Genomic DNA, 144,179 nt, shown 5'->3' on the forward strand with positions numbered 1-144,179 from the left:
CTTCATTTGAGATACTAAAATGCTCTGAAGGGGCTCAAGCAGCCCCGCTCTGCCTGGGTGCCCCCAATTTAGCTCAACCTCTTTCAAACATGTATTTAAACAATGGAGATAAACTTCATTTGGAGCCTGCCGGCCAATTTGGGAGCCAATGGCAGGGGAGACAATGAGCCCTGATTGTGCGCGAGGATCCTCGGCGCTGAGAGCTTGCCTTTGCCAAGTCATTTTGTTGTTTTATTTATTTTTTTAACAAACTTTCATTCATTTACGGTCTTTTTTTCCCCCTGCAACCTGCTAATTTAACACTGGAGCGCGTTATTGCAGTGTTACGGGGAGAGAAAGAGAGAGAGAAAACAACAATACTGCAATGATCCAAATGATACAGTAGAATTATAGCAATTATAGTTCTACTTGGAGAAGAAAACCTTGCTGAGATCAGCCAAACAAACTGATGCCTTGTAAGGATAACAAGCTTCTGGATTGACAACCAATGCTGAGAAAGGCAGGAGGGCACAAACGGAAATATTTGCCTTTTTTAACTCCAACCAGCCAAGATTAACCTCCTCGACTGTTGCTTTCATAGCAATATCCACTTCAGCTCGATGCACCCAGGACACGGTATATATTTTATTCACACCCACAGTTCTAGCCCTGGTAAGAGGAGACAATGAACTATAACCCCCTTGCTGAGCCTGAGTCATCCCTTCCCCCACTCCCAGTTCCACCCAAGGTTTCCTTCTGCAGGGTGTAAAAGGAAAGGCTCATGGAAATGTCTAAAACGGGTGGATAATGGGATTGCAAATGAAGCCTCTTGGTTTGGGGCTGGTTTAGCAGGCTAGTAGCTACTCTCACTCTGGTCAAGGCAAATGTCCCTCCTGTACACGCTTTAACATCATTACTGGGCTCTTGGGCGTGTAATCCCCAGCACCCCACCCAGCCCGCCCGAGGGAGCGGAAGTGGCATGTCTGATTAGTGCGCTGCTAATAAAGTAACTTTCTCTAGCTGCAGACTCTGCCACTTCCCAGTTGCTGGCTCCGGAGAGAGCGTGCGTGCCAGCTGGGCCGGAGCGCGGCTACACATCGATCGCCTCTCGGTACACACACAGCCTGTGGTGCCCTGGTCCCCGCGAGCCCCCGCCCCTTTCCGCTCCGGACGGCAAAGGGTTGGGCAATCAGAAACCAGCCCTGGTTAAATAAACCCATCAGCACAGCATCAAACCCACGCGAAGCTAAGTCCTTAGGCGGAGCCTCTCCGCCCCACACTGGCCTCGTCCTCCCCTGGGCACTTGGGCACCAGAAGCGGGTCTCCAGAGCCTGGCTCCGGCTGACGCTGTTGTAATGAGCTGCTCGTGCTTCGGTGCTCCCCTCCTGCGGCTCTGAGCGGGGCTGCAATGCAGCTCTCCCCCGGCTGGGATGCACAGGGCTGGGGGGCTGCGGATCGCATGGCTCCTAAGAAAGGTGGGGGGGGGAGCTGCCTAGCCCCATATCCTCCCGAAAGGCCCAGCGGTACCGTGGTCCCCATACATTCGCGGTTACCAGCCCTCTCAAGGCGGGCGGCAAGTGCTGTGTGCAGTTCTGGTTCCCAGCTCAGGAGCCCTGGGCTTTATTTGGGGCCAGCTCTTGGTGCACAAAACCCTGCAGTTAACGCGGGCAAGGAACTCAGCCGCTATTTCCTAGCAACTGGTTTTTTCCCCCCCATAAGGTAACCTGTATATTTGCAGGGTTGGCCAAGCTACTGCCATCAATAGAAGGACTCCCACTGACGCCAGTGGGCTTTGGCTCTGGCCTCCCTTGCACAGATTAGGGCATCTTTCCTCAGCAAGATTTTGCTATATTGAGCAAGAAGCATGCTGGTTACCAGGAGCGGAGGATGGTGATCTGGTCAGATCTTCCCTTTGCAACGGCCCATCGCCTTCTCCTTTTGGGAGGACACGTGGACCCTCCCCGCAGAGGAGCCAGATCTCTACAGAAAGCTCCGGGAAAGCTGGAGTGCCCCGTTTAGTCCCCGCTAGGCTCTCTCTCCTCCATGTAACACATTATTGGTGTAGGCTTTGGGGTATAAAACTGCCCAGCTAACATTCACTAGAAACTGCTCCGCTGCCTTCAGTCCAATTCTTTAACAAGGTCAGTGTAACCTGAACACCCCTGCGCTTTTCTGAGGGATAGGGGGGTGTTAAGTGAAAATATCGGCGGTGAGAACCATATTTCCTTGACTTGCCAATGCTCACAATACAGAGTTAATCGTTTATCGTCCCTGCCTCAATGACACATGAAAAGGAAAATTTTCCAATGGAGCAGCTTCCTTTTCCAGCAGAATTAGTGGTTCCTGGAAGGACACCTCTCTGAACATCTGGCCTAGTTACTGTGAATTTGTGTAGCTTACAATTCGATTCGTCTGAGCCCCAGAACATCATGAAATGAAGTGATGTGTGTGTGTATTTTACCCCTAACTCTCGTATCCTTTAATCAGTAAAGGATTTTGATGTCAAACCTGGGTTTAAAGCATCTCTAGGATCTCTTGCACATATACACGTTATATTAACAGACAGCAAGGGATAGATAGGATTTTGGAGGTAGCTACCTACATATCTAACTCAACGTTCCACTTTATTTTGGATAAGAAAGGGCAGGTCCAAAATCGCCATAGCATTCTGTTGGATTTATGACAAACTCAGCTGTAAGCTCAGGGGCTTTAATTGAAACAGCTTCCTGTAGAAGAGCTGGGGAAACTCCAAGTGACCTCTGCGAATTCCATTTTGCTGTAGTTGTTATACCAGAGGGCATCATTGTAGTAACTGAGTGTCCATCACAGTAAAGAGAAATAGCTAAGCACCATCCTAACAAAGTAACAACAAGAGGAAAGGACACCTGAATAAAAAATACTAAAGTATGTTTATGTTTTTCATCAGTTTCTGACAGGTTCCTCTCAACACTAAAGGCAATGAAGCACATTGTGGTTACATGTACTAATTACATAGAGAATCAAAGTTTTATTTGGGTTTGTCTAGGTCAGCGGTTCTCTACCTTTTCCTTACCTGTGTCACAAGGTCAGCAGGTAGTTTGGGAACCACTTTGCTATCTAGTCAAAAGGAAAGGGAGGGCGGTTGTGATTCCTTAAAAAATGTCCTGGGTAGTGCTCTCTGGGTGGTTGAGAACCTATGGTTTTGATTGAGGTTCCCAAACTTGTTCCGCCGCTTGTTCAGGGAAAGCCCCTGGCGGGCCAGGCCGGTTTGTATACCTGCCACGTCTGCAGGTTTGGCCAATTGCAGCTCCCATTGGCTGTGGTTCACTCAGGCCAAGGGTCGTACTGGCCGCTTCTTCCAGCAGCCCCCATTGACCTGGAGCAGCGAACCACAGCCACTGGGAGCCGCGATTGGCCAAACCTGCGGATGCGGCAGGTACACAAACCAGCCCGGCCTGCCAGGGGCTTTCCCTGCACAAACGACAGAACAAGTTTGGGCACCACCAAATTACAACATGGTGGTCCACTGTCACTGTTAAAATCGGGTTTAGTCTTGCCATGGAGACAAACATGTTTGAACAAGCCACATACAGCTTTGGTCTGCCAAAGTTTGTAGAATTAGCTCAAAAGTATAGTTTACGTCATGCAAGATTGTTTTAACTATGTTAGTGGACAAGGGAGTTGTTACTGGCTATCCAACACACTGTTTGTAAATTGTTGATTACCTCAAATTAACCCTAACCGTTAAGGTCCACCTATGCCACTGATTGCTACTTCGTGTAACTGGGTTAGACCATGGTGAACTCTACACGTAGTTTGTGTACACACAATGTGTTTAGTGCTTTGGAGCCAGTAGTGCTTCCATTAAAGTCAATGACATCGCTGATGGGTTCCTAACACTGTGGGTGAATCACCTTTCAACCCTGCTCAGGAGCTGGTCTGGTGCATAAATGACAGGCTGTAACTGAGGTTTAACATAGTTTTTTTGCTATGCAGAAAGGGTGATGATAATATGATAATAGTTAATATAATTAATAGTAACTATTTTTCAAAGTTAAAAAGCTTTATATTTGTTTATTTTGTAAGTGGAAGGAGTCCAGCAGTTGTAGCTAAAGGTAGAAACTGTGCTTCTACCCTAGGCCTGTGCCTGAGAACCAGTGCTTCTCCGGTCCTCATCTCTCATCCTGGACATTCTTGGCCATTGCCCACATCAGAGCCCACGCGACCGTCCTGACCAGCTCTTGAGCTCCTGGATGGGGAGGCTAGCCCCCGGCCCCTCCCCTGCTGTCTGCCCTTTCCCACAGCCTCAGCTCGCAGTGCCGCCAGCGCTCTGGGCGGCAGGGCTGCAAGCTCCTGCCAGGAAGCATGGTGTGAGAGCCGCCGGTCTGTGCTGGTGCTCTAGTCTGCGCGGCGGCGTGGCTGGCTCCAGCTGGGCAGCATGGCTGCCAGTCCTGGTAAGGGGTGGGGAGTAGGGGGATTGGATAAGGGTCAGGGAGTCCTGGGGGGCAGTCAGGGGAAAGGGAGCAGGGGCAGTTGGATGGGGCAGAGGTTTGGGGGGTGGTCAGAGGGATGGGGGGGGTTAGATAGGGGGTGGGTCATGGTGGGGCGGTTGGAGGTGGGGGGTCCTGGGAGGGGGCAATCAGGGGACAAGGAGCAGAGGGGGGGTTGGATGGGTCGGGAGTTCTGAGGGGGACAGTGAGGGGGTGAGAAGTGGGAGGGGGCAGGGGCCCAGCTGTTTGGGGAGGCACAGCCTTCCCTACCCAGCCCTCCATACAGTTTTGGCCCTCAGGTCAAAAGATTTGCCCACCCCTGGCCTAGATGCTTCATCCCAGTTCTGTGAGGAAAGGAATATGTCAATCATTAATGTGTATGAGGTAAGGGGAAAGGGATCAGAGAAGACCTGGGTGTGAGGGCATGTGTGTGTGTGAGAGAGAGAAATGCAGATTCTCTCTCATCATTTACAATGCCTGGGCCCTACAATGCAAACAAAGGAAAGTTAATTTGAAGCAGAACTCTGGTATCCTTCCACTTCTCTAATTTTGAAATACACCTTGAAATTTACCTGCCTGTTTTCCCTCTTTATTTCTATGCAAACTGCGTTTCCCTTCCATCATAACTATGCTTATTTCCTAGCAATGACAGCTGCCATGGGCTAAACTTTAGGTCATTCGCAGTCATAGAGATGTTGACACGTCTGCGAGTATTTCTTAAATACTAAGTGTTATTTTTCAAACTGATTCCTTAGAACTCCCTGTCTGTATAGCACCTGACAGAAAAACACCAGCAATGCCAATTAGAAGGAGCAGGCAGCCCACCTGCTGTAAGCCTCAGCCCATGTGGTGTTTAGCTTATGCCTCAGGATGCTACCATTCAACTAGCATGATCTTTGAACCCCAAATCTGGGCAGTGCACCTCTCTCACGGGAAAGACATTTTATCCCCCTGTATCGCCAGGGCATCCGAGAAGGGACCCTGCTCCTAAACCAGGGAGGGGAGTGCGGTCAAAAATACTAAAACAGGACAGGTCAGGAGACAAAGGGCAGGGAGAGGACAGCTCGGAAGGTGGAGGGAACCCCGGACCCAGCGGGCAGCCTCTCGAGAGCATCAAAGGGCGCCAGCGGGCCTTGCATCAAGGCATCAGCAGGAGACAGCCGCTAAGATCAACCACGAAACAGCGTGAACAGTGGCAGGAGTCTTCGCCCCACAGTCGCACGAGTCTTCACTGGCCCAGGCCACCGCTGGGTCCTGGTCACGGATGACCTTGAGTAGGAGGGGAGAGGGAAGTGCATTGAAAAGAGGGTGAGAACAAGTGCAGGGGTGCATTGAGGAGGAGATTGGTGAGAGGGAGGTGGAAGGAGGCTGGGGAGTCACACGAGGCAGGGGGGCGCCTTGGGTCAGGGAGTAGCAGGCTGCATGTGGGCCTTCCCCTCACGGCAGCGAAGGGTCTCCCTCCAGGCCGTCGGCCGGCACAACCCCCAATCAGGCGTGTGTGCGCCCAGAGTACAAACCCGTGCTCACGAGATCAGGGGGCCACCCAGGGATCAGGGTGGAGTACGGGCCGAGGACCCTCAAGTACAGGCTGGCCAGCAGGGGCTCCTCCCACCCATGAGTGTCAGGGAGGTCCGGTGAGGTGAGAAATGAAGGTGTGGAGGACGAAGCGGTAGAGCTGCCTTGGGCAGCGCGTGAGCGGCTTCCCCCAGGATCGTGCAGCGGCTGGCCAGTGAAGGGGCGGGGGCCGGAGGCTCCGCAGGGGTCCCGGCCCTATGAAGAGGTCGGGCCGGGAGGGGGAGGGGAGGCGTGCCCTCTCGGGGCGGGCCGGGGAGGTAAGCCCGAGCAGCGGCAAAACCGTGCCTTCACCTCCTAAGGCCAGGCAGGCTCTGGCAGCCTGAGGAGGCCATCCCCGGGCAGCAAGCGTCCGGATCAGTCCCCCTCTCATCCAGTCAGGAGGTCGACCCCCATCCTGCCACCCCTCTGAGCTTCTGCAGCAGGAGCTGGACTCTGCCACCTGTCTGCTGGGCACACTCTGGCTGCAGGGCTGCTGCGCTGCACCCTCCGCAGGTCGCCACAGACCTGGTGGCACCTGCAGCGCAGGTCTCAGGAGAGGTCCGGGGCGGTGGGAGGGTGCCCGGAGAGAGCCCGGGCCGGTCGGCCGGAAGGGAGGCGTCGGAGCGGCCGTCAGGTCGCGGACTGCGGCGGGGCGGGAGGCAGGCTGGCGCTCACCGGCGCGCGCCCCGCACCATAAAGGCCCCTGCAGTGGGCTCAGTGGCGCCTGCACCAGCACTTCAGGGGCACCCTGCACCTCCTGCAGGGTCCCCGCCAGGCCAGGCCAGCCCCACCCCTGCAGGGGCAGGTGGATCACCAGGAAAGGTGGAAACCACCCAGGGGTCGATTCCAGGGCCAGGACTCAGGAACCTGAGGTCAGGACAGACCAGACCCCTGGTGGACCAGTGAGCACAGTGAGTCCCAGCCGGAAGGAGTCCTGTCCATCCCCCGGGAAAGGCGCCACCTGCCCTGCAAACCAAACCTTGCTCGGCACCCCTGCCCTGCAAGATGTGTGTGAGCTCCGGCGGCGGATGAGGGAGCGGCGGATGGCGCCGAGATAGGAGAAGAGTAAGCGCCGACCCGGATGCCTGCCACCGCCCCGGACCCTGATGCCAGCCACCCTGCCCCGACACCCGGGCAGGAGCGGCCGCGCAGTACACGGCCGGGCAGAGGCCCGCGCCAGCACATCGTCGGTCCTGGCAGAGCGACCACGCCATCGTCGGCGCCCGCGCGACCAACAAACAACAGCTCCGGGAGACACAGCACCCCCGTCCATCCGGCTGCGGAAGGACCCCGGAGGCGTCGTTCCTGCCGGAGAGACAGAGACCCGAGAGGGGCTCCTGCGCACTCCCGCCCGAAGCTGACCCCTGCCGGTCAGGCCCGAAGCACCTGGGCCACAGAAGTCAGGACGAAGGAGCACACCCCACAAGTGGGCCAGAAGCCCCTAACGACGGCTAGAGTGCAGGACCCTTCCTACCTCCGTAGTCAGGAGGCTGAAGCGCCTTCTCCACTCCACAGAAAGCTCCAGCCTTCTCCTGATCCAGGACAGAAGCCAAGAGATCCCTCCGCCCACCCCCCAGGTTGTCGAAGATCCCGGGAGGGGGCGGTGTAGGTCTGGTCTGTCGTTCCAGCTCCTCCAACTTGGTCTGGGTGGATCGAGATGGCCTAGCATACGATCCCATGTGCGGAGGCGAGGCTCGAGGAGGCGCCCTCCGCTGAGAGCGGAGGAGATGGGGCGCCGGCCGGCGAGTATCGCGAACTCCCCCGCAACGGCGGTACTGCTCCACGGGACAGCCTGCAGGCGAGGACCCCGCTCGGGGTAGGTCGTCCGTCCCAGGCAGTAGCCGCCTCGGGGCCGAGGGCGTCCCAGCCAGACTTGATGGAGAACAGGCGGCCTGAGAACTTGTTGGTGGGCATTGAGAGGGAGGCCCGAGAGGAGGGCTAGCCGAGAGAGGCCGTCGGGCCGCGTCGAGCCCGTCGCCTGACCGTCGGGAGCGCGGCGATCCGGCGAAGGCGCGGCGATCGGGGTCGATCCGGGAGAAATCGCGCGCGAAGGAGCCGTCCTCCCTCTCTCGGCCAGCCTCCGGAAGGGCCGTCCTCCCCCTTGGCTCCTAGCGCAGGAAGGCAGGAGCGGCTGGGAGATCTCGGGCGGCGGAGGAGGAGGGCGATCCAAGCGGTGGCCCGGGGATTCGGGGATCCGACGTCCCGTCTCCCGCTTCTCCCGGCCGGGTGGCGGGCTCCTCCCTTCTCGGCCTGCCAGCTCCACGCCTCTCAGCTCTAATCCCTCCCGCTCCAACTGCCCTATCGCCGCATCCGCCGCCCGGGCGGGCGCCCGCCCATCCGCTCCTCCGGCAGAAGAGCCGAGGTAGTGCGGCCCATCCCCACCCACGCGCCTCCCGCGCGCACACGCCCGCGCCTCTGCCAGCCGCGCTGCCCTCCCGGAGCGGCGCCCTCAAGCCCCATCCAGGCCCTCCAGCTTGTGGAAGGGCCCCCAAAATGCCCCAGCCGCCAGCCCGGAGAACGGCGCGCGAGTGGCAGGTGTTGGGCGGCTGGTGGTGGTCGAAAATGGGCCGTCTGAGGCTGGGGAGAGATGGATGGGGTGCGAGATGGGCCCGGCGGTTCAACCCGGACGGCGGCACGGGGCGGCCGCGACAGATGGAACTTCCACCCCGTGGGTGGTGGTGCGCATCGCATCGGGTGGTGTCACGCCGGCCGTCCAATCTCACCAGGGAGTGGCGCGTCCGTCGGGTAGGGCTGCTCGGTCCCGCTCTCCTCGCTCTCCTCCCGTCCCGGCCAGCCCCTCTGCACCAGGTGTCCTCGATCCGAGGCCTGCTGAGCCCGGCGAAGGGCGAGCGCCGCGGAGCCCTGCTGGCGACTCCGGGCCAGGCGTTGACCACAGGGCTGCGGGCCGGGCACGGGCCGCGACCCGAGGCCTCAGCGCGGAGGTGCAGCAGGCGGCCCGGCACAGGCTCGGGGTCCCCCGTGGGTCCTAGGACAGCACGAGGCCCCCAGAGGGGCGTGAGGTGAGAGAAGCCGGTGGCCCCCCTCCGGCCCGGCGCGCCAGCCCCTCCTGCGGATCCCCTAGCCCGGCGGCCCGGAACGTGTGGGTCTCCTGGAGGACCACAGCAGGAGCCTCACCCGAAGGAAGGAGAGCCCCCTGGAAGGTGGAGCGCCCCCTCTGGCCCGGGTGTTCCAGGCGAAGGAGGTGAGGAGTGCCATGAGGGTGGGCTGGAGGGCGCTCGGCAGGCGCTCGCCCACCCCGTAGCCCCTCGGCAGACGGCAGCGAGCACCCCCGCAAACCCAAACCATCCTGCTTCCCGGTTCCCCTCCTCTGGACTTCCCGGTCCTCACCACTCCCCAAAGGGCCCTCGTGGCCTAGGAGGATTCGGCTGGGAGGATTTTGCGGGCGTCCCAGGGGGAGGGAAAGCCTCCGATCTTGGCGCTGGACTCCCCTCCCTCAGGAACTCCTGCAACTCCTCCTCAGCCAGCCACTCCCTGGCGCCTGGCACGGAGCCCGTGGCCCGGGTGGGGGTGCAAGGCGGGGACCTGGGGAAAGGGGGGTGGTAGTGCACAAAGAGGAAGAAGGGGAAGGTGGGGGCTGGAGTGAAAGAATCCTCCTGACAGGGGAGGGCGACAAGGGAAGGAGGCAGTCAGCAAAGGCGGGGTGGGCAGGGGGGTGGGGAGAGGCAGGGTGGGGGGTGGGGGGGGAGGAGGGGGGGGGACAGGGGAGTGATGGCTCTGAGGGCGGCTCCTCGGGGACCATGGACCAGAGGAGGGGCAGCAGGGGGCCCCCAGCGACAAGGGGCAGGGGGAGGAGGGGTGGGTAGCGGGCAGGCACTCGGGCCCACTCAGAGGGGCCCGGGCGAAGAAGGGGGCCCCCTTGCCCAGAGCCCCTCCCACCCCAGTGCCGCCGGCCGCCACCGCCCCAGAGCCAGGCCGTCACCACAGCAGGCAGGGCAGGCGCGCACCACCACGGCACAGCCGGCGGGCAGCAGGGCAGCGGGGGCAGAGTGCCCGGGCAGGAGGAGCAGGGCAGGAGGGTCGGCAGGGGAGGCGGGGGGGGAAGCAGTGAGCTGAACGGAGGGGGAGGCCGGGGGAGAGAGGTCCGGGTCGAGGAGGGGTGACCCAGGCCCGGGGCCTCCCCGGATGGACGAGGGGGAGACCCACTCCCACCTCCCACCTCACTCTCACCCGCCGCTCCCCACACCCGGCCACCTGCCCCTCCCAGGCGCCGGCGGGGGCGCGGGGACAGGGCAGCAGGGCGGGGGCAGGGGGCAGGAGGAGGGGAGGGAGGCCTCGAGAGAGGTGCTGGGGGGGCTGGGATGGTGGCACCCTGCCCCTGCTGCCGTCCCCGGCAGGTGGGTTCGGCAGATGGGTCAACGGCGGGGGCACGCTCTTACGGGGTTTCCTTTCTCTGCAGGGTTTCTGCCTCAGGTTGTCCAGCAGGAGCCACCCTTCCCTGCCCAGCCCCCCTACCCGGCTACCCCCCCCCGGGTGATGTCAGGTGGCTGGGGGACAGAGGGGGCTGTGGGGGGCAGGAGGAGAGGAAGGGGGGGACAGTAGGAGGGGGGAGGCACTGGGGACAGTAGGAGGTCCCCTGGGAGGGCCCTCTCCCCCGCCTCCCAGGCCCCTGCCGCCCCCTCCTCCACAGGCCAGCAATCGCCGCACAGGCACTGGGCAGGAGAGGGAGGGCCCCTGAGGGCACACCCGGCTGGGGGGGGCCTGGGAGGAGGAGGGAGGGAGGCTGGGGCACGGGAGGAGGAGGAGCGGGGCGGAGGGGGGGCAGGGCGGCAGGGGGGGGCGGGGGGGGGGGCCCGTGCTGGGCGGCTCCGGGGGCTCCCGTGCCCCGCCGCCCCCGTGAGGGGGCAGGGCAGTCCGCCCCCCCACGTCGGACTGCAGAGGCACCCCTGGGACCGGGTATTCGGACCACCTCTGACCGCCGCGCGCCTCCCCGCGGGAAAGACTCGCCCCCCGCGGCGCGGGAGGCAGTGACGAGGAGGCACTGTTGCAGCCGGCGAGGAGCGTCAAGGAGGGGGGAAGAGGGGGAGCCAGAAGGAGAGGGACCCAAGTAGAGGCGGAGCCAGAGGGCGCGTGGAGGGGAAGGAGGGGGGCGGGGACGGACCCCCAGGTCAGACCCAGACCAGACCCCAGCGGCTCCAGGGGCCACAGGGGACCCACCACAGCCCTTCTCCAGGGGCCTCTGCCCGCCCCTCAGCGCGACTTGCGAGCAGGAAAGTGCGCCAAAACCGCCTACATTTTGGCCCCACCACCCCCGCCCGTGCCCGCCGCACCACGCCGCCACGTAGGTCTCCCCGGGGCGGCCACGGCCAGCCGGGCAGCAGGTGCTGGGTTCCGGGGGAAGGGGGCAAGGCGGCCGCTGTAGATAGTAGTGGGTGGTCGGGGGAGGGGCCGCGCGGTGGCGGGGGGGCCCGCGCGGGAGGGCGGCGCTCTGGGGGCGGGGAGCGGCGCCGCAGGGCTGAGTGAGGAGGAGCGGGGGGGGCGCGCGGCCAGTGGCGGGGCAGCGGGCCGGCGCGGCAGGGGCCGCTGGAGGCTTTGAGGGCTCTGGCCGGGCCTTTTCCCGCCTTTTCCCCTTTTTCCTGGCCGCGGCCTTCCAGAGGCGGAGAGCTGGGAGGGGGCGGCAGCAGGGCAGGGCACAGCAGAGGCACGCTGCCGCCGCCAGTGGGAAGCCCAGGTGGTCGTCAGCAGCGGTTGGTGGTCGTTGGGGGGGCGGTTGGGAATGGGGGGGAGGGGGGCAGGCGGGGTCACAGGGGGGCGGGGTCCAGCGCCCCCCGCGAGGTCCGGAGGAGGGAAGGGAGGGAGGGGAGGGGGGGACCGGAGAAGAGGGGAAGAAAGAAAGAGGGGAACAACTCCTGCCTGCTGGTGGGTGCCAAAACTGGGGAGGGGGGGAGATAGGGCAGATAGGAGGGTATGGGAGAGGGGGTGGGGGGTGGGTGTGGGGAGTTGACACTGGGAGGGCTGGAAAGAGGGGAGGGAGGCAAAGAGCAATGAGCAATGGGTGCAGGCACACAGGGGCAAAAGTGCAGAGAGGAAAAGGCACAGCGCACTGGGTAAATGGCAGGAGGGGCAGGAGAGGGGGGAGGAGGAGAGGAGGAGGGGGAGGGAGGGAGGCTGGAGGTGGGGCAGAGGGGGAGGGAGGGCTTCAGGGGGGGGGGGGGCAGGACAGGAAAGGGAGGAGGCGGGGCGGGGCGGGGCAGGCAGGCTGGGGGGGCTAGGGCGGGGGGGGGGGGCAAGGGGGGAAGCTAGGGGGGGAAGGGCGGGGGAGAGGGGGCGCAGGGGGTGCGGGCACCCACAAGCAACAAGCACTGTGCTGCTGCTGGCTGGCTGCTGGCTGGAGGCAGGCATGGTGGGGTGAATAGGCGGCCCCAGCCCAGGCAGCTGAGTCCAGGCAGGGCGGGAGCTGGCAGGGTGGTGGGAGGGGGCAGGTGGGTGGTGGGGGGCAGGGGTGGGGGTGGGGTGGGGACACAGATGGACCAGGGGGGCCCCACGCCACACCCACCCCCCCCCCAAACCCACCACCAGAGCACACCACTAGAGCACAGGTAAAGTTGTGGCCTCTTTGGTGGCCCCGCACAGTGGTGGTCTCTCCCCCCTGGCGCTCCCCAGCTCCCGGTGGTCTTCCTCCTCTCTCCTCCTCCAGCCAGCCAGCAGGCTCCCAGGACAAACAGCAGCAGCAGCAGCAGCAGCTCCTCCTTCTCCAGCAGCCTGGTGGGGAGGGCAGGGGACCCCCACTGGGGTGGCTGTGGGGGTGTGGGGTCCTGGCTTCCTCCTCAGAGGGGAGTGGGGGGGCTGGCAGCTCCCCCCACACTTGCTTGCTCAGCAGCAGTCCAGGGAAGGAGCCCTCCAGCCAGCAGCAGCAGCCCAGGAAGGGAGAAGGGGCTCCAGCCAGCAAGGCAGCCAGAGAAGGGGGAACGCTCCAGCCAGCAAGGCAGCCCAAGCAGACAGAGCAGGCCTGGTAGCAGGGTGCTTACCCCGCTCCTGCCCTGAAGGGCTTAAAACAGCCCTTGGCGAGGGCTAGGGTAAGCCAGGGCTGATTGGGGAAGTCAGTAACAGCTGGGGCCATACCCCAGTCAGGCCCAGCTGGTCCCTATAAGAGGCTTTGAGCCAGAAGCCCAAATAGTTTCTTTCTGCCTTTAGAGAGAGAGGGGCCTGGCTGCTGGGAAGCTCTGGGTGCCTAGAATGAGGCAGGGCTGGGGAAAGGCCAGAGGGGCTGGGGAGCTCTAGGCTGGCAACTCCCCAGGCTGCAGGGCCTTGTCCAAGGCCCCATAGAGGCACTGGGTTGCAGAGAGAGGCAGCAGGTCCAGACCCAACCTTGCCTGTGATGAGTGGCTGACACTGCAGTCTGCCCCAGGGTGCGGGGGTAAGTTGGTGACTGGCAGTAGCCTATGTCTGAAGTGAGGTGGGGATAGTGGGTGGAGGTTCCCTGGGGAGGGGAGACCCTGAGACTGAGGGGTTACTGCCAGGGGGCAGCACCCCAGATAAAGGGGCACCGGAGTCCAGGGGGGGTATGAGGGCCAAGTGGCAGCTGGATATTGGCCTGCAGAGGGCGCTCCAAGGCTGGCAGAGCTAATTCCTGGAAGAGACCAGCAGGAGGCGCGGCAGGGGTGAGTCCCACATGCTACGCCTCTGTATGGCAGACATTTCCCACATTTCATTTATCCTGAATTTAAAGGTATGTTCTAAACACTGGGTCCTTGTTTTAACATTTACTTGTACCTGCTTTCCTTGTGCACCTGACCCCTCACAGTAGGTTGAGCTGAGGTGGCACATAGCTGTAGGGTCACACACTCCCCTTTGCTACATGGAGGCACCCAAGCATGTGGAAATGGGGAGCAGTGCATCCAGGGCACACTCTTTTGGACCCTAGACTGTGGAAGCCCCTGTCTAAGCGTTACACTGACAGGGCCCTATTGATGTGGCAGGAGCAGAGTGTTCTTCATGGTGTCATCCATTAGGAGACCTTGGAGACTATCTACAGAACAGTCAGCACTCTTTTACCCAGGCTTCTCTCAGCAGCATCTCTCAGGGAAGGAAGTTTGTGCAACAGTAGCAAGAGGCCAGGCCATGGCTGTGCATGTCTCCTACTGCCGGGCTGCTATGGGGCTGGAAATCACTGTGGTGTCATCGAGGACTAAGGGATACCACCAAGGGATTTAGGTGCCTAATGCCACTTTAGCCATCTATATCCAAAATTTAGATTCTCAGCACCCCATTCAACTAGCATCTAACTTTGTAGGTGCCCAAAGTCCATAAGTGCCTACATTTCTGCTGCTAAGGTCCCCTGGGTACCTACATTTCTGCTGCTGGGCATGCACACAGCCACCTAAATCTTGATACTCAAGTACCTAAGCCCCAGTGGGAGTCTCAAACTAGTCGTTACCTCACCTATTGTGCTTGTGGAGTCCAAAATGGTGAGCATGCTCTGAACATACCTACCAGATCTGGCCGTGTACAAAACAGCAGTGGTGCCCTTGTAACTGCTAGCCCAGTGGTTAGTGAACTCCCCTGGGATCTAGATGACCAAGTTCATTTCTCCCCATGCATGATGTGGAGCAGAGCTTTGAATTTAGGTCTTTCACCTCCCAGCAGGGTGCCCTAACTGCATGGATGTGGAATATTCGGGGCAGGGATCGCCCATCTCTCCTGTTGAAGCTGTTCCACTTAGTATAAAAGAGTCATTGGGCCAGAAAAAGAATGAGTGACTTTTTAAGCCCAGGGGTTGGGGAACTCCCTATGAGGTAGGAGACCAAGTTCCAGTCCCTGTTTATGTATTCAGAGTGGAACAGCTTCAACAGGAGCGCTTGAGAGAGACCCACAACAGCACTCTTTTCTGGGAGGGAGAGAGACCTGGGTTCAGATTTCTGCTTCACATTGGGCATAGGAGGAATTGAACAAGAGACTCTAACAGCCTGGATGAGTGCACAAACCACTGGCCTAGCTGCTACAGATGTGCCTTGGTGTCTTCCTCCAGGTGTGCTATGTGTAAGAAAGGGCTTAGACACTTAACTCCAGGAAAGGGTTCACAGCTGTGAATCCCAAGCAGAGGGCGGCACCTTTCTCTGGCCTGAGTGTAGGCACCAGTGTCCCTTTCAGGGTGAAGCAGGTGAGATAGTTGCGGGAGTGCCTAGTTTGTGAAGGCTGAAGCAGGCACTGGTTCCTTATTTGTAAACTGGGGAAAATTGCACTTCCCTACCTCTCAGGGTTGTGGTGAGGATAAATAATTTAATGGTTGTGAGGTGCTATGACAGTATGTTACTCAAGGCCATATAAATAGCATGGACAGAGACTTGGAAGCTGGAAGCAAACAGAGGAAGAGAAACACAAGAAAAGAAAAAACGACCACCAAGTGTATCCTGCTGCATAGTGATGTTAGTCACAGAAAGGAGTGAAAATGTCTTGCAAACTGATTGAAGTGTTGAGAAGATACACACAAAATTGAACTCAAGGAAGGGAAACTGCAAAAATATTGACTCATGAAAATTAGAACCGGAAAAGACTGATTACATAATTTAGTCCATACCCTGGTGATACAGGATTTTTTTTCTTCATGCTACATTCACAAATGTTTTATTTATTTACCAATCTATTCTATTTTTAAGCATACCAAGCAATGGGAATTTGGCACTTGCTTTTGTAGTAGGGAGTGTAGGTTGGCAACTAACAATCTGCTTCCAGATATTTGCGGCGAAACACATAATGCTTGTTTGGTTTTGTTGTTTCAATACAAATGTGGTTATTGAGTACAAGTGAGAGTGAAAAAAATTAAAAAAAATAAACAGGTGACTTTGGGACGTCCTCTCCAGAGTCTTACCTGAGACATGAAATGACCAGGGAAGAGCCTGCCTTCCAGAGAATCCATTCTATGTATTACACTGAGTCCAGTACATACTGTGATGGACTGTCCAGAGCTTAATTAGTATTATTAATATTATGTGAATGCCTATAGCAATAGTGTGACCAATAAAGCTCTCAGGTTATGAACTTCATTATTAGGCCTCAGTGCTTTGGTTTAAGGTGTTCACAATAACCTGGAACAAACTGTGTGTTCACTAAAAAAATGATCTGATACCGTTTCAGTCATAGCATCTCTCCTAGCGGAGCCAACCCTGATTTAACAACTCTCAACTCCAGAATTGTCTAGGGTTCCAGGTCGTCGTCTAATTGATATAAATCCTCCTGTGGAAGCATGTGTTCTATGAAAGGCCTGGTCTCCTTTCTGGATTTTCTTCTCCAACCCAAACATGTCTCCTGGTGCACCAAAGCAGCTGGCAGTAAGTAAGATTAAGCAAAGCGGAAACGGGAATTGGAAAGGAAAGAACAAACAGGTGAGGGAGATCGCTGGCAGATGGAAGGGCAGGACATGCACAGGTGTATTGGCTTGCATCTTCCCATGTCTCCTCTTTGATATTTTCTGTTATTTCCAAACTTTCTAGATCAATTCATTAGTTCGAATTTAAGGTGCTATTAATCATCTGTGAGGCTGCAACCCCTCCCAGTGCAGTATCATCTGGAAATTTCATTAATGTGTGTTTTATTCTCTTCTTCCACATAGTTATTGAAGATACTAAGAAAGGCTAAGCCGAACAGTGGTCACTGTGGCACCACACCAGACACCGCCTCACACTGCTGTTGCCACTGAGCTGTTGTGTGTGTCTACAATTAAATTTGTCTCCCATTGATGTAAGCTCTCCATTACATCAATATAGTGACACCACCGCCCTGAACAGTGGTCAATGTATTGAGTCGATGCAGTGTGAATGTAGACACTGCGTTAACTATGTTGACTCCAATAGTCCTTCAGCAGCTGTTCCATAATGCCTGACACTGACTGATCTGGCCACATTTGTGAATGCCACTGCCCAGAGATCAGGGAGAATGGAAGGTCCGCCCGCACCCTTTAAAGCCCAGCAAATTTTTTAAATGCCTTTTCCTGGTTGTCCAGATGGGCAAGCACACCTAGCAGCTCTCCATTGTTATGGGCAACTGCCCAGCTGATCATGCCGGCTACACGCTCCATATACACTCTCACCTGGCGCAGACAGGAAATATTGGATCTCCTGGGCCTGTGGAGAGAAGAGGCGGTGCAGGCAGAGCTATGGACCAGTCATAGACATATTGACATCTATTAGCAGATTGCATGGGGGATGCAGGAGAATGGACAGGACTGGGATCAACAGCAGTGCCACGTGAAAGAGAGAGAACTGCATCAGGTATATCAGAAGGCCAGCAGTCAATCTGGTGTCAAGTCGCAGACCTGCTGTGTTTACAAAGAGTTGCATACGGTACTTGGCAGAGACCCTACCACCATCCCACAGACCACTGTGGATACCTCCGAGGAGTCTGAGGCACAGGCTGCTGGTGTGAACAGCCTGGACAAGACAAGGCAGAGCAGGAAGAGAAGTGTAGCGAGGCGGTGTGGTTCCCTGCCACCCTGGAGAGGGATGAGCCTCTCCGGACACCAAAGTGGGCAGAGCCAGTGAATCCTGAGCCCATCCCCCAGAGGTCAAGGCGCAGGACAGGAAGTATAAAAGCCCAACCCCAGAGGTCACTAGAAGAACAGCCGCTGGAGAGGCCAGACGCCTGTGGCCTAGCTCCCAGTTGGGAGACCTCGGTAATCGGTGGCCGACCCGAAGACTGGCCAGACCAGCCAATGCCTGATGCCAACCAGAGCCCGGAGAAGCTGTCAAGCCTGCCCCTCGCAAGTTACCCAGAGGAGCTGCCAAGCCTACTGCTTACCAGTTATCCCGAGGAGCCCATGGTGCTTGACCCCTTGGAGAACACGGTCCAGACCAAGGTACCTCTAGAGGGGGAGGAAGGAAGTAGCCCGGGGGCAGCTGACCCTAGTCTGCAGCTCTGCCAGAGCTGATATCAGTGTGTTGCAGCCAGGATCCTCACTGACTTAGCAGCAGGCCTTCTACCACTGCTAGGGCCCCGGACTGGGATGCAGTGGAGTGGGAGGGCCTGCGTCCCCCCCCCGCCACCCAACTTGTGGGTGTCAGTCTCCCTCTCTCACAGGCCCTTCGGAGCCAGGAGCCTGGGCCTGCTGTTTACCTGTTTGTTCAGCCCCGGGCTGAGCCATTGACTCTTTGTTGCCCTGCCCTGCCCCGCCCCGCCCCGCCCCAGGGCCGGGGCTTGTTCATTATATAACAGTTGCTCAGCTCCTGTCTGAGGACCTGAGCCCATGACTCACTACTGCCTGCCAACCAGGTGTGAATAACTGTTATGTTTAGCCTCTACTGTGGCCAGGCTAATTCCCTGTCATAACTGAAAGGAAGTAGCAAGGCGGTGTGGTTTCCTGCTGCCCTGGAGAGGGACGAGCCCTGGCCAAACCCTGCTACAAGGAGGAAGACAGGGGACATGCAATCGGGGGACATGTCTATCTGTGCCATGAACCAGGACCTGTTTGAGTCTCCATTGCAGTCCAGTCAGTCCCAGCAGTTGAGCATAGGTGAGCCTGATGCAGGGGAAGGAATGTCAGGTAAGTGTGTAAATTTATTTCCCATTACAGTGATGGCATCTCAGCTTTACAGGACACAACTATTGACTTTTCATTAATTTACTCATGCTAGAAGAGCTAGTGGTACAACCAAGAGAGGTAGAGTTGCTGTCTGCTTTTCATTCTCCTCTAGAGTTAGGTGGGGGGTGTCAGTGGGTGGGTTAGGGGGAAGCCATGCAGAGCAGTTTATGGAAACAGGATGTTGCTTGAATCCTCTGGAGAGATCTTGAAGAAACTTTCATGGAGGCACTCTGCAATCCTCTGCCAAAGGTTTCTAGGGAGGGCTGCCTTATTTCTTTCTCTGCAGTAGGACACTTTCCCACACCACTCAACCATAACTTCAACAGAAACCATTGCAGTATGCATGCTAGCAGCATACGGGTGTGGGTGGCTTTAGGACGCCAGCAGCAGCTGTGTTCTCTGTGCCTTTGTCACCCTCAGGAGTGAGATAAAATCACCATCGCCTGTGGAAAATGGTGCCAGTTTTTGGTGCCATTGCCCTATGCTCATAGTTTCATGCAACCCAGAAATTTCCTCTTCATCTCTCCCACCTTTGGTGGGCTGTACTGACTCTGGCTGGTGCTGGGAGAGGTACCGTACACAAGTATTCTGAAGCAGTGTCAATAAGCATGTTTTGTCAAACGCTAGAGGAGCAAAGGAAAGAAATTCTGAATCTTAATGTTCACTTTCCACTGTGACTGTACTGACAAGGGTACCTCTGTGTTTTACCTGGAGCTGCTGCCATTACAGCCTTCAGGGTCTCCCCCCTCCACAACCACAGAACACCTGAGCCAGATGAGGAGAAAGAAGAGGACTCAGGATGACATGTTCAGTGAGATCTTGCAAGCCAGTGATGCATCTGACCATGAGCAAAGGGCCTGGAGGATGAATACTGAAGACTGTATGGAAAAGCAAAGAGTGGACAAGAGAAGCCCAGGAGTGGGAAAGGGAACTGCATCAGGACATAATGGGGCTTCTTCAGCAGCAAACACAGGTGCTGCACAATTGTGGATTTACAGATTAAATAATCCTGGGCTTGCCTCCCTTTGCAGTCCCTGGAGGGCTGCAGTATAGCATGTCCCTACATTTCCCCCCCTCAACATTCCACATGTCACCAGGGGCTGTGTCCTTACCCCTACCCCTCCACACTGGGGAGCATTAAGGACAACCACAGCTTCACATATACTGACCAGTGAGAGCACAGTTGATCTGTGTAGCTAAAATAGACATGAATGTTCCTTCTCCTCTTTTAAGCTCTGTTCCATGTATTTGCTTTTAATTTGCACATAATTTTTTGCTGTATTTTTGTTATTCAATAAAACGTTATTGTTTGGAAAATAATTTGTCTTTATTAGTTCCCATCAGATGCTGCAGAATGGCTTGTGGCACTGAAAGGACCTACTAACTTGTGATTGTGCCCGGTGACAAACACAATGTAATAATCATGAAGTACAGCAAGCATCACAAGAGTGATAGGTATGTTGTCAGTGTTCTATTCATAGATGCCCCCCAAGCACCATAGAATTCCTAACTGGCCCCCCAAACTTCAGGTCCATGTACAGCTCTTTCAAAGCTTCCCTGCGCCACATAGCTCTGTGATGTGGTCTTCTGATAAACCTTGTAGCTGGCTGGTCAAACTCAGCAGACAGATGCTCCACCTCTGCCCTCCATCCTGATGGCCACTGTTCTCCCTTTGCCTCACAGAGATTATGTAGGACACACCAGACAGCTATGACCATTGGGATATTTTTCCTCACAGAGATCCAGTTTTGTGAGTAAACAATGCCAGCGTCCCTTCAGCCTACCAAAAGCACATTCAACTGCCATTCTGCATTCACTGAGCAGGTAGCTGAATCTTTCCTTGGTGCTGTAAAGGTGGCTGGTGTACAGCTTCATGAGTCAGGCTAGATTCCCTACTCCCTAAAGAGTAGGCTGGATCCCTCAGGATCACTATTGGTATTTCACCATTGACAGTGGTAATCTGCCAGTTGGGAAAGAAAGTCCCTGCTTGCAGCTTTTGGAGCATCCCTGTGTTCTTAAAGATTCACTTGTCATGTACCTTCCCTGACCAGTCCACACTGATGTCAGTGAAGCGTTCCCCAGTAATCCACCAGTGCTTGCACAACCATAGAAAAGTAGTTCTTTCTGGTGATGTGCTGAGTGGTAAGGTGATCTGGGGCCAAAATAGGGATGGGTGTGCTGTCTATAGCTCCATGCAGTTTGGGAACCCAAATCCTGGAAATCCATTCACTATGTCCTTCACGTTGCTGAGACACACAGTCTTGTGTAGCAGAAGATGATTAATGGCTCTGAACACTTTGATGACAACAGCCCCCATAGTGGATTTTCCAACTTCAACATGATTTCCTAGTGACTGGTAGCAACCCAGTGTTGCAAGTTTCCACAATGCAATGCAATCTTGCTCCTCTTCCACTGTCAGCTGATGCGTTCCACCAGTCAGTGATTGTTTCTTGGGGGTTAGCTCAGTGTACTGAGCCAGGAATGTTGCCTTGTACATCTGAAAATTCTGCAGCCACTTCTCATCCTCCCAAACCTGCATTATGATGCGATCCCACCAGTCAGTGATTGTTTCCTCCATGCTGCTGTTGGAGACAGGGTGCAAAAATGTTAGGATAGAGAGATGGGGGTGAAGGGGAGAAATTGCATGATGATGGACTCTCTGACTCTCAGTGATCCCTGCACAACTTGTTTCTGCCTCACCATGCAATGCCAAAACTTCCGAAAAGACAGTGCACTGGACAGTGGTGAGTTGCACACTGGGATACTTACCTATAGTGCAGCTCACTGTGCATCGATAACAGCACACCTGGTGCTTAAACTGGGAGGAGTGGTAGATACGCTGGAGGGTAGGGATAGGATACAGAGAGACTTAGAGAAATTATAGGATTGGGATAAAAGAAACCTGATGAGGTTCAACAAGAACAAGTGCAGAGTCCTCCACTTAGGATGGAAGAATCCCATTCACTGTTACAGACTAGGGACCGAATGGCTAGGAAAGGACCTAGGGATTACAGAAAAGGACCTAGGGATTACAGTAGATGAGAAGCTGGATATGAGCCAACAGTGTGCCCTTGTTTCCAAGAAGGCTAACGGCATTTTGGGCTGTATAAGTAGGGGCATTGCCAGCAGATCGAGGGATGTGATCATTCCCCTCTATTCGACAGTGGTGAGGCCTCATCTGGAGTACTGTGTCCAGTTTTGGGCCCCACACTACAAGAAGGATGTGGAAAAATTGGAAAGAGTCCAGCGGAGGGCAACAAAAATGATTAGGGGGCTGGAGCAGGACTTATGAGGAGAGGCTGAGGGAACTGGGATTCTTTAGTCTGCAGAAGAGAAGAATGGGGGGGGGGATTTGATAGCTGCTTTCACCTACCTGAAAGGGGGTTCCAAAGAGGATGGATCTAGACTGTTCTCAGTGGTAGCAGATGACAGAACAAGGAGTAATGGTCTCAAGTTGCAGTGGGGGAGGTTTAGGTTGGATATTAGGAAAAACTTTTTCACTAGGAGGGTGGTGAAGCACTGGAATGGGTTACCTAGGGAGGTGGTGGAATCTCCTTCCTTAGAGGTTTTTAAGGTCAGGCTTGACAAAGCTCTGGCTGGGATGATTTAGTTGGGGTTGGTCCTGCTTTGAGCAGGGGGTTGGACTAGATGACCTTCTGAGGTCCCTTCCAACCCTGATATTCTATGATATGCACAGTGCTGATGCAAGGATCAAGTATGCACATACACAAGTGATGTACTAACTGCAGCGGCTGTATGCTGGTGTAACCTTCGTTGGCAAAAGTTTGTAGTATAGACATGCCCAAAGAAGTCTCATGTATCTTACTAAGGCACCACCCCATGCATAGGAAGGAATACTGAGTTTTCATATACCCTGTTGGATCACTGGTTGATCTTGTGCAAGCAAGGCCCGAAGCAATGCTCACTGAAGTCAATGGGCATTTTTTTATTGACTTTAACAGTTAGTGGACTGGCTTCATAGTGTCTGATTAAATCCTCTGGGCCATAAGCATCATTCAGCTACCTACCTCTTCAGGCTCCCATATAAAAATCTTTAATTCAATAGGTGTGTATTGAACGTCTTTATTCTAAATCATAACTACACAATTGGTACCTAGTAATAAAAAAATAATAAAAAGGAACAACCCCCCTACCCCCCTGAAAATAGATGTGACCTTGTTTCTAAAAACTGTGTTACAAAGTTTTCAGTGTGGTGACAGCAGCAGCATTTACACAATCCTTCTTTCATGATTATTATTATTAACTGGAGGCACTAAAACAGTTTTGGGAGGAAATAACAGTGTAACTAGGCTTTGCTATTAAGTTTTACAAGAAATGTGTACTAGATTGCAAATTCAAGATAAAACACTTTGTTGAATGGTGAACAAACATTTAATTATTGGTAGTTGTGTCTTTCAAAGCTTGGAAGCCAATTTTGGCCAGATTTCATTCTCCAGCCTCCGAATTATAGGCAAGGAAAAACCTTGACCAGGGCCAGCTCCAGGCACCAGCGCAGCAAGCAGGTGCTTGGGGCGGCCAAGGAAAGGGGCGGCATGTCCGGCTCTTTGGTGGCAATTCAGCGGCGGGTCCCTTAGTCCCCCTCAGAGGGAAGGATCTGCCGCCAAATTGCCGCTGAAGAATGCAGCAGTAGAGCTGCTGCCAAAGTGCTGCCAATCGCGGCTTTTTTTTTTCTTTCTTTTTTTGCTGCTTGGGGTGGCAAAAACGCTGAAGCTGGCTCTGACCTTGACCTATATTAAAAGTATGCAGAAAAACTATGTAAAAGTCTTCTTGACTTGTCCAGGGAATGATCTTTCTTTCCAGTGCTGGGTGGGGTGAAATAATTCTGTTTTGAATTTCCAGTCATTGACATGGGCCACTTCTGCTCTTGTATGCATCACTCCAATTAACTTCAGTGAGCGTCACTCCTGTGAGCCTGAGAACAGAATTTGATGTGCTGTTTAATTTGGGATTTAAAGATGGAGAGAAAAAGAGAGCTTTAAAATGTCAATACTTATTATCTCAGTGGCTTTGTAGAGCAGCATAGCCCAGGTTATGGGTCTGAAGGTCATGTTTGAATCCTTCCATTCCCTTGCCTCACACATGTTCCAGTCCTGCTGCTTTTCACTGTAAAATATTTGAAAAATCTGACCTTTCTTTTTGTCCACATCACTAACACCCTGGTCCAGGCCCTCACTATCTCATTTTGCGATTACAGTAACCTCCTCCAGTTAGTGATCTCAGTGCCTACTTTGTCTCCATTCATCTTTGTGCTTTCTTCCATGTTACCCTTTACACATGGAATGCACTCCCTGAGCTAGCCTGCTGCACTTTCAAATCCCTCACGACCCAGTTCTGCTGTGATGTCATCAACAAATCAGTCCACTAATAATAACTGGGGTGAGGTGCAGCCATTTTCACTGATATTTAGTGACTGAACATCCTCCCCAAGTAAAAATACTTTAAAATAATTCAGAAGCATCAAGTTGTGCACATAATTGAGCAACGTAAAAAATCTGTCTTCATCCAACAGTCCCACTATATGTCACTTTTACTTGTTTCATCTTGTCTTACTTTAGATAGCTCTTTGGGACAGGGGCTGAACAATACAGTGCCTGGCAAGATGAGGCCTATGGGGGCCACCACAGAATTAATCAATATAATCAGAATATACGCAGATTGTATCCAACTCTTTACTTCCCATGATTCACTCTTTGGTCGCTCTCCATCCCATTTACTGATCTGTCTTGACTGTGTCACTTTATAGATACTCCATACCTTGCCTTGATTCCCTGGTTGTAGTCCTCCTGAAGTAAGCCCTTTTGTTCCATGTCACTGGCTTCACTGGTCCTCATTAATGATTCCATTACTTCCCACCTTCAATATTGAGACCTATTATGGGCTTCCTGAACTCCTATGCTCTAAACGTCATGAGGTTCAGAATGCAGCTGGCAGTTATCTCTCTCACCCCAGGAGTGGGACCATATCAACCACATCTTCTGTCACATTCACTGCCTTTGAATCTATGTCAAATTCAGAATGGCCAGTTTTTATCTTTAAAATGTTACATGGACTATTTCCATCCTGTTTCTCTGACCTTCTGCTCTGGTATCAGCTCTTTCTTTCTGCTTTGAGTCTCCACCTCCACACAGGGTGTCTCTCTCTTCAGCCATTTCCTTTAAGGTGCTTCTTATCATATTGATTAGCTCTGCATTACTTTAAATGCAGTGGTGGATTCTGTTGCTCTTGATCTCTTTGAAGATGCCTTTCTGGAAGATATGTTTTAGCCAAACACAAGTTATTGGGTTCAGTAAAGGAGTAACTCAATGAAATTCTACGGCATGTGGTACACAGGTGGATTACCTAATGATCTAATAGTCCCTTTTGCCCTTAAACTCTATAAATAAACTCTCAGGAAAAATTCTAGGTATAATCATTGGCAACTCATTGACGATACCTGCTCATTAAGGAACTGTGGTCCAAAAATTAGTGTGATAGACTTATCTCACGTTATATTTTCTGTGCTATTTTCTGTTGTATGTGCTGACTAGAGCTGAGCAAAAGATTCATAACAAATAATTTATTTGTCAAATTTATCTTCGTTCTTTGCTCATGGAATATCCATGAGCAGAACATGATTTTCTCAAATGTATTTGTTGTGTGAAATTATACAGCAATTTGTTTGAATTTGTAACAGTATGGATTGATTGCAAACAATCCTCTGTGGGTATTCTCTGTTTGCTATTCAAACTGTGTTAGTTAGCTGCAACTGGTGTGATAAGTCACATGGTATTGTTTCTGTTGCTTGACTGGGTAAGTGTGCAAGCACGTCTGGTACAAATAATTGTGTGCATGAATGTGAAATGTGTTTTCTGCCTATACACATGCAACTTTGAAGTGTTTTCTGCAAGCATTTGTGCCACTGAAACTCGATTACTCCAGGGGTGTGAAGCAAATCTATTAAAATTTAAATGAGTATTCAAGGATGTTTTTGCATGCTATTTGATGAAATCTAGTGTTGACCTTCATCTGGTCTTACATGCTATTTCAGCAAATGCATTCCCCAAGGGCCAGAGCACAAATAAAAATGATCCAGAGAAGAGCATGAGTGGAGGCATGGAGCTGATATGGCAGTTCCTTGCTGAGGAGATATTGAAAAGATTAGGTTTATCTAGGGCTTGTCAACACAGGGACACTTGGGGCTTGTCTACTCTTGAAGCACTACAGTGGCACAGCTGCAGCACTGTAGCTATGATGCTGTAATGTTTCAGTGTAGACACTAGCTATGCTGATGGGAGGGGTTCTCCTGTTGGCATAGGTAATCCACCTCCATGAGAGGTAGTAGCTAGGGCAATGGAAGAATTCTTCCGTTGACATAGCACTGTCTACACTGGGGGTTAGGTCATCTTAACTACATTGCTCAGGGGTGTGGCTCTTTCTGAATGATGTAGCTGATCTGAATGATGTAGCTGGGTCAACCTAAACTTTCAGTGTAGACCAGGCCTCAAGCAAATTAATCCAAATTAACTGAAGGTATGAATTTAATGTGGATTAGTTACATTGCATTAACTCCCTGTGTGAACACTCTTGTTAGAATTAAAATGGCTTAAATTCAGTTTATTTTAATTCACTTTGGAAGGCAATTAAGATAAACCAAATTAAGGAAAATTTAATTCTGAATAAATTGTTCACACTGGGATTTAACACAGTTTAACTAATCCATTTTAAAGTCATACTTTTAGTTAATTTGGTTAAATTTTCCATAGTGTCCCTATGTAGATAAGACCTTAGTTTAGAAGCAGGATTAAAAGGAGCTATGATAGTAGGAGGAAGATATATAAACTTATTATGGCATAGTGAAGAGCTGTCAGATCATTCTCCTTACTATCAGTAAAAGAGTATTTTTTATTATTTATTACTCCTGTGAAACTCATTGCCACTTGGGATCATCCGAGGAATACTATTGTATTGTAAGGGTTTTAAAAGTATTAGTCACTTACATGATTAGAGGAGTCTTATGCAAAATTAGAGGAGTTTGAATTTTTTATGGCATAAACTGATAATCAATGGTGGTTAGAGAAAATTCTTCAATAGTGATCTGTTAAAAGTACAAATAACTAGGCACGTTATGTGGGTGTGTGGTGGTAATTTTTGTGTGTGTAGCTGGTTGTTTGCCTTCTTCTGGGTCATACCTGGTACAAACCACTGCTGGCTAAAGATCAGATTGACCACTGATCTACTTTGTTATGGCAACCTACATTTTTCTCTCTAAATCTCATTGTTTAACATTCTGTTTCTCTGTAACTTATGATGAATTGCTCTATAAAGCGTTCTGTGGTGCTCTAAAAGGATATTATATAAAAGTGACTTGTATAGTATTGAAGTGTGAATGAACTTGAAATCTGACAAGTGTGACATGACACTCAGTTGAGAGAGTCATGAAGTGGAAAGGTTCCTAAAATGCTTTGAAGGGACAGACAGCATTGTCAATAGTGGTAAAATAAACAGAAACCAATTCCCAGCAGAGTTTCTTTTAAAGTAACAAATTTACATTAAATTTAGGGCTAAGTAAGTATATGAGAGAGGCTGAAATGGAGAAAGACAGATATGTAAGGAAAATCCAACATTCTGAGCTAATTAAGATACAGGTAAATTAGATGTTGAAAAGTTAGGCTTTCTCCTGAAAAAACATTTACACTCTGGACTATTTGCATGCATAAAATAACACCCAGGTGTAAGTATTTGCAGGATTGGGGCCCTATTTAGGTCTACTAGTTCCTCCAAAATGTAGAAGGTTTCTCAAGTGGAAAACTTTACAGTTAAAGGCTGAGGAGGGGACTTAAGTCTTCAAATACATAAAAGGTTGTCATAAAGTTGATCAATTGTTCTCCACGTCCATTGAGGGTAGGACAAGAGTAATCAGCTTAGCTTGCAGCTAGGGAAATTTAGGTTAGATAGAAGGAAAAAAATTCTAACCGGAAGGCTAGTTAAGTAGTGGAATAGATTACCTAGGGAGGTTCTGGAATCCTCATCACTGGAGGTTTTTAAGAACAGGTTAGACAAACACCTGTCAGGGATGGTCCAGGTATATGCCTCAGCCTATGGGGATGGATTAAGCGGCCTCTTAAGGTCCCTTCAAGACCTACATTTGTATGGTTCAATGACTTGGCAATTCAGACAGTTGAAGTTTATTGGAATTTTGATTTGAAGTTTTTATTCTTTTTAACAAATAACATAGTCTGAGTTTTAAGACTCGTACTCTCTTCATGATTCTTAGAAACAATTGTGATGAGCATGGTAAAACACTTGGGTATAGAGAGAGCTTTTGTCACCTCTAGAGAGTGCAGAATTCTCAAAAGCATAGGGCATAATTTATTATTTTGAACCAAGGTCTCGTCTTGTCTTTATACTTTTAATCAAACTGTTAACAGTTTAACACCTATGGAGGCAAGATACTATTTTTACTGTTGTAAATTAAAAGTGATTTTGTAAAACTGTAGGAAAACTAACATTCAAAAATTTGATTTGACTTAACAATTATTGCTCTGATCCTGTAACCCTGAATATTCCTTATCCACAAATCACTGAGGTTTCTCAGGTGAATGGCAGTTTATTTGTCTGAACAAAAGCTGGCAGGATTGGGCCCAAATTACTACACCATGAATATTTAAAGCTTCCTGGTTGAGCTTTTCAAAGATGAGAAGGGAGTTTAGTCACACAACTCATGTATTTCAACAAGGAGTTGTGTGCTCTTGTTTGCTTTGAAAACCTCAACCTTTATGTAGCCTAATGATTTCAGCTAAATATATACAATGTATCTTTCCTCTTCTTTGAAAGTGGATGAGAAGTAAATGGTTTAGTTCTATTCTATATAGGTTCTTATGTCACCCTCATCACTGTAGTATCCAAGTGCCTGAAGTATAGAGTAGTCTGAATTTTCCCTTCACATATAGGCCTGGTCTACACTAGGGGGGGATGTCGATGTAAGATATGCAACTTCAGCTACGGGAATACCATAGCCGAAGTCGAAGTATCTTATTCCGACTTACCTCCCGTCCTCACCGCGCGGGATCAACGTCCGTGGCTCCCCGTGTCGACTCCGCTACCGCCGCTCACTCCAGTGGAGTTCCGGAGTCGACAGGAGTGCGTTCAGAGATCAATATATCGCGTCTAGATGAGACGCGATATATCGATCCCCGAAAAATCGATCGCTACCCGCCGATACGGCAGGTAGTCTGGACATACCCATAGAGTTGCTATATCTTGAATTAAGCTAGTTCCACAGAGTAGGTTTAGTTATACCTACCAATAAATCTCTCTTGGAACCTTGTTGCAATCCTAGCCAACTGGAGTTAGACGGATTTTTGTGATTGTCAGGTGAAATTAATAGGACAATTATTTGCATGTGTTTATATTTTCCTGCTATCTTTCTCCTGAAATTTGACTTGGGTTTCATACCTTAATGAGAAGTCCTGCTGGAACACGGCTGTGCCCAGGATTTGGTGTTAAAAGGCTTTGATGAAGCTGGATGTTTTCCAGTAATCAGCTAAATGGGCAAAATGATTTTTGCTCTCTAGAATTCAGAGTAGCTTCTGAACTGCAAAAAGCAATATCCCTGTAATGTGAAAAAGTATTCATTTCATTTTGGCAGTAACAGTGCAATGGGAACAAAGGAGCTGAACTAAATTCAATGCATTTCCTTTAGTACAGGGGTAGGCAACCTATGGCACGGGTGCCGAAGGCGGCACGCAAACTGATTTTCAGTGGCACTCACACTGCCCAGGTCCTGGCCACCAGTCCAGGGGGCTCTGTATTTTAATTTAATTTTAAATGAAGCTTCTTAAACATTTTAAAAACCTTATTTACTTTACATACAACAATAGTTTAGTTATATATTATAGACTTAAAGAAAGAGACCTTCTAAAAATGTTAAAATGTATTGCTGGCGCGTGAAACCTTAAATTAGAGTGAATAAATGAAGATTCGGCACAGCACTTCTGAAAGATTGCCAACCCCTGCTTTAGTATGAGTGCTAGGGTTTTTGCAAAGAAAGCTAAAGGAGTGCACATCCCGAGAGAAGCACACCCCACTAACATGGGAGAATGAGTACTGAATGGGAGTGCTTGTTCTAATCTTGTGCTGTCATGTTAACACAGCTCTGATTTACAGGTACATAATTGCAGTTTGGATCCAGGGGTGTAGAGAGTGGGTCAGTTCCTCAGCTTGTATAAACCAGTCACTTCAATGGAGTTATGCTTATTTACACCAGCTGGGGATCTGACCCATTAGAAATAGGGCTGTGTTTTTTATCAGGCTCTGATAAGAAGAGGGAAAAGAGCAGGGCCAGATTCTAAGGCTATGACTACACCGCAATACAAGACCAGTGGCATGGCTGGCCTAAAAAATGCAGGGGAGATACATGTGCTAAGGATCTGTGGGACTAGAACCTAAGGCTACGTCTACACTACCCGCCGTATTGGCGGGTAGCGATCGATTTTTCAGGGATCGATATATCGCGTCTCATCTAGACGCGATATATCGATCCCCGAACGCGCTTCTATCGATTCCGGAACTCCACCGCCGCAAACGGCGGTGGCGGCGTCGACATGGAGAGCCCCGGACATCGATCCCGCGCCGTGAGGACGGGAAAGTTATCGATATAAGATACTTCGACTTCAGCTACGTTATTCACGTAGCTGAAGTTGCGTATCTTATATCGATTTTTCCCCTTAGTGTAGACCAGCCCTAAGACTACAGAGCCTAGGATACATGCTGGTCCTCTATCACCACTAGCAGGCTGTGAACTGCTTTTTCTAAGGAGCACTGTGGAGATTAGGTGCCACAGGAACTAATGCCCAAACGGTTCAGAGTGACAGCACTGTGCAGCTCTCTGATTGGCCCATGCTCACTATTTAATCCTGGAGGGTGGCCCAGGAAGTTGCCTGGACAGTTGCATAGGTTTCTGGTCCGCTATGGTGTCAGACCTCACCTTGCTTTATGATGGCCAGTCTTTGACCCCAGCTTGACTCTCACCCTGACTTCTGCCTCCTGATTCCAGCCTGGTAACTACCTCTGGTCTCTGACAGCAGCCTGACGCTGATGCTTGCCTATTGATCCTGGCTCTAGCAATTACTCAAATTCTGGCTTGCTGACTACTGCCTTGAGGCTTTCCTTGATTTGTGGTATGCCACCCCCACCTATGCCTGCTAGGCCAGACTGCCTATGCTCTAATACTTACAGTGGGTCCCAGAGTCCAGGCTCCTTCCTGAGCCTGAATGTCTACAGTGTAACTTTTAACCCCACAGCATGAGTCAACTGAGCTGGGCTCTGGGACTTGGTGCTGTGGGTTCTTTTTATTGCAGTGTAGATGTACCCAAAATCAGACCTGAATACTAAAGAATTCCCACTACCAGTTGGCTTTCACTGTCTAAAAGTTATGCAAGGCATGGGCCTGGTAGGCCTTATAGAACAGGAGTAAAATTTCTAAAAGTGACTTAGGCTCCCAAATTCCATTGACTTTCAATGAGATGTGAGCTCCTAAGTCACTTGGGCACTTTTGAAAATTTTACTCCAGTTTGAAAACTTTAAAAAAATTAGGATTACTTGAACACTATTGGAATGGTGTTCAGCCACTCCCTCAGCTCTTACCTGAGTCCAGAGGCCACTTCTAAATCTCTAACCCACTGTATTAGGGTGACTGTCTCCTTTAGGATAGTAAGGACTGGTAGTCAGTCAACACCTGTTCTGTGGTGTGTCCCTTAAATCCTAGGATGTTTTAGAATAGGGGAAGACCGAAGGAAGGCAGATCTAGGTGTTTGGAGAAAGGAAGATGATTGCAGGGGATAAGCTAAGGCATGGGGACCAGGAACTTTGTAGAATGGATGGGGCAGGGCTCCTCTCTCTCAGCCATTTGGGACAAGCTGGGAAAAAGATGATGTATTCTGCCGTTCCCTCAGAACAGGAGACACACCAGCAGGAGTAGCTCTGCCTGCTGAATCCTCCTATCCTGAGGGTGAAAGGACTAATGGGGGCGGAGGAAGGACCAGCTGGAGGAGAAGCTGGCTGAGGCTCTACAACTATTTAAATTACTACTCCAGCTCCAAGGAGGAGAGCTGGAGCGCTCTTCCCTCTAGGAGAGGGACAGAGGGTTTGTTTATATTACAGAGCAGCTAGAGATGTATGTTTCTTTCTATAGAAAGTTAATAAACCAGACAGCACAAAGGGATATATGTTTGAGCTAACCTGGTCTGGGTAACTGAAAGAGTTGAGGCTGGGTACTGCAGAGTCACTCTTGGCCAGCAGAGGGTGCTACAGGATGGGTCCACCCTTTTTATCTCACTTGGAAGCTTAGCAGGACTTCACAAGCCTGGATCCTTGAAAGAACAAATATATTGGGCCCCATTAATACCTTAAAACTCACCATCTATGGGAGTTACATTTATTGGTGGGTTTATGGCATTTCCCATTCAAAATATAGACTATAACAAATCACAACCAAGTTAAACATGGTAGTGTGGCAAATGTTGCTCTTTTTAGGATATACATAATAATTGAAAGCCTCAGTGGGGCACCAGGACTTTGAAAGCCCTAGAATGTCATTTCAGAACATAATTTAATCTGGGTCTGTTTAAAATACTGCTGTTGAAGTAGCTCTCTAGTTATGTAATCCAGACTGAATTCTGCTGTCCTCATTCATTCTAAACTCCCATTTGAGTTCATGAGAGTTTTGCCTCTGTAAGGATTTTGCGATTTGATCTTTTGGTATTAAAGAGAAATGTTGAAACCAATATCCAGATACTTATAGAAGTCAGATGAATTTCTTCATACAGAGTGGAAACTATGTAACGAGCCCTCTTATAGATGGTAGCTGCTTTTGAAGAGTGTTCAAGTAGTAACCTTCTTCACTGAGATAGAAGATGGTAGAAACCTTTTAAAGGGGTTTGGGTAGAATAGGTACTGTATTTGTTAGCAGCAGTAAGGATCTGAAGGACATCTATAGGTACATCTGAAGGACATGTATAGGTACTTATTCTATCTTATTTCTGTTTGGATGTGATGTCTCACCAGAGGGGCGTTAAAAGTATTTACTGATGATGTGGAAAAGACCCTTCATTTTCTGATTTCCCTCTTTTCACATCATGAACACCACTGCATGCCATCACAGCCCAGTGCCATATAATATAATAGAATACTATATCTCATGGGGGCCCCTGTGGGACCTGGGGCAAATTGCCCCACTTGCCCCCCCCCTCTGGGCAGCCCTGTAATATAACTCAAAGGGGGCTCAGAAATAGCATTCAGTTTGTTTCAAGCTTGGTTCTTTTACAGGCCTTTGAATTTCATTTGCTTCAGATGAGTGATAATACAGACCCATTATTAATGCTTTTTTCTTTCTTTCTTATACTTTGCCCATTCACGTACACCCTGCAATTAAACAGGAGAAGCAAATGGGAGTTTCAGAGGACATAGCTGCAAATCCTGTGCTTGAGGATAAAGTGACTTGATAAATTGTGTTTGGTCTGCCTGTTTACTGTGTGGTTGGGTTTTGAGCCCTTGAACAGCCCAGGTGAGAAAAGTCTGTCCCATTTGTGTGCTGGTGAGGATCATGTGGCTCAAATCCTTGGGTCTTTGATCAGATCCAGTGTTTAGAGTTTGGAGAGGGAGTGTAGTTCCTTCTGTTTAGGTATGGCTCTACATGCATAGCAGATATGGACAATGAGGAAACAATTAGTGTGGCTTGCCTGTGATGCATGAGGTTTTCCTTTCTGCTGAAGCTCAGAAGAGATTTATGATGTTTGAAGTTCAAACTGGTGGACGTACAGGAGGAGAATATATGTGGTCTAGAAGAGCAAATTTCAACACTGTGTAGCATCCAAGAAAATAGACTTCTTGGATAATCAGATTCCAAAATTGTTGCTACAGATGACACAAGGGGAAGGAGTGGAAATAAGGGAATTGGAGAGAGGAGAAACCAAAGAAGTGGACTGGTGATTTGTAACCGAGAGAGGGAAAAAGAACTAGGAGGCATTCAACCTGGTTAGAACTATTGAATTGTTAGAAGATACTCAATAAATCAACTACTGAGGAACCTGTCACTGGAGGAACAGAAACTAAAGCTACAAGAGACATATCTGATGGGCATCCTTGTGGTATGAAGCAAACATCTACCAAAAGGGGTTCTTCAAGCATACTAAACAGGTAGCCAATAATTATCAGTGACTCCATATTAGGACAAGTGGACAAAGAATTCAGCAAAGGACAACAGGAAAGTGTGCTGTCTCCACAGAGTTCAAATATGAGATGTAACTGAGACTGGATGGGATTATGAAGTCTTCATTGGTGGTGATTAACAATGGAACCAGTGACATGACATCATATGGAACTACACAGATCACAGAAGACTTCAGGGATCTTGGGAGGGAGATGAAGAGGAGGAAATTCCAAGTGATATTCTCAGCCATCCTTCTAATCCCCCAGACAAGAAGGCAGAAAATACTGAAGGTGAACAGCGGGACTGGTATGAAGTTGAAGATTTTGTTCCTGTGGATCATTGGGCCACACTTTAGCAGGCTAGCAGCTTGTGAATGGGCTCCTCCTGAAAACCTGTGCTGATCAGACTTCTGATGAACTATACAGAACACTGAGTACCTTCACCAAGTGTGTTTACTATTGTTTCTTCCTTAAGCTCCATGTACAGCACAGTATGGCAGCAGCTGGATGGAGTTCCCTTCCTTCTCTCTGGGTCAGCCATTTGTACAGCTTGCTTTCTTCCCTGGGTTCTCCAGTTGGTGAGCTAATTGCACCATTCCAAAATCAGGAATCTAGAGAGTGGCAAAGAGCAGAGAACCCCTGACATTACCCACTGCTCCTCAAAGGCATCTAAGGAGTCAGTGGACACTGCCCAGAGGAACTGTGCTTGGAGATGTGATTGGATAAGGGACTGGAAATAGCTCCACAGGCACAGAGAACTTCCCCATCCAGCCAGGTGACCAGGGTGCTGGCTTCCAAAGGGCTTGAGCTGTAGCTGCTGCCAGCACACTGTCTCAGGGCTGTACAAACTGGATGGCCTGCATCTAAAAACTGGGGGACGCAATTTTCTCCATTGGAGATTAGTTGGAGTAGCCAGGAGAGCTTAAACTATTAATGCTGGGGAAGGTACTTAGGAGATAAATACTATTCAATCTCAAACTCAGCATTTTGCAAACAAATTGAAACAAGGTGACAAAGAATGTGGAGAGAAGATTTTTTTAAATTACTTATATACCAGTGCTATGAATTTGGATAACAAGGAAGAGGAACTGGATATTACCACTGATGAGAAGAATTTGATATAATTGGTACTATTTAAATCTGGTGGGACAATTCACGTATTGGGAATGTTAAATTCACTGGTTTAAACCTGTTTAGATAGGATAGAATGGGTAAAATTGGGGGTGGGTGGGGAGAACCGTACATTTGAAAACACCATTACCTCTTTTGGACTTTTTCAAAACTGAAAACCACAAGATAGTGAATGCATAAGAATCAATGTGCTAAATACCAAAGAGTGGGTACCTGCGGGCATCTGTTACAGAACACCAAATCAAACCTCAGTACAGGATGAGTTACTCCTTCAGCACGTGTCTGTAATGTGAGGAAGGAAAAATTGCGGTGCTATGAAGGATTTCATATTGGACATCGCATGCAGCCAGGAATAGAAACTCCAATGACATTTTCAAGTATAGATATATATATATTTTTTTAACATAAAAGGGGTTGCACCCAAATGAGGTATTTGTATTTTGGACTTCTATGACAGATAAAGATGAATTAATCACTCGACTCAAAGTTTGTATTGCCTAGGAATCAATGATCATGATCCATACTGAATGTAAGCAGGTATGCAGAGGAGAGTCCCAACAGGAACATAAATTCCTGGTGCATCAAAAGGGCTAATCTCACAAAGCTGAAGAAAACTGAGTGAAATTTAAACAGAAAAATGTGAGTGAAAATGGGGAGTTCAAAAAGAGTTTATTATGTGGCCAAAAAAACACAGTCAAGGAAGAGGATGACTTTGTCTAAAAGTCTATCTGGCTTCAGTGGCGAAGTGAAGGCAGCAATTAGAAATAAAAAAAGATATATAACAAATGGAAATAATGGGAAATAGACAGCCATCATATATATTAGAAGGTATGAAATGTAGAAAATTGTTAAGGTAAGCTAAGAACATTGTGGAAAAATCCATGGCTGGCAGGACAAAGGACAATAAGGAAAAGGGTTTTTTAAAGTACACTAGGAACAAAAAAAATCCTAGCAACAGTATAGGTCCATTGTCTGAGGGGAAATGGTGAAGTGGTTTATGATGCAGAAGAGGCAGAATTAATCAATAACAAATTCATTGTTTGTTTGAAAGAAACAGGTGATGTACTTGTATCAGATGAGCATGATCAGTACTTTCCAGTCCATTAATAAACGAGGAGGACATTAAACAATATCTGGTAGAGATAAACATTTTAAAATCAGCAGGCTTGGTTAACCGTTTAGGACAAGTCCTAAAAAAGCTGCCTGAGAAGATCTCTGGCCCACTGATGTTCATTTTAATCAGTCTTAGAGTACTAGGGAAATTCCGGAAGACTGGAAGAGTGCTAATGTTGCACCAATATTCAAAAAGGGTAAGTGGCATGACCCTACAGGGCAGTTTGTCCGACATTAATTTTGAGTAAACTAATTGGAAAGTTGATATGAGATTCAACTAATAAACAATTAAAAGACAGGAATATAATTAATGCCAGTCACCGAAACATAATTAATGATTGGAACAATTTACCAAACGTCATGGTGGAATGTCCATTGCTGACAACTTTTAAATCAAGCCTGGATATTTTTCCAAAAGATATGCTGCAGGAATTGTTTTGGAAGCCCTATGGCCTGAGCTCTACAGGAGGTCAGACTAGAGGATCAGTGGTCCCTTCTGACCACAGAATCTATGAACCTTTTGTTTAATTACAAGTGCTGTACAGGAGCAGGGGTTTAAGGTAAAACTAACAAACTGGAGGACACGGCTGCTTTGGGGGTCAGGGGATCTAGGCATGGGTGGCATGTGAAACTTCCCCTGGGGAAGGCTAGCTCCCTGTCCCATCTCTTCCACCTGGACCCCCACCCACACTCCACCCCTGCTCTACCATGGGTAGTGGGTGAACCACTGGCTTGGGAAGGCTAGTCCCCTGCTGGGCCTGCTCCTCCTGCTCGAGGCCCTGCTCCTTCTGCCTCTCTTCCCCCACCGGAGCCAAGACCCCTCCATCTCCATGGCTTACAGCTCCCTCTCCCACCCCAGCCTTGGAGCGCTGGGCGCACAGGCGGCGCACGGCTCCCACCTGCAGATTGCTGGGTGGGTGGTGTCTGGCTCCTCTAGCCCCTGAGCACTGGGTGGGTGGCCCCCAGCCCCCCAAGCACAGGACCATCAGCCCCAGCGCCTCCAGCCCCGCTCCAGCACCAGGTGGCATGGCCCCAGAGCCCGGGGACCCCGCAGTGCTGGTTGGCCCCAGCCACCCCAAGTTCCATCTGCAGCCACCCTGGCCCCAACTTGCTTCCCTGAAAATGAGCAGCCTGCCTGGGCTGGGGCCAAGGGGGAAGAGCAAGGAGTCAGGGTGCCTCACGGGGGACGGGGTGGAGGAGAGGAGGGAGGCGGGGTGGTGGCGGCCTTGCAGGGGAGGGGGGTGGAGGAGAGGAGAGATGTGGGGTGGTGGGGGCCTTGTTGGGGAATGGCGAAGAGGAGGGACTCGGCCAGCGGCAGACAGGGGGCCTCGTGTGGGAGGAGAGAAGATGAGAGGAGGGACGTGGCGAGCTGTGGGGACCTCCAGAGAAGGGAGTGGAGTAGAGGAGAGGATGGGTTCATGAGGCAGCGGTGGCCAGTGGGGGCCTCAGGAAAGGGGCAGAGCAGGGATGGAAAGAGGCGGAGCACAGGCGGGGCCACCATGGCCCAGGTGTCCGGTGGCAGGAGGTGGCAGTGACTGTGCCAGGGAGGCTTAGCCTCCTCTGGCCTATTATACCTGCCTCCCATGGATCTGGGATTTCTGAGAGTAGCCAGTGTTATGTTCTGGATATCACTGGGGAACAATTCAAAAGGACTCGGGCTGGGGTGCACCTATTGTTAACCTGCAACGTGGAGATGGGGCTGACTTGGGCCCAAGGAAATTGCTTGAGTAGCTGAAAGGCTGGTGGTGGAAGGGAGTTGACACCCAGCCACCATAGGCAAGGGTACCTCTCACCAGAGATGGGATAACAAGGTGACTCATAGTCCTGGGTACCCCATAAACTGCCACAACCCTCTCCTGGAGTTAATTGCTTTCAACCCTTTCTCTCAAAACAAACAAGAAGGACTTCATCGCAGGTCTCCCACATCCCAAGGTGACTGCTCTAACCCCAGGGCTACTGAGTCATTTTCTCTCTCTGGTCCAATGACTCTTTATTTAAGCAAAGTGGAACAGCTTCAACAGGAGAAATTGTGAGAGACACCCCTCTCCCCCGAAATATCCCATAGCCCAGTAGATAGGAGCCTCTTGTACATTTATAGGCCTCGGTTTTGAATTCCTGCTCAAATTGGGCAGAGTGGGGTTTTGAATCTGGCTCTCCTACACCCTGGGTGAATGTTCTAATTACTGAGCTAAAGGGACCACAATCACCACCACCATCATCTTGTGCAGGGTTTGATCTGTAAGTGGCCTCTAAAAATATTTGCCAGATTGAGCCTCCCAGGTGAGATAAGTGAGGCGATGCCTAGTTTTAGGATCCCACCAGGATTTAGGGCATTGGGACTGTGGTGGCTTTGTGCATGCCTAGTGGCAGATTTTTAGGTGCCTAATGGACTTTAATGGTGGAAACTCAGGTGCCTAGGGACTTGACACAACTACAGAGTTAGGTGGCAGCTAATGTGGGTTTTGAGGATCTAAATTTTGCATTTAGGAGCTTAAAGTGTCCGTGAGGTGCCTATGTCCCTTTGTGGGTCTAGCCCAAAAAGATCAACCTATTTAGCATATGAAAAAGAAGATTGAGAGATGACTTGATAACATTGTACAAGTACCTTCCTGGGGAGAAAATATGGGATATTAAAGGGCTCTTTGATCTAGTGGAGAAAAGCATAACAAGAACTGGTGGCTAGAAGCTGAACTCTAATAAGTTTGTATGAGAAACAAGGCAGTGTTTGTTTTTTACAGTGAGGGTGATTAACCATTGGAAAAATCTACCAAAGAAAGTGGTGGATTCTCCATCTTTTGGGCTACATCTGCACTTGGTGCTAGGCCTGTGACTCTCAACTCGCAGAGATGTATTTGTGCTATCTCTTATCCAAGTAGTGCACAACAAATAGTGTAGCTGTGATGGCATGGGCTAGCTGCCCTGTGTATGTACCCATGGGGTCCAGATGAGTTTGTAGCTGGGGGGCTAACCCATGCTGTCCCTTGCTGCTGCCATGACTACACTACTATTTTTAATGCACGAGCTCAATAAGAGCTAGCACAAGAATGTCTCGGTGAGCTGGAAATCTCACATCAAGTGTAGGCATAGCCAAAATGTCTTCAAATCAAGCTGGTATGCATTTCTGGGAGATAGGTGTTAGCCAAACAAATGTTTGGGGGTATACGAGTGACTGGATGACATTTTATGACCTGTGATATACAGGAGGCCAGGCTAGATGATCTCATGGCCCCTTTTAATGGCCTTAAATTCTATGAATCTACGATACTATTTAGAACAGATATCCATATTAATGCCACCCATATTATTATTTACACTGCTGAAAACTAAGCTTGTTGAAGTATATTTATTAACAATGTGCCTTGGAGCCACATGAACTAAAAGCTTAATTCAGCTGCTGCTGTAAACATGATCTCTGAACACTTTCAACCCCCTCCATGTTTTTTTTATCTTCAGAGAAGTTCATTAAGAAAGCAGGATGATGAAGCATGTTGGACTTTTTGTGTTAAGTAACGGACAACCAGAAAACTGCACATAATGAAAAGAAGTTGATTTATTCGACTAATAATACACGCCTCATAGAACATTAGTGCTTTTTGCATAGAAAGAGTTAAACAAAACATTCCCACTGTATAAACTTTGCTCTTTAGCATTAAAATGCACTTTATTCATACCGTAGATTTCTCTTTCAGCCGTGGCTATTGTTTGTCACTAACAGCTAGCTTTTGTGAAGTTAATAAATGTGCATAATAAGGACATAAAGGTATGGAGAAGTAATACTGTAATCCTTTTGTTTGGATAATCAGTCTAATGTATGCAAATTAAACCTTATTAGTACTAGGGTTTTGTGTCTGCTTATCAAAATGTGCCATTTTCATGAAAATTGGAAGTCCATTATATAAAGTTATTATTAACAATCATTTAGGAATTATATACGGTATGCAAATTAAAGTTGATTACAACTAATTAAGGGCTTTCTTTGTTATTTGACCTTGTCTGCTTTTTATGTAAATATGTTTCTTTTGGTCTGGCATATTTTTAGACTCAGAAAAGTATATTAAGACAAGTTACATTATGTATTTTTTAATATATTTTTGTGTTGCACAAAAAGCCCCTTGCTATTGTCTAAGCACCTCATTTCACATAGGCACATTCTGTATGATGATATGCAGATACATATGCCAGGAGGTTATAGGACTGCTCTGTGAGGAGGACCAGAGGTACAATTTCAATAACAGGGAGCAATCACAGTTTGAAGGCCATTCAATAGTTTAATGGAAACAATTCAAAAATAAAAATCCAGTATGAGATATAAACAGTCTTCATGCCACAATACCCTTTGTTCCACTATTTACTGAACTGAGTAAACCGTAGGTTACAGACTTCAGCTATAGCAGGTAATAAATACTCATGCCCTACTTACAAGGTGCACTGCAGAACTTAATTGTTTACTCTGTCCCCTGAAAGCACTGAGCTAAGGATAAATGATTTTTAACACAGAAAACATAGCAGGTCCAGAAACAACCACCTCCAGGAAGATTTGTGTAGCTGTCAGGAAAAGAGAAGGCTAGGCATTAAATGAAATGAAAAAATATCATGGTAGGGGACTTCTGTATGTTGAATAAAAATACTAGTAAAAACCCAGGCTGCAGTTTTGCTGTGTTTTGTAGCTGGAAAAAGCAAACTGACACTTACTAGTGTGAAGGGCGTGAGATGGTATATTTAGTTGCACATCAGAAAGAGACTTGTAATCAATGACTTAATAATCTCAAGGGCCTTCAAATCTGAATATGAGATGAAGAAACAAAGATGAGGGGGTGGGGTGGGGAATGGATGGTGAAAGGGATAATGGGAAGTGAGAGAAGAGTGACATAAAGCTATGGGCTCTGTTCTGGATTTCCTCATTTATATCATGGATTTTGCCTGAATGGGTGTGTACATGCTGATTCAGGAAAGTACTTGAACATGTGCTTGTGCGCTTTCCCACAATAGGGATGCTTCCTGAATCAGGATCTGTATTCTGCTCTTCCCGTATCTCAGACGTACTGAGGTCAGTAAAGCAAGTTGCAGAAGTTTTGCTGGATGAACATTTTGGGGACTGGTCCTCTATAGTTGCCAGGGTGTACGTGGTGGAGGGACTGGTTGCTCACAGGGTGTATGTAAGTACCAGCCATACTATGAGACGGGTGCACTGTAAATGTGTAACGTTAGCGTCCCTTGTGACGCTGGCAGAGCAGGTGGCAGCTCATGCTGAAGCACCAGGCCAATTCACCTGTGTATTAGTATAGATCAAAGTGATTGTTACATGTATAAGAACGTATTTGGTGTTTAAATGTCATGAAAACTAATGGGATGCATTGTTTTTTACGTATCTGTTCCTGTTATAAAATAGTAGCAAACATTTACATTGTGTACACCCCTGTAACTTAAGGCCATGTCTACACTAGAGTTAAGTCGACTTAAGTTACATCGATGATCATAAGCTGTTTTAATTACATCGGTTGTGTATGTCCACCCAATGCTCCTTGTGTTGGTGGAGTGCGTCCACAGTCGGTGCTCTTGCATTGACAGAGCATTGCATTGTGGGTAGCTATCCCACTGTGGAACTCGTCATCTTCTGCCACTGGGAGCTCTAGAAACAGATCATGGTGCATCATGGGGGTGTGCTTGCTGTCCCATGATGCAGTTCATCCCATCCCATCATTCCATGGGCTTCCGACTTCGTTTTGAAATTCCTTGTCCTGTTTGCTCAGCATGGTCAGCTGGGAAGATGCTGTGTGAACTGAGCAAACAGGAAGAGGAATTTCAAAAATTCCTGGGCCTTTAAATGGGCCAGGGATGCATACTTGTGCACCTTCAGGGAAGTGGCGTTCAAACTGCTGACCAGAAAGGTCCTGATGGGCATTGTGGAACAACTCTTGGAGGCCACTTATGGAGACATAATCAAGTGAGGTGTCTACACTGATGCTGCTTCACTCTAACTAAGTGGCAAAAAGCCCTATGCCTCTCATTGAGGTGGTTTTATTATATTGGTGTAGCAGGGGAGTTACATCGGCAGGAGGAGTATTTCAGTATGACACCTCCACTGTTTTGTTGATGAAAGCTGACTTTTATTGACAAAACTGTGTAGTGTAGACAAGGCCTTAACCCATCAAAGGAGAAAGATGCAAATGAGGAACTTTCACAGAAAAGTGCTAATTTCAAAGCAAGTCATCCTTGTGTGTGATGATTGGAGGTCAAAGACTCAAAATGAAATCCCCACTCTCTGTCATCAAAGGAAAAGCCCACATGGATAGTGACCCTGTCAGCTTGTTTTCTATGAGAAGAAGCTATAAGAATGGATTCAAGGAAAGATCCTTCATCTTTGGACTGTTTGGACTCTTACAGGGAAATGTACCAGATGCAAAGTGATGATCCCAAGAGACAATCTGGGAACCCTGAAAAGACTTTTGGGAAGCTGCCAACTACATTGCTGCCACCATTTGTAATTGCAAACTGTGACTTAGGTATATCTCATAGACCTGGAAGTGACCCTGAAAGGTCATAGAGTCCAGCCCCCTGCCTTCACTAGGCAGGACCAAGTACTGATTTTGCCCCAGCTCCCTAAATGGCCCCCTCAAGGGCTGAATTTATAACCCTGGGTTTAGCAGGTCAATGCTCAAACCACTGAGCTATCCCTTCCCCACCCCCCTTAACCTGTGCATAGATTTTATCTACTTTAATCTCTCAGTAACTTTCATTTCCTTTTTCTTAGCTAATAAACTTTGAGTTAGTTTACTACATAATTGGCTCCTAGCATTCGTACTCTAGGTCTTACACCAACGACAATCTGCTCTGAGGTAAGTGGCTAGTCTCCTGGGACTGAGAGCAACCTGATGTGGAGTGATTTTTGGTTTGTGACCTTTTGTCACTAAGTCCAATTTGTCTGGGTGGCGAGATAGATTGGAGTGTCTAAGGGGACTGTCTGTGACTCCATGGGAAGACTGGTATAGTGATCCAGTTATCATTTGTTACTGGCTTGGTGAAATCTAATTATAGAACATACCACCAGTGTGGGGTGTCTGCGCTGAGGTAGGCACTCACAACTGTGAGTCACTCCAGATATTCTGACATCCTAAAGGTTGCAGAAGGGGGCTGGATGAGGGTGAGACTTGGTTCTAACCAAGCTAGTGTAGCCGTGTCATCCCAAGAGGTGGAGTGTTCACTGAATCCTGTAAAGGAGTAGTGGAGTATCAGCCTCTCCTCTCCCAGAGAAATTGTGACTTTGATGTCTCTTCCTCCTTGCTTCTAAAGCCACCAATGGATGAAAGCCACAATCTGCCCCTTTATCACCTTATGGGCAGCAGAAATCCCTACTGTTCAATGCCCACGTCCATAAGTGCAATTCAAACAAGACTTTATTCTGCAGCTTACAAAAATATATTTATATATGTCATAGTGATCTAGTCAGGGAACAGAAACTTACCATGTGATTTGTGTCCAATCAAAACAGGTTGAATTTAAAATACTGAATCTCAGATATCTGCTGCAAACTGCTTGTTAGTAAGCTACAAACCAGTAATTATTGGGAGTGCTTATTCAGCTGATAATTTTGAATAATGAGCGCCTGAGAGAAGATAGCGATCTGTCCGTGGACAAAGAGGCAAAGTTGATTGAGTAGCCTTATTAATTATAAATGATTTAGCCAGCTGAACTGCAGGTACATTTTAAGCTGCTGGTGGTTGCTGAGAGAGCCTGGTATCATAAAAAAAACCAAGAAGGAGAAATGGTTTCACAGCTAGTGGCAGTTTAGAAAGGTGATAGGGCTGTGCCAGTTTACACCCGCAGAGAGATCTGGCCCTGTGAATTTGATACTATTTTGTGTTACACCCTTCATGGCTGGCTTGTATGTAGTCTATGTAGTGAGGTAATAAAGAAACACCTATTGCCTGAGCCTGGTTTCACACATCAAAAGGCTATGAAAACTGGAGAGGATAAAAACTTATATCTGCCACAGTCAGACTCAGCCATCATCCTCTGCAATGGGCCAGCATCATGCTGAAGACATCAGTGTCATGATGGGTGCCTACATATATACAAGTGGAACTCTATGGACAAACAACCAGATTGCCACTCATTCTTTGTGATGAAGGGTCACAATCCATTTACTGGATTTACTGAGGCACTGTCACACACTAACGTTGCCTTTCTCGATAGCCGTCAGTATCAGAATAGTTATTTTCTGCTATTTAAGTTGTGGTAAATCAGAATTTCAGTAAGGGATAAAGCTAGATGGTTAAGAGCGGAGGAGAATTTAGTGGCTTCAAAGAAAAAACAGATGTTGGGATTTAAAAGAGGTGGTAGGCCCCTGTGGCATGATGGAGGACTTTCAAAGATCTTGGAAAAACATACAAGAAGGCAGTAGGGATGTGAGAGTGGTTCCCTGAAGCCCCTTTGGGGGACAACCCTTTAGTACACGGTCTGGATATTCACATTCCAAGGACCAGAATTCAGGTAGTGTTAATATCAGAGGTGGACTTTTGTGAATAAATTATTTTAAACCCTTCCAGTGACTCACGGCCCTTTTTTTTATTCCAATACAAGTTTATAATCAAGTCTTATAAATATAACCAAGGGTCATTTCCATTCGTAGAGATATGAGTGCACCATCCTTAATGGATGGGGGAGAATGCTCATTGTACTGGGTGTAACTGAATTTGTTATTTATGCTTATAATGCAATTAGGGGCAAAGCTAGGCCCCTCCTTCATGACTGTGGAAGGCCCCTGTGAAGCAGAACTGGTCTGGATTCAATGTTTAAGAGGGGGCTAAATATAGGGAGAGGGTGCTATGCAATAAGTATATATGGTGTGGAACTCTGCCTTATGAAAGGAGGAGCTGGGAGGGACCGGAACATGGAAAGGATGGTAATCCACTGCTATGCTGATCCTCGTGAATTATGTGGGAAGAACAGTATGGAGGTGTCTTGTCTAGATTACTTCATCCATTGGGCTGAAGTAGCCCTCATGGAGCAGCTCCACATCTGCTTGGAAGAATTTTTGTTCATTAGTGCAAAACAGCAATAAACACCAATACAATATTATCTCCTCATACGTGAACTTAACAAGATTTCAAACAAGTTTACTCAGAACGTATAGCAAAGAGAAATAAGTAGTGGAGTAGGCTAGAGGCATACTAGTCGGACACATACAGTGTGGAACTGTGACACTTTACAAAAGTGCTGGACAAATAGACAAGTAGTGAATGAACAGTTGGACCAGCATAAAAATTCTCCACTAAATGCATGGCTAGTTCTTGAGTGGATCTCATCAGAGTGTGATTCAACTTCTTATGCACAGAAATTTCTGCACATTCTGCTTTCTTCTCCAATTTTAGGCACTGTATAGTAGTGGAAGTCAGAAAAGGTCCTTATGAAACATGAATAGATGCCAGAAATTTCACAATCCTTCCCCCATCCCCCCCAACCACCAGTTTATATGCTGAGAAGACTTAACAACAACAACAATCCTGGTATCCTTGATCATTATTTATTTATTTATTTATATTATAGTAACCTCTACAGGGACTAACTGAAATTGGGGTCCCATTGTGGTAGGTGCTATACAAACACAAGATAAGACACAGTGTCTGCCCGGTAGTGCTTATAATGTAAGCAGACAAGAATCACTAAAGGTGAGAGGGGAAACAGGCACAGAGAGGTATGTAGATCCAACAGTATAAAATAGACTATTCCATTCACTGTGTTCCCTATGTTTAGAACATACAAATCTTGCTAGATGTAGCAGGAATCTGCATGATCCTCCTGTCATACTTGTTTCAATAAAGAAGTATTAAAAAGCAGAAGTGCATACTTTTGCACATTATTCATCCTGATAAATATAATTATGAAATGGCTTTAGAAAGCTGGACACAGTTGGAGCTTTATAATAGGCTGTCAGTGAAGCAATAACTGTGATCCTAATGCACAGGTCTGTTTTTAGGGTATACATTCTACTTCACACTAGCAGTAGGATCTGCATTGCAGGATGAGTGTTTCACTTCTTTGCTGATTAGCCCCTCAGCTTTTGATCTTCTGGTCTTATCACCCCACCCAGGCCATATACTAATTGCTTGAAGTACTGCATGTCAGAGCATCTCATAGCTTTAAAAAGCATCAGGTTGTAGGTGGTTTTAAGCATGAGGTTTTATGCCTTGTCCACCTTTCTAATTGTACCTGTATTAGTCATTTATTTGTCCATTGCTGCAGGTACAGAAAACATGTTATTGTTTAACTTTTTCTCCAAAATCAAACTGTCAAATTGTTCTTCAGAGAAGGAGGGAAAGAAAAATTTGGGGGAAATGGGTGGGGCATAAATGACAAACTGGCAATATAGAAAGAACTACACAAAGCAGTGTTACTTGAACCACAAACATACAGAACAAATCCCCCTAATCTTTAATCCCAATTTTATTAATAATTTTATAATTAACTCTCCAGATTAGCCATGTTGTAAATTGCAAATGGGCCTCTATTCTCTTTTGGATAAGTTTCTTGTCATTTTTTTCCAGTGCACAAAATGTTTTTCATCTGAAAATGTTGGATTTTAACACAAATCACTCATATGAAATACTATTATTGTAAAATATTTTAAACCAGTGGAGTGGTTGAGCTGATTCAACAATAAAAACCAGTCATTAAATGAGCTCTTTACTGGAGGTTTTACTTTTGAGTCATAGGTCCTGGACCTGCAATCACTTCCACATGGGCATACACCTGTGTCTGCACAGAGCCCTGTTGACTTATTGGGTTGCTCAGCACTTTTGGAAATCAGGCCACGTACTGGGACATGGGAGCCTCATGGTAGGCACCTGCATTTGAAAATCTTGTAAAGATTCAGAACACAGAAAACAAAGTCATGCCAGTTACTTAGTTATATACACCACTGGGCTCATATTTATTATTAATATCACAAGTTACTTAAATGCATGTTTAAACAGTAAATATGATACTACAGCTTGTAACCATTTGGAGAATCTGTCTATATACAGTTTATGAATTCTGTATGAGATTATGAACTCTTTGGTGTATGTATCTTTACCAAGCTGCAAAGTCTATTCTGAATGTGCATTTTGTTGACTTCTCTGTTCTCCTCTTACTTCCATGCTGGGCTAGAATTCTAAAGGTTGGTGTTGTCAGACGCTACCGGTGTGGTGCTCTGCTCTGTTCAATGTTGATATCACTCGGCTGCGTGCGTGTGTTCCCTCTGTGTGCTGTCCCAGCTCTTCAAAGATAGCTGACACAGCAGACCCGAAGAGAACCCCCAATGACCACAGAGTCTAGTAAGGTATGAAGGTACGTCGGCCAGGTTTATTGCCATATGGACACAATTGCAGTTCCCTGCAGATTACTTAGTCTACCGGGCATACTACGAGAGAGTGCCTCTTGGCAATGGACTCGGCTCAGTCAGTGGTGGGACTTTCCACTGCCCCCTCGACCGGACAAAGACACCGCCCCAGGGATGCATTCTTATACACAGGTACAAACAAGTTACACATCACTCCTGACGTATTGAGGTGCAACCCTTCCACGTAGCAAGGTACAACCCCTCTACGCAGCAAGGTGCCGCCTCTTACCTTGTACATGTTGGTTCGATCAAAACAACTCTATCCATCATATTACCCTTTTGGCCTTGTCATTGGGATGGGTCGGCCTGTTCCTTGTTATCTGTGGAATGTTCCAGTATAGTGTGTTCTGGTACCGTGTTTATACTTTACTACACTAGGTGAATATATGTTTATGCAACATCAGCCCTTTCCTTGCCAGCGTCTGTGAGCAGGGCCTGCCTCTGGCTCACAGCTTAACTTTGCTTTATGTTAGCAAAGTCTTGACCATTACTTTAGTTCAGGTCTTAGGCCTCATCCCGGGCCTCTGATGCCAAGGTTTATATCTCAGGGCCTCTTCTTACTACAGCTGGTACAGGGCTAACTGCAGAAAGTCATGAAATTTGGATGGTTTTCTATTCAAATAGAAGCATGCTAGACAAAAGGCTGGCTCATATCAAGGAGAACTAGTTTATCAGGGGAGAAGTTGCCTGGTGATGTCAGCTGGAAAAGGGCTGTGACCACATGTTGAGGCTCATCGGGGAGTTACCTGACAAAGGGGGCTGGAGGTTATAAAGGAGAGGGTCCCTCAGCAGTCACTGAAAGCAGAAGAGAAAGTTACTGGGGCTGGAAAAACCATGATTTGGCAGTCATGAGCTGCAGGGGAAAGGACTCTGCTCAGGCCCAAAGAACTCTCCAGAATAGTGAGGAAGCGGAAATGTGGATAGGCATGTTCATTAGTTTGTCTAGACCTGTGTCTGTCTTGTGTTGTTAAGTATAGAGAAATGGAGTTTTCGAGTCCTGTGCAAAGTCTGTCTGTGTGTCTGTTTCCTTTCACTACAGCCTGCCCCTGAAGGAGTAAGCTGTAAACCAGAGAGCTTTCACATTTGCTGGGATTCTGGGAAATGTGCAAGAGCTGCTGGGAAGGTTTTGGGGAGACAGCAGTAGTTTTAGGGCTAGGTAATTGGACGTGGGGGTGAAGAGGGGTGTCAGACACAAGGTCTGCACCTGTAGTGTGTGCCTAGAGGTTTCAGGCCAAGGCCTAAACTCTGTCCAACCCCAGCAAGCTAAGGGCATGTGGGATTCAGTGTTTGGATCCTCTCACAGCAGTCAGGTGAATGTTCACCAGAGAGAGCTCAATCAGATCTATGACAAGATTTAGATAGTAATTCATTATTTTTCCCCAAATGCTGGGTAAATATCCAGACCTTGCGTTCACTTTCTAATTTAACATTATTTTCCTAAGGAAAGCAAGAATGAGAATGAAGGCTACACCATGACTAAATGAACAATATGCCTTCTGTTGCATGGGCCTGAAATCTTCTCTTACCCAGGACTTCGGTGATCCCTAAGAACAGAAAATGATTATGAAATGAGCAAGCCTTTCCTAGTGGATTCTGGCAATACTGTGAATTATACCTTTTGGAAACATGTCTACCACTCTGCAGGAGCAGACACCTTTCTTGGGAACACGTGGTTACTCATTCAGCAGACTACCTGTTAAACTGCTGAAAATATTGAAACAAAAACAGGGTGCCAAATTCAGGTCAGGCGTAAGTGGGTGCCTGCTATGATTTAGCCCAATATTACAAACAAACACAGAGGGTCAGATTCTCTCTCCAGGGTTCTTAGTTACTGAGGTGGTGCAAAGGGGACAATTACGGTTAGTATCTGGATAGCTATGAATTCCCTGGAAGGATGGGGGAATCTCCCATTATGTATAAAGCTGCTGCAGCTGTCTTCTATGCTACTCTTCCCCTCCTGGCAGGTCGGTGATACCAAAGCCCTCCATCCTCAATTTGATGGACTTTCAAGGTTGCTCTAACTTCTGCCAGGGTTAGAACTAGAGCTGCACAGAGCAGAGAATGACTGACTCCCTGCTATCAACTTTCCCTTCTCCAGCTGTGAGTACATCTCTGGGCTGGAGACAATCAGGGCCAATATATTTTCTTTTAAAACAATAACATTTCTTTCTTTGTCCTTATTTTTGCCCACCGTGACATCCCCTGTATTATGCAGAACTGGTTTTTGTTTCCCCCCATTTTCCCTGTATTTTGAAGAACCTTAATAAATAAAAGATGTGAATACAAAATTGCTATTCAAGTTAAATTGTCTCAAATTATGCCTAGAACTAAACAAAAATCCAGTGATATGTGATTTCTCAGGGTGAAAGCAGCTCAGCACTATTCAATTCCATAGAAAAGATATAAAGAAACAAAAATTTAAAAAAAAAAAAGAAAAAAAAAGAAGACTAGGAAAGCAAAGAAGAAAGAGAAATAAATAGCAGGTTAATATTTTAATGGACTAAAGATGTGTCTGAACAGAACCAGTGCCAATGTTTAGTATTTTTCTAAACTCAGTTCTTAGTATTCCTAAAACCATCAGCTCTATGGTATTGTCAGTATCTTCAGTATGTCATGTCTTTATTGTTTTTTGTCTTTGTTTTCCTTTGCTCAACTGGTAACACACAGTAGCCATGCACTGTATATTTCTTTCAAGACAGACTGCAACAGTTATAAATATCTCCCCTGTATTGAAGGAGGCAAATAAAAAAGTGATAAGCTTCAGTGGCTGGGCTTCTGAACTGTTTCACACAAGAGATTCTGTCAATGAAGCATCACAAAATAAAAATGTTGTCAGTTTTCCATTTTGTGTAGGCTTGAAGAAGCAAATCTTTGGCGACATTCAGAATAACAGTTCTAAAATTACAATCAGAACTGCGTTTCCTCTTCTACTTCTTTGAAGCACCACTAGAACAGCAAGAATGGGTCTTTCCAAGTAAACTGATAGGGTCATGCTCAGGGGCGGCTCTAGGCATTTTGCTGCCCCAAGCACGGCAGGCAGGCTGCCTTCCGTGGCTTGCCTGCGGAGGGTCTGCTGGTCCTCGTGGCGACCGGCAGAGTGCCCCCCAGTGGCTTGCCGCCCCAAGCACGCATTTGGCATGCTGGTGCCTGGAGCCGCCCCTGGTCATGCTCACTTCCTGGATATTTGGATTCAGGTTGTGTTTTGGATGCCGATTTGACTACGAATACCCACAAAATGTTTTCGCTCTGTGTTTTCAGGAAATAAATACTGGCCAAATTGAGATTTGGTGTTCAGCATGAATACAGTCCATAGCCAAATGCCAAGAGACACATTTTCTTTCTTTCTTTCTTATAGACCTGCTTTTCTGCTCAAATACTCACAGGCTTGGTTTTCTTTTCAAATGAAGGAAACAAAATCTCCCATAAATTCTGTGCAGGGCTTTGAACCTGCAGGGCATGTATTCCTTTTGGTTTCTACTATTGTTTCTTTCAAGACCAGTGCATCAATTGTGCATACATAGGCACCATAGGTCATCAGTAGAGGTATACAAATAATGGGGAAAATGATCAATGGATATTTTGTGAAATAGAAATGGTCTTTAGCCTCATTATGTTTATACTGTTGTTTATTTTTTGTATTACAGTAGCACCTTGAGGACTCAATCAAGGATTAGGGCCTCATTGCATTAGGTGCTGTATGTAGTATCTTACTGATGAACAGACACGTATGAAGATAAACATTTTATTATGAATAGGAGCTATGTAAACAAATGAGGTAGCAAAACTTCCTACTCCTTTGTGTAGTTGTAGTCTATGACTGCCCTGTCCTGGGCTTCTTTGTTTTAGGAAACTCTTCAGGTAGGGAAACTAAAGACTGCATGCAGAGTGTACAGGAAGTGTGGCACCTCTCCACTTCATGGACAACTTACTCTATAGCACATCTTCCCTTTTTCTTAGATCCCTTTCTAAATTTCCTAACTAAACCAGCAACCTATAACAAACACAATAAGTGACTTAACAACCCTTCAGGTTGCTTTAACACAACCTTACTGTCTCAATCTCTTAGTTTACTGTATGTCTAGGCAGCAACATAAAGCCAGGGTTAGTAGGACATGAGTCCACTGAACCTGGGTTTGCAGGCCCACGGCTTGAGCATATTGACCCTAGGTTTAGCATTCCCTGGACCCGGGCCCAAAACCTGGGACTCCAGAGCATGCACTCCAGTATACAGACCTGAGTCAAAGCACCCTATCCCAGACTTCCTAATACCCTCCCGACCTGTGGACGCTCTAGCCCCTGGTTTGTGGCCCAGTGTGTGAAAACTTCACTGTCCACCCTGCATGTGCCTGCTAAGTTCTCAGCAGTTCTTGCCGAGCTGTTTTTTTGGGTTGGCACAGTCCTGGCAAATGGAGCCTGCAATATAAAGGAGTCACCATTTGAAGAGCTTCTCTGGCCTATACTTTCACTCCTGTTTAAGCAAATGGGCAGATCATCCATGAGACACTGGTAGACATACTGGTAGTGGTTTCTGACCTACAGAAGGTGCTTGATGGAGGAGAAGGAGGACGATACACACATGGAAGACTCAAACTGGGTGATGCTGCTTATGACTTGGTACCACTGCTGATGACACCTACATAGACTGGCGCTTCTGAAGCAGGGCCACAAGCACAGATCCTGGAGGGATCACCTCATCATGTGGACCTGGGGTGACCAGCAGCGGCTCCAGAACTTTCACATGAAGAACGCTGCATTTCTGGAGTAGCTTGGCCCAACCTTCCAGTGTCATGACACATGCATGAAGGTGGCCATACCTTTCCAGAAATGGGTTTCTCTAACTGTCTGGAGTTGGGGACCCCAGACTGCTACAGGTGCATTGCTAACTGGTTCATCCTTGGAAAGTGAACTGTGGGTAAAGTAGGGCAAAGGTTTCTGAGGCAACTAAGGGTACACCTACACTGCAAAACAAATAAACAAACACAACCTCCCAAACCAGCAGTGAGTATCAGAGCCTGGGTCAATTTGCTCAGGCTTGTGCTCTGTGCCTTACTCTAGTTTTTTTTATTGGTGCTTCTGTTTGGTCTGCTGCTTGGCATATATATACTGCCATTTCTAATATCAGATTCATTTCCCTTAGTCACCATTCATGGACTTCGTTACTCTTGAAAACAATCTGGCCTTTAATAAAAGAGTCTTTTAAAATTCCATACTCTCAGGGCTGATTTTTTTGTTTTAAGTCTGTGCCAAACTTCTCTATTGTTTCACCTTCATTCTGTGTTCTCATCCTAACCAAAGTTTAATATTTTTTCCCTAGGGATACAATGATTCTCAAACATTTCAGGGCTGGCCTTACCATGATGCGAATTGAGGCGGCCGCCTCAGGTGCCAGACTGTGGCGGGGCACCACTAGGACCTAGAGTGTAGAAAATTGTGTCTGCTGCTGGTGCATATGTATTCTCTCTGCTCTAGATGCACTGAGATGGTGGAGTGCTGTGCTGGAGGAAGGAGAGCACAAGAGACATAACAGGCAGGCAGGACAAAAGGTGAGAGGGAATAACAAAGCAGCAGGAGCTGCAGGGAGAGAGAGGAGGAGGAGCCTCTTATGCACCTCTCTAGCACCCCCAGGAGCCTGGACTGATTAACACCAGCTTCTCAGGGAGCTTCCTGTTTCCTGCTGCTTCCTTGAACCCACTTGAGGAGAACAGGCAGTCAACTGAAGTAGTAGGAGCCAGTTAGGCCCTTAAGACGCTGATATCTTCCCTCACTCAGGCCCTGCTACCTGCCTGCATAGCTCAGTGGTTTGAGCATTGTCCTGCTAAACCCAGAGTTGTGAGTTCAATCCTTGAAGAGGCCCCTTAGGGATCTGGGGCAAAAATTGGTCCTGCTAGTGAAGGCAGGGGGCTGGACTCCATGACCTTTCAAGGTCCCTTCCAGTTCTAGGAGATTGGTATATCTCCAATTATTATTTGTCCCCTTCAACTGAGTGTTGAGAGCCACTATAGCTGGCACAGGACAGCAGTCATGAGTGAGAGAAGAAAACGCCCCTCTGGGGCAGCATTCAGAAAAAGAAAGAAAGCAAAGGAAGCTCTTCTATCTAACCAGGAAGGAGCTCTTCTGAGATACATAGACAAATGTTCACGGTAAGCCTTCTGACCCCAGTGAGGATTTGAGTGGTGAGGAGATGCCTGATCTTCCAGTTAGTCAGAGTGCAGGTGACCTGGCAGCTACTGCAGCATCCAGATCTCCATCTCAAATGGATGTAACCATGCACATTCCTGAAGAAAAGTGTAGAGCAGAGAAGAGTGTGGTAGAGGCACAAGAAACAGCTGTTATTCTGGACTGCACACCTGACATCAGCCATACAGAACAAATGACTTTAATGGTGCATTTTGTAACAACAGAACCTAGTGAAAATGTCCCTGCAATGGTGACTGTCAGAGAGCATTTTCTAGAATGTATTGACATTGATGATACTACAGGAGCTAGTATGACAAATGTGCTTTTTAAAAAGCTGGAAGATATGGAATTGCGATAGCTGACATGAGAGGTCAAGGCTACGATAATGGTGTCAACATGCGAGGAAAGAACAGAGGAGTGCAGACATGGATCCAAGAGTTAAACCCTCGAGCTTTTTTTGTCCCATGCAGTTCTTATTCATTGAACTTGGTGTCAGTGACGCAGCATCAGCTTCTAGTGAGGCTGCTGAATTTTTTAATGTAATTCAAAGCATCTATGTATTTTTCTCTGCATCAACTCATCAGTGGTAAATTTTGAAGCAACAGCTGGGAACATCCTCTCTGAGACTGAAACCACTGAGTGCTACGTGATGGGAAAGTCAAGTGGAGGCAATAAAGCCTATCGAACACCAAATTGGGAAGATAGATGATGCCATAGTTGACATTATGGAGGATAATGCTATGACAGGAACTGTTCATGGGAGAACAGTGGCAGAGGGAAATGGAATCACCAGAAACATACATACCTTCAAATTTCTCTGTGGCTTAGTGTTGTGGCATGACATACTGTTTGAAATAAATGTTGTAAGCAAGAGACTCTAAGGTGTTGACCTTGATATATCTGGAGCAATGGAACAACTGGACAAAGCAAAGTCATACCTACAGTCTTACTGGTCAGATGAGGGATTTCAGAGCATTCCAAAGAGCGCACAGAAGTTGGCAGAGGAACTTCACACTGAAGCTATTTTCCCACCCATTCAAGAACACAAGAGTCACCAAAGAAGATGACATTTTGATTACGAGGCACGGGATAATCCTATAAGAGACCCCAAACAACAATTCAAAGTTGAATTCTTTAACTAGGTGCTAGATTGTGCAATACAGTCAGTTGAAGAATTTTTCATGCAGCTCAAGGAACACAGCAATATATTTGGGATGTTGTATGATATTCCAGAACTCCTCACTATACCTGAAGAAGACCTACACCAGCAATGCAGGGCACTAGAGAGAGTGTTGACACATGATGAAATGCGCGATATTGATGCGAGTGATTTAGGTGACGAACTGAAAGCCCTTTCAAGATACATTTCAGCAGGATCAACTCCAAAGGCTGTTCTGGAATATATGTGCACAAATAAGATGATCACCCTCTTTCCAAATGCTTTTGTTGTTCTGTGCATACTTCTAACACTTCCTGTAACAGTTGCCAGTGGAGAACTCAGCTTCTCCAAGCTGACGTTAATAAAAATACATCTACGCTCCACAATGACATAGGAGAGGCTGGTCAGGCTTGCAACCATCTCAATAGAGCATGAGCTGGCCCAGACTGGACCTTCAGGAAGCAGTTCAAATCTTTGCAACCAAGAAGGCACGGAAAGCACCACTTTGCTTATTCAAACAGATAAAAATGCCAGTGTTTACTATGCAGACAAGAAAAGTTACATTTGCTGTTCAGGTGTTTGAAAGTTAAGTGTTACTTAAAATTTTTGAACAAGGCATTTTAAGTTGTTAGTTCTCCTTGATTGGGATAGGTAGCAGAGCAGTACTATGAGAGGAGTAGAACAGGAAGAATTGAGACCTTTTAAAGCTTTTGCCCAAGTGAGGGGGTATGGGGGTGTCATTTGAGCTCCCCGCCTCAGGTGCCAAAATGTTGTGGGCTGGCCCTGAAACATTTGCATTATTTCTGCACAGCTTTCCTCTCTCTCTCTCTCTCTCTCCCCACCATCATCTTCACGGAAAGCATTGTACATATCTAGGACTTCTGTGCCTGCCACTGTTAAGAGCAGAGCAAACTTTTGCTCATCATCTAGTACAAGGGTTCTCAAACTGGGGGTCAGGACCCTTCAGGGGGGTCACGAGGTTATTATATGGGGGGGTCGCGAGCTGTCAGCCTCCACCCTAAACCCTGCTTTGCCTCCAGCATTTATAATGATGTTAAATATATTAAAAAGTGTTTTTAATTTATAAAGGGGGTTGTACTCAGAGGCTTGCTATGTGAAAGGGGTCACCAGTAAAAAGTTTGAGAACCACTGGTCTAGTAGTTTATTTGCCCCTGTGGCTTTCATATACAGCTCAAATTGCTGTTTGAACATTTCCCATTTCCCGTCCTCAGGGTGGGTAGGGGAATTGCTTGCAGTTGCACAGGCTCTGTAGCAGCCATTGTAATTTTACCTGTCTCACTGAGTCTTCCAGCACACTTTGCCTTTCACTCTTGGTGCCATGTAGTATCTTATTGATGAGCAGACCAGTGTCCATATAAACCCTTTATTATGAACAGGAACTATGTACAGAAATGAGGTAACAGAACTTTCGACTGCTCTGTACAGCTGCAGTCTGAGACTGCCTTGTCTTGGGCTTCTTTGTCCAGGAAGTGCCACAGGAAAACCAAAGACTGCATGAAGAGTGTACAGGACGTTTGGCATCTCTCCACATCCTGGAGGACTTACTCTACATAGCACATTGTACCAGAGCAGTCACAATCCAAGATGTATCTTAAGATGCAAAAAAGTGATGACACTAATGAGAATGGGGTAGGGTGAAGATGATTTAACAGTAAAATAAGCAGATTTTGCATCTCAAGCAGCAGTCTGAGCTTGGTGCCTGCTGAACCATTGTCAGATGGCAGTGTTTTGTAAGCATCACTGCAGAGATGGGTCTTCAGGAGGATAAGGTGCTGGTTTTGCAGATGCTGATGAGATGTTCTTCCCATGGCAGGGAGGCAGCATGGAAGAAAGCATGAAGGTGCTTGTGGAAGAAACAGATAAAGGTGATCAAAACAGGCATTGTTGGCAGGATGAAAGTGAGGATTAATAGCATGATAAGATACTAGATGCGATAGAGAGAGCCTTAAAGGTGAAGAGTAAAAGCTTGTGTTTGATGAAGTGAAAAAGGGGGAAGTCAGTGGAGTATGCAAAGAGGGGGGTGGCATGGCCAGGTAGATGTTTTTAGTACCACAGGTTTGAATGGACTTGAGACATGTGTTAACATTATATGAACATTCAGGTGAGCAAAGGTTTAATGCATATTATTTTTCAAGGAAAATGAATGTTGGCTTTGCAGGCAAAATTTAGATAGTGATTAAACTAATTGATTTGGGGGCAGAAGTACTGTGGTGGCAATTTTAGCATTTCATTTGTGAGGTCCATAAAGAAGGGTAGCAGGTGCTGAGATGCTATGGTGTAACAGGTTGAGACTCACCCCAGAGGCGCCTCCTACTGGTTCCTCTGGGAATTAGCTCATTCCAGTGGAGCGCCTCCTCCTGGTGGTGTCCCGTCCGTCGTTCTGTCCTCTGTTATCTCTGGACCCGCGTTACTGCGTGCTCGGCGGCGTCCTCTTCGAGGTCACTGCCCTCCGGCAGTGCCCCTTAGTCCATCTGCACCCCCTTCCGGGGGTCGGTGCTCAGCAGTCCCACACCTCAGTCACTATATTCCACTGCCCTCTGAGTCTAATCCCTCTTGTCAGGGATCTGGCGTAGCAATATGGCCGCTCCCTACGGCCAATGGCTAGGTGCACTGCAAGGGGTGAAGGGGGGGACCCAGGCCCGCCCTCTACTCTGGGTCCCGGCCCAGGGACCCTCTGGCGTCAGCCTCGCTGTCCTTCTCTCCCCTTCCACTGTCTGTCTCCCTGGGCCGCTTCCCCTACGGCCCCTTGCACCCGCTAGGCCCTTCCCTTCAGGGCCTGCAGCCTGGCAGGCTACGGGTTCAAGCTCCTTAGCCTCCCTAAGCCTGGCCAGCACTGCGCTGTCCGTGGTGCTAGTCTCCTCTCTTGGAGACTGACCTTTCCCTGTCAAAGGCCTGGGACAGACTGACTGCTCCTGCTCTGGGCAGCCTTTTTATATGTCTGAGCCTGGCCCTGATTGGCTGGCTCTAAACTGGGCCCTAATTGGCTCTCAGTAAGCCCTTCTTTGATTGGCTCCCTGTCTGTGCAGGCACCCTGGCCTGCCGCAGCCCACTCTCACAGGGAGTGGGGCAATCCACCCCACTACATATGGTAATAAGTGCAATCTAAATACCCAGATAGTGAGAGAGAAAGGTAGAGAGTAGTGCAGAGAAGATAGGAGGCCAGTTAGAGGGGGAGAATAAGAGAAGATGAGGCTAAGAAGGACCTACTTAACATCTATGTGGACTCACTTCACAGAGTTTGCAGAGGACTTGACCACTGCAACAAGGGGCAAATTTAAGGAAAAAGTCCCAGTGGGCAAACAATTGTGGGGTTCCAATGGTAAGGACCAATATGTGCCCCGGGGGTGTGGGGAGAGGCAAAGAAATATTTAAAAAAACATATCCAGACTGGGTGTGGTTTAGCTGATGGTGGTGGTGTCTGGGAATTCTGTACATCTAGGTCAAACTAGATACCATTTCACTTGCCTCAGAGAAGTACTGACCTTTAAGTACAAAGAGAACCTGGATTTGGATTGGTTTAATGGTGGTGAAGTGGATTATAGTTAATCTTCTTCACCTGTGTGTGACGTTATGTAATTAAAATATGACCTTGCAAACCAACTTTGCTACCACTGAATTGCAACAAATCTTGTACAAAGTGTGAAGTATGGCCAGGAAGGGTTAAGCAGCTTGCAGGCTAAATAACCAAGAGTCAACCATTAGAGATATGTTAGAAAGGTATGTAAATGGCAATTAGGGCCATTCCATGGTAGGTAGGCTAGAAATTTGAAATGAAAACCTATATTGTTGGAAATTAGAGGTTATGCTAATTGTATGTGTGTACTCATATCTTGTTAAGATGTTAGCCATTTAAACAAACAGTTCCTGTCTGTCACTATAGCTATTGATTCAAAGATCAAAAGGAAATATTAACATTTAGATGAATCTTTGGTGCAATAATGTCATTGTCTATATGTCTCTTAGAAGTTTGTGATAGACTGCCTAATGGATAAATTGCCTTGTGGTAATTTGGGAACTAATTACCGGTGATCTTTAGGATTAAAACTCCATAATTGCCTATTGTTCACCGAAGGACTCCAACCTGTCAAAGAAGGCCTGAAACTGAATAAAAAAGGGCTTGGGTCCTGATCCTTTTTCTCAGACCTGCTTAATGCTTCATGCAGGGGAAGCTTGAGTCGAAAGGTGGAGATCTCCAGAATCCCAACCTGGAATCACCCTAAATACAAACATTGGACTATAACCTATGAGCTAATTCGGAAAGAACTCTTTGCAACTACAAATCCCACCATCTCTGCTATGAATCTGAATCTCAAGAATTGTACTCATGTCTGTATGTATAACCAATACCCTCTCTCGTCTTTTAAAATAAATTTTAGTTTAGTTAATAAGAATTGGCTGTAAGTGTGTATTTGGGTAAGATCTGAAATATTCATTAACCTGGGAGGTAATGTGTCTGATCCTTTGGGATTGGTAGAACTTTTTTATATGATGAATAAGGTTTTTAGTAATCCTCATCATATTTGACTTGGGTGTCTGAGTGGAGGCCTAAGGCTGGATTGCTTTAAGGGAACTGTGATGTTGGCTTCTGGGTAACCAGTGAGGTATTATAGAATCTTTTTTGTGCTGGCTTGGTAAATCTAAGTATTGGAATATCCACCAGCTTTCATGGGCGGCAGGTTTGTATAATTTTTGGTGGTGCCCAGGTGGATCCGTCCCATCCATAGGACAGACCGGGGCAACCACCCCGGGCCCTGCACTTTGGGGGGCCCTGTGCTTCAGGGGGATGAGGGCTCCAGGGTGGCCTGGGGGGTTACTGGGGTGCCTGGTGCTGACAACAGCGAGCAACCCACCTCTTCCCTGAAGCCCCCACCCTTGAGCAATGCCGGGAGCCGGCGAGGTGGAGAGGAGTGGGCTGGGGCCAGGTCACTCGCTGCTGCCAGCGCCAAGTCCCCCATTAACTCCCCAGGTCACCCTGGACCCTGTGACCCTCTGAAGCACAAGGCAGGGGTAGGCACCACCATGTTGTGCGACGAATACTTGACAAAATTACCAGACTTAGTGATGGACATTGGGGGTGGGGGTATTATGTCATTCAATCATTCAACCCATAAAATAGCACACATTTTGCCACACTGAACCCCCCCTGTAACCTAGCTAATAATAACAATAACAATAATAATTAATAATAAATTCAACTCATATAATTAATGAAAAATGTGTGTATACTGAATATGAGATTATATGGAAAGAAGAGGATCATTTTATACAGAGGGCTGAAGGAGACTCCCATAGTGCATGAATTAACACTTAATAAATACATCAAAATTAAATACATTACAGAGACAAGAACCTGTAATGACAGACTTTACTTCATGAGAAGCTCCAGAGAAAGAAGACGCAGAGGGATGGTAGGGTAAATCCTAGGGAGATCAAAGGGGCTGGTAGAGGGAGCAGACAGAGAACAAGGGTAGAGGCAGAGTCACTGCAGGGTTGACCCAGTCTTCTGCCTCTCCCCTGTGGGTGGAAGCACTGATCACTATCACTATAGGAGGGAACAATAGAGTGGTATGGCCTGAAGAATGAATGACTTGAGGACAGTTTCCTGAAGGGACTCTTACCCTTGCAGAGCTTTTCTAGTTCCGACATTTACATTTCTACACAGGGTGGTCTGGCCCACAGAAATAAAAATCTGCACATCTTCCATGTGTTTTTGGACCAATGTCAAAAAACAGGTACAATTCAAGTGACTTTAAAATTGCCTATGAAACTGAGTTAACAAAATAAATGAGCTTATGAACAACCAGAAAACATACTTCTCAAGTGAAAAAAATATAACTGGACTTCTTTGCAAAGAAATTGTAAGTTTTCTTACAGGAAAAGCCACAAACTGCCTGGAAAGGAAGAGTAGACTGAATTACTTGCCTCAGTGAAATTAAATATCCAGAGAATTGCTGTGCCGGTGATGATGATGACTGGGGCTTGCTCACCTGTGGCTTCCCCTCCCTGTGCTGTGGAGGCACAGCCAGGCAGGTCTGCATCTGCAAGCAGGCCCCCTGCCTCAGGTGCAGCTCCTATTGGCCACGCTGGCCAATAGACTGGGAGCCTCCCGGCCAATGGGCCGGGGAGAGGTGAGGCAAAGGGGGAGATTGTAGGGAGCTCTGGAGCAGGGGAGGTAGTGGGGGAGGGGAGTTGTCTGGCACAAAGGGGGGACTCTCTGGATAGGAGTGATAGGGGCACAAGGGTCATTGAGGGTCTCTCGGGGGGGGGCAGAGGGTTGTGTGGGTTTCTGTGGGGCTGGCGGGGTGATGGACAGAGCCAGCTGCAGCCCGGGTCTGCTCTGCGGGGTGGGTGGGGGGGTTGCTATAGCCCCCTCAGGAAGCCCCCTCTGTACTGTGTATTTTATGCCAGCCCCAGGGTGCCTATCACTGCTCCTTTCCCCACCCTCAGCTCCATCTGTCTGTCCACACAACGCCCCGGCTCACCGGCTGTGTCTGCGTGTCTCTATCTGACAGAGACAGATTCCTGCTGCTTGCTCCCTGCCCGGGGATGAGAGTCGCTGCCTGTGGCTCCCTCCCCATCCCTGCTGTGGAGGCGCGGCCAGGCAGCTCTGGCATCGGCCCCTGCAGCTCCCATTGGCTGGGGTTCCCGGTTAATGGGCTGGGAGCCGGTCAGCGTGGGGGTCTCTCCACAGCACGCAGCGCCTCGGGGGATGGGGGGAGCTGCCCCCGAGGTGAGAGCACCCCACATTGCCGACCCCTGGCGCAGGGCCCCCCAAAGCACGGGGCCTGGGGCCCAAATATTGGTGGAGCTGGGCCCACCTTCATGAATATTGGTGGAGCATGGGCACTACAGGCCCATATAACTCACCGCCTATGCCAGCTTTGGGGCTTGCCTGCCCCATTCTTTGCAGTTCACCCTAATTGAGTGACCTCAGTTGGCTCCCCTGGGACTCTGGTCACACTTCGTTAAACTCATCCTTATCCAACCTGTTTTCCTTGACTGACTGTCCTTCAGTTCAGAAATGCATGTACAAAATACCAGAGTAGCCATAAAGTTCATGGCATAAACAATTACCATACTTCCTATCAATTGACCTACCACCATATGTCTGACTGTGTAGCACAGGGATGTATACATTGCACCATTCTGAATAAGTGCAGCCTTTGGAGTACCTCTTTTACCATTTTGTTATTGTGAGTGTATACTTTCCTTGTTCCCTGCTGTGGTCTTTTAAATGTCATTATAATCCTGGAACATAAATTGGATATATGGTGTAACATTGGACATATGCTTTGCCGAGGAATAGTTGAAAAAATAATGGATATTTTCTGTGAAATGATCTTATGAAAAATTTTTCATTTCATTTGAAACTTTTCATGTAATTTTGAGATTTTGATGAAAGAGAATTTTCATTTCATTTTGGTTTCAGGAAGGGAGAAAACCCCAAACCAAGATGAAACATTTTAAAAAAATTGAATTGAAACAAAAATGTGTGTTCAGATTTGTTTAATCAAAAATTTAAAAAAATATCAATGGGAACAAGTATTTCATGAAAATTTTAATTTCCTTTCATTTTAATGTCCTGAAAACGTATTTTTCCATTGAAATTTTTTTTGCATGAAAAATGTTTAAGCAGCTCTATTTTTGTCCAAGAAGTCTAATATGTTAGGTAACAAAGAAGCAATTACAATGAAAATCAAACTTTCCCTGGTGATGTTAAATTAGCAGTAGGAAGGACTCCCATGTGATTGGAACAGGACAGGTCCTAAAGGTCTACCCATAACACACTACTCATCCTCTCCTTTATTCTCCGTGGCCATCACACTCTTTCTCCTACCTATTCCCAATTGGTTCCTTCCTCTTTCCTTTCCTTTAGAATTTTTCCTTTCTCCTTTGTCTTCCTCTCTTGGCTACTCACCTTATTCTGACAATATGATTACTTAATACTTACCTGCCAAGTTAACTGATTTATTTTACCAACTTCATGGCTATACAGTACCTTGACACTTGCTATTTGAAAATCTTACGGATTTCTCATATGGCCATAATGTATAAATAACAATGGGAAAATTCCAATAATGATGACTGGCTATTTCTACAATGTGTTCCCGCTATGTGTCAGTATGTATGTTATCTTTCCCTCTCTGTTTGATTTTACTGCAATAAAAGTGAATAATCTAATTAGTAAAAACCTACCCAATCCATTGGTCCCCTTATTCCTTGGGAACAGAATGACTTATCAAAGATAATTCCATTCCTTTCTCCAAGACTCCCAATATTAACACTTAAAGGGCAAAGATTATTCAGCCAGTTGAGTGATTTGATTGACTAGACATAAGGTAGTAAATGTATGATGGCAAACTCTAATGTATAAGTGTGTGTGTGTGTATGTGCGTATAATGGAGATGAGGAAGGGCTTTAGATATATAATTATGCTGTGGTTGAAATGCAGCATAAAAGAAAGAGGTCAAACAAAATGTTATTAGACACAGTCCTTGAGATTAAACTACTTATAGTTCATTGTTTTAAAGATATACAACAGGTAATAAAATAAAACAAACAAAAGGAGGATCTTGCGTAAGTTTGCCTTGAAGTGTGTTTGCTGAATATTATATAAGGAACTCTTGAACATTTACTGTTCTTTCCTGGGTATTTAAAGAAAACTTAAAGGAGAAAACAGTTAAAAATATTATTTTAAATGGCTTGAATGACAAGCCACAAACCAAAAATCAAAGGAATTCCACTAGACAAGCCTCCTGAAAAATTACACATAGGATATGCTGACAGCAAATGATCAATTTAAGTTTAGCAGATGGCAGCATTGATAACCTCAGTCTGGAATCACAGGTTTGCAGTTACACTTGGAAGTTTCCAGATATACTTAATGTGTGCAGTCCTCCTGCCCCCCAGAAAACCCTAACAACTTTTTATCCAGAAATATCTCAATTTTTAACTATATTCAGATTATTTAAAAGGATTTCAACCTGCAGTGCATAATGGGAAATCAGAGAGAGAGAGAGAGACAGCAGCTACTAAACCTTCTGCTATATTACTGCAGTCCAAATTCCCAGTGAGATTTAAGAGTTCACTCTGTTTTGATGTTTTTGCTAATTTGTGATCCACAATAGAAAATATTGGATATAATTTGGGATAAGCAAATACATGAATGAAAAAGGCACTGCAAGATCCAGTTCCTGTCTGCTGAAGCTTCTCCAGTAATTGCAGTATTGCTACAGCTTGTGTGAAAAGCCTGCTCCCCCACTGAAGTCAATGGCAAAACACCCACTGATTTCAATGGGATCAGAATTTCACTCTTGTTTCCTGTCAATGGTCAGTGACAAGGAGGAATTGGTGTAAGCTGAAGACAGACAATTCAGATTGGAAAAAATAAGACCAGACCCAAATCTTCATCCTTCTCTCAGGTTAAACGTTTCTTGATGTTCCAGAATGATTGTTTAACTTTGGCTCTTCACAAACTACCATTCACTTTACATGCCTCACTTCTTAGCTTCACCAGGACTGGAAGCACAAGTGTCCAAATCGTGTAAGAAAGGCTGCTCTTATAGCACTCGAGTGATGCTGTAATATCCTTTCAAAATAAATATATAGCCTTTTATTTTTAATGAATATGCTAATGGTCTATATTTCCACAGCTGTCCCTTTAAATCTGGGGCTCTGCTCCCAGGTCAGCTCAGTTCTGCAAAACAGCAGTGTAGCCAATGCCAAAATCACTGGGAATGCCACAGCCTATCTTATACCTAGCTTAACTTCATGTTATGATGCAAGTTTCTTACCTTTAGTTGGGTGATTGGATACATGTGTACCTAAGAATGGCAGCATAAACCTATTGGAGGTGAAGTTGCTCTGCAGTGGTTTGACAAACCTGTAGTTTCCTTCAGTTACAGGGATATTTGGACATTGGGTGGTGCGTGGGGTAGTCTTCCTGTCTAAATAGCTCTCAGGGCTTTTGTAAGCCTCCACGTTTGTCTTGGTTCTACTGCTTTCCTTGTACTTTAAAGACCCCACAAATGGGTGTTTGTTCTCCTGCCCATAGAATACACCTTTGAATGTTTTTTTTATCAATGCGTACAACTTTGGTTTTGCTCTAACGGACTGAAAAGGTGGGCAGGGCTGAGAGCCCACCAAAATTCTGCAATTACCTGAGCAATAACTAAGCAGCATCTTGCATTGAAGTTCTTCACCAGCATTAACTAAATAAACTTTGCTTGTGAGGTGGTGTTATTTATTCCCAATTTCATCAAGGGGTAAATAAAGGCACAGAGAGGTCAAATGATTTGCCCACAGTCCCCCAGGTAGTCATTAGCAGAGCTGGGAACAAAACTGCCTCCTGGCCCCCTTTATGGGCTCCTAGTGCATGTCATAAAATAGAGATGCAAGTCTGGCTGAGAACATCAGAATTTCCCCCGGAGTGAAGGCAAGGGTCCCAGGCCCATGAGGAAGGACTGAAATCTGATTCTGAGGGTGGCTGTCTGGAATCCTTTCATTGTGAATCCACTCAAAGCTACTGTTATATGTAGTGAGTTGTTATTAAATGTTGTTTGAGAAATAATTAAGTAGTGTTTACTTCTCTCCCCTCACCTTCTCCTCCATATCCAGTGATAGCTTTGTGGGCTGGTATTTGATAACAGACACATCTCCTTGCAAAATAAAGGGTTTAAAGAAAGCTGATCCTTTCAAATCATGTCTTAGTAGCTTTCTCCCTCCACTAAAAATCAACAGCATTTTTGAATTTGCTGTAAAAATAACACTATCACCATAAAAGCTCTTTCTATTGGGATTTACTGCACCATTTAGACTAGATAGTGGGGTAAAGTCCTAATGGAGAAATAAACATTTGAGCATCTTTCTGGTTACTGTAATTGCCACAGTTAGGTGCTGATGTATGTGAAAATAGAATTTGCAGATTTCCTTGTTCATCTCATGTGCTGGAAACTTTTACCATCTTTACTGCAGGTGTATGTATTAGCATAATTTTGTAAGGGGGTAGGAAATATTACACACACACACACACACACACACGAGCAGCTTCTTTTTTATGTGGTAGTGAAGAAGCTTACCACCCACTCTAAAAATACATCTTGTGACACAGATAACAATTTCCACTGATGCTGTCTTTTTAAAAAGAAAAACTCCTGGCTTTAAAACTCTCTTGAGAGTGGGGACAAGGTAGAAAGACAATGAAAAGCTCCTAAGGTAGAATAATTTCACTGACAGTGATAGCAGGTTTAAAAATGTAATTGTAAACCAATGTGAGATGACAAATGTGACTTCTGCTACGTAGCTCTCAGGACGCAGTGATATTTTTGGGGGGACATGCCCTATTCAAATATTTTCTCTCAACTGTCAAGAAATATTAGGACAGCTGGTTGGCCCCATTGAGATTGTGCAGTCTTTGCTACCAAATCACAAAGAAAACCTGGTGTATGGCAGGAATGTTCAGGGACAGGTGGAAGGCTCAAAGGTCACTTACTGCACAGGTTCCCACTGCAAATGCACACACCCTGTTTTTGTTACGTCAACTCCTTGAGTGCCCTAGGACCAACAGAAGTGCAAAGAAAGTTATTTATGCAACCCCAGTCATTGTCAGCATCAATCTAGAAATGTGCTAGACAGTTACAGAGTATGGTTCTTGGATTAGTTTTCTGGAGTGGTAAATGGCCTTTAGTTATAAATTTATTAAAGCATGTTAGCTGCAGAGACCTGAAGGAAGAATCTGCTAGGTAGGACAGAAAAGAGAGAGAGGAATCCTGCTTTATGCCTTACAAAGGGGAACTCCTGCAATTTAGGGATCTGAGATGAGAGAACTGGGAATATACAAATCTGAGAACTCTTCATACTTTAGTGAGTTTTTAACACAAAATAATTGAAAATTATTCAGTTCTAATGAATGTGGCTGCAAGTAGCTCCTGTTTCAAATAATTTGAATCTTCTACCCACAATTTGTTTGTATGCCTTTCAGAGTGTGAGAAGAATGGGCCTTAACCCTTCTTTATTTGTTTATTCAGATTTATTTTAAAAATGATCTATCCAAGGCTCTAGGTGTTTTTGACTACATCAAGAAGAAGAACATAACAGCCTAGACTCTGTCTGATGTGAATATGAACAAGTCAGAAATATGTGCTTGTTTTAGGTGTGTTCATTTTTGCTGGACCTCTGGAGCAAGGTGACAAGCAACTGACTGACAGAGCATCAAGAAAAGGATGGAAGGGAAACTTTCCTATCTATTATCACTGAGACCTTACACATGGATTTGTAATTACAAAGGCTATTGGGTTTGCATTTTTTGTGGACCTAAGTACTGTGCCTGTTGGAAAGGCGGGGGGTGCATTTGTGCTAGGCAGGTGGGCTGAGAAAACAGACACAGAGCTTTGCTGGGCAGTCATATGTCTCAAACATCAGCTGTGTGCACCTCTTCACTTCAGACGTGAGAAAACCTGAAATGAACGAGAAAACATTTAAAACGATATTTTAAGTGGCTTGGTGGGTGAATCAGAGAACAAATATCACCCAGTTCTCAAATCCATGGGCCTAATCCAAGCTGTTTAATGCAAAGTTAGGGTCTAATATAGTCACCATTGATCAGGACCTAATCATGCAATAGGTGCCTAATTTTGCATGTATAATAGAGACCTGACAGTGTGTGACCTCTGTTACCCCAGTTGCAGCTGGTTAGGTGCTTGTGCATTCATCATTTATCAGCTCTCTGAAAGGGTGGTGTACAGCTGTGCAGCAGATACTGAATACAGGAGGTCATGCACAAACTGGAGCTAATAGTGTTTTCCTAGTGCATGAGTCTCAGGAGTTAGAGTGGAAATGGTATAGGTATATAGGTTACCATGTTGCACTGCTGAGCCTTAGTAGCATTGACTCATTGCACTAACCTTGGAGTCACTTTGGTTGTTCTAGTGAATTCATTTTCCAATCAGATAACAATTATTCACCATTAGCTCAGTATTTTATGGTCTCTGGGAAATTGATGGGATTCTGCCACTGGTTGCTGACTGCATGCATGTCGCTGATAACACTCTGGCTTTTGTTTTTGTTTTTTTGCTGGCACTAGAAGTGTGAAGGAGATCCCTTTGTCAGGGATTCACCACCGCCTCTGTCATTTTGCTGTTGGGGCATGCCAATTATATCAGGCAAAAGAGAAATTTGATGGTTATCCCTCAGAACTTAATGGAACCAGACTGGTTTCTTGGCATCCAACATATCCCTCTATGAATGGCTTAGTAAGACCTTAACAAGTTTTTGCCCAGGAGCATAATTATAGTGGCTCCCAAGTACCCTCTTGCTCAACTTTGTCCTCTCAGGTCACCTTGGAATACAGGATGGTTGAGAAAGAAACGAGAGGGAAGATGGCTGAAGAATGACAATAGAAGTTCAGATCTGAGTTTGGCTGATTATGCTACAAAGAGTTTTTAAACCTTATGCCACAGGTGTACAGGAAGCAAGAAAGGGACTTCTTGCCTTCATCACAGCATCAGCAAAATCCCAATCAGTGGATCTGTTCCAGACAATAATTCTCACTGTCTCCATTCACAGGTACTGTCAAGTATTTCTTGCTGTGAGTTTCAGTTGTACTTTGTACCTAAGATGGCTTGGATTTAGACAAAGCTTTCTGTTTCTATGGGGTCAGAGTCTGCTCTGGGAGGGTCATATACTGGGTCTTCTTTGCATGAATTTCAGCCAGTTTTATTTTCTGTGGATTTGCTGGGAGGAGCTTTGGGCTGCAAGCTGTAGTGGATCTGTGTCTCTTCTGGCTGGTAAAGGCTAGTGGAGACAAACTGGAGCCTTTATAAGAGAAGACTGTCAATCTCCTCTACTAATGCCCCACATTGTCACGAACAGATACTCAATTTCACCAAACTTGCACTCTGACACAAAGTCCTAACAATGACCTCAGCAGTTATAAGCCAAAATAACTTCCCAAATGATTTGGTAATATCATATGAGGTCACTGTTAAGGTTTCACATTAGTGTGCACTTTTGATGAAACTGAGGTGTATATTTTTGTATCTATTGGAGATGAAAGTCTTTTGGAGCATTAGAGTGCATTATCAACTGTGTTGTAGGCAACATGAATGTGCTTTCAGGGGTTTGGGGGGGTGGAATGTATCTTAACACAAGCTCTACAGTCAATAGATGTAGTTTTTGTTTGTTATTAGATAATACATACTTGAAAGAGAGACAATGAAAAGGAACCTCTGACTAACTCTTACCATTAATGACAGGTTTCAGAGTAGCAGCCGTGTTAGCCTGTTTCCGCAAAAAGAACAGGAGTACTTGTGGCACCTTAGAGACTAACACATTTATTTGAGCATAAGCTTTCGTGGGCTACAGCCCACTTCATCGGATGCATAGACTGGAACATACAGCAAGAAAATATTTATACATATAGAGAACATGAAAAGGTAGGAGTTGCCATACCAACTCTAAGAGGCTAATTAATTAAGATGAGCTATTATCAGCAGGAGAAAAAAAAGACTATCTTTTGAAATTTATTAAATATTTTGGATGCTTTTCTGCATTTTCAAATAAATTGATTTCAATTGCACCACACAATACAAAGGGTACAGTATATATGCTCACTTTATATTATTTTATTACAAATATTTGCACTGTAAAAATGATAAACAAAAGAAATAGTATTTTTCAATTCACCTTATACAAGTAGTGTAGTGCAATCTGTTTATTGTGAAGTGCAATTTACAAATGTAGATTCTTTTTGTTACATAACTGCACTAAAAACAAGTTTTACACTGTTTTTATTTTTGAATGCAGCTATTTTTGTGCATAATTCTACATTTGTACGTTCAACTTTCATGATAAAGAGATTGCACTACAGTACTTGTATTAAGTGAATTGAAAAATACTATTTATTTTATTTTATTTTTAAAGTGTAAATATTTATAATAAAAAATGAATATAAAGTGAGTACTGTACACTTTGTATTCTGTGTTGTAATTGAAATCAATATATTTGAAACTGTGGAAAACATCCAAAATATTTATATACATAGTATTTTATTATTAACAGCTCAATTAATCACAATTAATTTTTTAAATCGCACAATTAATCATGATTAATTTTTTAAATTGCTTGACAGCCCTAGTCAAAATCACACATTAAATTTGTACTGATTACTATTATTTTGAAGGTCTGGTCATTGTACAAAGTCATGATTTTCTCCTTAATGAGTTCACACATCTCTGTTTCAGAATGGGTTGTTTTAACCAGCTGAACAAATAAGCCTTTATTAAGGTTATTCCATTAACTGGTCTTCTGAACACACATGGTTTTGCATGTTTTGCTTTGCTAATAATACTAGACAATGATTTTGCATAGAACTTGGGAAGTCAAGTGTACAAGTCTACTTCAGGTACACTGTTTTTGGTTGCAACTTAACATGGAAGAGAACCTTGCAAAATACATACATGGAAAAATACATTGTGCAAGGTTAACATTGGTCAGGATGGTTCCATGCAACTTTGAGGTCAGGGAATTAATTATGGTTTAGAATACCTCTTTCATTGGCTTGCCCATAATTTTCTTATAGAAACGTGGGAAAAAATATAGAAAATAGACTGGTTACCAGATACAAAGCTCACAGTAACATCAACCATTCATCACAGTCTGACATATTAGAAGAATTGATGTTGCTATGTAGTTGTTAATCAACTGAAAGAGAAGGTGCCTGCCACTCACCATACTTTTACAAAGTTGAATGATTCTGAGCAGTGCAGAGCCATAAAGATTTTGTAGTGCTGTGGAAAGGTGATAAGGGGCCGCTCCATAGCTGACATTTGCTGGATTAGTTTATGGGCCAGATCCTCTGTTGGTATAAATTGGAATAGCTCAATTGATTTCACGGTGCTATGCTAGCTTACATAGCGGAGAATGTGGGTTTGTGAGTCTAAAAGGACCTAAATGTGACCATAGAGCCTGTAGCACTGTGATTTGTTTGTCTCACTTTCTCAATTATTGTTAAAACAACTTCCCTTTTTAATTTTTTTTCTTGTTCTGTTTGTGATTATCATCAATCTGACTCTTATTTTGTCCACTGCCAGGTGATGGTCTCACCAATGTATCATCAAGCCCCTGTCTGTCTAATTCATTTATAAAGATTCCATCACCACAGTATTTGAGCATCCCTGTAATAGGACAAACATGACCATATAGCTATTGCTGGATAAAGTGCAAAAAATCTTCTAAATTTACCTTGGTTCACATTTAAATTGCACCTGCAATCTGGCAGTGGCTTACTCATTTTTGTTTTGTTTGTTTGCAAACTGTCCATGGAAGCTTTCCATAAAATGTTGTTCTATTAAGATATCTGCAATTTTATGAAGCTGAAGTGGTTTATTTTGGGTTGAGCCTAGTTCACTAGGATAGTTTGTAAGGGGCAAGTCAAACAAATTTGTAAACTCTTTTTTGAACCAAGCTTTTTCAGGCTGGCATCTCTACACATACATCTTGCAAAAAACAGACCTACCAAAACCAAGCTAAAAACAAAATAACTCCCACAACCCTCTTACAAATTCCCATTAAGTCTTACAAAAAGAATGTAAGAACAATGGTTGGTAGGCATGGTAGAAGTCATGAAGCTCATGAAGCAAATGAAATTTGTAAGTGTTGTCTATGCTTAATTTCTTTCTCTTCTGTCATGGCCCTTTGTCATTTTAGCTTCTTTATAGTCTTAACCTGGCCTTAGCCCAAATTTGTTTATTAAGTAGTTTGTTTATGTGTGTACTTGTTAAGTGTCACATGTTAGAATTGAATGAAATAATGTCACTAAATTCACTCTGGCCCTAATCCAGCAAAATCCTGCAGTCTCTGTGAAGTCATCGGAATGATTCCTGTGTTCAAAGTTAGGCACATGTTTAAGTACCTTGCTGAACTGGAGCCTTATTCCTTTAAATTGAAGGTGTTTAGTAGGATGGCTTATTGGTACAGATGTCTTTCATCTTTGCTGGTAATCCTTAGTTCTAGTAGGTTCTGGCTACAACTTATTTTGCCCTGATATATAAAGTTAGGATACATTTAACTAAATTAACCCTCTTTCTCTCTCCCCCCATGTATAAAAAGGTAAAATACCACCTCCTTTCAGCACAGTCAAATGCTCTACAGACATCAACAGAAGATCACTGTATGGGTCCAGTTAGAGTCTATCCTAAAGATCTGGGTCAATAAAGGTTCTATGTTGGCTTCAAACCCCTTTTTTAATGAAAAAAATCCTTTTTGTTCTAGGGTCTATGTGTCTTTTGTATCTTATTTGTAAGGCTCTTAGGTTATACCTTACAATTATATTGTAGGAATGCTATTGGCCTCTAACTGATGTTACCTAGAAAGTCTTCGGATGTTATCAATAGGATAATATGTACCAGGTCCATAGCATAAGTTAAGACGTCTAGTAATCTTGTGGCCAGTAAATTTATATTTAACTTAAAAAACTCACCAGTGAACACCAATCATTTCCTAGAACTTTATTTGAGGGGAGTCCTTAAATCACTCTTTTTCTGTGTCTAAAGTTAGTGGCGTTTCCAACTCAATTCTGCTTTTTCATTTATTAATTGTGTCTCTTAAATGGGTGTTCAGTGTTCCCCATTAAAAATGGCTTCACTTAGTGAGTTATAATCCCCACCAAAAGTAAGAGGATCAGCCTTGCACATTAGCCATTTATCCATAATTTCATTAAAAAATGGTGGTTGAGATCCATCTCTTCTGCCAGTGGAGATGGAGGGGACTACATGACACTGAATTATTACCATATTATTTATTATCTTTCAATGTATGCACCTACTCCATAACGAAGAGCACTTACCCTTTGCCCCAGATGCTCCTTGGCACATTACTTAAACAGAGTACATCAGGAGTACGCCAGAGTACACTAGGAAGCTCCTTTCTCCCAGTGGTAAACATAAATCATAATGCAGCAGGTAAACAGATATCCAGCCTTTATGATCTCCTTCAATGAAAACCTGACCCCATTGAAATCAATGGGAATTTTGCTGTTGACTCCACAAATGCTGACTTTCTTCTTCCCGGGTGGGTGCTCCACCCTCGGCTCTTCCCCAAGACCCTGCCTCCACTCCGCCCCTCCCCCAGGTCCCACCCTCACTCCACTTCTTCCTGCCCCCACTCCTCTCCCTCCCCGAGTCCTCATCCTGCCTCTTCCCACCCCTGCCCCGTCTCTTCCAAGCCCCGCTCTGCTCCCTTCCCCCAGTGACTACTGACCACTGCTGAAGTGATCGGCGGGTGGCTGATGGGTGCTGGGCACCCACTATTTTTTTTCTGTGGGTGCTCTGGGGCTGGAGCACCCATGGAGTCAGCACCTATGATTGACTCCACTGAAAGCAAGATTTCACTCCTTAGGGTCATCTCAGTCTCGCCTCAGCTCAGGAAAACAAACGTGTCTTGCAGCATGCCCTAAAGGTTGATATTCTGTCTAGCTAAGGTACTTATAAGGCCCTATTATCATAGTATCTGAGGTCCTCAAATAACTTAATGTATTTATCCTCATAATGCCTCTGCAAAGTAGGGATGTATTTTTATCCGAATTTTACAGATGGGTACCTCTGACTGGAGTCATGGCAGCAGAGGATGCTGAGAGAAGCATCTTTCCAGTAATGCGATCCCAGAGACCATTAGCTTTGTGCTGAAGTTTGAGAAACTGTAAGTGGAGACAGTTGAAGAACAAACAAACCCATCCAGAGTTCTAAAAAGTAACTTTATCAAAACATCTGAAAATGCTAGCAAAAGAGATATTATCTGAAAACATTCAGAATTCAGTTAGTTATTTTTTAAATGGTTACCATTGTTTTCCTATTCATTGTACTTTATTGAAGTCAGTATGAATCTTATTAAAGTGGACTACAAATGAAAATGTGTTCATTTTAACTGGACCAATGGCTTAGCGGCTAGTGCTCTGAACTGCCCTGTGAGAACTACAGTTGATTATACTTATCTCTTAATACCCTACCTTGCAAGAACTACAGGTGCTATGGGGGCAGCATAGTTAACTTCAGATGGTGACCTTTCTAGCTAACCCAATAGTAGTTGCAATATGTTGACTTGAAGAGGTCTATCTGGAATTGCTTAGGCACTGAAGTCCTGTTTCATCTGTCTGGATATTCAAATTTCCATGTCTCGCTTCCCAATTGTATGAGATTGTCTCAGTATCCTTGGCCAAAATCTTCCCTCTTCCTGTTGTGCAGTGTGTTGGTTGGTTATTGTCTTCTAGCCCAGAAGTGGCAGCAATTCAGTGGTGCTGCTACAGGTGTGTGGTAATGCACCTTGGAGTCTTTCAGGATGATAAATGTTATATCTGTTGTTCTCATTATAGGCACCGACTCCGTGGGTGCTCTAGGGTTGGAGGTGGAGTGGGGATGGGAAGGGGTGGGGGTGGAGCCTCGGGAGAGTGGATGGAAGAGGAATGGAAAGAGGCAGGACGAGGGTGGAGTTTTGGGGGAATGGGCAGAGTGTGAGCTGGGCCTCAGGGTGAGGTGTGGGCAGAGCACCCCCGCCGGACAGAAGAAAGTTGGCACTTGTCATTCTCATCTGTGCCTGGGGATCATGAGTAATCTGTGGAGTATTCACAGGAAGTCCACAGAGCCACTTCTGTAACAATAATATCTGCAAGCAGTGTTGTTTTCTGCCAGTTCTAGCCTGGTCCAAAACTATTTAAGGGATTTCAGAGACTTTTTTGACTAACTAAATTAAACTAAAACAAAAACAAAAACACACACGTGTGCACATACAAAAAAGAAAAGTAAAAAAGGAACCCAAGCACATCTGTGTGCTCTGAATGACTGCTTAATGTCTCTCTTTTGTCAGGTGTTTGCATGGTGTAAATTCAACTATGCACATATTTGTAGACAACACTAAAATTGTGCAGTAGCAAACACCCAACAAAACCATACTGCAAAGTGAGCTGGAGAGATTAGAACAGTGAGGGCTGCAAGCAATGAGGTGTTTTTGTACTAATAAAAGCCCTACATCTAGGAAGAAGAACACACAGGACAGATGCAAAATTGCAATGTAACCCAGAATCCACATCCATTGACACAAGTTTGATGATTACCTGTTCTGTTCATTTCCTCTGGGACACCTGGCATTGGCCACTGTTGGAAGACAGGATACTGGGCTAAATGGACCCAGTATGGCCGTTCTTATGTTCTTAAATTTTTCATCTTTTCTCCATAATACTGGGAAGAGGCATGAGTAACAAGAGGATTTCCATCTTCTCCATCTTAAGAGTTCATTCACAATATTAAAAAATTTGAGAACCATTTGTTCTATATTATGTTGCTATTTATTTATTTATTTACTTATTTGCTGTTTCAAGACATGCACAGAGGACCCTTCTCCAGAAATTCTAACATTTGCTTCTGAATTGATCTGATAGAAGTGAATTTTTTGAAGTTGATGTTCTTGATGAAAAGCATCTCAGAATCTTTCAGAGAAGGACGAAAGGAAATACAATGGTGGGTAGCTAGCCAGCCTTTCAAACACTGCACCGGCAACCCCAAGCCACAAATTCTAATGGAAGAATACTTTTGTGGCGAGAATATGTATAATGAATACATAATATACCCCTGTGGGAACCCTGCCACTGTTAAATTTGTAGCCAATTAGCAGTGTTGCACAATTCCCGCAGATTAACACCAGTCTCTATAGACCCAGTATACAGAGTGAAATTAGTTTAGACAAATACCTCTTAATCCCTTGTTCTTGGCTGGTCTGGAGCTCCTACTGCTAAGTGCTAATAGCATTGGGAAATCCCAATTCCCAGTGTCAAAGGTTTAGAAGACTCAAACTACTAAATGAAGACATTTATTCTGTATTAGCTTTGATGAATGCTCCTAGGTGAAATCTTCTTAAATAAATAAATTGGGCACCTTGCCTGTGCGACTTTTCTTGGGAGATAAGTGTTTTTCAGAGAATACTGAGAAGTGTTAAAGGGTGGGGGATAGGGAAAATTTCAGACACATTTCATTGGATTTGGAAGTAGCACATAGTAGGTTAATATCTGGGTGGGGGGTAAGGAGAAAATGTATAACAGCAGACCTTTTTAACACTGAAATGTTAAACAGAGAAACCTATTACATGACTGCTGAAGCACTAGATTGTTCATTTAAGAGGTCTCTGCTGTATTTCCATGTGTATGCTCTGCCCTCTGGTGGCAAGATGAAAATGTGTCTACAGATTTCTCTTTCACTCAAAAAGATGCTGTATTTAAAGTTAATTTCTGTGAGGGTATGTCTACACTACCCGCCAGATTGGTGGGCAGCGATTGATCCAGCGGGGATCGATTTATTGCATCTAGTCTAGACACAATAAATCGACCCCCGAACGCTCTCTTGTCAACTCTTGTACTCCACCGCTGCGAGAGGCGCAGGCAGAGTCAATGGGGGAGCGGCAGCAGTCGACTCATCGCAGTGAAGACACCATGGTAAATCCATCTAAGTACGTCGACTTCAGCTATGTTATTCATGTAGCTGAAGTTGTGTAACTTAGATCAATCCCCCGTCAGTGTAGACCAGGGCTCAGACTCTGGTGAGATGCATCATGTGAGGTGGGTGGCTGAGGAGGGAATCTTCTTTAGGGTTAAATTTCCGAAAAGGTGGCCCATTCTTTTTGTGGGTAAAATTTGTGTCCTCATGTTTGATCCTGGATATCTATTATGGGTGAATCTGAGTAGCTGATCTTATTATCATTTATATTATGGCAGTGCCTGGGAACCCTAATTGTGGATCAGGAACCTATTATGCTAGGTGCTGTACAGACAAGTAACAAAGAAGACAGTCGGTGCTTCAGATAGCTCAATCTGATTTGTGCCTATTATTCATTTTGCTGATGCAAAACTCTGCAGGGCCACTTTGCCCTCCCAAACTTCCACCTGCACACAAGAGAATGGGCTCAGTGGAAAAATATTAATCGGTACTCAAATCTTAGACACCATAGTCTTGTCAGCCATACTGATAGAAATAACCCAGAAATAAAAAGGCATTGGCAGTTATTAGGGACATAGTCATAAAATCTTGTTGTGAATGGGCTCTGCACAATAGTGGTACAAAGGGGTGTACTTGCATCCTCTCTGTGCCAGTGTGGGGACCTGCACCTTAGGTGATCTCTCTTTTCCTGCAGGGAAGGGTTGGTGTTTGCTTAGCAGCATTGCCTCATGGATTTTGTTCTGGGTAGGTAGCTAAAGACAGAAAAGGCAAATGTTGACGGTTTAGTGGCAACCACTGTACAGAACTTCTCAACAGAAAAGTTAGGATTATGTGTGTGTGCTGAAAGTCCAAGCTGGGTCCTTACTTCTGACTGCCCCAAGTGAAAAAATATTTACCAAGAGGTGCAGTGGGTTCATGCCCATGCCTTTCTTTTCTGAAAACTTATGTTCTAAAATTTGGATGAGAACACATGTGTCTGGTGTCTGCTTAGTCAGTCACTTATTAACTCCATTGAAATCACTCCAAGGCTGGCTCTTTACCTTTGGTACTTAATTCTCAAGAAGGGACCAGAGTATTTTAATCCCAGAAAAAGGAGTTTGCAGAGCTGTGCTGGGAAATTTGCATGGAAACTGGACTCACTAAATCTGACTGTAGTCATATGTATCTGTCCCTAATTTTCATTGGAATTAAAATTTCACCCAACTAATAATACTAACACAAAAATGAGGAAAAAGTAAGTATAAAAGGAATGCAATGATTCAGTTAGGATCCCTGTACTCTCTCCTTAGGAAGTCAGAGGCTTTCTCTGGCAATAGAGGATAATGGTTTTTCACCTGGGGATATCATAAGGAAATCTAAGTGTGTTTTTAAGCCTTGGCCTCCCCTTGGAGTCTAGCTGCAATTCGCCAAATGATTCTGATGTATAAGTAAGCAAACTATATAATAAGACATGAAATTTGCAGGGGAGGCTTTCTGGATGCATTTATTAGCAACTTGTAACGCTATACCATTACTTGAATGCTCTAGAAACTTCTAGGACTGGATGAATCATATATACATGTACAAAGTAACTTAGGAATTCATCCACATTTTCAGATCACAAGGTGGCATACAGGGGAATAAAATAACTTATTACTCATAAGTGCTAATTATTTGCATGCTTTGGGTCTTGGTCCATAATTGCTTCCTGGGACCTGAGCAATCTGCACATAGAAAGTGTAGCAATTTCTCTATATACGTAAGTAGTTGTTGTCTAAAAATTACATACTTTACTACAGTGTTAACCTTGTGACTGCTGCCTGACATTGCAGGTACTGTACGTCCAAGCAGAAGGCACCTGCTGTGCTGCTGAATGTACCAGGTACATCCGAACATTCCAGTGACTTCAGTGGAATGTTAATAGCATGACAGCAGCACAGCAGGCTCAATGGAAGATCAGCCGTGAAGGAGGTTAAGCACTGATGGTTGCATTAGGGGCACTTTGTGAGTGTCTAAAATAATTTTACAGATGAAATACCCATCTATTAAGCCAGAATGTGAAGGTGGAATAGATGAAAGTTGTCTTTATGAATGGCTAACTCACAAGTACCAAATTAAATACAGTTGCAAGTAACAAACTGTATTTAAAGTTACTGCATATATCAGTTATTTTTGGAGACTCCTTTTGTTTTCACGTAGATTTAGTTCATCACCTACCTCTTTTAATCCCTCTTTGAAACTATATTTAGGGTCTGATTCTGCCAGGACTGGTAGTCCTCTTGAGTAGTACCTTTCTTCATAAAGAGAACCGTTGATTTCAATGGGACCAATCATGAAACCAGGATCTATTCCATGTGAGTAAGAGCAGAATTGGGCCCTTAGTCAGCTGTGATGTATAACTTTCTGAGTAAAAGATTACTCAGGCCGCTTCTGAAAACAAACTATTCTGTCCGGTAACATGGGGGAAATTCAACCCTAGTGAAAACTGTTGAAATCATTCCACTGAAGTCTTTTGTGGGAATGCCCTAACCGCCAGTGTTTTTGGCAAAGAAATCTTCTGGTTTAATGTACAAGAGCTACACTACAACTTTCAAACACATTTTCTGAGGATATGTGTCAACTAGTGACCCGTGGTAATTATCACAAAATCTCACTCTTCAGACCCAGCATGGTGATAAATAAAACTGACAATTTCTGTTCTCTCTTAGAAAGCTAGATGTGAGCTTGGTGGCTTAGCAGCTCCCTGGACTTTGCAGTGCTTGACAGAATAGCATGATTGTGAGGGAAAAAAAATCAAAATCCTTGCAAAGTTCAGTTGGACTCAGAACATGAATAATTTCGTATACCTTTGACTGGATGCAAATTGAATGCTTTTGTTTTGATTTGTCACCCCTTTGTGATGGTCAGCTTCACAAATATGATTGTGCAATTAATTAGGACCTCTAATAATATCTTCTGTTGGTTTTCATGCACAATCATGTCACTATTTGTTTTCTGGAGTTTCCTGAGATACTTTCTACTCCTAATAATGTCAGCCTGCTTAAATACAAACTTATCTTTTGTGTGTCTGTTAAATGTACAGCACCTGGCCTGCACTGGGACTGGTTTTGGGAGGATGTGCAGGGGGGCAAAAGAAGCAGACCGCTTATCCCAAGCCACTGAACACCAATGGAAACAGTCCACAAAGGCCACTCTGAAAATTTTAGCCTGGGTTTCCAATGCTAATGGTTCATAGAATCATAGAAAATTAGGGTTGGAAGAGACCTCAGGAGGTCATCTAGTCCAACCCCCTGCTCAAAGCAGGACCAACCCCAACTAAATCATCTCAGCCAGGCCTTTGTCGAGCCTGACCTTAAAAACCTCTAAGGATGGAGAGTCCACCATCTCCCTAGGTAACCCATTCCAGTGCTTTACCACCCTCCTAGTGAAATAGTTTTTCCTAATATCCAACCTAAACCTCCCCCACTGAAACTTGAGATCGTTGCTCCTTATTCTGTCATCTGCCACCACTGAAAACAGCCTAGCTCCATCCTCTTTGGAACCCTCCTTCAGGTAGTTGAAGGTTGGTATCAAATCCCCCCTCACTCTTCTCTTCTGCAGACTAAACAAGCCCAGTTCCCTCAGCCTCTCCTCATAAGTCATGTGCCCCTGATCATTTTTGTTGCCCTCCGCTGGACTCTCTCCAATTTGTCCACATCCTTTCTGTAGTGGGGTGGGGGGGGGCAAAACTGGATGCAATACTTCAGATGTGGCCCCACCAGTGCCGAATGGAGGGGAATAATCACTTCCCTCAATCTGCTGGCAATGTTCCTACTAATGCAGCCCAATATGCCATTAGCCTTCTTGTCAACAAGGGCACACTGTTGACTCATATCCAGCTTCTCATCCCCTGTAATCCCCAGGTCCTTTTCTGCAGAACTGCCGCTTAGCCAGTTGGTCCCCAGCCTGTAGCAGTGCATGTGATTCTTCTGTCCTAAGTGCAGGACTCTGCACTTGTCCTTGTTGAGCCTCATCAGATTTATTTTGGCCCAGTCCTCCAATTTGTCTAGGTCACTCTGGACCTTATCGCTCCATCCAGCATATTTATCTCTTTCCCCACATCTTAGTGTCATCCACAAACTTGCTGAGGGTGCACTCCATCCCATTATCCAGATCATTAATGAAGATGTTGAACAAAATCGTCCCCAGGACTGAACCGTGGGGCACTCCGCTTAATACTGGCTGCCAACTAGACATCGGGCCATTGATCACTACCCATTGAGCCTGTTCATGCGATATCGGTCTTTAAATCTGTCACAAGTCCAGGGATGCATTGTCTTAGAGATGGGGGTTTCACGACCAACACTCCCAAGAGGAGGAGAAGAGTGGTGGTTGTTGGGGACTCCCTCCTGCTGTCAGGATTGGGAATCCCAAGAAGTGTGATGCTTGCCTGGAGCTACAGTTCAGGATGTGACCGAGAGTCTTGCGAGACTCATCAAATCCTCAGACCACTACCCCTTCCTACTTATCCATGTGAGCACCAACAATACTGCCAAGAACAACCTTGAACAGATCACTGCAGACTACGTGGCTCTGGGAAGAAGGATAAAAGAGTTTGGGGCTCAAGTGGTGTTCTTGTCCATCGTCCCTATTGAAAGAAAAGGCCTGGGAAGGGACCATCAAATCATGGAAGTAAATGTGTGGTTAATCAGGAGATGCTGGCGAGAGAGCTTTGGCTTCTTCGACAATGAGCTGATGTTTCAGGAAAGAGGATTACTGTGCTGGGCTCCATCTGTTAATACTGAGAGGAGCATCTTTTGACATCATTTGGCTTTCATTTGATAAGGAGACCTTTAAAACTAGGTCTTGCAGGGGATGGTGACAAAAATACAGCCGGTGCGCATCTAGGCTCAAGTAACAAAGACAAAGGGAAGGGGTTAATTTCAAGAAATGTCTAGAAATCACAACTGCATAAAAAAGGGTAAAAAGAAAAGCAACAGGACAGTCTTCAAAATATCTTTGATGGCTTTACACAACTGCAAGGAATATGGGGAACAAGCAGGATGAACTGGAAGTCATGGTTTATGAAGAAAATGATGACTTCATTGGTATCACAGAGACAACTCCCATTATTGGAGTACCAGCACTGAGGGATATAGCTTGTTCCAAAAGATTATATATGGGGAAAAGGAGGAGGTGTTGTGCTGTACAGTAACTCCTCACTTAAAGTTGTCCTGGTTAACGTTGTTTCGTTGTTATGTTGCTGATCAATTAGGGAACATGCTCATTTAAAGTTGTGCAACGCTCTCTTATAGCGTTGTTTGGCAGCTGCCTGCTTTGTCCACTGCTTGCAGGAACAGCAGCCCATTAGAGTTAGCTGGTGGGGGCTTGGAACCAGGGTGTCTCCCTCCCCCTGCTTCTGCCCCCCCACTTACCGCATCTCCACGGTGGGGGGGACACATAGGGCTCATGATGGAGGGAGCTTACTGGCAGAAGCTGCTGTCTCAACTTGCTGATCTACTTAAAAGGGCAGTGTACTTAGAGTGGGGTCAGCATACTTAAAGGGGGCAATGCATGTCTCTCTCACACAGGATGTGTGTGTCTGTCTCTCTCTGCCATGCTTCTCCCCTCCCTCCATTCACGCTGCCTTGTAGAGTCTGAGGCTACATTTAAAAATAAGGTTAACACTTGAGGGCTCAGCCGAGTGCTAGTTCATCATTTAGCAGTAAGGCATTCTCTGGGAACTATCACACCCTCTGATTCCACCACCTCAACAAAACTTCACAATCATCATTGCTGTGTACAGTATTCAATTGCTTGTTTAAAACCTATACTGTGTGTGTGTGTGTGTGTGTGTGTGTGTATATATATATATATATATATATATATATACAACTATATATATATAGTCTTTTGTCTGGGGAAAAAAAATTCCCTGGAACCTAACCCACCCCCCCATTTACATTAATTCTTATGGGGAAATTGGATTAGCTTAATATCATTTCGCTTAAAGTAGCATTTTTCAGGAACATAACTACAACATTAAGCAAGGAGGTACTGTATGTTAAGAATGTGTACACTTGCTTTTAGGTCCAAGGGGAAGTGAGCAACAGATCTACTGAGGATCTCAGGGTGAGGATAATAAGGGAATAGAACAGTAGCTATGTTATGGTGGGCATGCATTATAGGCCACCCAATCAGGAAGAGGAAGTGGATGAGTTATTCTACAACAGGGATTGGCAACCTTTGGCATGCGGCTCTCCAGGGTAAGCCCCCTGGCGGGCTGGGCCAGTTTGTTTACTTGCTGCGTCCGCAGGTTTGGCCGATTGCGGCTCCCACTGGCTGTGGTTCGCCGCTCCAGGCCAATGGGGGCGGCGGGAAGTGGCGGCCAGCACATCCCTCGGCCCGTGCCACTTCCCGCCGCCCCCATTGGCCTGGAACGGTGAACCGTGGCCACGATCGGCCGAACCTGTGGATGCGGCAGGTAAACAAACTGGCCCGGCCTGCCAAAGTGCTGTACCCTGGGGGGCTGCGTGCCAAAGGTTGCCGATCTCTGTTCTACAAGCAATTAACAAGATTAGCTAACACACATGAGCTAGTACAGGGGTAGGCAATCTATGGCACAGGTGCCGAAGGTGGCACGTGAGCTGATTTTCAGTGGCACTCACACTGCCTGGGTTCTGGCCACCAGTCAAGGGGGCTCTGCATTTTAATTTAATTTTAAATGAAGCTTCTTAAACATTTTAGAAACCTTATTTACTTTACACACAACAATAGTTTAGTTATATATTATAGACTTATAGAAAGAGACCTTCTAAAACGTTAAAATGTATTACTGGCACGCAAAACCTTAAATTAGAGTGAATAAATGAAGCCTCGGCACACCGCTTCTGAAAGGTTGCCAACCCCTGAGCTAGTATTAATGGGGGATTTTAACTTCCCTGATATCTTTTGGAAGACTATTGCAGCAAAACATGATTTGTCCTGCAAATTCTTAGTGTGTGTAGAGGACAGCTTTCTGATTCAAAATGTTGAGGAAACAACTAGGATGTCATTCATTTTGGATTTGGTTTTGACCAACAGAAATGAATTAGTTGCAAACATGAAGGTATTTGGGAACCGTGAGGAAGTGATCATAATCTGATAGAACTCAAGATCCTATGGAAAGGAGGACATGAGAACAGCAAAACAAGGACACTGGACTTCAGAAAGGCAGATTTCAACTGACTCAGAGACATAATAGGCAAGGTCCCATGGAAAGAATAATTAGGAAGAAAAGGAGTCGAAGGGAGCTGGCAGTTCCTAAAATATGTAATACTAGAGGCTCAACATCAAGCTATTTTGATGCAGAGGAAATATAAGAGTCACAGGAGGCTAATGTGACTGCACAAGGACCTTTTTTTAGCTGTCTACAAACCAAAAGGAATACATAGTGGAAATGGAAGGAGGGGCATGTCACCAAGGAAATCTACAGGAATAGCACAAGCATGTAGGAACAACACCAGGAAAACTAAGGCAAAGAATGAGTTACAGCTGGCAAGAAATGTTAGAGACAACAGGAAGGGGTTCTTCAAATATGTCAGACAAAAGAGAAAGATCAAGGGTGGCGTGGGTCCACTGCTCAATGGAGAAGCTGAGCTGGTAAAGGAAGATGATAGACATGCAGAGGTATTCAGTGCTTCAGTCTTCTCACAAAAAATAACATGATGGGATGACTAGCAAAGTTACCATAAATAATAAAGGAGAATGGATGCAGATCAGGATAAGTAAGGAACACATTGGAGATCTTCTGACCAATTTGAATGAATTCAAATCAGCAGAGCTGGATGCTGTTCACTTGAGGGTACTGAAGAAAGTAGCTGAAGAAATCTCAGAGCCACTGGCAATAATATTTACAAACTCATGGATGACAGGGGAGGTCCTGGAAAACTGGAGAAGGGCTAACATGCTGCCAAACTTTAAAAAGGGGAAAAAGGAGGAGCTGGGAAACTATAGTACAGTCAGCCTGATTTGATACCTAGGAATGTACTAGAACAATATATAAAACATTCAGTTTGCAAATACCTGGAGGATGAAGGGATAATCACTAGCAGCCAGCATGGATTTACTAAGAACAAATCATGCCAGACCAGCTTTATTTCCTTCTTTGACAGGGTAACTGACTTGGTGAATAGGGCGCATGTGGTGGACATAATATACCTGGACTTCAGCAAGGCTTTTGACACAGTCCCACATGACATTCTAATAAGTTGGAGAAATGTGGGCTCGACATAACTACCATTAAGTGGATACATAATTGGTTAAACAATTACAAACAAACTATTAATAGAATGATGTTAGACTGGAGGTCTCAAGTGGGGTTCCATAGGGATCTGTTCTGGGCCCAGTGATTAATATCTTTATTAATGACCTGGATGTAGGAATAGAGAGCTTACTGGTCAAGTTTGCAGAATACACAAAGCAAAAGGGGGATTGCCAATACTTTGGCAGATAGAGATAAAATTCAGAGGAATCTTGGTAATTTGGAGAACTGGGCTATAGACAACAAACTGAAATTCAACAAAGACAAATGTAAGGTGCTACCTTTAGGGAATTAAAAACAAATGCACAAATACAGAATGGGGGGAAACTGTCTTGCCAGCAGCACTGCTGAGAAGGATCTGGGAATTGTGGTGGATCACAACCGCAACATGAGCCAGCAATGTGATGCTGTTGCAAAAAAAACAAATGCAATTTTAGGTTACATTGACAAAGGCATAGCATGCAAGTCATAAGAGGTGATATTACTTCTCTACTCAGCACTGGTTAGGTCTCAGATGGAGTACTGTGTCCAATTTTGGTCACCAATATATAGAAAGGTGTAGAGAATCTGGAAATGATCCAGAGGTTAGCAACAAAGATGGTTGAAGGGATGGGATGCAAGCTATATGAGCAAAGGCTGAAGGAACTGGGTATGTTTAGTTTGGAAAAGTCGAGATTAAGGGAGATATGATAGCCATCTTCTGATACTTGAAGGTTGCCATAAAAAAGATGGAGAAAAGTTGTTTTCTTTTGCCACAGAGGGCAGGACAAGAAGCAATGGGTTCAAACTACAGTGGAGCAGATTTAGATTAACTCTCAGGAAAAATTTTCTAACCATAAGAACAGTAGGACAATGGAACAGACTGCCTTGGGAGGTTGTAGAAGTGCCTTCACTGGAGGGTCTCAAAAGGAGCCTGGATAGCCATCTGTCTGGGATGGTTTAAACACAACAATTCCTGCATATTGCAGGTTAGACTAATTTATACCATTTCCCATAGCCCCTGGGAAGCAGAGTAGGAACACACACTTGGCCTGCCACACCTATTTATCTTCTGTGTCAGCAGCTGGAAGCAGGGCCTGGGCGAAGCTCTTGGAAGCTCTTGGAAGACCTCTCCATAGGGGATATTCTCAGATGTTCAATTTTGCTCACCTTAAGCCTCTCTGTATACTGCCAGAACATCATAAAAGGACCTTAATGTAGCTGAGCATCAGGACCACAGTATCTAGGTTAGTGCATTTTATTTTTTCTCTCTTATTTTATTGTATTTCCCTGGGAGACATCCGAAACCTCTGTAAATCTGGGGGAAGAGAGTGGCATGGCTAGTTTGAGCATTCATATTACATTAAAGTGTATAGTTAAATAATGAAGAAAATACGAAGTAATAACCCAGAATGCATACACATATCTTCGATTGGCCTGACACCCAGCAGTCGCAGGCTTAAGGATGTGAATATTTCTCATTGTTTGTAGCTATGTGGGAGTCTAGGATGTGCCCCAGGGTATTGTGCAGGAAGTATTAATGTTGCTTTTTTTGTGATATTTTACTTAAATATTTTTGAGAACTCAAGGCCAACATTTCCAAACATGGGGGTCTAAAGTTAGGAAATTCAAGTCCGTATTTAGGTGCCTGCTCCAGCAGCTCTTGCCACCATTGAAAATCAGGCCACTTATTTCCGTGCTTAACTTTAGTCAGGCACCTTGGTCCAAATACCTAACCGTGATAACAGTTTGCCCTTATGACGTGTATGATAGATACAGAACTGCCACCACAACTCTTATAATGACCATCCTGCTGACTGCTCACATGATGTATTCTTGTGGCTTATTGGTTTGTTACTTAGTTAGTTATATTGTAGAAGACTCCCAGATTTAGAATGAACTTGCCAGTATCTTGCCATTCCATATTTTCCCTCATTCTTTCTGTGTCTGATCACTTCATCAAGAGGTAGGGGGATATTCTTCTAGCAGTATTAGAAAATTAAAAAAATGTTTATTTTAAACATTCAAGTCAGTTTGGGTCAAGGCTTCTGCCTCTGTGATTGGCTCAGCCTGTGCTACAGCTTTGAAGCTGCTTAATCTTGTGGGGCAGCACTGAAGAAGCAGCTTCGAAGTCCAAGAATGTGAACCACATGGTGTCATATCTTTAGTTATATTAGCACATCAAGTGTTTATTATGGATGAAATTCACTCCACCAGCATAAAGCCGGAGTCTGTGAGCTCTGTGTGGGTGAAATGTGAAGCAGCTTTAGAGCCCAAAGCAGGGCTGCTATTCCAATCTGCAGGTTAGAATAGCAGCCTCAGGCCCTCTGTCCCAGTTGTGTGCAGTATTGAGGACACTTGGTAGAGTAAATGTAGATATGTGGCCAGTTCACACTGTGGTCTATGTGGTCACACTATGTAGGACTGGTGCAGAGGCCCTAGGCACAGGCACCAGTGTACAGCTGCTCAGAGGGCAGACCTCCTGTCTTACCCCTATGCAGAGTGTAAGCGTTGTGGAAGGCCGTGTGCTGGCCAGTTCCACTCCATCTACTTAAGCTAGTAATTTTTTTTCAACATTGAAGTTTCATGGTATTTATTTTTTTTGTAAAATATGCACTCGGTACTCTGTGGGCACATTTAGTCTTAAAAACCGCAAGTAACAACATTTAGAAAAACTTATTTTAACCTTGAATACCCCACCCCACTAAACTAACAAAAGGAAAAGCTTGAGTGAAATTTGTTAACAAATTCAGGGCTTTGCAAATTTTGGAAGCTAGGACTTCTGTTGAGAACAATCAGGTCCAAAGCCAGGTGTTAGCTGGAGCTTAGAAGCTCCATCTATAATACTTATTACATAAATAGCACACAGCAGCTTTTTTCATGGTAGCGGTCTTGTTTAGTTTACTAATAACTAATAACAATGGCTCATATGTAAGTGGGAGTAGAAAAGGAGTGAAAGGAATATAAGCAAAACTTAACATTTTCATGCTTTTCCTTCTTATACAAGAAAATCATATCAAGCGCATGATGACAAGGTTAAGATGCTGGTATGAATGGAGCTAGTCGAGGAAAAGAATAAGGCTACATTCAACTCTTGTGTAACTCCATTGACTTCAATGGATTATTATCGGGCACCGTCCTGCCTGGAACACCCTCCTATAGCAGCTCACAGCATGACAGGCATGCTGGTCTCAGTTTCCCCTTCAGAGTCCCCACTAACTCCATGCAAGCTGTCTTGACACAATAATACCCTCAAACATTGTGCAATTGGTCCAGAACATAAGTCCCAAATACACGTAGTTCATTTCTCATCCCAGTGCAAACAGTTATTAAGATCACCTGACGTCTTATCCCATGATGCCCCACATATCACACACACATGCCTTTGACCAAGCCTACACTTTCTGGTAGCCCTGCCCTGTCCTTGAACCAGGACAACCACCTCAGTCCATTCCTACTGGAGTGCAATCCCACTCTTCCCAGTGGGAACCCCCACAGACTCTCTGCTGGGAGATCATCTGTACCAGGGGAGAATCTCTAATTCCCCCCTCCCCCCTGCCTTCTCATAATTCTTCTGGGTCCAGCGCTCTGGCCCTGGAGATGTCAGCATCTCCACTGCTCTCTTGCCATCATCCCTCTCTGCCCTTTGGTTCCAGACTTCTGGCATAGAGCCAGCAACCAACTCCCTCTATTGCTCCTCCTGCTTTCAGGCCTCTCCAGGCCTGGCTCTGGGATGGCAGCCAGCAAACCCCTCTTGCCTGTTTGTCTGCCTTCATGTCCCAAAGATACGGCTACTTATTGTATCTGTGGTTCTTGAGATGTGATGCAGATGTGTATTCCACTTAGGTGTGTGTGTGTCCAGCACACCAGAGCCAGAGAATTTGGCCTAGAAGCATCCATAGAGGGACAGCACTTATGCTTTATGGCCATAGCCCTTCCCCTTGCTATATGAAGTGGCGCTAGCCCAACCGCCCTCAGTTCCTTCACCCCGAATGCCCAGAGACTAGATTCCAATGCAGAGGGGACAGAGAGTGGGTGGTGGAATACACGTCTGCATCACATCTCCAAGAACCACAGTTACAGTAAGTAACCATTTCTTCTTCTTCGAGTAGATGCAACTGTTTATTCCACTTAGGTGACTCACAAGCAGCACCCACCCCAGAAGATGAGGCTTGTGGTCTAGCTAAACAAGGATTTCAGGACCACCTTACCAAAACCTGCATCTATTTTGGAAGATGTGGTAATGGCATAATGGTTCGTAAAGATATGTATGGATGACCATGTAGCAATTCTGCAAATGTCTAATATTCAGACGTCACTGAGGAATGCTATTGATGTTGCCTGTGCTCTCATAGAATGAGCTTGCACACGTTGAGAGGTGTGGCCAAAGCTATTTCATATGCAGTCGTGATACAGGATGTTCTCCATTTAGAGAATGCCTGTGAAGAAACCACTTGACCCTATGGGCTATTTTTTGTATCATTTACAATCTGCAAATGATACAAATAAGTGAGGCAAAGCACAAAATGATTGAGTCCTATCCAGATAGGGTAGACATTGCCTGACATCTAATATATGGAGATGCTTCTCTTCCAGAGATGAAGGTGGCTTAGGAAAGAACATAGGCAAGTATACCACATGGTTCAAGCGAAACTAAGAAACCACTTTAGACACAATTTTTAGGCGTGGCTGTAAAGTCACTCTGTCTTTGGAGAATTGTGTATAAGGAGGCTCTGCCATCAGAATCTGCAACTCTCACACTCTTTTTGCAGACATTATTGCTACCAAGAATGCAGTTTTCTGACACAAAAGTGGAACAGGACAAGATGCTAGGGCTTGAATGGAAGTCCCTTTAAAGCCACTAGGACAGGGTTAAGGTGATAGAATCATAGAATATCAAGGTTGGAAGGGACCTCAGGAGGTCATCTAGTCCAACCCCCTGCTCAAAGCAGGACCAATCCCCAACTAAATCATCCCAGCCAGGGCTTTGGCAAGCTGGGCCTTAAAAACCTCTAAGGAAGGAGATTCCACCACCTCCCTAGGTAACCCATTTCAGTGCTTCGCCACCTGCCTAGTGAAAAAGTTTTTCCTAATATCCAACCTAAACCTCCCCAATCCAACTTGACACCATTACTCCTTGTTCTGTCATCTGGTACCACTGAGAACAGTCTAGATCCATCCTCTTTGGAACCCCCTTTCAGATAGTTGAAAGCAGCTATCAAATCCCCCCTCATTCTTCTCTTCTGCAGACTAAATAATTCCAGTTCCCTCAGCCTCTTCTCATAAGTCATGTGCTCCAGCCCCCTAATCATTTTTGTTGCACTCCGCTGGACTCTTTCCAATTTTTCCACATCCTTCTTGTAGTTTTGGGCCCCAAACTGGACACAGTACTCCAGATGAGGCCTCACCAACGCTGAATAGAGGGGAATGATCACATCCTTTGATCTGCTGGCAATGCCCCTACTTATACAGCCCAAAATACCGTAAGCCTTCTTGGCAACAAGGGCACACTGTTGACTCATATCTAGCTTCTCGTCCACTGTAACCCCTAGGTCCTTTTTTGCAGAACTGCTGTCTAGCCATTCAGTCCCTAGTCTGTAGCAGTACATGGGATTCTTCTGTCCTAAGTGCAGGACTCTGCACTTGTCCTTGTTGAACCTCATCAGATTTCTTTTGGTCCTATCCTCTAATTTGTCTAGGTCCCTCTGTATCCCATCCTTACCCTCCAGCGTATCTACCACTCCTCTCAGTTTAGTGTCATCTGCAAAGTTGCTGAGGGTACAATCCACGCCATCCTCCAGATCATTAATGAAGATATTGAACAAAACCGGCCCCAGGACCGACCCTTGGGGCACTCCACTTGATACCGGCTGCCAACTAGACTTGGAGCTATTGATCACTACCCATGGAGCCTGACGATCTAGCCAGCTTTCTATCCACCTTATAGTCCGTTCATCCCAGCCCATACTTCTTTAAATTGCTGGCAAGAATACTGTGGGAGACCATATCAAAAGCTTTGCTAAAGTCAAGGAATAACACATCCACTGCTTTCTCCTCTGAGGTGAGGCTGACTGGCCTGTAGTTCCCCGGATCCTCCTTCTTCCCTTTTTAAAAGATGGGCACTACATAAGCCTTTTTCCAATTATCCGGGACCTCCCCTGATTGCCATGAGTTTTCAAAGATAACGGTCCATGGCTCTGCAATCACATCCACAAACTCCTTTAGCACCCTCGGATGCAGTGCATCTGGCCCCATGGACTTGTGCTTGTCCAGTTTTTCTAAATAGTCCTGAATCACTTCTTTCTCCGCAGAGGGTTGGTCACCTCCTCCCCGTGCTGTGCTGCCCAGTGCAGTAGTTTGGGAGCTGACCTTGTTTGTGAAGACAGAGGCAAAAAAAAGCATTGAGTACATTAGCTTTTTCCACATCCTCTGTCACTAGGTTGCCTCCCTCATTCAATAAGGGGCCCACACTTTCCTTGACTTTCTTCTTGTTGCTAACACACCTGAAGAAGCCCTTCTTGTTACTCTTAACATCTCTTGCTAGCTGCAACTCCAAGTGTGATTTGGCCTTCCTGATTTCACTCCTGCATGCCTGAGCAATATTTTTATACTCCTCCCTGGTCATTTGTCCAAGCTTACACTTCTTGCAAGCTTCTTTTTTGTGTTTAAGATCAGCAAGGATTTCACTGTTAAGCCAAGCTGGTTGCCTGCCATTTTTACTATTGTTTCTACACATCGGGATGGTTTGTTCCTGCAATCTCAATAAGCATTCTTTAAAATACAGCCAGCTTTCCTGGATTCCTTTCTCTCTCATGTTATTCTCTCAGGGGATCCTGCCCATCAGTTCTCTGAGGGAGTCAAAGTCTGCTTTTCTGAAGTCCAGGGTCTGTATTCTGCTGCTCTCCTTTCTTCCTTGTGTCAGGATCCTTAACGTGACCATCTCATGGTCACTGCCTCCCAGGTTCCGATCCACTTTTACTTCCTCTACTAATTCTTCCCTGTTTGTGAGCAGCAGGTCGAGAAGAGCTCTGCCCCTAGTTGGTTCCTCCAGCACTTGCACCAGGAAATTGTCCCCTACACTTTCCAAAAACTTCCTGGATTGTCTGTACACTGCTGTATTGCTCTCTCAGCAGATATTGGGGTGATTGAAGTCCCCCATGAGAACCAGGGCCTGTGATCTAGTAACTTCTGTTAGTTGCTGGAAGAAAGCCTCGTCTACCTCATCCCCCTGGTCTGGTGGTCTGTAGCAGATTCCCAACACGACATCACTCTTGTTGCTCACACTTCTAAACTTAATCCAGAGACTCTCAGGTTTTTCTGAAGTTTCATACTGGAGTTCTGAGCAGTCATACTGCTCTCTTACATACAATGCAACTCCCCCACCTTTTCTGCCCCACAGAGGAATCGGCTCTCTGACCCAAGCATGGAGATGAAGAAGCTATTTTAAGAACCTTGCTATCAAGAGGTACTGGAGAAGCCTGGTCTTCCCTGAATAGGGGGATGAAATACCATATATTGGTGCCAGATGCACTTTCAATTAACTAAGCACAACTCCCGATGGCTGAAGGTGCAGCAAGGACTGCAAGATGTCCTGAATAGAAGCCAGCATTGGCTGAATTCCATGGGCCAACAACTACACTGAAAACCGCTTCCATTTCGAAGAATAGGCCATTTTGATAGAAGGTTTTCTAGTGTTTGAGTATTACTTGCTGAACAGCTGCCAAACACCGCTCCTCCTCCTCATTTAGTCACAAAGCTGCTGTGCCGAGAGATGAATGTTGAATGGCAGGGAGTTGAATGTGGGATGCAATGTGCAACTGTGATTCTGTGTGAGTAGGTCAGGATGGAGAGGAAGGGGTATGGGAGGCTAAACTGACAGTGTGACAAGGCTGGAGAACCAGCACTGCTTTGACCATGCCACGGCAATGAGAATGAGCTTGGCCCAATCTGTTTTCAGCTTGAGGATGACCTGTAGGATGATCTGGATCTGGGGAGGAGAGCTGACTGCCAGCTGAGATGGAAAGCGTCAGACAGGGAGCCCACACTGAGGCCCCCTCAAGAGCAGAACAGGTGACATTTCCTGTTGACTCTCATAGCAAACAGATCAATAGTTGGAATGTCCTAAGGTGCAAAGATGACCTGGAGGTCACTTGTCTTAGGAAGATTACTTGTGACTCAGAAAAATTCCTGGTGAGATGGTCTGCAAGATGATTCTGGATCCCGGACAAGTGGTCAGCTATCAGAATAAGGCTTTCCTTGAGGCAGAATTGCCACAACTTGATTACCTCTTGGCAGAGCATCCTAGGTGTGGCCCCCCTTACTTATTCACCTAATACATTGTGGTGGCATTGCTGGTAAGTATGTGAATCACTGAGCATCTGAAATTGTCCAGAAAAACCGGAACTTGCATTGTAGGTAGCCTGAAGCTCTAGCACATGGATATGCAGTGAGGACTCCTGCTCCAAAAGAAGACCTTGAACCTGACCTCTGACCTGACAAGCCCCTCAGTGCCAAAGCAGGCCACAGAGCCTGTTAAAGCAGGTGCTGCTTCATATGAAGATATTTTGGCCACCTGAGTCCGTTTGGTGAACTATCTGTAAACTGAATACCACCCCAAGGTGGTGCTAGCCCATTGGGGGCCCTAAGCAGGACTATTTTTTGCCAGCCCCCAACCCCAATACACAACAAAAAGTGAATAGGGGCCTCTCTTGGGGTGCTTGGAGCCCTGATCAATTGTTTAGTCTGCTTATGCCTAGTGCTGGCTCTGCAACTTCTTGGCATCCCTTACCAGCTCAAACAGAAGATCTGGGCTAGATGACATCCCATCCGGTTTTGACATATACTCTAATTTGCCAGGTAATACCATACTACTAATTAAAATTGGCAGCAGGCATCCTACCTACCATGAGATGGAAGCTGTACAGGTACAAATAATGTTAGATTTCACGATTTTGCTTTAGCAGTTACAACCATCCTACTGATAGCCAACTGCTCTCAGCCCTTAATACAGTGAATGATGCTCAGTCAACACAATGATTTTAAAACAAGAAATAATCACTGACTTCTATGGCAGAGCATCAGTGGAATGCCAGAAGCTTTAATGACAAGACATTATGGTTTCAGTACTTATTTGCAGATCCCTGTTTGGCAGGTTAAGGCCATACACTCAAACCTGGTGGAGGCAAAGTGTGATCTGAAATTAGGACAGCCATGGCAGGACATAGGCTCATATGACTTATTCAGTGAGCCTATGACAATTTACACCAGCTGAGGATCTGACCTGGAGTAAATACACTAGCTCTTTCCTATACTCATTAAAACTAGTTTGACATATTTATACTAGATAAATGGGGATGGGGTGGGAGTGGCTTGTTCTTTCTATATGCAGCTTATGTACATGATTCCTGAAGCATCTGGCTTTTTATGGGCTTTAAATTTAACTTTTAGAAATGTCAAGAGATCTCAACAATTCAGAGGATCTCAGAGAAATAGGTTTTCAGGATGCTCTTCCTCATACTTTAGAATGTAGCTGATACACTGCAAAGACCAAAGGTCGCTCAGGCCATCAAAGGAAGCCCTAACTACAACTTGGAAATAGCTGTGGGGCTGGATCAAGTGATGAGAACACACATGAATTATGCAGCAGACTCTTAACCCGCTTTCTCTTTTTTAGTATAGAATCAGAGATTGGCTACAAGTTGCAAATTTCTCAGGGGATTCCATAGTTTGGACACTGACCTGAATGTGCTTCTTAAATTCATATTCCCCCTTAGAGCTTTATTTAATTTTTTTAATATTTATTTTTATTGCTGTAAAATGGTACTAAACACAGGTCATATGTAATGAACAATAGAGAGATTCGTATGAACTACAATGTAGTGGAACCTCAGAGCTAAGAATATCAGAGTTATGAACTGACTGGTCAAACACACACCTCATTTGGAACTGGAAGTACGCAATCAACAGCAGCAGAGACAAAAAATAAAAGCAAACATAGTACATGTTCACTTGTAAACTTTTGAAAGAACAGCCATAATGTTTTGTTCAGAATTACGAGCATTTCAGAGTTATGAACAACCTCCATTCCTGAGGTGCTTGTAACTCTGAGGTTCTACTGTATATTGGCAACCATTAGCTCATCTAAGAAGTAACAAATCAGAATATGTCTCATTTTGCATATTAAAAACCTTGTCATCATATATCCAAGCAGTCACAAAATCTTGCTAGTTCTTTCTTTAAATTTCAGAAATCTTCCAGTCTGTCTCAGTGGCTAAAATACATGATCATACCCAGGCTGTTTCCTGCCTTGAATTCCGCAACACCCTCCACGCTGGCCTCCATAATCCGTATTTTATTTCTTGACCCTCCCCACAGTCTATACAGAATGGTTGAAATCATGTTCTATATCTGTCACTCTTATCTAGTCACTCACCTCTTTGAATCCATCCTTTCCTCTCATCTTCTATATCAGTTCTACAAGACACTGTACACTTCCATTCGAGCTTTCGTCTTTGCCTTTATTTCTTACCACAGTCCTTTCACTCTCTCTGCTCTACTAGGATGTGATCCAGTGCCCACTGAAGTCAATGGAAAGACTCTGGTTTCAAGTAGGCATTGGGACTGGCCCACTTCACCACTTGCTTTGTATAATTCTCACACTTTCATTTTTCATTCCGCTTTCTATGCTGCCCCCTGTGCTTGGAGAATCTACCTTATCCCTGTGCATCAGGAGCTCACAGTCTCATCATTCAATCCCTTCTGGAAACAACTAGCTTCTGCAAAGCCCACAAATGCTTACCCAATTCAGCCCAAAATACGGCTACTCTTTATACCTCCTCCCACACACAAACTCTTTACAGAATCCTTTTCTCCCCATTGTGTTTTGTGCTGCCAATCAAAATTCTGAGCTCCTTAGGATTTCTTGTATGTCTTTACAAACTGAGCACACTGTATTTCCTTTTATTAGTTTTGAATTTGTAACCCTTCATTTTCATGAAATGTTCCCTTGTTCTTGTGTAGGAGAAAGAACAGGAACTTCTATTCACCCTCTTTCTTCCAGTTTTGATCACATTTCCCCTCTTATTCATGTCATCTTTAAGGCAAACATTCCTATTCTTTTCCATCTTTTTTATATATGAGTTTTTCCGTGCCCTTAATTATTCTCATCACCATTCTTTAAACCCTTTCTATATCTGCTTTTTCCTTTATGACATTTCCGGTGAAAATTGTTGCAGGTGCAATTTAGATGTCCAAGACCCTGACTTATGGATGCAATCAGGGACTGAGAAATCTAAGTGACTCAGATTGCAGGCAAAAATAATTACAGTGGAAAATTGTGCCTGAAAGTTTTGTGGCCATGAAAAATAGTCAAAGCTAGACTGAATATGAGACCTCTAATCACTGGCAAAATATTCCCTCCCCACAGCACTCCCTCATTTTTTTTACTTCTGAAGAGATAAAAAACTATCAGAGGAAAAATATAAAGTGTGTTTTAAACTCCTCTTATATGGCCAAATCATGGTCCTATTAAGGAATGGGAGTTTTGCCATTGATCTCAATGGAACTAAAGTTTGTTTGAAGATCTTGTCATACAGTTCAGCATCATACTAGAAGAACTTTTTGTTCCAGTGTGACTCCAGAGTGGCAGGTGTGATGCAGTTTACACTTAATTGAACAATCGCCTTGTCTCCATTGCTTAAAAGACATATGAGACAGGTTCCCTGCCATCATCCATGTTGAAACATTTCTTTCAATTCCCCACAGGAAATCAAAGTATTTAAGAGCCTGTGTGCCTATTGAGGCATGTGTGTTCATCAAAGTGAGCACCTATATGAGCCAAAACTTTTGATTAACTCAACCTAAAATGACTGGCAAAGTGGCAAGAAGATGGGACATTGTCATTTCTCCTCCTTAAGGATTAAATAGGTTTTACGAAGGGCAAGAAGTCAGTAGATAATGTTAATATCACTGTCACAAGGTGATACTGGTTCTTTAAGGAGCAGGGCCAGTGCACCTGTGTCTTCTCAGCTGACCCCAATTAGGTTTGAAAGAGGGCACCTGAGGCTCCAGGGAAGAGAGGCCTGGTGAGTTACAGCCAGAGTGCTGCAAGAAACAGGAGCAGTAGGAAGTTCCCTGGAAGAGGTTGCCAAAGTCCCCTGGATGTGGGGAAATGCAATGGGAAGCTGCTTGGGGAAAAGTGCTACTGGGGAGAAAGCCCTGGCTGGCAGTGCTGAATGAACAAAGCATGGAAGAGTCCTGCAGGAAGCCCTGAAGTAGGAAAAACTGAGAGGTAAAGAGGTAAGTACTCTGGGGGCTGTAGCCCAGGGTGGGCTGAGGAACTGGTTTTGTTATTTTTGCCTATGCCGGGAAAATAAGTCTGCTTGGAAAGAGACTCTAGGTATGGCAGTGGGTCCTTTGAGAGCTGGGGAGGTGGCCATCTTCTTCCAGTCACAGTAAATGCTGGATTCATTTTTTGTTAATTGACAATTTTATTAAAAGAAAAAAGGCTTTTTGAAGGAAACAAAAATGTTATTTGATGAGAAACAATTTTTTTCCTTTGAACTAAAAAAATTTAGTTTTCTCTCAAGTTTTAAAAAAGTGATATTTCACTCCTTCCCCTTCTTTTATTTCATTCCCCCCCCAATGTGTGCAAAATCAAACCAAACAAAAACCTGATTTTTTTAAAAAAAAATTATTTAATTGAAAAAGCAAAGTTCCATGGAAAATTCTAAATGAAATGACATTTTTTGTTCAATATTTTTGGTAGAAAATACATCTTTTTTTACCAGCCCTCCTAAATATGGTTCTTTTAATTAATAATTCTTGGGCCGCAAAGGAAAATGGTAATGATTATTATTAAAATTATTATTGAATGAGGGTCAGGGGAATGAGCCTGAACATATAAGGGTGTGATCAGAGTTCTCTAGCCATGCTTTTCGTTGGGGGCTTCCAATATCCTCTTGTGTTTAGCTCAGGCCTAATCTACACTACAGAGTTAGGCTGATATAAGGCAGCTTATGTTGACCTACCTCTGTAAGCGTCTACATTAAAATGTAACTCCCACTGATTGTAACTTGCCTGCTACACCGACTTAGTAACTCCACCTCCATGATAGGTGTAGGGCTTAGGTCGATGTAGTTAGGCCGATGAAGTGTCAATCAATGTAGACACTGCGTTACTTACATCGACTGTTGCTGCCTTTCAGAAGCCATCCCACAATGGTGAAATCAGTGCAAGTGCTCCTGGTGAGGATGCCACTGCTAACACAAGGAGTGTAGCATAGACATGCAAAAGTGATTTACTAACTGAGGTGGCTGAATATTGATGTAACTTAAGTCGACTTAATTTTGTAGTGTAGACTTGCCCCCAGTCCAGAAAATGAGGCAAGGTTGCCATTGGTCCCTTGTGCTGTTTGGCTCTGGCTGTGGAGCCTTTTGGTGATTCTCTCAGACTTTTAGCCTAACAAACAGGATACTAGTTGAATGGCATTGCAGTGGCTGCAAATGGAACCCTTTTGTTTTGTTTTTACCTTTTTATCCCCCAATTTGCTATACAAAGAGACTATAATTAGAAGATACTGCGATACGGGGTAAACTGTGTTATATGGGAATTGGGCAAAGTACTCCACTATAAAGTGTTCTCCTTTCTCTAGGGAGAAGAGGCTATAGAATGCTAAGATAATGTTTCAAAGGTATCTGAATGCCATATTATTTAATGGCCCCCCATTTTAAATAACCTTGAAGAATTATTTACCCTTAATGCTGTACTTCTCATTTATCAAATAAGGGGACTTATGCACAGAGGAAACACTTAACCTTAATTAGATGGGCCATATTAAGTCCCTGAAAATGAGAATTCTTTCTAGAATTGCTTAAATATTTAATCAGCTCCCAATCACAAATCCTGTCTGAATAGGCATCTTCATCTTATTGAAGATGATGGGAAAACTCCCATTAACTTTTAAAGGGAATAGGATTGGATTCCTATGTAGAAAGTAGGATTGTGAGAAAATCTTATTAAATAAAAAATGCGTTGTGCACAGTAAAGAGAAAATACATATTAACACACTACCCTAATACATTGAATATACATTTTAGTACATGTATATTCAGTTATGACAATGTACTTTTCTGGGAATTTTTTTGTTTAAATCAGCGAGTAGGTGTTAGCAGTGTGAAATATATTCACAATGAGACCCAAGGCCTGATTTCAAAACATGTTTGGCAAGTTTGCCAAGGGCTCATGAATATTTTGTGTGAATTTGGGACCGTTGTATATGAAGCAGGGTAGATTTGTTGTTTTTGGTAACTAAAACGTGATATTTGCATGTTCTTATGACTTAGACATGGGGCATCTTGGCAGTTATGAATTTGTTCAAACTCAGTTCCTCCCTCTTTCCCTCCCCCCCAACTATTTCTAAAAAGTTTATTGAAGTTTGTGATTTATCCCCAAGTTTGCAAATGAGGCATTGAAATACTCAATTTTTAAACACAGGTAGTGAGTCAGGGGCCCAGGGCTGTATTTAGATGCTCACTTTGATGAACACAGATACCTCAATAGGTATTTGCTGATTTGAGAGATTCCAGTTCCAGGATAGGTGCCCACATTTGAAAACTGATCTCCATCATAAGGTCTAGATATCTGATTGTACTGTAGATGCAGTGAATTATTTCTCCAGTAGACTTTGGGGGACTGAGGGGTAATCCAAACAGCATTGCTTTGTACAAGTGCACGTTTATTATTATTATTATTTTATTTATTATTTGTTTCATGACACCTAGGCACCTCGTCATTGGCCAGGACCCCACTGTGCTAGGCATTGTACAAACACAGAACAAAAAGCCAGTCCCTGCCCCTCAGAGCTTACAGTCTAAGACAAGATAGGTACAGACAGTCTGGGGAGTACAAATAGACAGAGTATTGGTTAACGTGATAGGCAGGGATGTTTAGTTACATAAAAGATAGTGAGGGGCTCAGAGACTACAGTGCTAAAGCCCATATAAGTATCTAGCATTAATTTGATGGATTGGGGTTTTCAGAGGACAGAGCTGAAGCCCCCCACTCCAGAGATCTGATCTCCTCCTTTCCACTGTTCCATTCCTTTGCTGCTTGGACCATCATATTCCTCCCCACTGCTCACACTCTCCTACCACTGTTCCAACTCTTCCAGCATTCCCTTCGTCACACCCATTGCTCCAAGCCTCCTGCCCCACATCCCCACTCTTGCATTTGCAAAGGTTGAAGCTGAATGCAGGTTAGGCTGAACAAGCAGAACTTTATTAAACCCTGTGCACTGCTCTAGCTATGTGGCTGAGTTGCTTCCAGCCTAACTCCACACATTTCCCAGTTCCCCTGCTGTAGCATTCATAACAATCCCTCCAGGGACCCTGGGCCCTCTGACTCCAGTTCCACTGATCATGGTGCAGCTTCACTATTTACAAACATTTTAATGTAAACATCAATACAAATAATTGACACCCAAACTCCCACTCTGTGTCCCTTCGGCCAGAGGTTGTTAGCACATAGCTGAGTTGGAATCTTGTCTTTACCACAGACTAAACTGGTTTTGTAGTCTTTGAGGTAGTTTGGTTTCCTCAACAGGCAACCATACCAGCAGTGACTTAGCAAACTAGTGTCTAGCAAACTATCTCTCTGTGGAGTTGTCACAGTTCAGGGCAACTTCACCTTGATTACCCTCACTGGTTCAACAAAGGCACCCACTCTCAGGCTTGCAGCTGTTCCCTCTTCTGAGTAGAGACACACGTCCCTCTCCCTTCTGACTGGGGTATTTACAGGATGCACAGTTCCCTGCCTACACTGTTTATTCTCAGCAGAGACAAGCTGGCCAAGTACACCTCCTAGCTTTCTCTCCAGAGATAGTTAACAGATGTAATTGCTACAGTTAAAAACATTTCCTATGCAAACCTACTTTATTCTGAAGGTAAAAAGTGTTAGATAAAACCTATTGAAAACAATAGAAGAACCTTCACATATGCTAATAATCATACTAGGCTTCACCCCAACCCTAACATTGGTTCTGGCAGGAGCCGTTCCTCAAATTCCCACCCAAGGAAGATTCCTTGTGCTTACACATTCATCACAGCTTCAGCTCAGAACAAGCACAGTCTTTTGAGGCCTCAGTAGGCCTGGTCCCTCCAACCCTACACTAAGAATTGGGTCCCTACATGGACCTCCTTGTCCAGTTTCTGGATTAGGAAGTCCCTGAGCCAGTTTAAAACCAGGCTATTTATCCAAAACCCTTTTTTTGTCTGTTGGAAAATCCAGTTTGAACTAGTATATGTGCTCCTTTTCAGGGGGCTGGCTTCTCTGGACATGTTACTGTCTGAGTGTATTTGCTGCTCTCCTATTTACCCTTGTCATGGAAATACATACACTTCCTGAACAACACACACACAACTGCATTTTCAATACAATGTACGCCCAAAGTATCAAACCTAATTCAATAATCTTAATCTTATCTTAATTCCATAAGGTTTGTTTAGGACATTACAGGATATTGCCAGTCTGACACAGAAGACTCCTCCCTCCTTGTGGGATTGGTCTCTGGATGGTTCTCTGTGTCTCCATTCAGTGAGGATCTCTCTATCTCTTTAGGCTCTCTGGGTGTTGTCTGTTGTCTAGTAAGCATCTCCTGTTCCTTTTTATCACTTGTCCCTCTTGTTTAGTCTCCTGATAAGACCTGAATGCTTCTGTAACCCTCATGACCACATTAGTCCATTCCTTCTGGTGTCTAGTGGCTGGATCCTCACAGAAGTGCCTTTCTCCAGGGCTGCTAGGTTCTTGGCTAACCTGTCATACGCTAATGACTGATTTATCTGATTGTTGGCCATCTCTTGGTGGTATCTCCATCCTTCTGACTGCAACAAGTATTCCATCACTGGTGCCTGTGTTGGACTGTTGTGGTATTCCTGTGTGCCCAAAAAATGCTAATAAGGGATCTGAATTGGAAGAAACAGCCTTGTGTAACCATCTCTGAGCAGTTTTCTTGGCAGATTCTACCTTACCATTACTCTGTGGGGATGCTGTGGAGAAGGTGCTTGCAATCTCCTTGAATTTTTCTTAGGCAAATTGGGGAGCATTGTTGGTGAATACAATATGTGGAATGCCATCTCTTGCAAAGTGCGCCTTCATTTTGCTAGTCACTGACTTGCTTTTTGTATTAACCAGGACACTGATCTCCTGAAAGGTTAAATAGTAGTCCACTGTAATCAACATTCCTTGAAGGTAAATACGGTAAGTCTGTTCCCACCTCTTCCCATGGTTGGGTGGGCAGCTTATGCAGTAAATCTTTCTGCTGGCAGTTATCACATGACTGGCGGGTGTCACACCTTTCTATCAAGGAGTGGAACTGTGTATTCATTGCTGGCCAAGGAACACACTCAAGCTAAGACAGCTGTCAATGCCCCGGTGTGAGGCATGTATTGTTTTGCATGACATCCTTATGTAATGAGGTGGGGACTACAGCGCTCTGTCCTTGAAATATGATTCCATCCTGAACACTTAGCTCATCTTTAATTTGAAAATATGGTTCTGCTCCTACCGGTACTTAGCTTTTTGTCTTCTGGCCACCCTGCTAGTACTGCTCTATTGCCTGCCTGTACTCGGATGTCCTTTTTCCTAGCCTGTTTGGTTTCCATCAGCTTTGCTGTTGAAACCGGGAAATTAAATCCATTAACATGTTGCACTATGTCCTGATTTCCTTCCCCTAACCTGTTGGCGCTGGGTATATATGTCCTGCTCAGGGTGTGAGCTAACACCAGTAATCATCCTGGACAATATTTGATCTTTACCTGGTGGCACTGCGCTGCAATCTCTTTGGAGCACTAAGAAGGGGCTTTGCTATCATTGTTTCCAGGAGTATTTGGTCTGATTGCACTATAACTGGGTGGCCATTGGTGTATTGATGGAATTGCTCCTCTGCAAATACCACAGCCAGAGCACTTTTTCTATCTGGACATTCCCCTGTTCAGTCCCTGACAGGACTGCTCCTGCCAAAGAACTACACCCAATTCTTTCTCCAAAGCTTCACTGTGGAGTGTCAGTGGTGGTACTGCAGGACAGGGGCATCCATTATCCTTGTTTTAGCATGTCAAAAGCTTGCTGTTGGAGACCTGCCCTGTCCCACTCAACATCCTGCCTTATGAGCTGGTGCATGGGTTTTGTTTCTCCAGGCAGGTGTAGACAGAACTTGGGCAGAGAATTTATCATTCCAATGATGTGCTGTACCATTTTTACATCCACTGGAACTGACATGTCTGACTGCCTTGGGATCTGCTTTCAGTCCCTCTGCTGTGAACAGATATTCAATGTATGTCACCTCACATAGTTTGAGTCAGATTTTCTGGGTTGAGTTTCATGCTCTTGCCTCTGTGTTGCTGTAGAAAAGCTTGCAGTTTTCTGTCATAGTCTCATTTAGTTTCTGTCTCATTGTTCCCATCCCCTACAATGAGGATATCGTCTACCCCAGGCAGTCCTTCCAGCACTTGGGTCAGTCTTCTTTGAAACACCTCTGGTGCTGGGCTTATGTCCATCAACATATGCAGCCATCTGTAGCAACCAAATGGTGTTACGGGGTTGTCACCATGTTGGACCCGTTATCCAGGCTTATGTGCCAAAACCTGTTCTTCACACCACAGACTCTAAAGATTCTGGCTTTGGAAAGTTCTGGGCTGTGGATAGTGGAATCTTCTTAATGCTTGGTTGAGTGGTTTTGGGGCTGTGCAGATGTGAAATTTGCCTCATGGCTTCTTTACCACCACCACCACCACCATCACCACACTGCTTACATAGTCTGTACTGATGTAATCCAAACCCCTGGCATGGCTGCAGCCTTTTCTTTTTTTCTCCTCAGAGGTGTGGGTCATGTGTTCACATATAAGCCCCTCCTAGTGCAGAGAGAACAAAGGCTGTTCCTTGGGAAAATATTTAACACTCTATCTCATACAGAGGTTTGTCAGCTGTTTTGTTTGTGTGCTTTGACTATCACAATTCCCAGAGAAATAAAACCATAACAAGGGTTTTATGAGGTATGGGGAACTCAGAACAGGGAATAATGGCAAAAGTGATTAGGATAATAACAGACAGAATTAAAAATACATAAATGGTTCCCAGCATTTACAGCCAATACATACCCCCCCTGCTCCCTCCCAGCATCTGTCTAGGAAAATAGCGAGTTTAGGCTCAGTCTTTGATGGGTGCTGCAGCGCTGAAATTGGTGGCTGCTGAAAACATAATATTAAAATAAACAGCCGGGGTATTCTTACAAAGTATCCACACCAGGGGTATTAAGATCTTCCTTGTGGTTCTCCGGTCTAGATTCAAACATGCAGTTAGGCTGGCTCTTGGTAGCCTGACTTTGATGCTCTCCTCAGCCTCCTGGTTTTCTGGTTTCTGCTGAGATGACATTGTTCAATGTTCCTGAAATCCGCAGAGGACTCAGCCTTCTCTAGTGGAGAGTAGAAGAGTTCTCCCCAGCTGGGTAGTGCCTTTCCTTGCTACACTACAAAAACAGCCAACTGAGCAAAGTCAGTCCTTTGTCTTTGAGACCAGGCTCATGATTGGTTCCAGTAGTGTTGCTAACCAATTCTATCTCTGCCTTGGGCCAGAGGCAATCTGGGAAACAGAGGCCTTAGCCATTCCTGCTATAGTTCAGGGGCAAGACCCCTAGATGCTCAGTTTGCTATTTCAAGAGCACCTCCTTCCAAAGTAGTTACATTGGCTTATACCGGGGCTATGATACCCCTGCTCTGCAGGCTTTCAAGCTCCATGAGTGCTGGATTATGTGTTATAATGCCATGAGAATCTTTCTGTGTGGGAAGCAGACAGATTCCACCGTTGGGTCTATTTTCAGTCACAGCTTTACTTCGATGCACCCATCACCTTTGAAAAATCCCCATGTTTTTAAATTTGTCTCGATTGTCCCTGGGACTCCTCCTTTTGCTTCTTGCACTGCAGCTTTAAAATTGATGTTTCCTCCTGATCAGAACTATGGATTTTATGGCTGTATTCCCCAAGACAGGCATGTGGTTCTAACCATCCACTGCCACAAACCAGTTGGTATTGTCTGTTTATTTTTCAGGTTACTTACTATGAAGTCACACTTTCCTGTGGGCCGCATGATGCTCTGATTGTGCATCATTAGAGTGTGCCTGTGCTTTGTAACAGGTATGTTTGAGTCCAATTCACCCAGAGGAATCACACTGCAGGAGGCCCCCTATTCAGCTGAAATCGCACATTGTGTTTCCCTATTACCATTGTTGCGTGCAGGGAGGTTGGTATTGCCCCTTGTGGCTTTCCTGTACTGACAGCCTGAATGTGACATGAGCTCAGACTCAAGGAGAGGTAGGATTCATCACTACTGTTTGATGTGCCTTCCCCCACTTGTACAAGTCTGACTGAATCTTTCCGAGAGCCTCCTCTGCTTTTGCACACACTGCTAAAATGGTTCAGCTTGCCACATTCCTTCCAATGCTGCCCTAGTGCTGGGGCATTTCTCCTCTACCTGTTCATGATGTCTCCCATAGCAAATGCATCTCATTATGGGTTTGGAACCTTGGTTACCTGCTCTCCTTTGCTGTTATCTTACTGTGCCTATATCTGGGAGTGATTTTGGCTCCTAGAACTTTCATCTTTACTCCTGAGGCTTCCTCTGCATGCCCCATGTCTTAGCATCTGGATTCGATCTGATGTTGGCTCCCAGCTGTTCTTGACTCTCAGCTCTGTGGCCCATCTTAGGGCTTGTCTACACCTACCAGAGGATTGATGCTGCAGCGGTCGATGCATTGGCAGTCGATTTAGTGGGTCTAGTGAAGACCCACTAAATGGACTGCCAATCGCTCTCCCATCAACTCCTGTACTCCACCTGATAGAGAAGAGTAAGGGGAGTTAATGGGAGAGTGTCTCCCATTGACGTCGCATAGTGCGGACCCTGCAGTAAGTAGATCTAAGCCACGTCAATTTGAGTTACACTATTCACATAACTCAAATTGCGTAACTTAGATTGACTTTTCCCTTTAGTATAGACAAGGCCTTAGGTGTTGAAGCCCACTTGTTTGGTTCCATTCTCATCTTTAATTTGCAGTCTTTCCACCAGATGTAGTTGCATTTATACTGGCCCTCTGTCTGAGGAGATGTTCAGATTGCTCTAGCCTTACTTCTCCAATTTTTTCCTTTTGTTTGCTGTAGTAATGTGTTAAATTAACGTGACAAACATATGAATAAAGGTTTACTGACAGATGAAAATTCAAACCTTTATCTAGTGACCTCTGAGCTAGATACAGAAGTTGATGTCTATGGTGAGACACATCTTTTTCACAAACTGGGCTAGAGGACTTAGTTTCCTCATTAGTTACGATTTCTGTTTAAGGATGACCCCTGCAAGTTTTAAGGGGACTCTTCTATTCCTTTATCATTTTCTGGGAACTACCGTGACATTTATCTTTACTTCAGTAGTCCTTATAAAAACATCCAAATATTATATGGAAAATGGATGCTAGCATTTTTCCATTGTTAAGCTGGCACTCTAAAACTTTCCTATACTATTGATCTGACACTACAGGGTTATTATACTATTGATCTAATATCAAACTGATGGAATAACAATAGCTTTGATTGACAGCTTGTTGATCAAACATAGCCTCTTTTTTTTTTTTAAAGTACCTGTTGGATTGGTGGTGGTTTTTAATAATGCTCCTCCCATGTTCAGGACACATTTGCCTGTTACTTCCTATTATAAAAACTAAAGTCAAGAGGAGTTTAATGTTTCCCATTTCATTTTTAAATATTTAACAGAGACTGAAGTCTCCTTTTACTCACTTCCTCATTGACCTTCAACCCTGGGCTGGCTCCCGTACTCACTAAAACAGTCACTTGTTTAACCTTGGCCTCATCAAGTTCTGTTCCCTTTCTGATCTCTTCAGCACGGGTACCTCTCTTTGACTGCCATCTCATCTCCTTCACATCATCCCTCTGTCTCCATCTCCCCTGCCCTGCCTTCTGCTCCTTCCCCAATTCCCAATCTACTGATATTCAAGGCTTCTCAGCTACTCAGCCCACTCCTCCCTGTCTTCTCTGACTCAGTCGTTGACTCTCTCCTTTTTTTGCATTTATCATCACTCTTGTTTCCTCCTTCCCCGTCACCCACTGCAAGGTCCAATTCTCCAACCTTCAAGTCCCAATTCACTCCCAACATCTGCTTCACCTGCTCCGGCTCTTGTGCTACGGAGTGCCTCTGGCGTAAGTCCCATGACTACATGGATTTTCTTCACTACAAATGTGTTCTCTGCACATTCAGCTCTGCCATCTTCCTAGCTAAGCACCACTACTTTTCCACCCTGATTGACTCATGCTTACACTGCCAACTGCCTTTAAAACCACTTTTGATTTCCTTCTTCATAATCACCTCACTGTTTTCTTGTGTTCCTCTGCCTGCTTGTTGTATCCACTGGTTGTCTCATCTTATACTCAGATGACAAACTCTTTTTTTGCAGTTGCAGGGTGTGTGTGTTTGGGGGTGTGGCGGTATGTGTGTTTGTGTGAGCGCGCGAGCACATACAAGCACAATAGGGCCTTGATTGGCAACTGGGGCTCTTGAATGCTTCTCCAATATAAATAATACAAGTAAATGCCTTATAGACAAGTATGAAGGCAATGTCTTTGCCCTGAAGAGTTTACACTCTAAATAATCATAACAAAACCAATAATTGAGAGGAATGCTTCCGACTGTATCCAGGTCTTTATTAAAAAACAAAAGTCCACACTAATGCAAACAAAGGTCCCAATGCAGCAAATATTTAAGCACATGCTTAACTTTAAGCATGTGAGTAGTCCAACTGAAATCAACATACATGTTCTTAAAGGTAAACATGTGCTTAAGTACTCGGGTGGATTGGGGCCAAGATCTGGTTTTCACAAAGGCTTTATTTTTAAAGACCCAATAGCCCTTTTAACTAGAGAAGAGATGTTAACCCTGGTGTCATGGCCACAATGTAGCTTGAGTAGCTGCTTTCTACCTACTTGAAAAATTTCCTGCAGAGATGGCTTTTAGTTGGGTACAATACTCTCTATTCTTAGTTACGTACTATTGCTCTTCACTATTAATGAGCTGCAATCTTCCAGTTCATAGGTAGCTGTGCTTCAGTGGTGCGTAAAGTGATTTAGAGTGTCAGTGGCATTAAGCCATTGTCTGTGTTGTAGGGAGATGCCTCTAGACTCTGGATGACTCTATCAAAATTCTCTGGTGGTTCTGAAGGAGAATTCACTGGAGCAGGAGCTCCCCTGGCTGGTGCAGAAAGGAATAATGGGCATTGGCTATACCTTGCCATGCACTTATGGCTCCTCTTTTTGGGAGGCTAGCCCAGTATGGACCCTATCCTGCCAGGGGCATAAGGGACAGAAAGCTCCTTGCACTTTCTGCCTTCCCTGCCCTCTGAGCACCTGTGTATGCACACAGTCTATTTGTATATCCATTGCAATCTAGACTACAGCTTCTATCTTTAAACAATGTAAGATATGTAATGCCTGGATTGTTGTTGTTCTTGGTCCCCCATAGCTCAAGCTGCCTTACACAATTTATGAGCCACAGACACCACTGGCCAGCAGGGCTCATTAATTCCACAGTCTCCCATGTCCCCTGCACTCATTTTCACCGGATTATAGCTGCATGTATGGCTTGAACATTTATAATCATGACCTTATTAATGAGGTCGGAGGACCCCACAAATGTAAGCCTCATTTTTAAGCATCCATGCATTAAAAATGGCTTGACCAAGTGCCTTCAATTATTAAGAAATTATAGGGTAACTTGAGAGTAATCACAACAGGAACTTTTCTTATGCAAAGCTATGAAGGAAGTGCATGTAGGGATTTTCACAGAACCAGGACTGCAACCTTAACTATGGAGCTGTTACTAAAATGGTCCTGTATTCAGGGTAATGTTGAATGAATTGTCAACCAAAAAACAGGTATGTTGGTTTTCATCACATAAATAAAAATAGTTGGTTGCTAATTTGCCAGGAGCGCATTTTGCTACAAACAACACAGTTATTAGTTGAACCTATGTAACACAGTGTAGAAAATCCAGACACAGGCTACATTTGAAGAAAACCTGTTGTGATAAATATTAGATGAATCTAGTTTTAATAGTCCTATAGTGTATTCTGACTAATTGAAGCATAAGGAGAACATAAAGGTCCTCCTAAACTTCACCACAATAGAAGAGGTTTTTCCTTAGCTCCAGATTTATACCTGTGTAACTGAGATTGGAATCTGGCCAGTTACACTTATTGCATTTCCTTTAACCCATAGAAAAGTAGGGCTGGAAAGGACCTTGAGAAATCTTCAAGTCCAACCCCCTGCACTGAGGCAGTACCAAATAAACTTAGACTATCCCTAATAAGTGTTTGTTTCAAAATAGGTTGGACAATCTCCGATGATGATGATTCCACCACCTCCCTTGAAAGCCTGTCCCAAAGATTAACTACCTTATAGTTAAAAAGATTTTCCTAATATCTAATCTTAATCTTCCTTGCTGCCTATTAAGCCCATTACTTCTGTTTTACCTTCATGAGACCTGAAGAACAATTAATCACAGTCCTCTTCATAACAGCCCTTAAGATATTTGAAGGCTATTATCAGGTCTCACATCAGTTGTCTTTTTCTCAAGACTAAACATGCCCAGTTTTTTAACTCTTCCTTATAGGTTAGGTTTTCTTATCCTTTTAGCATTTCTGTTGCTGTCTTTTGGACTCTATCCAACTTACCCACAACTTTCAGATGTACTTTGGAGCACCACTTACAACCAGCAGAAATCATGGTAAGACACACAAACGCACATACAAAAGTCAACCCAAATTATTTCTATATCTCATTTTATGGAGGAAGGTTTATGGAGGTAAGTTATGACTGATCTGGTTACAAACAATGGGGTTCAGTCTTTAGAGCTTGCCCTGCCTGACAGGAACATTGTTGTTTTGGAGGTCCTGAGAGTAGAAGCATGAACGTCAGTTCCAGACCAGTTGAGGACAGCCATTTGTATACGGTAAGGAGCTATTTCAGCTTCAAGTGACTGAACAGCACATAGGGTGACCAGACAGCAAGTGTGAAAAATCGGGACAGGGAGTGGGGGGGTAATAGGAGCCTATATAAGGAAAAAGGCCCCAAAATTGGGACTGTCCCTATAAAATCAGGACATCTGGTCATCCTAACAGCACATCATGAAATGGAGCAGGCTTGTGAGTTACAGAGATGGCCCTAATAAGTATGCCCGGCCCAGGCACATAACACACCATCTGGAGTTATTACTCCATGAGAAGTTTGCTTTCATCAGCAGACAGCAAAGTTGATTCTTTGAAAGCAACAAGAGGCTGATTTAGCATGGAAACTCAATACAGCCTCCTTGTGAGCACCCTCCTTCCATGCAAACACTCTGTTCACCGCCACCCCTGTTGGGCATCCTAACACAGACTTCCCCTCTCTGCTGCAGTTTAGCCTCAGATTAAAGCCAGCAAGGGACCAAATATGCACTCTGGTTTTGTTTGAACTCACAGCAATCAGGTTTTTGGGGCCTCAGTTCACAGGCAGCTGGGAACAGTGCATGCATGGCTGATTTATAAGGTGTGCTGTCTGGGAGGGGTATGAGAGACTATGAATGATGGAGCTCCAACCCACACATATACCAGTCAGTGAGTAACTAGTAAAAATGTCATAACTTTTGGTATACCTTCTTTCATCTTTTTGCAGTGACCATTTTGAATCCCACATAGCAGCGGGGGGAGAAGGGGGTAGGAAGTGCTAGGAGAATGACATAGGTCCTGCCCTGAATGGAGTCATACAATATCCCAACTTGTATTAATAACTTAATAGCTCCATAAGCCAGAAATCCCTCCATCCATATATTAATAAAAACAAACTTGGTGGCAGAAACTTACCAGGCTCCAGTTCTGGTTCCACACTTGTTCTGATGCTGGTTCTACAGCAGGCTGCTCCACAGGGCTGTCCCTGGAAAAAGTCCCCCAACTATGACCCAGGATGGGTTGTAGTTGCTCTGGTGGCATAGCCTTTTCCGTGACCAGCCTCAGCTCCGGGGTAATTTCTGCCCTTCCTCAGGGGGCTGACTTGCTTCTGGTGGTGCTTGCGATGGTCAGGTTATAAGATACCAACATTGCTCAGCAGAGGGTTATGCACCAGCGGGGGGTGGGGAGCGCAGTGGTCAGTTCTTGTAAAAGAAGCATAAAGATGGTGAGTTCCCAGAGATGCTGTTAGCATCCTTGACTTTCTGGTAGTCTGTCTTCAGCCACTTGATCCACTCTGCATTGATCTCCAATCTGTTCAATCTCCTGTGCCCCCAGCCACTCGGATATCATGTTATACACAAGATTATTTCTTGTGGTCTTGATGAAGTTGGGCATCTTGCTTGCCTTGCACCAGAGGCTCACCAGAATATGCCTATGTTCCCCTCTGGTTAGCTAGCAGTGTGCTTGATGCAGGACTTCATCTTGCTGCTGGCCATAAGTAATATACATCAGTGTGGACTGTTTGTTTCCATTGGAGCAGTCCATGTGGAAATGAAGCGTCAAATGCAAGCAGCTGTTTTTAAACCAGGAGGTTGTTGCTGGTTCCTGGGGAGGAGGGGCAAGTTTTGGAACTGAAGGGCTGGGAAGCACTAGCCTCAGGGGATTGTGGGATAGCATTAGCAGACTCTCCAGATCAGAGTCTGGCAACCCAGATTTGAGCTGTGTCCACATTGTAGGATGCCTGGGCTCTGACACTGCACCCTTAGTTGGGTCCATAGGCCTGAGTCAAGAAAGTTTATTGGCCTGAGTGAGACTAACTTCTATATGGACAGAAGGTGGGCTTGGGCTCTAACCTGTGTCTGAGCCTGGGCTAAGGTTTTGAGTTCAAATGTCACCTGGTGCTTCCCCAGATCACTGTGCATCTAAGCGGAACAGAGTCAATCTTGCCTTTAATGTTCATATTACGTTACTAGGGTTAAAGTTAATTTTACAGGATGGGAAATTGCTGGGGTCACTTTTCTTTCTTTCTTTGATGATTGGGATCATATTTGTGAACCACTGCAGGAGTGGCTTTATTCCCGTGTGGTGTATTTATTAATTAACACAGAGATAGAGACAGAGCGTTTGTATCCTAATTCAGGTTCCTTTTGTTTGGGTATATTCTCTATTGGAAAAGCTTGGTTTTATTTATTTTTGAAGTCAGAGGTCTTTGGATTTTGAGCGCCATATGGTTAAATTATTATAAATGAAGGTTTTTGTGTCTGATTTATTTATGACTAACTCATTTTAGACTATGTAGATTATATTGTTTGAAATGTTTTTTAAAAATGTAGAATAATTTTTTAATCCTGTACTTTGGGTGTTTTAAACAAAGTGCCATTATGTGCTCCTGTTATTCCAATAACAGTCCAACTAACAGTGGTTAAAAATCAAGATTTTTTACTCTAAGTGCATGCTTCTCTTTTGAGGGTGTATTGCAGTAAATAAGGAACTCTTGAACAAAAAAACCCCAAGCCCCTAACACTGCAACATGTCTTGTCACATTATACTTACCCCTACACCTGATTTCAAATGTAAATTGCACAGCATTTAGCTCTAATGAAAATACTCTAGTGAAGGAAATTGTTAAGATTTTTCTGGTGCTCCCCTAGGGGTAATATTAAAACCTCCATTACTAATATCTCACTCTGAAAAGACAAAATGTGCACTGAGAATACAAAAGCCCTGTTGGCATCTAAATGTGTGCCAATTAATTCGCAGTTACAGACCTGCAGATCTGTATGGAGATGTAAAAATAGGACCCAGGAAAGCTATTTAGATCTCTGTATAGTGGGGCTCCTTGACCCTAGATTTTTAATGCTAGCTTAATCATGGCATTCTGCTTTCTATTTATTTATACAGTTGCTTCAATGAACAAATTAATAATTATACAGCACATTGACAAACATGCCGAGTAATATTTGCCAGGATTTAAATTAATTTAATTCAAGGGCCACTTCATTTACAGGATTCATACGCACATCAAGCAGTAGCTTTCACTTAATTGCTATTCACGTTACACCAAGATTTTTCATTTTCATCTTTTTTTCTTCAGATAAAGACATCTTATCTTGCTTTTCCAAATAGATAGACACTTTTAGGCAGGTGGAAGACAGGTAAATGATAGACAAACAGGAATGGAGACAAATGTATGGATGACATACATTTAGATAATAGTTGTTACTATAAGAGGAAAACAATTAGATACATTAACATCTCATTTATTTTCCTCTTAGCCCCAATTTTCAATTTTTCTTCTGTTTTACATGTACAAACCTGCTTAAGAATTCACTTTAATTTCAACTCTGCCTTGCAATTAGGTAAATTAACCATTTCTTCACCACATAGAGATGCTGTGCTCTTTTACTGTTAGTCAACAAACTTGAAGCGAAGATCAGGGATTGGGTAGAATTGTTTTGGGAGATGACCCACCCATCTGTGGGAAATTTACTATCCTCTAGCATGTCAGTCAGACACCTCTTAAGTGAGTCTGCTCACTATAGGCACTGGAAGGAGGTGATCTATCTAAAATGACTTCCCCCATCCCATAGCATAATTAATGGACCAAATTAAGGAAACTGTTGTGCCATGGAAGTTAGAATTCCATTTGTTAGATTCTTTCTGTCTCTAAATAGCTACATTTCTATATATTTAATAACTAGGTTGTACTCTCATGAGGCACAAAAGCTTATTGGTAATGTTATTAGTTGCAAATGAGGATCTTTGTAAGACCTTTGATTCCCTTTTTCTGAAGACTAGAAGTGGGCCACTCATAGTGTACTACTCAGCCTGAGTAAAGCTGTTATACTATGCTACTAAATGAGCTCAATATTAATACAATACTTCTTGAGCAGGGTGAGGCAACTAATGGTGTGTGCACAGGGGAGTATGGATTGAGGGGGAGTTAGGCAGTGAGGGTGAGTACTCTCATAAATTTTATCCTCCGTACTAATAAGCTAAAATTATTTAAAATCTTCCTTAAAATAAACCACTAGACACTCTAGCACTAGTCAGAACTTAAAACCCAGTCTAACTATGGAAGTAGAAGATCAGATGGATGGAATGGAGGGACACCCCTCCTTAGATGAGACCAACCCTCTGTCTGAAATGGAGGAAGCTGCAAATTCCTCATGCAGTGAGGTTGTTGCTCCAGGGCCTGGAGTTATAGTAGGAAGACAGACATGGAAAAACTGCCATTATAATGACTTCAGTCATTAGATAGAGACCTGGGAAGATGGAGACTGTGAGACTCATCCAGTGACCTGCATGCTGGATGAGAAGGTAGCAGGTATCATTTAGATGAGCTTCTCGTGAGGGGTTGGAAAGAGCTTGCAGCCATAGTACATATTGGTACCAGTGACGTAAGGAGATGTAGACGAGAGGTCCTAAATTTAGACTATTGGAAGAAGGCTTAGGTCTAGCACCTCTGTTTAGCTGTCTCTGAAATTCTTCCCATTCCATTCTCAGGTCCAGCTTGGCAGGGGGAACTTCAGAATCCGAGGATATTTCTACACAGCTAAAAAGTTACTCCTCTTCTCTGCCCCCCCTTCAGGTTAAAATAACAGTGAAGACACAGCAGCTCATCTTTAACTTGGGTTAGCAGCTTAAGTTCAAACCCAGGCTCCCCTATAAGCTTTAATGTGCGCTAAAAGCCAAGTTTCCATGTTATCACTGCTATTTAACCTGAGTTAAGAATGCACTTTTTTGGTGCTATGTAGACATTACATCTTCCCAATCACACCTTGGGGTTAAGAGGAGGGGTTAAACTTAGACACTGGGGAATATTTTGAGGAAAGAAGCACCCATGTCAAAGAGATGGGCTCCACCTCAATCAAGGGGGAACCAGACTGCTGTCATTTGAACTCGTAACGTTTGGGGTGGGGGGGGAATGCTTAAATTAGGGGCTGTGAGGAAGGCCAACAAAAGTTGAGGAGCACACAAGTTGGACAGAGATCGGCTAGGAATACAAAGGTATGTCTGAATCCAGTAAAGAGGAGGAACAAAATACAACTAACTGAACTAGAGCAGGGAAAAGGGAAAAATCAGAGGAAATTTCAGTTAAATTAAGAAGGTATCATATTAAGGAGTTAAATCACAATAGTTACATGCTCAAAAATAAAAAATGTAAATGATTATATACAAATGGGGGAAGATTATAAAAGCAAAAATAGGTGAACTAGAGTGCCTGTAAATGGAAGAGGACCTTGATATATAATAGACATTAGTGAAACATGGTAGCATGACATATCCATGGGATACTATAATACCTGACTATAGCAGGAGTCGGCAACCTTTCAGAAGTGCTGTGCCGAGTCTTCATTTATTCACTCTAATTTAAGGTTTCGCATGCCAGTAAAATATTTTAACGTGTTTAGAAGGTCTCTTTCTATAAATCTATAATATATAACTAAACTATTGTATGTAAAGTAAATAAGGTTTTTAAAATGTTTAAGAAGCTTCATTTAAAATTAAATTAAAATGCAGAGCCCCCCAGACCAGTGGCCAGGACCCACGCAGTGTGAGTGCCACTGAAAATAGGTTGCCTACCCCTGAACTATAGGATAGACAGATTATATTAAAGGGGTTGCAGGAGTAGAACCATATCTAACAGATTCCAAAGAATCCAGTGAGAGAAACTGAGTAAAGAGGACCACACAGTTGAATCTCAAGGGATACAAATCCTAAGTAGGAAGAATCCAAATATGGCAGTGGGGTTATACTTCTGGCCTCTGAATCAAGTAAAGGATATTGAATGTTGAGATAGATCAAAGAGAGAGCCAAATTTAGCAAAATTATGATAAGGGGGATTTCAACTAGCCACATATTAAGTGGTTAAATGGCACAAAGTTAGAGTAGCAATTTCTTGACACTTTTTTTGCTTCTTGGGACGGCTAGTTCTAGAGTACACAAGAGGAGGGGCTGTTCTCAGCTTAGTTTAATGTAATATGTAGGAATTAATTCAAGAAGTAACAGTAGTTGCATCATAATGACCATGATATTATTAGGTTCAACATCCTAGGAAGTAGAAATGTACTGAAAACTAACTCTGTGACACTAACTTTAAAAAGAGAGATTTAAATAAAATGAAGTGAGATAAAAAGACCCTAAAGTCAAGGAAGTAAATCCTTATATATGACGTGGATGTTACTTAGTAATAATACTAGTGTCAAAAAGCATGTGTGCTACTGAACAATAAGGCGACCTGGCTGGCCAGATGTAAACCTGTATGGCTAAATGGCTAAGTCCAAGGGGTTATCTGAACCAAACAGAAACCCTTCGAAAATTTGGAAATCTAACTCCAATGATGTTCATTAAGAAGCATATATGAACGTAGGCAATATGTAAGACAGAAATTAGGGAGGCAAAAATGGATTTTGAAGAGCAAATATATAAACAATTACTTGGTTTTTTTGTTTGTGTTTTTATACTTTAAGTAGATGAGGAATAAGGAAGCCTCAAAGAATCAGTGAGTCTGCTAGATCACCAAAAATTAAAAGGAAGCAGATAAAGAGGATAAAGACATGGCTGAAAAGCTAAATGATTTCTTTGTGTCAGTCTTCCCTACAGAGGATGTTGGGGAAATATTGACTTTGCATCTGCTCTTTTCTGGTAATGAAGATGAGGTGCTATCAGGGACTGGGGTGTCAGAAGAGGTGCTAGAAAAATTGATAAATTAAAAAGCAATACACCCTCCCTCACCCAGGTGGTACAAATCCAAGAGTTTTGATGGAGCTCAGAAATCAAGTGGCTGAGTTGCTAGCAAAAATATTCAATCTTCCATTACCATCAGCTATGATAGTAGATGTGAATGGTATCAAATGTGATATTTATAGTTTAAAAAGGCTTTAGATATGATCCAGGTAATTATGGACCAGTAAAAGCACATTACAACTGTACTGGTAAATTAGTCAAAGTTAAAAAAAATAGAATAATAAAACACCCAGAAATCTTGATTTCATAGGGTCTAAACATAGGATTCTGCACTGGAAAGTCATGTTTCACCGATCTATTAGAATTCTTTAGAACCAGCGTTATTTAGGTTTTCAAAAAGCCTATAACAAGGTCCCTCAAAAAAGGCTACTAAAGAAACTAAGCAATCATAGGATGAGAGGCAAAGTATTTTCAAAAACTGATGAAGAGACTGGAAAAAAAGAGTAGGAATAAATAGCTTTTCCATTGCAAAAGATTAATAGTGGTGTGTTTCACAGTGCTGTACTAGGACTGATGGTGTTTGATATATTTATTAATGATCTAAAAATGGGATGAGCATTGAGGTGGCAAATTTTACAGATGACAGAAAATGTAGGTTAGTCAAATCCAGAGATGATTGTGGGGAACTTAAGAGGGACCTAACCAAGCTAGATGAATAAGCAAGGCAATAGCAGTTGAAATTCAGTGTTGATAAATGCAAAGTAAGGGAAAAAATTAACTAATCATAGACCTTCGAAAGTTCTAAATTAACTCTATCAGTTCACAGAAAGGGACATGGTACCACTGTAGATGGCTCAATAAAGACTTCTGCTCAATGTGCAGTTACAATCAAAAAGACAAAATGTTAGGAACACGTGAGGAATGAGAATGCAGAATAATACAGAAAATATTGTCTCATAAATCAATCGTTTACCCTCATATGGATTACTATATGCAGTATTGCTCACACCATCTCAAAAAGGATATTGCAGAATTAGGGTGGGGATCAGAGAAGGGAGATAAGAAAAAATCATATAAATAAAGATTAAAAAGAATGGGATTACTTTAGAAAGGCGACAACTATGAAAATATACAAAAAGGTGAAAAGGCCCAGAGCTTCTGTACTCTCTGTTTCACAATACAAGAACCAGGGGACGTTTAAGTTTAAAAGGTGGTAAAATGGATAAAAGGAAATACTTTCACACAACACATAATTAGATGGTGGAGCTCACTGAGGCCAAAAACTGCAAGATTCACTGCCCAAAAAATTAATAAATGCAGAGTTTAGGTTGACTAGAACTCACTTGTATCCTTCAGAACATCAAATACACCTGTCCCTGTCCCTGAACCTCAGAAAACCAGGAAATAGAGTTAAGGTTCACGCTAACCCGCAAGACAGTTAACCCCGTCCTCTTCGAGTGATGCTCAAACAAGTCAATAACACACATACTAGCATGCTACATAACACTTCAGGAACAGAGCATGTGAGTACTGTAGGACACAGTCCAACACCTTCCGTTTGCTAAGACAAAACTTTCGTTTAGGTCATGCTTAGCAAATAGGAGCTACTTCCACACAAACCACCACAGACTTGCAAAATGTTACAGCCCCTTCACTCTTGGCTTAAGGACTCCTTCTGAGCCATTGTCTTCAGTTACTGCTCTCCAAGTTTCAAAGGCCACTGTCATGTAGGACACCAGACTGCTGACAAGCCCCTGGACAAGGACAGACATTTTTACCTATCTAACATACAATGCATGGAACTCAGTGATGGAATGAGGCATACTTTTGATCCTCAAGGTACACATGCACCTCTGCTCATATCACAGTGACAGCTCTGCAAACCTGCACTGACTAAGCCCTCTGCCATTCAATATCTGTACCTAGCAGGCTGAGTGGCAGCTGGAGTGCATGCAGATACATGTTGGAATGCAAATCTCTGGAACACAACACAAATAATGGCACCGTCACTTAGTTGTTCTTCATGTCTACTTATTATTGCATCCCCCTTACTGAACCACTGACAATGGCTATGTCCCTTTCTGCGCAAAGCTGGCAGAAGTTCAGGCTGCATTCAGTCAGTAACCATAAGGTCTAGAACTACAATTTATCTTTAAAAGAAAGCTTAGATTTAGAAGTGAGGTATAGGTAGGTGACCAGACAGCAAGTGTGAAAAATCAGGACGGGGGGTGGGGGGTAATAGGAGCCTATACAAGAAAGACCCCAAAATTGGGACATCTGATCACCCTAGGTATAAGTGAGGTGTGGATTCTGTGGCAAAACTTGGGGCAAAATCTTAAAAGAAACCCTTATTATAGATCCCAAAGTTCTTCGTCCAAATTTGTAAGCATGAAAACTGAGTAACAGAGGTTTAGGTCAAAATATTAACTATGGTGTCTATGAAGTTTTTTGCATGTGAATAAACAGGCAAGATTTATTTAAAGATGCTGACTGCTTGCTTCTCCCAAAATGGAAGCGGGGCCGGGGAGGGAGGAGGTGTGTGTCAGCCTCTCTGGAGAGAAAAACCCCCCAGAACCAGACCATATTCATTTAATGCCTAAATAGGCACCTAAATCCATAACTTTAGGCACTGGATTTTTAAAAACATTTGCTCCTCGTGCTTTACCCTCGGACTTAGAGTAAGTCATTAGCAAAACCAAAAAGATCCCAGATCTCCTAATACCTAGGCTCATGACCCCCCATTACCTCGCTCACTTCACATACTCTGCTCACTTCACCAAATCATAGGGCTTTTCATCTTAAGACGAGTCAGCTGTATAAACTGCATGTTGATAGACACCATGTGCAGGTCAGTGTAACGTATCCATACAAGGGTGCAAAGGAGAGATTGTATCAGGAAAAGCAAACAAAGAAGAGTGCAAGGTAAAACGGGGCCTTGCATCTTTTTACATCCTCCTGTGGGTGTTTTTTTCTGTTGGAAACCTGCCTTATCCTCCATCTCACTGACTGTGCACCTTACACTCCCCCCTTCTTATGCTCCCACCAACTTACATTGACTTCTTGACATATACGGTGGTGCAATTTATGTGTCAGTCATGAATTTGGCCTAGGGATTATAAGGGCATTTTTAGAAAACAATGGGAATGTCCATATTTCACATCAGACATTAGCATTCTCTAGTTGTGTGAACACCTTTCCTCTGATATGATCACTTTAGATTAGTTGGCACGGTTACCACTGATCACAGCTGTATTCAGCACGCTGCTGAATGTGATAATGAATGATGTCTTCTTTCCATCACTTCACACAGGTATGTAATTTATTCCTCCAGTAAACACTATTATAATGTAAAATTTATAATACAATATCTCTCAATGCCATAGTCAGCCTGATTTGAGAGAACCAGAATCTGTCTTGTAGCAGAACAAACAAAACCCTGCATTATCAACAATTTTGCTTACTTGGCAAAATGGTGCAGCTGTCTTTGCTTTGCTTACCGTATGCATATTTCAAGCAGGAACACAACCCACTCTATTATAAGGGCCCTAAATTCCCTCACCTCTTCTGTAAAAATTCCCACTGTAATACAGAAATGAAAGGAAATAGACATTGCTAGGTCACATATTAGGCACTTTAAAGCTAAGCGTTAGATTTTTTTTGATTAAACATCCACACAGCTCAGATCCTAAGGTCAGCATAATGAATGATCCCAGATATCACCAGTCAATCATGGCTTTGTGTCACTTCATGTTTAGGCTGACAGTACAAATAAGTGTGTGTGTGTGTGTGTGTGTGTGTGTGTGTGTGTGTGTGTGTGTGTGAGAGAGAGAGAGGTGGGGTAGTGTTTGTTCTTTTTTTCAAGAGCTTTTAGATGATATTCCAAATAACTTCTAATCATTTAAAAGCCTTTTAAAGAACAGGCTCCTTTCCCAATAATTGACAGCCAAGACAATACCAAGGGGGAAGGCGAGATGGAGAGGGGCGGAGGTGTAGATTGCTTTATATAAAAGGCTTTAAATTATGTTGTCAAAAACTATAGAAACACTTTTTCAAAAGCCTTGAAAGATTAGACTCCTCCAGTCCCAGACTCCTGGCTTTTGTTTGTATTTTTTTGCACAACCAGCTTAAAAGTTGATGTCATGATATATACAGTAATTGGTTGGCACTTGTTGCAATTCTCAACCAGCTTGGTATGGGAAATGCAGAAATATGGCTGAAAACATTGGCTCCAATTTTACGTAGAGCTACTGGAGTGCCTGTTAACCCTTTCAGTACTGAAGCAGGGCATTGCTGGCACATGCTGGCGTATATTACATTGGTGGACGTGCAGGTGAATTAACCAGTGATGTAGTGCCTGATCTGGTTAGGTCCTGTGATGGTGTCGCCGGTGTAAATATGTGAGCAGAGTTGGCATCGAGGTTTGTTGCATGGATTGGTTCCTGAGTTAGAGTTACTATGGTGCAGTGTGTGGTTGCTGGTGAGAATATGCTTAAGGTTAGCGGGTTGTCTGTGGCCGAGGACTGGCCTGCTTTCCAAGGCCTGTGAAAGCGAGGGATCATTGTCCAGGACGGGTTGTAGATCACTGATAATACGTTGGAGATACCCGCACAATACCTGCATGAGGAAATAAAGAAACAAATCAACAGATTCAGATGTGTACCCAGAAGCCTCCTGCTGCAAGACAAGCCCAAGAAAGAAACCAACAGAACTCCCCTGGCCATCACCTACAGTCCTCAGCTAAAACCTCTCACAACATCACCGGTTCATTCACCTGCACGTCCACCAATGTAATATATGCCATCATGTGCCAGCAATGCCTCTCTGCTATGTACATCGGCCAAACTGGACAATCCCTACATACAAGGATAAATGGACACAAGTCAGATATTAGGAATGGCAATATACAAAAACCTGTAGGAGAACACTTCAACCTCCCTGGACACACAATAGCAGATTTAAAGGTAGCCATCCTGCAGGAAAAAAACTTCAGGGCCAGACTTCAAAGAGAAACTGCTGAGCTTCAATTCATCTGCAAATTTGACACCATCAGCTCAGGATTAAACAAAGACTGTGAATGGTTTGCTAACTACAAAAGCAGTTTCTCCTCCCTTGGTGTTCACACCTCAACTGCTAGAAGAGGGCCTCATCCTTCTGATTGAACTAACCTCATTATCTCTAGACTAATTCTTGCCTGCATATTTATATCTGCCTCTGGAAATTTCCACTACATGCATCTAACGAAGTGCGTATTCGCCCATGAAAGCTTATGCTCCAATACGTCTGTTAGTCTATAAGGTGCCACAGGACTCTTTGCTGCTTTTACAGATCCAGACAAACACAGCTATCCCTCTGATACTCAGTACTGAAGTGATCCATACTAAAATGATGATGCTTGTGATTTGTAGAATAGCCCCTGTTGTCTCTCCCCCCACCCCCGTGCCCCATTGTCATGTTTTCTCATGTATAGTGTGTACATTCTGGAAAATGATCAGCATGCTGAAATGGTTAAATTCTCAGAGGAGAATAACCTATTGCCATGAAGTCTGCAGCCTGCAATTCTGACTTTCTATCCCCACAAACAATTACATGCTATATGTGCCACGGAAGCAGAACTGCCTGAGCTTTGCCAGATTATTGTTTTATATCTGTGACCAAGCTGGTCCTAAAATATGCCAGGATTCCAGTAGCCCTTCATTATAATTCAGTTAAGGAGTAGTTAAACTGCACTTAGAGTGGTTGATAATGGGATTCAGATCTTTGCTTTCTGGGTCACCAGTTCAAATCCAGGCTAAGCCTAGTGACTGAAAGTTATCATCCAACAATTGTTTGATGGTCTGTGTGAATGAGTTGGTGGTTTCAGTTTAATTCAACCTCTTCCAGATCAGCGTAACAAAATGAGATATACACATGTAAGGTTATCATAGGAAAGTTATACATAAAAGTACGCAGTAAACCACACTCTCATTTCCAAAACTAAATATAAAGCTGCTTACACAGGTGTCTACTAATCCTGAAATTACCTCCAGCCTTTAAAAATAGTTCATGAGGTTATTAGTTTCTCACTACTTGTCTCTTCAAGTTGGGTTTTCTTCTTGGAGATCTTCCTGTTTTGATCTCCATCTATAGTGGAAAATAAATGTCCCAGCTGTGACTTGATGGTTATTTTTGATACTTCTGCCTTAATCTCAGGGTTCTGTAGATCTTCAATAGGAGACATTATTCTATAACAGCATTCTGGTCCACTGGCATTATTTCTTAATAGATACATACCTGCAGAGTGAAGCAATAGTTATACATCATTTAACAGTAATGTACTTCAGCATAAATTTAAGATATGGGGACATTTTGCTCTTGAAATATTTTCAGGCATTTCTATTCCAATATATCTCCACATCAGACCCAGCCAAATGTATAGCCATAATTCACTAGAGGAACTTCTTGCTGAGGTCATCATATACTGTGAAGCTGGGACAGCTTGAGCCTTTACACATGGAAGAAGCATCTGAAATTTGAAATATAACCTTGGTACCTGCTTTGTATCTCAAGCATGGCACTATTTATTATCAGCATTCATTCATAAAATGGCTGGTGAACAATAAAGCATTCAGTAAATCTTTCTGTCTGTCTGCCCAGCCATCTGTCCCTTGCTTCCCAATGACAGAACAAAACTGAAATCCACAGTAGCTTGTGTGCTCTCAAGACTTGTTTCATACTGTGTTTCTCACTAGAGGCAAAACCCACAATCCCTTCCACAGACAGGCCTCTGAGAGAGATTTGTTCATTCATTAATTGTCTTGCTGTATCAGCTTCTGGTGTGCGACTTTCTGTGACAGGTATCATATCCCTTGGTGCTTGATAGCATCTGTCTGTTGGAAAAAGCTGATTAAGAAGGAAACATAAGTGCTTGCTCTTGTTCTAAAGACATGTAGATAAAACACATTTTTATTACTTATAAAATCTATTTCAAGAGTAAATGCTGTATTTCTAAAAACATACCATTCAGTGTACATGAATCAAGGTAGACCATGGCCACCCTGTTTATTACAGAAATCATGTGTGGACTAGGGTAGAGGAGATTTAGTGAAGAAAGGTGTTACTTTGTAGGCTTCTGGGATGATGGATATATTTTTATTATAATTCTGCTTAAGGATATTAGGTATTCTTGTGTGACTTAGTGGATAGCATACTAGACTAGGACTTGGGAGAGCTGCATTCTAGGCCCCACTCTGCCATTAGCCTGCTGGATGATGCTGGGCAAATCACTTCCTTTCTCTGTGCCTTAAGTGTCACTATGTAAAGTGGGGCTGATGATACTCACTTATCTCCCTTTGTAAAGAACGTTGAGATTGCTGGATGAAAAGAACTAGGGGTTATCTAATTTGTTTTATTCCTATAAGCAGGGCAAATAATTATTTTAAAAACAAAAGGAGACTTACTATTCAGACTGAGAATCACAGCTGAGAAGGCAAAACATGGTAAGCAAAAATGCTTCATTTTCCTATAGACCAGTGGTTCCCAAACTTGTTCCGCCGCTTGTGCGGGGAAAGCTCCTGGCGGGCTGGGCCGGTTTGTTTACCTGCTGCGTCCACAGGTTCGGTCAATCACGGCTCCCAGTGGCCGCGGTTCGCTGCTCCAGGCCAGTGGGAGCTGCTGGAAGCGGCGTGGGCTGAGGGACGTTCTGGCTGCTGCTTCCAGCAGCTCCCATTGGCCTGGAGCAGCAAACCATGGCTAGTGGGAGCTGCGATCGGCCAAACCTGTCAACGCAGCAGGTAAACAAACTGGCCCGGCCCGCCAGGGGCTTTCCCCGCACAAGCGGCAGAACAAGTTTGGGAACCACTGTTATAGACTATGAATACAAAACCCAAACCACTCATTTTATCCTCTCAAAATTTTATGTGGCTGAACAACATTGGTAGTAACCCATACGTTAGACAATAATCCTTGCCTGATTGAATTCCATCTTCATATTCTCCTTGTTTTAATTTTATATTAGAGAAAGAAGGTGAGTGAGGTAATATCTTTATTGGGCCCACAAAAGTTGGTCCAATATCCTGGGATCAACATGGCTACAACAATACAGCAAACAATGGAAGATGTTTAATTTTATATATCATCCCTATAATTTCTCATTGAAATTTTTGTTTTGTTTTCTGAAACCTCTGATTCACTGTCCTAGATCTGCTGCTACTCTGACCCAATATTTTTGCTAAACTTTCATGTGAAAATACTGTCTGTGTACATCCTGTATAGATCACATTCAGTAGCATTTTGGCTACTCACTAATGGGAAAAATCTTAATTGAGGACCAAAGGCCTGATCCAAAGTCCACTGAAGTCAATGGAAAGGCTTATTGTTGAATCCAATGGGCTTTTGATCAGTCCCTAAGTCAGAAACTATCCAAGTCTGCTGACATCTGTCCTAGCACACTTATTTTTTTTGTGGGGCATTGATTTGAGTTCTCCGGTGTGAGGCTAAGTTAGATCTGTAAAAGCAACAAAGAATCCTGTGGCACCTTATAGACTAACAGACGTTTTGCAGCATGAGCTTTCGTGGGTGAATACCCACTTCTTCGGATGCAAGTGGTGGAAATTTCCAGGGGCAGGTTTATATATGCAAGCAAGAAGCAAGCTAGAGATAACGAGGTTAGTTCAATCAGGGAGGATGAGGCCCTGTTCTAGCAGTTGAGGTGTGAAAACCAAGGGAGGAGAAACTGGTTCTGTAATTGGCAAGCCATTCACAGTCTTTGTTTAATCCTGAGCTGATGGTGTCAAATTTGCAGATGAACTGGAGCTCAGCAGTTTCTCTTTGAAGTCTGGTCCTGAAGTTTTTTTGCTGCAGGATGGCCACCTTAAGATCTGCTATTGTGTGGCCAGGGAGGTTGAAGTGTTCTCCTACAGGTTTTTGTATATTGCCATTCCTAATATCTGATTTGTGTCCATTTATCCTTTTCCTTAGAGACTGTCCAGTTTGGCCGATGTACATAGCAGAGGGGCATTGCTGGCATATGATGGCATATATTACATTGGTGGACGTGCAGGTGAATGAACCGGTGATGGTGTGGCTGATCTGGTTAGGTCCTGTGATGGTGTTGCTGGTGTAGATATGTGGGCAGAGTTGGCATCGAGGTTTGTTGCATGGGTTGGTTCCTGAGCTAGAGTTACTATGGTGCGGTGTGCAGTTACTGGTGAGAATATGCTTCAGGTTGGCAGGTTGTCTGTGGGCGAGGACTGGCCTGCCACCCAAGGCCTGTGAAAGTGTGGGATCATTCTCCAGGATGGGTTGTAGATCCCTGATGATGCGCTGGAGTGGTTTTAGCTGGGGACTGTATGTGATGGCCAGTGGAGTCCTGTTGGTTTCTTTCTTGGGTTTGTCTTGCAGTAGGAGGCTTCTGGGTACACGTCTGGCTCTGTTGATCTGTCTCCTTATTTCCTCGTGCGGGTACTGTAGTTTTGAGAATGCTTGGTGGAGATTTTGTAGGTGTTGGTCTCTGTCTGTGGGGTTAGAGCAGATGCGGTTGTACCTCAGTGCTTGGCTGTAGACAATGGATTTTGTGGTGTGCCCGGGATGGAAGCTGGAGGCATGAAGGTAGGCATAGCGGTCGGTAGGTTTTCGGTATAGGGTGGTGTTAATGTGTCCATCAATTATTTGCACCGTAGTGTCTAGGAAGTGGACCTCCCGTGTAGATTGGTCCAGGCTGAGGTTGATGGTGGGGTGGAAGCTGCTGAGCTCCAGTTCATCTGCAAATTTGACACCATCAGCTCAGGATTAAACAAAGACTGTGAATGGCTTGCCAATTACAGAACCAGTTTCTCCTCCCTTGGTTTTCACACCTCAACTGCTAGAACAGGGCCTCATCCTCCCTGATTGAACTAACCTCGTTATCTCTAGCTTGCTTCTTGCTTGCATATATAAACCTGCCCCTGGAAATTTCCACCACTTGCATCCGAAGAAGTGGGTATTCACCCACGAAAGCTCATGCTGCAAAACGTCTGTTAGTCTATAAGGTGCCACAGGATTCTTTGTTGCTTTTACAGATCTAGACTAACACGGCTACCCCTCTGATAAGTTAGATCTGTTTCCATTCCTTTCCTCCACTCTGGCTCATTCCCCTTGTCTCCTCCCTTTTTCTCCATGATTGTGTAAGTGTGTGTAAATAAGTTATATTATTAATATTGGTAAATAATGTTCCCTCTTTCTCCCAGTCTCTCCATCAACAAGACGTTCAAGATGTTTAATGTCCTTCTCTGTTTCTTATCAAAATCTCATAAGCATGACATTTTGCACAAAATTGGCTTTTCATGCTCTCATGTGATTTGATGCAAAAAAGCATTGCTGTGAAATTTCATGAAAAAGCAAAATTTCAGGGACACTGAGGCCATGTCTGTACTATGCACCACTGGCAGTGGCATGTTGGTAGGGTGACCAGATAGCAAGGGTGGAAAAACTGGGACGGGAGTAGGGGATAATAGGTGACTATATAAGACACAGTCCCAAATATTGGGATTGTCCCTATAAAATTGGGACATCTGGTCACCTTTCGTGTAGGCTATGCACAGCTTATACACTGCAGTGAAAAGCAGGCTGCATCCATACTTCTAAGAATAGCTACAACATCAGAGGCTCTGGCAGACGGGCTGCAGCAGGAAAAGCTGAAGCCTTTCCCTGCTGCCTCCCTGCCACAGCATTTCCTTGCTGGGGAGTCTTACCCTCCAGAAGTGGGACACTATATTGCTAAAAACAGCAGTGTAGGCAGGGAGGCACTGCTTGGGTGAGTAGAGCGCAAAAAGGTTGGGGACCACTGCCCCAAGCCATGCCTCCCTGGCTATGCGGCTGTTATAACCAAGGGATGGGGGCGGCTATGTGTGTATGTACTCTACACTGTGATGGGTTGGATCGCAGAAACCCTCTGGGAGCTGCCACCTGATGTGCCAAGACTACTTCTGCCCCCTGCTTTCCCTGCCAGCTCAGGACCCCAGCACCCTGTCTTGCTGAGCCAGACACACCCATCTGCTCCAACAAAGACCCAGGATCTGAATTACTTGCCCCAAAGCTGCAGGTTTACCTGAAAGCAGCTAACAGGAGTGTTCCTGTCTTTAACACTCAGATGCCCAACTCCCAATGGGGTCTAAACCCAAATAAATCCGTTTTACCCTGTATACAGCTTATACAGGGTAAACTCATAAATTGTTTGCCCTCTATAATACTGATAGAGAGCTATGCACAGTTGTTTGCTCCCCCAGGTATTAATACGTACTGAGTTAATTAATAAGTAAAAAGTGATTTTATTAAATACAGAAAGTAGGATTTAAATGGTTCCAAGTAGTAACAGACAGAACGAAGTAAGTCACCAAGCAAAATAAAATAAAATGCGCAAATCTATGTCTAATCAAACTGAATACAGATAAGATCCTCACCAGTTCCAGAATGCTCCCTTTTACAGACTAATCTCCTTTTAGCCTGGGTCCAGCAATCACTTACACCCCTTTGTTCCAGTTTCTTCCAAGTATCCTGGGGGTGGATATGCTCTCTTTAGCCAGTTGAAGGCAAAATGGAGGGGTCCTCCAGGGGTTTCTTGTGGGTGGATAGCCCCCTCCTCACTCCTATGCAAAGTCCAGCTCCAAGATGGAGTTCTGGAGTCACCTGGGCAAGTCCACATGTCCATGCATGACTCAGTCTTTACAGGCAGAAGTCATTGTCCACATGGTATCTTGTATGTCTCCAGGAAGACTTCTTATGTGGATTGGAGCATTCCAAGATGCATTGTTCCCCAAGTGCTTCCTGATCAGGTACTTAACCTTGCGAATTCCTTCCTAAAGAAGCTGACCAAATGCCTCACAAAGCTTACTTAGAAATCAAGCAAGTATACAGCCAATATTCTTAACCTCAAGTACAAAATAGGATGAATAGATATAGTAGACCACAACTTTTACAGAGATATGTTACATGGCACAGGCAGCACAAAACATATTCCAGTTGTCATATTCCCATAAAGCAGTATGGGGTACAGCATCACATACACATCACCAAAAGAAGCATGCAGTGTAGATGTTCCCTCAAAATGGAGTCGTGTTTTGGATGAAACATAACTGCCTGAGTTGCCTGATTTGACTAGCTAACAATAGCTCTGTTGCAGTAGAATTCAGCGGCATTCTTAAAACGCAAGCACTTTATTGTGATGTGTCTTCTCTGTGTACTGTATACCAGATACATTTTGCCCCAGGTGCCTGTTATGGTTAGTCCTGACGGATAACCTGTTCCTGGGTAAGTCTGAGGACTAAATTTTCAGCTGTTCCTGGGCTGAGCTCAGCGCTCCTGAGGGATCAGAAGCAAAGGTGAGCTGATTGTCCTTTTCTCCCTCCTGCAGTTGAGGGGTGGTTGGAGGCTGATCTGACTCCTGTCACAAATTAGAGCTGTTGGGCAGACAGCTACATCAGCTTTTCCTCATCCAGTGATTTCCCCCAAGCCAAGGGAATCCTCAGCTACTTTGGTAGGACAGCTTTAAGGTCACTTTGTGACCTCTCAGAAGTCCAAGAATCAGGCTCTGAAGCTTTAAAAGCCCATTTTGAGTTACCCAAGTGCAAAGATAATACATTCTGATACTTAGGTGTAAAAAAAATTGTTTGCATGCTTAGAAATCTTAAACATAAGCACATTGAACAATATGAACACTTCTAAAAAGTTTGCCTTTAGATGGGGGGGGGAAGTTGGTAATTTTGAACTGAAAGGATATCATTGTTTGTTTTTTCTGTTCCCCCCCCTCAAAAATAAGGGATTATAACGGAAGTGTCTTCTTGATCATAACCATAGTGCTGCTAATGTGATACTATAATCATATGCACAATGTTACTGAAGGAATTCATCTTCACAGTAACTCTTACAACAGACTATAAGTACCAAAGGAATAATAATTTGTACCTATTATCTATTATAAAGTATTGTCAAACAGCTAACCTCTTAACTTACTTAGAAACAGCATCTCCTGCTGTTTGGCTTTATGGACAATGGGGTTTTAATCACTGCAGCACTTACAATAGAATATAGGTTCAGGTTGTGACTGGAGATGCTCTAGTACAGGTAAAAAGGCAGTAGCTACTCTTTGAACAGCACTTAGACTATATTAGTCATTGCAACCAAGTGAGAGATATATATTTTGCAAGAACATTATTTCTCTATACTATAAAACCTGTTCATGATTTATCCTTTGGTGCATCATTCCATTTTTTTTGTTTTCAATTTATTTCTTAAATATACCAATTGTAAGTTATTTTCTTGTCACTGAAGATGGAAAAATTTGAGCTAACTCTCACCCATTAGTTCTGAAATAAATGAGGTCGTCCATCAGAAATAATAGTGCCACATTAAATCACTTGAAAGATCCCTTTTGAAATGTGGAGCCAGAAGGGTTAACTGTTTAAACAGAATCACCACCTTTTGGGTTTGGACAACATGAAAAGGAGACCCCCACACTCCTTCATCCATATACAGATAATTTATGATCAAGCTATACCTAAGAAAATTATTGCATAATGTTTATCCCTGTAGCCTCAACTGCAAATAAGCCTCTGTGTTGCCTGGTGGGATGCTGGCAGACCAAGTGCCAGCTCATGCCAGTGCCCCTAGGCCTCAACTGAATACTGACCAATACATAACTGGAAACCCACCTGACTCACTTGTGTTTTAGCACTGTTAAAACAGATGGTAAGTTTATAAGAATGTGTTTAGTGTTTAGACTTTATGAAATGTTTGTAGGATGGTGCATGTAGTAATTTCACTTATACTGAAATTACATCTGTACCCCACGTTATAAGGTTATAATGTATAAACCTCGGTAACTGTGTAACTCACCAACAGTCAGGAGAGAAGCATTACCAAGAGTGAAATACTAGTTTCCTACAGAAGGTGTTAGGTTCCGCCCACAAGAAGACCCACTGAAACAAAATGAGCCATTGTGAAACATCAAACATGTTGATGTCTCCTCTTTGTGGGTGTGTGTGTGTGGGAGCAGCGCATGTGGACTCATCCCAATTTGAACTCTAGGAAAAGGGAACAAAAATCCCTGAGAAGAAGAAACTGTATTTTATGCTGCTTGGACTCTGAGGTACAAGGATTACTAAGCATATGCAAAAGATTTCCAGTGATTAGCTTGGGTTATTATGGGAGCTTCTACCACCTTTTGGAACCAAAGACTGTACCTCATGTGTGTGTATATTTACCAGCTTTAACCTCTTAAATAACTCATTTCATTTTCTTAGTTAATAATCTTTAGATAATTTACTATAGGATTGTTGCAAGCATTGTCTTTGGTGCGAGATCTAAGGTGCAGTTGACCTGAGGTAAGTGACTGGTCCTTTGGTACTGGGAGTAACCTGAATATTGTGATTCTTTATGTCAGGGACCATCTATCACAAAGCCAACTTTACCTAGGTGGCAAGATAGATTGGAGTACCCAAGTGGACTGTCTGTGACTCCCTGACTGGGCTGTTATAGTGCTTGAGGAGTTCACACTTGTTGCTTGGTTGGTGAAATTTAAGTACAGAACTCATAACTAGTTTGGGGTTTATGCCCTACTTCTTAACCGTCTGCCCCAAGGTTGGTACACATGCTCTTGAGTCACTCCAGACAGCTTGATACCTGGGATTATAAAGATGTAACTGTGTTAGTTACTGTATGGGAGGTTTTAAAACTGAGAGTTCTGTTAATTTATAAATCCATGTGCATGATGTTATGCCCCTTTTCTGCCTATTGCAGTCCTGGGTCTGGCTGGAGGCTGATGTGACCTCTGACATAACATGGAGTAACCTTGGAAACTTGACTTGTGCTGTTTAGGTAACGCGCCAAAAATCCCTCCAAACAGCATTGGTGGAAGTGGGACTCGCATTTGAAAACATTGCAAAACTAGCGTGGAACGTGAATTCACGGAAATCTATTCTTCAATCAAGTTCACTAAGGGTGGAATTGTGCCTTGTGTAGAGGTTCATCATTTCAATCCCAGTGAAATATAGGGGAGATTTTCTTCCGACATGAACATTGGTGACCCACTGACAGCTGTAGGAACTGCTGATAGAACATATATATGTGGGGGAGGGATCTCTTATATAAGGACTCCTGCTGTCCATCTCCCTTTAAAGGGATATGCACATTCCTAGCTCTTGCTGGTCTTCACATGGCTAAAGTCTAGAGGCAGACTTGGGTTTCTGATAGTGCCTATGTTTCTATGTCAAGAGTTCTATTTGCAAGAATGCTAAGCAAAACCACGTGAGTCAGTCTTTTGTTGTTGTTGTTGGTATTAGGTGTATTGCCATAGGATATGAGGCAATCACTCTAGTCAATAAGGCATATAGACACAGCCACTGTATTTTGGACTCACTGGGTAAAATTTTGAAAAGTGTCTATGTAACCTAAGTAATTTAATGACTAAAAATGTAGGTAATTCTTTTAAAAAAATATCAAAAAAGAAAAGAAAAGACCCTTTAAGATTAGCTTGGGTGCCAAGTGGAGCTGGCTGAATATTATTTTTCTAATATACTGTTCAATTAATGTTTCTATTCATTGAATTTATTAGATGGGTATTTTTTTGTAATATTCATCCAGCTCTGTAGATGTTCAAATACTATTTAGTGAACAAATTAATCAATGGGTTATGACAATATTAATTGAGGGCCAGATTCTGTTACCCTTACTCGTGTTGAATAGCACTTTATTTCACAAAAAACTCAACGGAAGTCAATGCGGCCACTTGTGGAGTAGGGCATTACTCAACATGAGCAAAGATATCAATTTGGCCTTGAATAATGTATACCTCTAGTATCAAATAGTGCTGGTGGGTAAACTCTCTTGTTACGTTTAATAGAATGAGTGGCTTTAATGGGTTTTCCAGGCAACTGTTGCAATATAACCCATTTGCAGCCATACAGGCTTGTGAATGCTTTCCCTCATTTCTGAAGTTCATTTCTTTTTACATTTAATGGTCAGGAAGTCTCTTAAAGAAAAGAAAGCCATGGCAGTCATTTGCATTGCTGTCATGAGGGAGTGACATCCTGCAGAAGATCAGTTTACATGTTTTTATCCTAGTTAAGCACCGTGCTGTGCATCCTCACAGGTATTGCTCCTCCTGATGTATGCAGGGAAGCTGCTAGTAGAATAGAGGGCACAAAGAAATGCACAGATCCAAGATATCCATTATAGGATAAAACACTGATGCTGAGTCATCTGTTTTCTTGCCACCATTAAACCCTAACATTGTCATCCAAACAGAGAAGGGTTCAGTTGAGAATGAGCCTGAAGCCTGTTCCATTTGGCTCCCACCAGTTGAGCACCTACCGCTCAGTGCAGATCACCCCTGGACTACATGGAATTGCCTTAACTGACTCTGCACTGGAGTCGGCTGGTCTAGAGAGGCAATGATCAAGTGGGGCTACATCACTGGCCCCAATACCTGAGACCGCGTCAGAGAGCCTCAAAATATGAAGCCTATCCTATAATGCCAGCTGCTTGTGAGTGTGAATGCTCTTCCAGTGACATGGTGGAATGCAATGATTGGGCAATTTCATGTGCACAGATGTAGTGGGACAAAAAAGAGCACTATACAAACTGTAAATATTATCTTATTACAACTTGTGAAATACGCAACGGTAAGCAGATACAATGCCATCCTAACATATTTGTATGCAGTGTTGTAGCCATGTTAGTCCTAGGATATAAGAGACAAGATGGGTGAGTCAATATCTTTTATTGGATCAACTTCTGTTGGTGAGAGAGGGACAAGCTTTCAAGCTTACACAGAGCAACCTGAAGAAGTCTGTCATCAACATAATGTCATCAGCCTAGGCAACAATGTTAAGATGTGTAAGCTTTGTGGCTTGGTGCATTTTTTTCAAAATAACATCGACTCAAGCAGTTTTATGTTTTTTTAAAGGAGGAGAGGTGAGCCATTTTGAATATGGAAAATCAAAATGTTCATTTTTAAATCTTCAGAGTGTTAGGTACCATTTTCATAGGTGCTAGAACTAGGAGTGCTGGGGGTGCTGCCACACGCCCTGGCTTTAAATAGTTTCCATTATATACAAGGTTTACAGTTTGGTTCAATGGCTCTCAGCACCCCCCCTATAAAAATAGTTCCAGCACCCCTGACATTTTCCTTCCTTTCTTTTCTTGTAGCCAGAGCTTCAGAGGTTTATTGAATTTATGAAGATCAAACATTTCCAAATATAATCATTGAAAAAATATTTAATTTTTAGGTTCTTGATTGTTCCTTTTGATCTTGAGTAAATTTTATTTTTATATTCATATGGCTGTTTTTCTTTCTGACAGTTATAAAAAAGGATTTTCTTTTTATAGATTAATTAAAATAAATTAGCTTTTCTAGTACAGTTTTATTCCAGATCATCAGCATTATAATTATCGAAAGTTTATCTAGAGAGATTTTACTGATTTGAAAAGTTACATTTGGAACATTCATTTTAACTCTTTACAGTTGTCTAAACATTTATAATTTATTGTTCAACATTTATCTAAAGCAGGCAAATATATAAAGTATTTAAAAGTGTGAATGTTAATGTTTTTATACCAGTCACTTAAAAACCAAAGTTACTCTGAAATGTAATCTGAATTAGTTTGCTGTGGTTTCTTTGTGGTTTTAATTGATTTACTTGGTTTCATTAAACAGATTCTGCTCTTCATTTCTTAGAGGTTTCCTGCTCTTTCTACCACATCCTTACAGGTATTTCTATTGAGGTGGAGGATTTACTTTTGGTTGTATACAAAAGAGAAGTGCGGAGACATTATGGAATAGCTAAACAGATAACTGGTGATTTAGCTTTAGATATCACAAATCATACATAGGAATTTCCAGCATGGGATCATATCATTGTTCTGTTTAGTGTGCAATAACTGATGCAGAAGAGGGCCTTTTAGTGCACTTAGCCAATTTTAAAATGCTACTTCTTCCTGATACCCCTATAGTGATCAGCTTATGCTCCGAAGCATGAAAGGTGGTATCTGTTACTTTCTAATTCTTAAAGGTGATTGATAATCATGGAATGGTTAAGATTATTCTAGCTCAGTGGTGTGCAACTTTTCATCCTGAGGGCCAAATGCCTTACTTTAGAAAGGCTAAGGGGTGACAACCAATTCTTGGGGCAGATTCTCTAGTGTGTTTTGCTCCTTTTGTGCTGCTCAGGTGTGCAAAGGGAGTGCTACTTGCAAATCCCCTGCTGGGGATTCCCCCAGTATAGTTGAGTCTCCAGTAGGCACAGTGATAGAGGCTGTGGGGAGGGTGTGGCATTACATCTCCTATTCTTCATAGTAATATTATTATGAAATGAGTATGGTGGCATAATTATGATGTATTTTGTGCAAGATAAGGCATGTGAGGTATCATTGGAAAGGTTATGATTTACTGAATATAATTATCCTATTTGTATGCATGTATCATTTTTGTATCTGAAGTTACAATATTGTCTATGCATCTATTACAAATGTGTTTACCCTGGGGGAATGCCCACTAGACAGAATGTAATCAATCTAGATGGCTGGCTGGGAAGGGCCATTAGGGAAAACAATAGGACTTTGAAGATGCTAATCTCCCACCAGAGAGTCTTCCTGGGAAGCCTTCCTGAGGATGTTACAAACAGCTTTTGTCTCATGGCTGCTATGCCCCTACAGAGTCATGTGACCAAGTCACCTGGTACTGTACTCCACCATAATACTAGTATTTTTCCACTGACTTGGCATGAGAATCAAACTGGAAGACAAAGGGTTCCTGCCATATGCTAAAGCTACTTAAGGCAGGGGAGTGACATAATCATGGTTCATTTTTCACTGACTCCCTGCCCAAGATGACTGCGGTAAACACCTAAGAAACAAAGAAATGACTGGGGGAGAAGGGCTGAACCCAGGCTAGAGAGTTTTCTAGCTTGTGACAAGAGTAGCTGGAGTTTTAAGCTGCAAGCAAATCCCTCAAAAATCTCTGCAAACTGCCTAAAACAACATTTAGGGTGAGAATTTGCTACTAATAACCAATTTCTTTAGTGTATTAAACTTAGATTGCATTTTGTTTTATTTGCTAGGTAATCTGTTTGCTATCCTTTATAATCACTTAAAATCTGTCTTTTGTAGTTAATAAACTTGTTTTGTTTTGTCTAAAACCTGGGTGTGGAAATCATAACTTGGGGCAGAAAGCTGTGTACCGCTATATTCCTCTCCACATTGAGGGATGGGGCAAATTTTATGAGCTTACATTGTACAGTTCTCTGTGCAGTGCAAGACAGTATAATTTTGGATTTACCTTCCAGAGAGGGGTGTGCACTTGAGTAACTGGGCAGTTCCTTAGCTGATCCTTCCCATGCAGAGCTGATCTCAGCATCTGTGTGTGTAGCTGCAGTTGGGTGTGTTCCTACCTGTATGTATACTCGTAAACTACAGTTTGAAGCCTGGGAAAGGGCTTGGCAGACTTGCCTCAGCAGTACAGTGTAAAGGGAGCCCAGGCTGGTGGGTCAGGCGGACTCAGTGGTATCCCAGTTCCAAGTGGCACCCCGGGGGTAACCTGTCACAGAGGGAACCAGCTATGTTGACACAGGAGAGGAGGTGTGGCCAGAGCATGCAGCACTGGTTATCCCTTGGTAACCACTATTAGCTTGCACAAGTTAGAATAGCCTCTACATTGGGACAGATAATCTAATTATTGTTACTCCTGGGAGTGGGATAGATGAGAATGTGGAGAGTTCCTTTCCTCCTTCAGTGCACCCATGACAGAGACAGACATATCTTGGCTGCAGATGAGGGTGAGCAAGTGCTGGCAGTGTAGTGCTAGGGGCTATGTAGGTGATCCTGCTTATTTTAAAGGTGTAGCTAGAGTCATTGCTACCCTGGAGGCACTAGGGTGCAATTACATCATAGATGTTCCTCCATTTCCACAGGCTCATATTTGACCTTCAGTTTCTACAGGTGAAAACTGCTTCCAGTTATATCCAGATAATTTCACTGAAATCAATCTAGTTGGGTGGGTGTTACTGAAGGTGAAACTTGGTCCAAGTCTTCTGCTATGAACAGAGGGATTTATATTATTCTTCACCACAGAAGCCAACACATGCTGCTGATTCTAAGAAAAACTTTTTATTCAGGTATGTTGTTAAGACACTAAAATTAAAATGAACTGTTTGAGGAGCAGAATAAAGGAGGAGAAACAAGATAATTGTGCAAATATGAATCATTCCATTAGTTCCACGTGAGTGGAGAGATTCAGTTTCTGCTCCCTAAGCTGCACTGTAAATGCAACAAGGAGAATGACTTTAGTCTATTGCTAAGGTGACGTGTAATATGTAATGGCAGATATTGAAGTAATCCATATTTCAAACATTCATATGGTATATGTTAGTGTAGGAGATATCAACCCTTGCCAAAGGTTATGGACTTGCAGTAATAAATACATAGTTTTTCCTGTTTCAGGAACAAGTGAGCCAAGCTTCTTCACACAGCCTGGGTGACCTTAATAATTTTGACTTTGAGGGATCAAATTTTCTGGCCAACTGTATAGTCATTTTCTTAGATTCTTTCCACTACAGTAATTGAAAAATCTCTCTGTATCCCCTTAGTCATACTGACTGTGAAACTGCGAGGTAAAGTCTGTGGGTTTTGGGCCTCTGGACCTGATTCTGCACTCTGTTGTTTTATTATTAATCCTCTGTCACTCTATTGACTTCAGTGGACTAAAGAATCAGACTAATTATTTTCACCCCAATGGATAAATTCTGCTGTCAGTCACATTTCATTGGGATCAGAGCTGGTCAAAAAAATTTCAGTGGAATAGTTGTCCATCAATATATGCAGTTTCATTGAAATTGAAACATTTGTGAGAACATGTCAATTTTGATGAAGTTTGAAAAAAGCTGAAACAAATCAGTCTGACTTTCTCATTTCATTCAGGTAGTGTTGAAACATTTCATTTTGGCTACCATTTTGATTCATTTTGTTTTGACTTTTTTATATTGTAAAATATTTTTCATATTAAATAGTCTTTATATGTTCACAGTATATGGTGTATGCTATATTTAATGTTTTACTGTAACATACAAGTAATACCAAAATGAATCAACATTACCAAAATGACACATTTGTACCTTACCAAAATGAAATGTTCCAACACTGATGAAATGAAATGATTCAATATTAACAAGGAAATGTTTTGATGGTCCCAAATCACAGAATTTTTGATTGGTGGAAATATTTAAAATGTTGTTTTTGTTCCAATTCTCCCTGAAATGTCAGAATTTGCAGCAGAATGGAAATTCTGCTAACTGATTAGCTCTAATAAGGAATCATTTATATGAAGTCAGTGGAGTTACACCTAATTTATATGGGTGTAACTGAGAACAAAATTTGGTCCAATAGCCTTATAAAGTCTGTGATACAGAATACTATTAAAATAGAAATAAGCCACTAGCTTTTGGTTGCTGAGGCCCATCACCACCACATAATGGATCAGTCACGACCTCTCAAGGTGCAGCTTTCACTCAAGACAAGTCACCACCTGTCTATTGAGAGCTCTCAAAAGGGTGGATAAGCACCCTCTATGGCACAGAAAGTTGGGCAAAGAACTTTTGTTTGAGACAAATACAGTATCTAACATGATGGTGGCCCACTGCTCTTTATAAAGCAGCTGCTGGCTGATATATACCAACCAACCCCAAGAGGCCTGTTTGCCCAAATCTTTAGGGGAAAGACTTACCCTGCTATTTATCACTTTTAGCATAGTCACTGGCTCAGGACAACAAAATGGCACCACAAAACAAATTAGTTTCTTACAGCAATGCTTGCCTGTCTAATGGAAACCTCTGGAATAAGCAGCCTTCAGTTTCTGCAAGGCATTGATGCCATGTAGAGGAGCTGCTGCTGTATCAGAAATCATGCCTATCCCTATTATTCCAGGGAGGCAATTTTGCTATAAAGAAATGATTGGTATTTTAAAGCCTTGGCAAACAAACCCATGAAAAAGATTCTTTTGGAGACATGGCAAGACTCCTGGGTGGGAAGTTGTGCTGCTAGTTTACTTTCTTTTGTTTTATAGAAAGGGCCAGGATTTGGCATGAGCAAAAAATCTATAAAGTCATTTGTCAAGCTCAGCTAGCATCAGCATGATGCTCTTGAAAACAGACTGCTTCACCTCTTACATACTCAAATGGGAAAGAGAGGCTGCTGCTTAAATCCTAAACACTGGGAAAGGCACAATGTGCACCAAGTTGGAGCTTTTGATAGAGAATTTGGAAGCATTTAGAAACAGTAACACAATGTATGCAAATTATTTGAGCTTTCTAACACTAAGCTACCTCTCCTCTAGAGGTGCTCTACAATGGCTTATTAATTGTTCTCAAGCTTTATTGAAAGAAATCCCAGGCACTGCCACATAGATGGTCAGTAGATGGCAGCTGGTCACATATACTGACTAGTAGTTCCTTTGAACATGGAACTGTGCCAAGAAAAAAAAGCTATGTTCTAAAATGCTGTAACAAGCATGAAACAAGTGATGAAAAGCTATGTATTTGGTCATATAAATTGGTGCAACCAGTTATATTATCAGCCTAGCAAATCCTGAATTTTTTTTTTTAATTTTTTTTAGATTCCTACTAGGCAGTTTTAGTCATATGTTTTCTCAGCTCTGTAGAGGTCAGCTCTTTCTACTGAAATCATGAGCATCTAGGGATCTATACTTTCCAGGCAAGTGCTTCAGAAACCAGTGCTAAGGAATGTTTCTTTGTGCAGCATTCAGAATTCTTTCCATGGCCACCTTAAACTTCTTCATGACAAGAGAGAAAGATACTAGAAGAGGGAAGTTAATTAAAGGAAGAAAGTCTATTCAAGTTGGAAAGATGAATGTATGAAAATTAAGAAATGCAACTTGTGGTAGGGCAGTCACAGCCAAGCCCAACTGCATAAATCTGAAAAGCAGTTGGGCTGGAGCATTTAAGGACAACTAAATGAGATGCAGAACTAACAGTGTGCTGCTGAACATAGGTATATTACCTACAGCTTAGGAGAACAAAGTTCCTCTCTTTGATGACACATATTCTCTTAGCTTTGTCAGGTTAGAGTTCTAACCTGTTTTTGGAAGTCTGTCATGACTTGGAAAGGATATATATCTTACTAGCCAGAGAAAGGTGTGTTCCTGTTTCTTCACACTCTTCTTTCTGATGTATTTTATTTCCTGATCAAAATGTTTTACCAGTTTAGTCCTCTATTGTGGAAAGTTGTGCTTGGAGCCTTTGGACAACAGTACAGTATGTTAGCCAGTCATGTTTAATTTTTAATTAACACAACATAAATATTTCATCTAGTGTTCAAGTTAGTATCTTGATTTCTGTCCCTGCTTCATGGTTTGCAGGAGTTTTTGGCTTGCATTTGGTAAAAATGTTCTCCCCATTTCCAGACATGTTTGTTGTTGGGAGGGTGACTGCCAGGTGGCTCTCAAATTCTGATGCGCTTCTGACTGATTTTGGTGCCTCCTTATCCAATGGCTACGTGCTGTGCACTTAGACTATCCTGGCTTCTGGACTAATTGTCATAATATAAGATGTAGAACACAATATTTACATTGCCTAAGATTGATATAGGAAGTTAAATTTGTATCTGGGGGCAAGACCCTGACTGTCACAGTTAAGCATCCCTAAAAATGGTGATCTGCACTAGAAAAGGAAATGGAGTGAACAGCTTTCTTTTACTGAATGAATTTACACTACAAAAGGAAAAATAAAAATGGTGCAGAAATACATTGACAATAGACAGGTTTTATTTATTTGTGAAAGCTTCATTTGTATCATAGCAGTTTCCTCCACCCTACGTTAGGCTTATAGCACTAGTTCCTGGTTTGTGTGGTGTTTTTAATATATACAATGTGTGAAAAATCTTGCTCTGCTAGCACTTGGAATTGAGGAGCCACAAATCCATAGTTAGCAGCTCTTCCAGTTCATGAACTAAAAAGTAATACTACTCACAGTAGTAGTGCTTGTACCCTCTCTCCAGGATGGCAACAGGAGACCATTCTATTACCAGGAAGAGGAATTAATAGTAATTCAGAAAGGGAGTATTAGTCTAATAGTCAGAGCAGGACCTTGGGCTCCAGGTTGTTCTAGAGTTGGCTCTGCCACTGACTTCCTGTGTGACCTAGAGCAAGTAACTTAGGTCAACATACTCAAAAATATTAATTAATCCTGGGTATCTATTTTTGGTGGCCAGCTTGAGACACCTAGTGCCTGAGTCTCAAACATGCAGAGCAACTGTAACTCCTGTTGACTTAAAGTAGAGTTGCAAGTCCTCAGCACCTCTGCACATCAGCCCTGGGTGTGTCAAGCTGCGTATCCAAAAACAGGCACCCAGAATTAATGGATAAATTGGAAATATTGTTGGTTTAACCTTTTTGTGCTTCAGTCTCCTTATCTTATAGTGTGGTTATAATAGTACCTCATTAGATCAGAGAGTGATCATTTGGCTTCATTAGTGAACAATAAAATGCTTTAAATTCACAGGTCTATGTAAATGCACAGTATCATTTCTAATAAATACACCTACATTAAAGTTCTTACTAGAAGAGTAAGAAGAAGAAAGAGAAAACATGCACTGAAGAAATTTCTGGTAAGGAGTGTAGATTTTGGGGGATCTTTAATGCAGACCTCTGCCTAAAACATGAATCTACTACACAGCCTAAGTCATACCTTTGTCCTTACTTTACTTCCCTGTGGTATTTCAATGTGACTGTCTTATAATGATCAAGAAATTTCCACTGAGGAAGAGGTGGGAGAGGTGTGTTGGTGGTGGTAATCTTTTGGAATGCCATGTGTGATTACAGTGTGAAATGATTGATCTTCTAAGTCAGGGGTTTTCAGACTTTTGTATTGGTGACCCCTTTCACATACCAAGCCTCTGAGTGCGACACCTGCCCCATACATTAAAAACACTTTTTAATATATATTTAACACCATTATAAATGCTGGAGGCAAAGTGGGGTTGGGGTGGAGGCTGACAGCTCACGACCCCCCATGTAATAATCTCGCGACCCCCTGAGGGATCCTGACCTCCAGTTTGAGAACCCCTGTTCTAAGTGATGTTGCAACAACATCTAACAACTGTGAATCACTGCCAAACCTTGAAACATGCTACGACTGTCTCTTTGCTGAATGGTTAATGTGGATCTGCTTTGAAGTGCATTAAATACTAATGATGATTATATCAGCTATATCACAACCTCTTGAATGTGTCATATGAAGTTAAGATGCGTTTGAATGATGGTAGATAATAGTATCTCACTTTAAAAAGAAAGACAAGGAAATGTTATATGATGACGGTAAAGGTAAAGGTTCAGAGTATATTTTGTATGAGTGCATTTATCTAAGGAGTCTGAGTAGCAAGTAGTTTTTATATCCTCATTTTACTTATATAGCTTGATCTCGTTTTATAGCTACTGAAGAGATCCATGACTTCAGAGTGTTATAAAACTAAATGGTTTAAAGAGAGTTTGAAAATGGAATCAATATATTGGAGCACACTTTCAGCAGCAGCATTTCATCTGAAGATCTCAAAGCATTTTTCAAACATTAATTAAACAGAGCATCATATCCCTCTTGTGAGGGAAGCAATTACTAATGTACTCATTTTACTGATGGGTAAACTGAGTCACCTTGTTACTCCACTACCTCAGTGAGAAAGGGACTTGCTTGTGCTTAACTGGGTATCGGCTTCCTGCCACCACCAGTCTGTTAGTCAACCAAACAATCTTTTCTGGGCTTTGCCAGCCCTTACTTTGCAGGTTAACAATAGGTGCACCCTAACCTCTGTCATTACACACCCACAGAAACTATCAGGTAAACGGTTCAAAAAGGAACAGTGCCCATATCAGCTTGTTTGGTTCAACTGAATGCCAGTTTCAAGACAACATTACAGCACTGAGGTATATTTATAGTGAAAACAATCACAAGTTTATTATCGAAGGCTAAGATCTAAGAGCGAGTGAATAAGGACAATGGAAACAGAAATGGTTACATATAAGACAAACATAAAATGCAAACCTGGCTCTACACTTACAAATGGTTACCTTTCTATTTAATAAAGGACATTTCCCCCCAAGGATTCAGTCTTTTGTAGAACTAGCTGGTTTTAGTAAAAAAAGGATCCAAGTGTGCTTAAACATTCCTGCACTTCAAGGGGTTCCCTCAGTGAACGGATAACAAAATTTCTCCTTCATTTTCTCCCTTCAGTTTAGTCTCCGGTGACTTCATATCTTCCTGTTTACTCTGTATGTAGATTTGGCTTCCAATGCTTAATGTACGTAGCTAATAGTGAGACAAGAGAATCAACTTCCTCTGTCTGTCAACCCTGCCTGGGACACAGTCTCTAATTCATATTTTCAGTACCTACACACACCACCTTAAATATCATCTGTACATGTTTCTCACGATGATTATGAGGATCAGTATGATTTTAGCTTTTATTAGATACCTCACTTGATCCTTTTGGAGAAGTACTCTGAAAGCCATGTGGTGGGTGTAGTGAGTTTGTCAGGCCTGTCAGGCGTTACTGTTAAAGAACAATGATCTCTTTGCCTGTTGGCATTGAGGGGTTCTTGGGTCATAGATGTATCTGATCTCTTAGTTGCACATTTACTCGCCCTCCCTTCTTCATTTGACCTGCACCCCTCATTCGACTTGCCTGTTCACCAAAAGGTCATTCACTTGACTTGGTCTTCATCAAGGACTATTCTCTCTCTGATCTCTCTATTGCTGAGTTTCCATTTTTGGACCTTCCCCTGGTCTCCTTCAGCATTGCCCCTCAGCCCACTCCTTCACAATCTACTAGGCTTTCCAAGACTCCTAGTCCATCAGCGTTGCTGACTTGTCTGCTCTCATCCCTCAGTTTCCTGCCATCTTTTCCCTTTCTTCCATTGATCTAGTTGATTTTCCTCCATGCTTCAATCTCCTCCACTCTTGACTCTTTTGCCTCTGTCCCATCATAAGGACCACCCTGTCAATCCCCAGCCTTGGGTCAAACCCTACATCTACTTCCTCCACTCCTGCTCTTATGCTGCAGAGCAGATCTGGTGGAAATCCTGTGACCAGGCTGACTTCCTCTATTACAAATTCATTATCTTCTCCTTCTCTTCTGCCATCTTCATAGCTAAGCAACTCTACTTCTCCAGTTTAATTGATTGCCATGCCTGCAATCCCAGCCACCCTTTTGTTACCTTTGGCTCACTCCTCATTCCCTCCCTTCCTTCTGCCTTTCTCTCTCTCCACACAGAATCACACCAGTTTCTTCCAAGAGACAATTGACAAATATGACAAGGCCTTCCCCTCCTACAACTCCCTCCTCCTTCTCCACTGTTACAAATGCAGAAGTTTCTCATGTGCTCTCCTCCTTTAATCCTTCCATTTGACCCAGTGACCCATCCTATCCCATTTCCTGATCTCCCTCTTATCCACTCTCATCCTTTCCTTTCCTTTTCCCCTTATCCTCTCTAACTATTCTGGCTCTTTCCCATCACTATACAATCATGCTCCCCCCCTCAACTGTAAGCCCGCTTGTCTCTCCAACTACTACCCCTTCTCTCTTTCATCCCTAAGCTCATTGAATGTGCTGTTTATAGTCACTGTCCGGAGTTTCTCTCCTCCAATTACATTCTAGACTCTCTAACCTGACATGTCCATTGCACTCCACTGAAACCGTGCTTTCCAAAGTCTGTAATGAACTCTTCCTAGCCTAAATCTCAGAACCAATACTCCATTCTCATCTTCTTTGACCAGTCAGCCATCTTGGACAGTCAACCATGCTTTGCTTCTTGAAATCTTTTCTTCCCTTGGTTTCTCTGACTCTGTCCCCTGGTTCTTCTCCTACATCGCTAATGGCCCCTTTAGCATGTTCTTCAGAGGATCATCTATAAGGGTTCCTCAGGGCTTTGTCTTTGGTCCCCTTCTCTCTCCTATACCTTATCTTTGGGTAATCTCAAATGCAAATAAATTCAACTACCATCTCTGTGCCGATGACT

This window comes from Mauremys reevesii, linkage group 1 (genome assembly GCF_016161935.1).
Source record: "Mauremys reevesii isolate NIE-2019 linkage group 1, ASM1616193v1, whole genome shotgun sequence".
Classification (NCBI taxonomy): domain Eukaryota; kingdom Metazoa; phylum Chordata; order Testudines; family Geoemydidae; genus Mauremys; species Mauremys reevesii.